Below are 121,749 nucleotides of genomic sequence, written 5' to 3' on the forward strand. Positions count from 1 at the left end.
GCCCTGGAGGGGCGGGCGGGGGTGTCTGCCTGCCTGTGTCTCGATCTCAGAAAGGCCGGCCAAATCGCCCCATGCTTGGAAAAGTGCGTGCGTGTGTCTGTCTGTCTGTCTTTTTGTTGAGGGGGGTAACTGCTTCGCCTAGCAGCGCTTCTTGCTGTCTTTTCCTGTCCGCGTGGGGAGGATTAGGGGAGGCAGCAAACTCCTCTGCCGGCAAACGCAGCCCAGTCACAGGCCAACGGTGCAACATGCAAGGATGCAGCGTGCGAGGGTGCGATGCGGGAGGGTGTGATGTGCGAGGGTGCAGCGTGTGATGGGGCACCGAGTCTGCTGCCAGCGGGGCCCCTGCCCGCCTCTCCCCCGACTGCTGAACCCACCTGGGGAGGGTTTTCCATGGCCAGGACGTTTAACCTCCCTCCGGCGCGGGGGTCTCTGCGGGGTGGGCTCCCACGGGGGCCGTGGGGGGTGTTGCAGGATCGGTGCGGCAGCGGTAAGCGCACCTCCCCTGCAGATGGCAGTGATATTCTGTGCTGCAGCAAAACCTTCGCTGCATTTCCCCATACTTTTGTTCTTGCTAAGGGGAAAAGAAAAAAAAAACCAACCCGCCATGCAGCCTAAAGAGCAAATTTTATATAAACTTTGCTTTGGCCCCAGCCTGCAGCCTCGAGGGAGCAGTGCCATTGTGAGGCAAAGTATTACATAGCCCATTCCCATATAAAAGCCTAGAAAATTTAAGATATGTGGGCATGGTTCAATTACATTTATTCCTTCCATTTATTTCTTATGTTATATGGCCTTTTTAAAGGTAAATGCAGCCAAAACGGTTTCTTGCAAAAGCCCTGTACACCTAGCCAGCACAAATCCTGATTTATAGAAGTGTGTGAGTTTAGAACTGGGAAAAAGAAAAAGCGTAAGGGAAGAAAGGCACTCCTGTGCTAATGGTAGACTGAGTTAGTCACTGGAGACTTCAACTCAAAAAAGAAAGGTCTCTCCCCGCCTTTTCCTTTGGTGAAGCCTAACATGAAAAAGCTTAGAAATTAAACATCTGTTGGGCTTAGATTTCAGTGGCTTGCTCGTGCTGATATAATCAGGCAGCTGAGAAGGCTTTCATGATACTACTTGTCTTTCAATAAGGTTATATAAAGGGTCCATGAAAAATTTACTCAGGCCAACTTAAACCTTCAGGACTATTTGTCTCACCAGTGATCTAGCCTTACCAGGTATTTGATATATTAAGACTGTCCACAGGGAGAAGGTCAAAGCTGAGACCTTAGTATCACTCTAAGGAAAAATAACCTGCCAGTCAATGAAGCTTCACTTTGACTGAATCGTAGCCAGTGGCATAGAAAATACATAAATTCCCATCGCTGTCACGTTCACGTGCTCTTACCTAGCACGGCGCAGAGCTAGTATGGCCAATCATCTGCCACACTTTGTGGGGCCCAACAGCTGTGCTGGTGCTGAGGTCCCCGTACAACACCTGAGCAGATATTGCTGTGCTGCTGGCTGGAGACATTAGAAACGCCTGTGCTATGAAGCCACTTTATAAATAAGCCTGGAAAGCTTTGGGAATTAACAGTAAGGCCCCAGGGCTCTCACAGTAAGTAAATGACACTAACGAGGCCCCATTTCCCATGGATGTTTTTCTTATGCTGGAAACCCTTTAATTTTGATTTGGGATGGCGAAAGTTTGCTGGTAGTTGCAGTGAGCCTGCAATGCACAGTCATCCTTCCTGACACGCTTCCAGAGAATGGATGAAAACTCAGTCCAGCTCCTTCACTTGCCATGCAGCACGTGTGTGGTCATCACCACTGGCTTCTCATCCTTCCCCAGCCAGTTTGTAATTTTTCTTTCATCTAGAAGCAGACATGTATTTTGGTATATAAAGGGCAGTGTTAGAGCAAGTGGCTTCAGATGCTGTAGTACAGATTAGGGCAAACTTTGCAAGGAATCAGGCAATAAGATGTGAGGTCTGTTGTCATAAGGTTGGGTGGGGGATACACACATACTTCTGAATCTTTGATGACTTTTGATGCCTTGAGTTCGCCTGGTGTGAAAAGTTAAGGCACATGGGTTTGTGACAATTTCTGACATTGCAAAAAAAAGCAAATTAAAGGGGAGGGGGGGAAAGCACGTAGCTGGCAATAAAGTCATTGATACTATCTGTCAAAACTAATACAAATCAAACTTGACTCCTTCTGTGATTACTCCTAGGCTATCATTAAAGGCCTGCCACAAAATCACAGTATTCATCTCTGTTCTGCTCTGCAGGGACAGAGGCTGTAATATTTTCCCCTTGGCCGCGCTGCTTGCTGCTACGCCGATAGCTCCCACCAAGGGCCGGGAGGGTGCGTCGGTGCAGGCAGTCACTGCGGCTTTGCTGGAGGGAGGTTTCCGAAAGCTGACGTCCTAATCCACTCTAAACCTTCAGCAGGATTTTGGAATAGGCATTCTCGGTTGCTGCTCTCAGCTAGAGGTGGTGGATGGACTGGACTGCTCCCAGGGGGACCTTTGAGTCCTATTTCCTCTGCTCTTTCCTCGCGGTGCTGCTGGAGGAGAGGGCTCGGGGCAGCGGCGGGGCTCCCCGCACGGGCCCGGCACTGACCTGGCTGTCTCTCACCTCCGCCAGAGGCAGAGAGCCAGGATACATCCAGTGTCAAGCCCAGAGGTCTGAGGAGTTAAGCTGCAGTTTCTTACTGCTGGTTTCTTACTATCTGGAGCCCAAGGCGCAGCCTAGCCCTTAGAGCAGTTAATATCACCTAGAAATAACTTCTTTAATTGCATACACTCCCATAGTCGTGCATAAATGCTGCAGTTGGCCAAGGAAGGTTTGCTATGCTTTTAGCTTGGTTTCTGAAGAAAACAAGACTGGTATGGTGAACACTGGCTGCTTGCTCCCCATACCCCATCCCTGGCCTGAAAGTCCTTTTCATCCAAAATCCCTGAGCAGAGCTGAGCTCTCACAGGTAGTTAGACAGCTAATAGACTGCAATGCTCAAAAAAATAAATCCCTTTTTACTATTTGTATTTCTCTATATCTGAGCGACAGATAGAGAATGCTTCTATTTTACATGCCTGCCTTCCTTGCTCTGGTCTGCCTCCGTGCTCTCCTGCTTGATTTCAGCTACAATTTCGGTCCTACCGCCTACTGAATAAAGAGGTGTCTTTGTGCTGCGGTCACCTCTGGTGCCGGGATTTGGCCAATTCGTATGCAGTGCAGCTCCTGCCAGCCTCTCCCACCTCCCCCTTCCCCCGGGCTTTTAGGTTAAGTGGTTCTTCACAACCTCAGCAATTTTGCTGTGCCAGCAGTCTTGCCCTTTGGTTTAGCAGGAGCTCAGATCCTGTGCTGTGGCCTTCCCTTCCCTAAATAAAAATAATTCAAGCCCCTCTACAGCATGAGTTCGCTGAGATGATAGCTGCTCGCAGGAGCAGACGGTCCAACTAAGGCACAGGAGGTGAGCAGGGATAGGGAAGAGGAGGACAGTGTTGGGTGGGAGCTCATCTTTCCTGCAAAGCTCCCTTAGCAGCAGCCCAGTTGAGCGTGGCCACCTGAGCAAGCCAGTGATGATGTATTTAGAAAAGAATCTGGTATGAAGCTGAAAGGCAGCTTCTTAAATTGAGTAAATTACATTTGTATTTAAAAAAAAAGGAAAAAGAACTTGTAAATCGCATATTTACACAATGGAGCACGCGAGCAAGCGAGTTCTCATACGAAACCCAGATGTTCATTAGAAACACGAATTTTTCTTCCTTGCTGCTACCATGAAAAGTAAAACTGGGAAAAAAGTCAGCTATGTTGAAGGGGTATAAAGGAGTGAGTTAAGTCTACAAAATCCAGGAAATTTCCCGTTAAAACTAAAAATCTGGGGTACTGTTGTAGTCTTTTAATTTGGACCCAAGATATAAATTAAAGCCAGAGTATCAGGTCAGGTGCTCAGGTTCTCAGCCCTTAGCTGTGGAATTTCCAGGTTAAGTTACTTAAATTTTCCTGTTGCTGAATAAAGCTAAAATCCTGTGTGCCATATATTTGCTCATCATAAAATGTTCTCTCCTAGCCAGTAACAGCTTCTTTGTTGGCGAAGCCTGTCTGGTTTATGAGCTTCCCAGCCTTTGTACAGTGTACTGGGAGTTAAGAACTTCCACATGGCGCTTGCTCTGAGGCTTTTGTGAATAAGCAAAGCAAAGCGCTTGCTCTATGTCCAACAAATGCATCAAATACGGTTTGAATTCTGTTTTTAAATGCAAAGGATAATATTGATTTTGTTAAGGTAAATGTCTTTAATTGTACGCTATATAAACTTGACTCTTACTGAGACATAATGGGCTCTGGGCATTCTGCCAGCACAGCAGTACGAAAATGTATCTTTTAGTGTTTCCAGTAGAGAAATGCAGAATTAAGATTTAGATGAACAAAAATTAAATGGAGTACATCCCCAGTCTCTAGAAAGCATATACTGATGCAGAAGGACATTTACACAGATGGAAATTAATGCTATACTAAGGTCAAAACTCTGGAGTACCTGTTGATGTGGATTGTTTAGTGCTTTTTATTGGGATGGTGCTGGCGGGAACAGAAAATGAAAGGAGGGAAAACAGACAATAAGAGAAAATGAAGAAGTTCATAAAATTGTCACTGTATGAATCAATCTATCTCATCCACAGAAAGTGAACGGGATCTTGATGCAAAGGGGTACTGGGCGTCTCATTAACAAAGAAGTACTCCATACGCTGACATCCTTAGGCACGTCCCATTTGGGGGTATTGAGGAGGGTGATGAGGACAAGACGACTATCAAGTGGGTGACTCACCCACTTGGTATGAGTTTATCAAAGGCAATGAAGGTATTTAAGAACAGACCAAACACTCATGCAGCAGATGATATCCTTTCATTTATTGCTAAACTACCATAGTACAGGCAATATATAAAAATACTTTACAGATAGCAAAAAATCATTACATTGGAGGTTAACAATGTTGTTGTAGGAACGTGAATGATATAAACCCCTTTTCAATTCTTAAAGTTAGGCTTTTGAACAAACAGTTTGATTGAAAGGACATCTGTTAGGATGATTTGAGTGACAATTGCTCACTCGTGTATCTATCTATTAACGTATGGTTTTACCTGAAGATACAGGGTAGGGCTTCAGCAAGGAGGCTTGGACTTCAGTGAGGGGGGATCACTTCATAATTACACACACACACACACACACACACACACAAATATGTAAGTCCCAGTTAGGCCACCATTATTAAGACCGAACTGTACCTTGCTACTCTATTCCCAGGTCTCACCACACTACTTGTGTAGTAGGTTCTAATCAGCATCAGTAAAATGATGGCAGTTTAATCCTGGAATAAGTGATTATTCCAACAACACATCTGTGGATTTCTGGGCTATTACAAACACATACATCATTATTCATTTTTGTGACTCAGTCATTCTAGAACTTTCTACCCAATTTTGCTATTTTATGAGAGTTATTGAAAAGAAACTCAAAATACTAACTTTTCCCCAGATAACCACTCGATTGCAACCTATATGGTCTTTTGCAGTACCAGCACCTTCATTTGAAATTTATTGCAATGTGGGTCAGGTACCAATTTATTTTTTTTGTACCCCAGGAACAATGAAAGTGGCTAAACAAATCTTAAACAGACCATAGTAGATTAGATACTGACTGGTAGTTAAACAAATTGCTATCAGCTGTCACCCGCTGCAGTTATAAAGTAGCAGACTTTAAAAAGACAGATGTCAATCTTATGTCAAACGTTCAAAAAGGTGGATTATTCATTCTGAACTGAGATGAATACAGACTTATAACTTTCCACGTGTGATGGCAGATAGATGCCTTACATTTACAGGTAAGAAATCACTGCAATGTAAACCATGAGGAAAACAGTTGATTTCTGGAGAATTTGCAATTCACCCAGTCTAAACCCAACATTGGTGTCTCTTCCTACTGCACAGGAATACGTAACATAAATAACAAACACTCAGAATTGCAGATAAACTAGAACATCAGGTGATTTTAAGTGGTGCAGAATTATGAAGATCTGAATCAATTTAAGATTTGAAATTAAGACAGTCATTTTCCTGAATCCCATCTGGCAGATAATTGTTCCCTATTAAGTAGCAATTTGGAAAGAAATGCAGGGGAAAAAGTCAGATTGAAATATTTAGAAACATATTTCTGAAGTGTTTAAAGTTGTCTTTGAAGTCTTTGGAAAATTTATCAAATACATCTTTTTTAGGACAATAACAATTCAACAACAATTGCATAGAAAATTAATACACTCGGAAAATGAAAATTGATCCTTTATAAATACTATCCTTAATTCAAAAGGTGTTGCATATTTGGTCAGACAAAAAGCATAGACACTTTTTTGTAAAGATATGGATTACAAAATATACTTTAAAAAACATGCTAGCTAATTTGAGAACTGTTTTAGATATGTTATTAAGCAGCAGCATTTTACACAATAGAGAATAACATAGTGCTGGTTTTGGAAATATTCTACATTCAGAAAATACTGTATTCCTACAAGAAGAATGGAAGTGATACATATTTACATGGATACAAATAAAGCAAGTGCAAAAACCATGGCTCTTCTACATTCTTTCTACCAATAAAAACACATACATTAGGCACTTTCATTCCATCGCTGTTGTTCAGATCTTACATTTTGCTCATTCTCATGGAGAAAAACAAAAACAGGACTTCATATTTCATTGCAAGTATCTTCACGAGCAATTACTCTCCTGGCAAACTGTACTTCCAACACTCATAACTGACAAAAAAAAAATCTTCCTGATATCTGTCCACTCCCATTCCACTCTCAGACTGTTTACATATCATGAATGATGATTTTATTCTACGTATTCATATATTTGATGCAGAAGTTTATAGAAGCTCATCCTGTACTTGCAGCCAAAGCTTGGATGGAAAAATGGAAGTAAAAAAAACCGCACACACACACAAAAAAAAGAAAGAGATGAACTTTTGAGTTCCAACAAGCCCCGTGTACTTCGCATGGTATAACTTTGATGGAAAATGCATTAGAGTTGTTCACCCTGTAGACAATATATTTGGAGGCCTTTGGTACAATAGCAGGAAGGCACTGTGGTGAAACATTCAGATAACTGAGGAAAGACAGAATTTCCTCATGTGCAAGTATGGCTATCTTCCAGACAAAGTGAGAACAAATTACTCACAAAATGGTATTAACTCTTCCAAGGTTAAGCTAATGCTTCTACAGAAAGAGAGCAAGTTGTATTAAGTAACAAAATATTAATACTGGAAAAACACTGCTCAGCAAGAACAGGAAATAATTTAGTACTGTATATTTTGAAGTTCTTCAGCCTAGCTATATAATTTTAACGTATCAGTTTTCTTCTTAAAAAGAGACAACAATGCCTAACACTATGTCTGAGGATACTCCTTTTCTCCAGAAATAAATATAAAGTTAGTTAAAGCTGTATTATTTAACTAACAGTTGCATGTAAAAGCGGATAGAGTAGCACAGCCTGACCTCATGTAGCTGTAAATAAAACCACTAAAATGTAGTCTATATTATATACATCTTATGAACTCTTGATCCAGTAGCTGGCTTCACGTGCCTGCATATGTCTGGCTGACTGGAGCCAATTATAGGATCGTGACCCAAGTTTGTAATGGGGGTGTGTGTGTGTTCACATATAATCATATGTATATAATATATCCACATATATATATGGTTATATTATATAAATATACATGTATATGCACCTACACAAACACACATACAGATTAATATCTATGCATTAAAAATGAGGAAGAAATACAGCTAATGCAAGCACGAGTAAAGCACTTGTAGCACATTAAAAAAAAATCCTCCCCCCCTCTCTATAGCAAAGTGCCCGAAGGAACACATAAGAGCAGTGGAAATCTTGTCTTTTGGTTAAAGAGTGCATGTTTCATGGGTGCATCCTGCAAAGTCGCTTCGATGGAGCATTGCAGGGGCTCAGGGGTTTGCCTGCCTGGGTCCCTTTGAACACTGAAAAAGCCTTTGCTATGAGTCCACATTTTTCTTGTCTGCTATACACATTTATGCCTTATAGTAAAAAGGGGAGAAAGATGCTTCAATGATCAGTGGGGAATAGTGGCAAAAAATAAAAATAAAAATCAGTCCACATCATGAACATGCACACTGCAGTCGCACATTGCAGGAGGAAGGTTGCTAGTGGACTTGGTGTGTGGTTATCTGACTTCAAGATCAGCCATTCATCTGTATACAGAGGACTATTGACCAGCAGTTGCTACGGACAATCACCAAATAAGCAGCAATATTTTTAGACTACATCAGTGTGTCTACAGATTTGAAAAGACGTTCATGTTCTTCTTTGATATTCTATTTAAAATCCAGCAAGAGAAAAGTTTCTGTCAGTTATTTCAGGATTTTTGGTTTTCTGTGAATAGGTTTTTGGTTTGTTTTTTAAATTTCTCCTATACTTTACAGGTTGGATCAGGGAAAACTAGACGGTCATTTTTGATACTTCCAAGCGTGAATTCTGTGAAACCAGGAGACACATTTGGTCTGTTCTTTTACTCAGCTGCAGCAAAGAACTTCTGACAGGCAACTTTTGGCCTGAGGAATTTTGCAAAACTGTCCAAAACATCAGACTGCATTAAAAATCCATAAAATATGTCAGATTCTGGCAAACTGGCAGTTTTAAAACAATCCAAAATAGCTTATTTGAGGCATGTGAGCCAGTTGAAGTACTATACAAGTACTGTTTAACAATCAGTAATTCCCCTGTGCAGAAGTCATTTCAGCTAGTCCGAGCCTCAGTTTTGTTTCTGTAACAGTCAGCAATGAAAAAGGCCATTTTCACCTCTGCAGGTAACAGGCTGAGGCTTGGCGAGCTCGCCATTCGTACTGATGCAACATGCGGTGCTCACAGTATGAACACCAGAATGAGGCATCCAGTGACTTTTTGGTATTGCTGAAAGGGGATACAGGGGACTCATTTTGTGACAAAAGATTTGAATCTCACAAAGTGGACTAACGCCTGCTACCACTCATCGTCTTACACCAGCGCTGCCAGCGGGTGTTAGCAATACTTCAAGGGGAAAAAGAAGCAAACTCCCCAAGCTGTGTTATTAATGCCAGTTTGGGATGTGCAGTCAGCAAGGGCTCTGCTCTGGTTCTGGATTTAGACTTGGTTGAATCCAGAGCTTAGAGCTGCTCTTGTGAAATTCAGATTTCAGTTTAAGGTCCAAGATTATAGCTGAGACCTAGGTTAGGTCTGCTGGAAAGTCTAATGCTTCTGTCTCCCACTCTAAAACTGAAGACTTTGCAGAGTTTAAGCACCAGCTTTTAGTGGCAGAAAATATGTTCTTCTCAATACTCCTGAAAAGACTTCTGTTGAACCGAGCACATACTCTGCAGGGTTTGTGCAAGATCTTTCTTGCAATATTGGGGAACCAATTATGCAGCTGCTCTGCCAGTCTGCTGTATTCATATAACCTAATTCCTGCTGTAAGCATGTGGTCACGTTAGTATTCAGCCAAGTTTACTGTGAAACAACTAAGAACAGGACAGCTTCACTGTGTTTTCTAGTATACAGCTCAGGCTCTGCACTCTTAAAAATATCAGCGTTCCTCATTCACAAAAGCAGGAAATATTACTATGTATTTCCTACAATATTATGGCTATCTTTTACTGTACATTGATTATCCACTCGTGATGCCTTTTTATCACACTGTGGTAGCAATGACACACCAGAATGTTATAAACTTGCTAGCTGTACAACTGCAGATGGCAGCGGTTATCTTTTATCGTGATAAGCATGTGTCAGTACAGTATATTCTAACACATGAAGCAAAACATAACAAACATACTAACTCACATGGAAATTTAACCTTTCCAGAAATTACTGGTAGCTTTGCAAAGCTAAAGAGACAAGGTGAATATAAGTAAGTGTATACTTTTTCTGGAACACATGGCTTCTGTAAGATGCAATTATTTTCCTCTGCAGCTTGTGTGGTTAAATGTTACAGCTGCTAAATGAGACAAGTTATGAGCCAATAGCAGGTTCTATATGAAAAGAAACAGCGACAATTTATTAGAGAGAAAATATCTAAGATGTGTTCATACACTGCCTAAATATTAATAAGGATCAATCATAAAATCTTTGGACTTACTGTGACTCCTAATCTCTGTTTTATCTGGGTTTATTTTACCTTGGGACAGGTGTTACAACTGCTGAATTGCTCTTTTCACTGGTTCTCTGTGAGCATCCCTCTCCTTCAAATTCCTATCCAGTCTGACAAGAAAAATGAAGAAAACTCCTGGATTCAGCTGACATTTACTGTTTGAAATACTGATCACAGTGCTCAGAGTCAGAAAAAATGGCTTTTGATCCCAGGTCGGATAAAGGCCGAGCAAGCTTGGTTGCCTCAGTTTCCTACAACAATAAAATTTCTCAAAAGGGTTTTGAGACCTGGAGGGCAAGTCATTGTTAGTGAACTGCAAAATGTCGTTATTCTTTTATGGAATATATTACTCTTTCTTCCCCCGTTTCCCACCCCACCCAAATAAACACTAATAGATAACCTCCCTTGCTTTGTGCGGTGTTCAGGAGTGACATATCACTTCTCCCTTATTACTAAGATAGATCGATACATAGATAGATATTTTGCAGCAGGCTTGAAGAGTTTCCTCAGACAGATGCTCTGTTATATGAGAACAATACAATCTCTGGACGAAAGGAAGGGTGTCCTTCTCGATGTTTACAGAGAGAGGTGGCGAGTTGCTTAGTCAAGGCTGTCAGCTTGATGCCAATACATTGTTCCTTGCATTGAATTGGTGCCTTGAGATGAACAGTTAAGGAAGCAGGAGGTTGCAGGGGCATTGGAAGGATCTAAGAGGTCAGTTATGGAAGGATTCGGTAAAAGTTGTCTCACAAATCTCTTCTTCTATGTCTGATTTCTGGCAGGGAGTCCAGAAAATTCCTTCCTGATAATTTCGTTAACTGTGAAATGAAAGAAAGAGGAAGAAATGTTAGAGCACTTTCAAAATCACAAGAAGTAAAAGCAATCCTTGAGCAGTTTGCTGTTAAGCTGAAAACATCCCCTCTGTATTCATAACATGATTTTATTAAAACCTAAAACTTTTAGTCTTATTTACCCAGACTACGTATTTTTGGAAGGCAAGAGGGAAGGAGTGGAGAGAAGGGGTTTACACTGTGTTCAGCATGCTTCACGTACCATAAAAACACAACTGAGAAGCTGTACAGTGCATGCTACATCCCTCACATCATACACAACGCTTTCCCTCTTTCACAGACATTTCCTTTACCCAAGGTAAAAAAGAAAAATCTGGAAGTATCTAAGCATTTTAACATTTTCACTAGGCTGAAATAAGAATATTTTGAAAAGAAAAAGGCCAGGTTTGGAGGAAAGATAGTGGACAGTGCTGAAAACACAGAGATTGCAATTCAGGTGAAGAAGCGTTGGCTTTTTCGTGTTTGGTTTGTTTCTTGGTTTTTTTAAATCTCACTGTAGACTCTATTTGCTCTACATTTTTATTATAGTTTGTTTGTAGATTGTAGCATAAGCAAACTTCCATGCATCACTATGATACTCTGAGAGGCTGGGACAGGCTTGTTAATAAAGCTCAAGAGAAGACACTGAAGAACTTTGTTCTCTGTTTAAAAAATCAGAACAATATTACATGTTATATACAACAGCCATTCTCTCCTGTCTACCTTTCATACTTATTTGCCTAAAGCACCCTTTGGTACATCCTGGAACAACAATTCTCTATCTAGACTGCACTTTCATTAGGAGAGACCTAAAACATGAGCATTTTGGTGCAAAACTGCAGAACTGCCTGTTTTGGGGCTCCATTTCGTGTGCGCCTCCTTGGTGCTGTATTCACCAAGGGGGTCCACGGTTTGGAAACTGTTTATTTAGTTTGACAAATTTGCCTTAAAACCAGGAGACCAAATTTTCTAAGGTTTCAGACCCCAGATCTAAATGATTTCTCCCCATTGATATTTAAGGGCTAAGACAAGGACTAACTCCAACCAGAGAAGACCCTCACCCAAGACTGATTAATCCTCAGGTATGCAGCTGTAAGACTCCTCCATATTTAGGCCCATTTCTAACAAATGTTTATGAAAAAAATTAATTAACATAGCATTTCACCGCTTCCCACAATTAAAAAAGAATGGCGCCCAATCTCTTCTTGTCTCTGGGAAGTGGAACACATATTAGTTTTTAATAGTTATGACTAGTAGTTTGAAATCTCCCTCCACTCTACATGCAATGGAATTTATCTCTGAGAAAGTAAAATCTATGTTACACAAAGCTCCATCTTATTACTGTACGGATGTCTGCTGTGGTGGGCTATACTCCTCAAGGACTAAGTATTCGCACAGAGCATGGTACAGGTGCTTGACAGGAGGAGCAGGGAGCCAGCCCTCTGCATATCCAGGCACAGTAAATTCTCCTGAAGGGACCTCATAGCCTGTGCCACACCAGGCAGTTTCCACCCTCCATGCTCAAAAATCCTACCGTTAACAGCCCAGAGTTTAGCTCTTTCTAATTCCAGCCAGAAAATGCCTGATTTCAACCAGATTGGTGCCTCTTGGAGAGGACGTGGGCAAAAATGCATGGCTGACAGAACTCCTGTCCTCTCCTGCTGCCCAGCTTTCTACCTGCCACCATCACCTGCTGGCATCTACTAGCCTTTTGGGTGAATTCTTGCCAATAAAGCACATATGTGGGGTATTTAGTGTGTTGCTGCTCTGCAGTGCAAGCAAGCGACCAGTGGGAGGTGAGGTTGGTCCACTTTCAGGCAAAAAACCTCCTTCAGCTCAGTTAGAAGAGCTTCCTGTTTGCTCTACCCAGGAAATGAGAGGAGCAGGTCTTCAATGGAAATTTTTCACAGCCTCAGCTAAAAATAGCAGTGAGGTAAAAGAAGTGGGCACCCACTCTTACAGGGTCATTTCCTTTCTAAAAACAAGTGGGCTGAGACTGCGGGCCGATTTATTTATCGACACGTTCGTTTGAGCAGCCAGCGTACCAAAAATACCATGTATGAGTTTCCTTTCATTTAATACAGCCACTACTTGTGGAAATATCGGAGCCAGCAGTCATCTTCGTCTAGGAAGGGTTAAATATTAAGTAAAAAATGAGCAGATGATAATTAGATGGAGTTTACTAAACCTACAGTCTTTTGAGGGGTCTGGTTTTGGTTCTGTTTCCCAGCCTGAGCTTTAGGCAAAGTGAAACCCATCGTGCAGCACCAGCAGACCGTGAGCTCGGAGCCTGGTCAGTGCAGGGACCTCCGCTCGCTGGCTCCGGGCAGGTTGGATGGTGCGGTAAAGGGCTTACTCAGCCTGCAAACTTCACTTTCCCTCCTGTGCGCTGCATGCGCGGTCAGCAGTGGGTTTTGTGTGCTGAGGTTATAGGGGGACTATGATCTGAAAAGAGCTAAAAAGTTGCAGGGGAACAGTATGAAACATTAACCCCATAGACGGGCTGCAGGACCATGCTCGGATGCAGTTGGGCTCTCTCTGTGCGAGCTCTTACAGGTGGCAGATTGGATTTTTGCTGTAAGCATCTGAATGACAAGAGAGCTTCCTGTTATCAGTTGGCCTGAATGTCCTGTAGTGACCCTGAACGTCTGTAGTCATCCTCACCTAAATCCAAGTGGTGAGGGGAGTTAGGTGCAGTTTAAGCTGGGCAACACTAATCTGGGAGCTCTAAGGGAAAGATGCGCAAGTCAATGATTGTCCCAGCACAAAAAGTCCTAATCTACAACCAGAGCCCCTAAATCTAATGAATATATAAATGTAACAGGAATGGATCCCAAGACAAGTATCTCTCTCCCAGCTTGGAGTCACCTCCAGACCAAGTCTACTGAAATGACGCATCTTTGGTGATCTGCTCCAGATTTGGGAGCACATGGATCCAGATCCAGGTGTCATCTCAGTGACTTGGGTTTCAATAGTAGGTTGAACAAAATGTGCAAACTGAGACATATCTAAACTTCAGAGGAAACTGAGATCATGTGCTGAACTTGCTATTCTGAACTCCCATCTATCTTTTTTTGGTAGCATGGTTAAAATGTATCTCAAGTATCGGTTCTCATTATTTGCTCATTTCTAGCCGAGAAGAAATGGAGATGATGTGATTAATAAATAAAATATTGTTATTTAAGGTGCCTGGCATGTGGCAGCTCTGGAGCACACTGCCATTGATCCATTTAATGAGAGAGAACTGATTAAATGGGGCCATGAGGACACATGCAAAGATAATGAAAGATTAAATCATAAAAAAGGATATTGAAATTACAGCTGATGTCAGCCATCCAGACCAAGGAAATGCCTAGTTAGGCCTGAATCCCCTCAGCATATCCTCTGTTAGATACTGCTGTTGTAAGAGTATTACAACAGCCCTGGTGCTTGGAGATCTCCAAGTTAGCTGAATGCGAGAGGCTGGCTGAAATCATGGGAGAATGTCTGCGTTTTTCTAATCACTCAGCTTTGATGGGTTAGTCAGTCTCTCAGGCTCCAGTCCTCAAAGACATTTAAGACTCTAATTCACATCCTCTCAGATAGAAATCTGGAGTGTATTCACTTGCGGGATGATAGTGGGTTGTATTAAATACCGAGCTTCAACTAGTAGTCCAGAGACAGAAAACAGTCTCCAATTTTAGCTGGCAATGAGTCAGGCTCCTTGTAATTGATTATATACACGCACACACACTCATATGCATGCGTGCGCACACATTCACACACGCATAGGAGTAACAACTTTACTAGCGCTATTCCATGTATATGTCTGAAATAACACCAATGAAGTCGATGTTGTCACAGCACTATACCCATGGCAGTGACTGGGGTCTTGTGCCCTTTGGGGATCTTGCAGGAGTGAGGGTCTCCTCAGAGGAGGCAAAGCTCAGCTCCAGTGGGCTCCTCCCTGCACCGGGCAGGGATCCTGCAATATTCCATGTTTGCTCCGCTGACGCGGCCAAGAGGCGTTTTTACATGCAAAGCAAACACAAGACATGCAGGGAGGAACTAATGGCATAACAGGGACTGGGGAGGAAAGTGGAACCCTGAATTTTTAGTGTGCCCTCAAAACCTGACCAGGCAAACCATGGTCGTAACGTGGTTCTAGCTGCTGCCTGGGAATGACAGGATGCTTGAGCCCAGCATGCACAACCCCATCTCTCCTTCCCTGCCCACCAGGCCCCAGCTACTTCAGGACAGCTCTGTGGTACACAAGTGGGGAAGAAAAAGAATGAAAAAAAATCAAGTTAAATTAAATAAGATTTTAAACCCTTTAAGCCAAATAAAAAGGGGCATGACTTTTTAATTAAAAAATAAATAAATAAAGGTTAAGAGAAACACACAGCTGGAGAAAAGGCAGAAAAATACCAATTACCTTTCTTTTTGATTGCTTGGATCAAAGATCACAGTCATTCTTTTTCATATAATGTTTTGTATCCAGCTAAGGTGTGTATCTATCAGCTCTGAAAAAGATTTGCAAAACCATTTTTGAGAAAAAAAGGTAACCTTTGACCTATGTTGCAAGGCCAAATGTTACAGTTTTCAGCTACTCTTTCATTTTGTGGTTTAATTTATTAAAAGGACATTTCAGCATATACAATACATAAGGCAGAACTTAACCGCTGACCTTTCTGTTCGCTCAGATCCAGCACTAGATTTTACTTTTTTCCCCTCTTTTCTCAACTGATATTATCTAAAAATAAGTATGCAAAAAATTACACTCCTAAATCGATCACAAAACACACAAAATGCTGATAATTTGATCTGAGACTTCAGAGGCACAGGAGGTCCATGCGTCTTGTAAGTCAGGTCAAAGACTAGTCACTGCCTTTTGCAAAATTCAGTTACGTTATCATCTTAGTGGCCCAAATAAAACATGACACATTTATGCCAGATCAAAAGTCAGTCCCTTTTAAATAAGAGATCTAACCACAGTGGCCGTGTAAATTAGTCTTTGCCTTAATTGTAAAGAACATGAAAGATATGCGCAAAGGAATTATGAAAGTTATAGTCTTTGCTTCAAACACAAATAAGGTGAAATTTTTTTCTCATAAAATGGCAATATTTAAAATTCTGTTTCTTTTTTTTTCTGTCTGGTCTTTTTAGATTTCTTTTGAATTCATCATGAAAACATTTGGCACTTCTGCAAAACCATGTGGAAATTAAAAAAATAATTGCAATATTAAGGAGGAAAAAGTGCTTCTTCAAAACTAAGTTAGTTTTGAGTGCAAGATTCAGAAGTGTCTTTGCTGCTGGATTTCAGGTGACTATATATAGAAAAGAAATATTTTACTTGGCTCCCTAAGATTGTGCAGCCACGTATCGTACACTGGAACCTACCACTCAGTACACAGCCTATTTTATATTCTGCATCCTGGAAAATCAGCTTTTGCACATGCAAGCAGAGCAACTAATTGACTGGTAAATACAAACCTAGGTGTATCAGGCACAAGGAGCCCAAACCCAACAAACCATGTTGGGGAAAAATACCGTGGGTGGGGGGGGGGTTGTTTTATAAATCAACAGCAATGAAACCCTTTTTTCTGGAAAACGGGGACATATAACTACTAAGAGTTTCTTACCTGTAAAGCTTTACTTCAATTACACGTCAAAAAATGCACCCTGCAACTTTTCTTCCTTGTCCTGTTTGTAATCTATGTAGTCTGTGTGAACTATAAACCTCTTCAACGCCATCCAGCCCAACAGCAATCAGGTCATCACCATTAATTAAGCAAACTCTTGGAAGAAGTTACTGATCTCAAACTAAGGGGCAATTCAAGTCCCATGATGCGTTTTTGCTAGTAGTTTCAATAGGCTCAAAACCCATCGGCATCTTTCCATGAATTTAACATCATAATATAGATATCTGATGGAAAACAGAATCTAAATAAAAAGCATATTTTTGGCTAAAGCCTGTCCCAACTGAAATCAATATCTAAACTCCTCATGATTCACAGGATCTGGATTTCACTCACGACATTGAAATATCCTTCCCTTATATTTCAATATAGTTCCAGAGTGAGGTGCAAAAATAAAACGATCAGTATCTATGGTACTATCCTACCCAAAATCTTTAACAGGAAGCTGGGTGTGCCTGTAAGAAAAGAGCAGAAAATGAAGATAGCATTTCTGCTAAAAAAAAATTCAGTGTCCTAAATGCACTATACATCAAAACTATCAAGAAGGAGATACTCAAAACACAAATCTGTCTCTGACACTAGCCCAGAAAATTTAAGGATTTTCTAAGTACTTTCATTATTGTCAGTGGGCTTCCAGAAAAGATCAGCAGCCTACCACTACAAAACAACTGCGTTAAAACTGTCAGGAAAAAGTGTGACCTAGCAGTTAAATCAGAAGACTGGATAGTGGGACTCCAGAGCTTGGACCTCTGCTATATCATCATCTTGCCATATGGCCCTGGCCAAGTCCAAAGTATCCCTGAAGGACCAGATTTATTACAGGTTTGCTTTGGTCTGAAAAATGCAGAAAGACTGTGAAGGTTACACACAGGGAATTTAAATAATGCATGCCTAGCTAACAGAAAAAAGCCTGAAATGATGATGACCCGCATAGAATGAGCCTATACTAAGTGTGTGGATGTAGTAGAGAGCAATCATTTTCAAAAGTCCCTACAGGGATGTTTTAAAGTCCTTAGGTAGTTTAGATCTCGAACTACCAAAGGCATGAGGTGCTGAGCTCGCTTAGGCACTCTAAAAATCCTAATAGGCAACAATTTAAGTTACCAACCTAAAACCTTTAAACCTATAAATGTCAGTCAACGCTGGAGTGCTCAATACCTCTAAAAATTAGGTCCTAAGTATTTCTATTAGGAAATTGAGCCAACATAGGTAACGGAGAGCACTTTGAAGACAGTGACCTGTTCTGACTTTGCTGTATACCGTCTAAAGTCAGGAGACTAAGGAGCATCCCTCAGCCCTGGGGATGCCTTGTCCTCAGAGACACTGGGGTACCACTTGTGAGAAGCTGCACAGATGCTCTCTCCACTGACTGTGCGGGAAGTCTGGGACTGGTATCCTGAGACAGCTGGTAGCCTGAATAATTTCTTTTAGACAAACAACCCTTTGCTTTTGTTTATTCATGCATTATCCTCAGACAGAAGTTGTTACTCTGCAGTTCCCCCCAGCCAAGTTCTCCTCAGTGATACAAAGCAAAGTGACCAGTTACAAGGGAAGGAAAACAGAGCAGTTTGCAGCAGTGGAGATAATGTGAAACCTGTGCTGCTCTCCCTGTACTACCTGCCATGCATGGAGCTGTTGGGTGCCTGTCCTATTTTGCCATGCTTCACTTCAGCTTGTTACACAAATGGTTACGATCTTGTAAATCAGTAATAAGTTGCACGTGAACCTGTAAGTGATTAGTAAAAAAATCATTACACTTCCATGGCCAGAGGACTTTCACACAGTTAATCAGTTAAGAAAAGAACTGGGTGTTAACTGGTTGTTTAATTCCCTGGAAGACCAGTTTATTGAGACCCTGTAGCAAGAGGACTGAAATCTGAAGTGCAAACAATATATGGGAGAATTATATTGCTTACAAATGACATACTCTCCTGGAGAAACAGGTGCCAAATGTTGCCCTAAAGTGAGCTGAATGGAGGAGTTCTAAGGCTGAGCAGGTGCCATTTGTGGTGCTTTCAGTTATTTAATCCATTTGATCCCTGTTTGAATCTATTGGAAATCAATGAGTTAAGTTTTCTAGGCACCTTCTCCACGAACCAGGAAACTGGGGTTATGTGATATTTGCAGGACACACATGCACACACGCACAAGCTTTCTCATCCTGGGTTCTTGACTGGAACAGCAAAAGAAAGCAATTTTTCCTCCAGAGTGTGATTTCCTGTTTGCTTGATGGATTTCAGTATTTAGTCGTCAATTTTTTATCACAAGATTCTAAGATAGGTGCAAACCCTGCCCGTGCATCGCCTGGAGAAAGAATCTGCATCAGCTGGCAATCTGGAAAGTGCACCTTCAGGCACAATTTCATGCCCTTTCCCTCCTGCCCCGTTAGGCTTCAGCATATCACTGTGGGAAGCCCTTGGAGCTCATCTCAGTCACTTTGGTGTAAAAAACCCTTAATTTAGAGGAGTTGCATCTTAGTCACTGCATGAGTACAATGGGAAGCGGCACCCCATCAAACTGGGGTGTTTCTTTAAATCTCATTCTCAGAACCCTTTTTCTGCCTGGCCCACAGCACTGCTACATACTGAAACCAAACCCGAGGGATGGCGTTCAGGGTGGCACCCAGTGCCAGGCGCTGCTAATCCCATTCACAGGCTACCTGACAAAGGACTGGCTGTGAATATTAATACTGACACTGCTGGGAACTATATGAATATGAAGCAAAAACTTTTGTATTATTAAATTTGCTAAGACGATGATAAATATCCTGTTTATTTATTAGATAAACCCTTTAAGTCTGTTTAGTCACTACACATAAGGCATAACGGGACTGCAACAAGATGTGATAGCTTTGTGCAGTTCTTCTACACGTGTCAGCAGCCACTTTGGGAAGCGTACCTTGAAAGTGGAAAACTAGATCAGCCTGGGTGTGATGAGGAACTCCAGGCCACCGTGGATTTGGTTTGTAGTAGCTTTCCATAACAAAGTCTTTTTTTAACTGACTTTCTTTCTGCTCACATATATTTAGATACGACTTTCATTCGGCAGTACTCTGCTGCCAGATAGTTTTGGCTGAAATTGTAAAGGAAGGGACACGTGTTTGAGTCATGCAGTTGGCTCTCTCTAGTTGATAGTTAGCAAGTTACTGAGAAAAGATGAAGTTTGTATTTAGTTTTAGTTGACATGCAATGAGACCAAGTAAAATATTCCAAGTAGAATACGCATATAATAAATAAACATACAAAAACATATAGCAGAAGGGGATGGAGTTCATTTTCTTAAACCACATTAGTTGGCTAAACCAATACAGAAATATTAGACTGATGGACTGAAGCTTAAGAAACACAAGGCAAGAGTCTTCATTTTGTCACTCCTAACTCTTGATCTATCTCCATGGCAGCTGCTGCTGCTGCAAAGCACAAGGGTGAACTGTGCTCACATCTATTTTTGTGTGCGTGGTTTGGACCTTATGAATTTGCTACATAACTGCTGAGATAAGCAGTGCCATTTGGTATTAAGACATATTTCTTTTAGATTGAAAACAGCAACACCAAAGGAGGTTGGTGATGACTTTTTCCTACAGTAGCTTGCACCTCATGGTTTAAAAGCTAATGAAATTGGTAATAGGTACCACAATACCTCTAAAATAGTAACTGCTGGCAGGAAAAGCACACAAGTGATAGCACTATTTATTCACATGTCACTTTGCAGTTTCATCATTCTCCTAGACTTAACCTATTTACTAAGAGGCACTATGAGTCATTCAGCAAAGTGTTTCAAAAACAGAGAGAGAAAAGAGAATGGATGGGAGAAAGCTATTTTTTACAGGAAATAATTGGGGGGTAGGAACCAAAGAACAGTTACAGCATGTTCAGGATTAGCTGACAGTAACAAGAATAAGCAATGCTGCTGCTTTTTTTATTTCTGTCACAAAGGAACTACCAGAACAAATATTTAATTGAGGGGAAACAAACCATTTAACAAATATTTAATTAAGGGGAAACAAACCATGTTACCCTTCCCTTTAGGCAGTTTTGCTGGGGATGAACAGTCTATAATGTAATCTATTTTCCTCCCTTGAGCACTAGCACTTATGTCTATTAATCCACAAAACTATTTACTGGCTCTAATTCTCTGGCATCTTATCTTCTGCTGTGTCTTAACTTTGCAAGCGTCCCTGCTGAAGGGCTTGTGGATTCTTGCAGAACCCGGGCCTCTCCAGCAAACGGGTTTCCCTCCGAACATGTCTGAACTGAATTTTGAGCCTGGTTCTCAGGAGCAAACAGCCAGCAGAAAATCACTGTCCCAAGGTAACAGGGAAGATGCACAAGTGGCCTACGAACAATTTTGCCAGACAAACCAAGCTCTCCTCTGGAACAGGCATGCAAATAACCTTCTGCTTGCAATTACTCTGCTTTCACAAACAACTTCGGAACAGCGAGCGCGAAGAAGGCATATGTTTCTTATGTGCTTTATTTTAAAGAGGACTATGGGCAGTAGGCACACTGTTCGTAGTGAAAAACACTGAGCAGGGGAACACATGAAATCACTTTTGCGCACAGAGTATTTTTCTATCATGACTCCACATCCTTCAGCAAATGAATGTTTGCGGCCAGATCCTTCCCCGCTTTGCATTAGGCACTGAATGGTGAGCGCTGTTTTAGGGGCCCTGGTATCAGGAACTGCCTCTGCAGGCGATGGAAAGCGATAGGCACTGCTAGAGAGGTCTGCAGGTCTTGGCAATGGGAGTCCAGGACAGCTGAGTGCCTAACTTTGGGGCTACAGTTACGAGTCCCAAGTTAGCTGGAAAGAATCCAGACCATTAAATATTTAAGCGGCTATTGACAGAGTGTTACAATTCACATATAACAATGTCAAGGAGGTGCCACATACAAGATACTGCGTGTCTGCCCACATCCATCTGTTTGCTTTTATTTTGCACTTTGACTGCAAGTCCTTTGAGGCAGGAACTGCTTTTTTTCCTTTGGAGTCAACATAGCATCTGCCACAACAGAGTTCTCATCCATGCGGGGGTTTCTAACATAAAATAATGTAATAATAAAAATACTACATAATACTATGGAGTATATGTATAAATCAGAGACCATTATAAACCAAGAGAGCTAATTATAAGAGACCTATAAATAGAAAAAGAAGTGCAAAAGACTATGGGGAGCAGATACTGTAACTGACTTTGCATCTCACCTCAAGAAGGCCAGGAACGACTGACAGTAAATAGCTTGAGAGAATAAGAAAAAGGTATATGCATCATCCAAAGACTTCAAACTTTCAATTTGAGTCAATGGCACAAACGAGAAAACTTTTGTTCTCAGTATGAAAAGAAAAGGGGAGATATAAATTACCAGAAATAGAACTGAGCTCCAATAGCTGTTGAGGTGACTATCTTTAGCTGAAGTGCACCCGGCGCTACTGAGGTTGGGCAATTCCCAACCTCACCACAATAGCAATAACCTACATTTGTTCAGAAATTAGCCCTCAATTATTTGCAGACCTCCCATCCCAATTCCAGATCAAGATGTAGGAACAACCACCCAAAGAGACTGCCCCAGGGAATCCTTCCCAGGATTTAATGATGAGCCATCCCAAATTTTCCAACTGTGAGGTCTGAGAGCTATGTGTATCCCCATGCAACCCAGGCAGGAGGCGATACATTATGCTCACTGCAGTGTCTCAGGGGCATGCTGCAAGATGCTGCAAGCACCTAGCAAGACCATCCTAATCACTCGCAAGTTCTCATCAGCTGTATGACAATGTTCTCCTTTATACACGAGTTTGCACAGCCAGCTCACGAGCTCTGCATTTGTAGCTCATATTGAACCTATTAGTTTGCATTTAACCATCCATTGCTACACTTCCTGGGTGAATTCCAACCAAACAACGGCGGCTTTGGAACCATATCATGATAAAACACCCTCTTGCCTAAAATAAAGATAAAACTTGCTTACGTTTGATATGATCTCATCTGACTACAGAACACATTCAGAAGCAATTGGCAGGCCGTCCCCTCGGCTAGGAACGCAGATTGAATGGGAATACTGTTTGTCCTGCAGTTGGGGAACTAGCCACAGACAGCTGGAAGACACAGTAGTAGCAAAGTTGAAGGCCAAGATCACCATAACTCTTTCTGAGCGGTCTTGGAAGGAGAGTGACTGCCAACACGAATGAAATGCCCCAGCTAACACACACAGCATAATGAAACTGTATGAAGCCACTGGATATCTTCCACAAGGCCAGACTTTTAAAGGTATCTTGGTAGCTAACTCTCAAGTAAGTCACTGTGGATTAGACATTTAGCCACTTTTTAAAAAATCAGATACACAAAGAGACAAGCATGCATCACCTCTCAGAATCTGGCCTAGACTGTACCCAACGTTTCCCTGACAGATGAGAAGGAACAAGTGTTGAGGAACACCAATAGAGGATGTCCTACGATAGGAACTGGTGGTTGTCCTTTGGGATGCCGAGCAGAGATGGGAAGGTTTTTGTACTAGTAAGGGCTGACTCATGGGTGGGGAGGTAATGCTGACTCCTTGCACGCTCCCTGCAGCATCATCATAAGGAAGGCTCACAGCACGTCTATCCATCACCATCATGGAGCGACGCTGCACAGTGCTGCCATAATCTCTTCTCTAGGACATGGGAACAGCTCTGATGGCTGACCACCACCAGCTGCTGTGCTTTGCTGCAGGCTCAACGTGGAGGGGAAGGACAGCGGAGCAGCCATGGTGGGGAGAAACCCAGCTGAAACAACAGGATGGCTGTCCATCCTAACCTGTGCTCCCCCATAACTTGTGAGGCTCGGAGACTTGGCTGTGGGCTGTAGCACGTGCTGCAGAGCCTGTCCCAGCCAGCTCTGGCTCCTGCGGTGTTCCTCAGCACTGCAGGACTGCCCGGCAGTGAGCATGGGTGCAACACTTCAAACCACGCTGGAATTACCTGCTGGCCACAGCATTGCTGAGCCCAGCAGCAGCAAAACAAGCAGGTGCCTGGTAAAGGGGAGGTAATATTGTAGGTAATACAAAAATGCCACATCAAGAGACCTAAAAATGAAAGTAATTTACTGGTGGGAAAAGAGAAAATATCCAAGAGGCTGGGTCTTCCCCCTTTTCAGCCAAGAAGTTAAAATGCACTCAAGTTTAAGTGGGTGGTTAAGCCATGGTAACTTCAGAGCAGGTTCATGCTACAGTGGGTGCTGGGAGAGGGCAGAAGGAGCATTGCAGAACTGCAGACTCCCCTATTTTGTGCTGACAGCAACCAGTGACTTTGTGAGGGCCCTGTCAAGCAGAGATCAGTTACGTCTCACAGCCAAGCCAGAAGCCAACATCCCTGTGGGGCCCGTCGGCATGGAGGGTGGGGAGGGAGCGTGCTCTGCCCCAGCTGTGCCACAGGTCACACACTGGGGCTTTCCTCTCAGGGGGTCCCCTCGACATGACTATAATCAACACTAAAAATAATAGTGCAGTTTATATTTGGGCTGGAAATCACCATTGTTAATAGCAACAGCCAGCAGAGTCTCCAGAGAGGGTTTGGTCACTGTTGACCGTGGCTGAGATCTGAAGGATGAGCAGGACAGAGAGGGCTGCAGCCTTTTGGCCGCAAAGACAGAGGCAATTTTTATGGTTCAAGAGGGTGACCATCTCCAGTGGGCACTCTCCCCCTTCTCATCACCTGTGCTAGGTGCCCGGGAAACATCCCCCAGTTGCATTTCTTCTTCACCTGCTTGTGCGAGGCACTCAGCCTGGCCCTGCCGCTGCATGGGGGCACCATTGGAAGGGGGCCAGAGGGCAACACAAGAGTGGCTGGTTTGGTTTGGGCTTCTTTTTTTTTTTTCCTTGATTCAGAAATGTCATCTGCATCCAGCTGTTAGTATTTTGGAAATCTGCTGGGTTTTGTTTTCCTCGTGTGGTTCAGTGCAGCTGATGCTCCAGCTGCAAAACCCTTGGCAGCCAGTGAGCCTGCTTAAAGCAACTATACATGAAAGCCTGTGTCCTGGCCAGCACCTCCTCTCCTGGGAGCACCCTGGGGCTCCCCTTGGGCAGCCTCCTCATCACTCTAATGGGAATGGTGCTTAACTCCATCGCAACCACACCAGATGAGAGTGTGGTGATCACGAACTGCACAAATAGGTATCTACATGAACTGATGTGGCAGAGAAAATATTTTAGTTGCAGCCAACAGCATCCTGACCCCGACTTCTGAATGCATGGCAATGCTTACACTGTGAGCTGCAGCATAATAAATACACTGTAAATCGATAAACTTCCAAAACACTATGGCATTGCTATCCACTTTCAGGTTTTCTGCTTTTTTTGTAGAGTTTGTTTTTTAAAATCCCATATTGTCATGAGTATAATCTATGTTATCTATAAAAAGACCATGGTTCAGCAACAGGGCAGGTTATACATGAATGAGGGTAATGCCTTTACCCCTGCACCTTTTCCTTCCAGTATGCTTCTCCCATGCCCATTTCAGTTGCCTGCTCTCTCTCGAGGCCACAATAATCCCCTCTCCTTCCCACCCCCCCGGCCCAAGCAGACACCCCTGCTAGAGGCGGAGAACGGCTGGATCCAGAGTGCCTTGAAAGGGCAGGAGAGACTGCAGCATGTTATGAGGAGGTAGGGGCTTGCTGAGAATTATTTCCAAGGAACAAACTTTTAATGGGGTGTGGGTTATACATGTGAAAACATGGTGATTAAGTAAAGTTAAGGGACAGGGCTTTATTACTTAAATAATTCTTCCATTTGACAGCTGAATCCCAAGTCCCCCATTTTTATCCACACAACTCTAATTCCATGCTCGGTTACTCAGTGACACGGACAAAATCATCCATTACTGAATAGTCAGGTAAATACAAACCACCACTAAATGTAGCCTGACTATGTAATTGGCCTTTATGTGTCTTTCCCCTCCCGAGCAATGATGGAAACAATGTTGCGTGATTAATAACCCCTGATGATTATATTTACTAAGTAAGCTATAAAAGAAAGTATAAGATATGAAAGTGTATTTGTTGCAGCAGAGGCATTCAGTGGCGTGCTGGGGGGTTGCTTCCCTGGCAGGGGTAGGACAGTCCCCGGACGCAGTGATGCAGTGCAGGGCCATGCTCCTGTGACCCAGCCTCTGCGTGCCCAAAGCCACAGGGGGAAAGGGTAGACAAAATCCTCTTTAGAGGATCCCTAATTCCTGCAGATGATAAGCACATTGTAGCTGAAGTTAAACAAAGAAGAGAAGAAAATATATAGTGTGGGCTGCTTGTAAGGTCACTAAACCAGTGGAGAAGGGATTACTTTAATTTCCCTTTTACCTGGAAAGAAAAATAAACTGAAAAAAACAAAATAACTCCACCACCTCCTTTAAGAGTTGGAAAAAAACTGTCTGAGAAGGGAGATAGTTGAAAATGCCTTGTTGAACGTGTGCTGTTTTCCATCCCCCATAAGCAGGCCTTAGTGTGTCTTTTACCACGGCTGGCCTAGATGCAGGCGTTTCACAGTGCGGGAGAGACGGGGCGAGGAGCAAGAGGACGTGAAGTTTGCTGTGCTGTCCAGAAGATGAAAACACTAGTGCTGTTTATAGAGGGAAACCCAATTCGTCAGCCCAAATGAATTCCTGTGCTAACCCATGCAGGCCTCATGTTTTCCACCAGCCCCAGCCACTGTAAAGACTATCTTTAGGAGGCACAGTGTGTTTGGAAAGGAGCAGCTGGAAAGAGGGGACATTTATGCCAGCTTGGAAGGCTTTCTGGTATGGAAAAAGAGGAATGCTCTCTTGGGTCTCCCCACAAAATTAAAGCATCTTCATCCAGAGCAAAATGATGCCAAGCACAACAAACAAAAGCGGCTTTCCCCAACTCTCCTGGGCAGCCTCACTCCAGGGTTCACAATGGTTTCCATAGAAGTTGTTTTGCTATCATAACAAATTCAATCTATCCAGGCGTGATGGCGCACACTGTTTTCTAAAGACAAGAAAATTAATTTCCTCACTTATTTGTCTGCCAATGCATTTTTGTCTAGGTGCCACAGACAGGGACTCCCCAGATAACTACTGCATCTGCCTGTGGGCTGAATGCAGCATACATCTTGAAAAGAAAAATCCTCGAGAGGTTTTGGTCCATGTGGCACGATGCGAGTTACCTTTGCTGCAGAGGCTGGGGGAGAGGCTGCCCTTGGCTAATCACTCTTGTTCCTCAGCCTCTGATCCTCCCAAGCTGAGCTAGCCTCAGCGCAGTGTGCCTGTGTGCGGCAACATGAGCTTCCTGTAATAAACCAGCCATCAACTGTGTGCATCTCTCATTGCATACACGGGAGGAAATGAATGTCTTGTTATATTGACCACAATCTGTTGAAATGCTAGTAAATATTACAGTCTAACTGTGATTACGGGCTAAATTATTTGCACGGCCGGGGTACACTCCCCAAGAGTGAGAGCTGCACTGGAATGTCACACGTGGGAGAGGTTTCTTCCAGACTTTCCGCAGAGACACTCGTGCTCAGCAGTGTTTTCTGAAATGCAGAGATGTTTTTCTGCATGACAGAAAAAGTTGGAGGAGCATTTAATGCTACATCTAAACCAAGACCATTATTAGAACAGCCTGAATTTTTGGGAAGTCTTAATCTTGATCTAAAACTTGCACTAGTTTTTAAGATGGGAAGAGCTATGAAATGTAATCAAGTATAAAACAAAGGTCCACAGGTCTGTTCTAAAACAGACATAATAATAGTTTTGTGTGCTTTTTATTTTAATAATAGCCTATAAAATTTATACTGAAGACAAATTTGTATTAAAATGAATGGCATTCTTTTAAAAAGGAAATGTATCTGAAAACATAGTAGAAGTTATTTGAAGACATGAAGCTGCAGGATGACCTCAGGAGATAAGCTCTCATGTAACCCAGCCTACCTAGCTGAATATCTCACCCTAGGGTTTGCCTGCTGGAAATCAGTACCTTGAGATGCTTTCCAAGGAAGAAGACGGCACCCCACTCAAAGCAAATGAACATGTGTGAAGAAGAAACCAGACAAGAAAAAATTAAATGTAATTTTAAGGAAAAAAGACCCACAAAACACAATGTAATTAAGAAATACAGCTGCTAAAAGTCCTTCTCCGATCTGCCTCAGTTCTCGTTTAAACCAAGTCAGTTTGCTCACTGGACCTGCCCAATGCCTAGAGACGCCAGTGCTTGCAGACTACTTCCAGCTTTTGCAAACATCAATTTGTACAAAATTGTAATTACTTCATATCCAGTGACTTGAACTGGAGCACTTCCCCAAGTCCTAAGGACAACTTCCTAGGTTGGTGACCATTTACCTACAGAAATGCTGGGCCTTATTTTTAAGTGGCTTTGGCAGACCCGTGAAACATGCGATTAAAGCACAGGTATGGCAGTGCCCTGTATGCCCCCAGCAGTGCCCCTTCCCCTGGAAAGCAGCGGCCGAAGGCACTGCCTGTGGGCAAGCTGGAGGCACCACAACCACACAGAGCATCTGAGGGCAGGTGCCTTTCGAAGTCGGGACCTTCACAGACACTTTCGGAGAACAGCCCTGCTGCCTCCTGGTAAGAATCAGAAACCCAAAAGTGGCTGATGAAGACCCAGCACGAGCCCCGGGAGGTATTTGACCATAAAGGGAATGCAACGTCTGGTACATCATCCAGCTTCCTCTGGCCTTGTGGCTACGGAGTCTCCTGGAACCAAGCTCTTACAAAATAACCGACGCTGTGTTGCTCATAATGACAGATATTTAACCCAGGGAGGTTTAACTGTCACAATACTTTCACCATTGACTCCCATACTTCTGAAGTGGCTCCCCCTTCATTTAGTCATTCTCACTCTTTCCAAAGGAACTTAGAAACCACCTAAATAAACCAGCACCCATTGAGACACTGCAAATGTCATAAGAGTCATTCATGTGTCTCACTATTTGTCCTACATTTGACTCGATTCATTCACAGATGATGAAGTCATTCATCATTAAGAAACCAAACCAAACCACACCACAATTTGGGAATCTTTGACTAGACTCCCGTGGCAGAGATGATCAGAGGGAATGATTGCAAACTCACACTCCTCTGATTTACTGCTGCTTTTGCCCTGGCCCAAATTATTCTTTGCATGTTGAAAGTGAAGGTTCAGAGTCCTTGCAAAAAGGCAGAGCAAGTCAACATGTAAGCATTGAAAAAGGACTAAACTATGCTGTCACTTTGCTGTGATGTCATCTGAGTATTTCTGCAGGGCCTCAACGTTTTCTGGTCATGCAGTGCACACTGCTTTGGTGCACAAACAGGTCTGGCACACAACCACCGCACTACCAGCACCCTCCCACCACCCACGAGTCAAAGCGTGCCCAAATGCACACAGCTGGGTAGGAGCAAGGGATAGTCCGCTTTGACCTTTACTTCCACACCTGACAATTATCCACACAGAAAAATTCTCCCTCAGATGCAAACCTATCACTCACTTCAACATCCACAGGCAGAAGTCAATAATACTTTTCTCACTAAATCTAGTTCAACTACGATTTCACTCTAAAGAAATCATGTTTGTTCAGCTGAGAGCAGAGTTTAGCCCATGTTTTGGAGTGCAAAGTTTCCAAATTAAAAACCCACAAAAGGACATGACTTGATTAAAATGGGAACTGTGTGTGTGGATTAGGAGAACCTGCAGGAAGATGGAGAGTATTAGACCAGTTTCTCACTGAGTGAATTAGTGTTGCCCTGCTGAGTCACATGGGCATCACTGTTGAAGCCCTTTGATCCTCAGTGGTTTTACTCTAGTTAACAGCAGCTGAAAATTTAACTCTTTTATACCTAACACTGGTTAAATCCAACTCAAGACCAAGTTTTCAAAGTCACTGTTATCAGACCATTAGTCATGCGAACATAGAGATCAGAGTTTAATTGCCAGACAGACTGCAGTATTTCTAGTAGACGCGCACCTAAACTGGAGAAAATGAATGTTTGCAAAGTTGGGAGTACTTGGATTTAGGGGTTTTGTGCAGACCCCTTTCAGAGAGAGGATCCATCTGTGAAATCCACAGCTGGATGTACGCCCAGATTTCTGCGCTTGCAAAATTGAAGTACGGGGACTTGGAGTGATGATTCAGACACAACTGCATTGTTTATACATTTTAGGTTGACTTTTACCTTCCTCTGGTTTCTTCTTGGTAAACACAGAAAACATTCTATTATAGAATGAGAAAGAGAAAGAGTGTGAAAGCCAGCAGCTGGTTGAAAATTCACATTAGGAGCTAATATGCTGGGAAGGGAGTTTTATGGTCTTCAAGTATTTGTTCTTCTTCCCCCATCTCTGACTCTCCTGCTGGCACGACTACAGATGTGCTGCTTGTTTTTCAAATCAGAGAAGAAGGAATGACCTATTAGGTCATCTAGTACCTCTCGTAGCCAGTGCAGGATTGTCTTCTTGTACATTTGTCCAGTCTGCTTTTAAAATTCCTCTAAAAACATACAGCATCCAAACTAGAGCACAGAAGTCTCTTGGAACTGGTGAGTAAGCAGCACTATAAAATGACCAGGGAGTATAAGGCCATACTAGCTTCTGCTGGGCAGAAAAGTAGCTCTCACTACTTAGAGTTCTTGTAAGAAAACTAACTTTGATGGGAAATTCAGATGATTAATCCTCAATTTTTTATTTAAAAATAGCCAGGGATTTATTATTATTATTATTATTAATAATATTTTCATAAGAAACAAAGTATGAAAGGCAGGTGGAAGAAAAATTGATTTTAAATTAATCACCTATAGGTCTTCATTCTTGTGAGAGAAAGATCTATACAGACAAAAAGTCCCCCATCAACTATCCTGCCTAGCAGGATGTGACCTTAACTGGAAAAGTTCTGCTTGTGTGAATAATGCTGAGAATCCAGCCATTTTTCTATAGTAGAAGACTTTATAACTGGCTTTCAGTTTGCACCATAAATAGACTGTATATCTTTAAGATGGTTATTCTTGCCAGGCATTTTATTTCACAATAGTTAAAGAAATGTGCAGATGTTGTCCAAACTTTTCAAAGCAGCAGGGCTCTTTGCAGCTGCATGCAAGATTTCAGAAGTGCAGTTCAAAAATGGCTCAAGCTGCCTTTTCACTAGCCATCGCAGGAGGAGCTGAATCCTCCCATGTATTATTGTGCTTTAAGGGGAGAAAAGACCCCTACCCTTTTCCCATCTTTGCACATTCTTAACATTAACACAATTTGTAACAAATGAAACTGTGAAGAGCAGCAATGCCAAACCCAGGCATTCAGAGTTCATGAGTCAGGCCTCTAATAATCATGAGATTGGTTTTAAAATCACGCAATCAGCCCCCCGCCCCCAAAGTTGCATCATTCTTGTCTGCCTGGATTTTGAAAGATCAAGACACCAAGGCTCATATTTTTAATGTTTTGGTTTTTCTTGGATCAGACTTTAAAAGATCACTAAGAAAAAAATAACTCGTATTTTGCTAGAGTCACCTGCACAGGGACTTTTAAATGGCTATAAATATTCCAAGACTCACAATGAAATTGCAAAGAATTAGCAAAAGCTTCAAGCTGCCATGTGGATGAAAGCCAGTTCAGTGGTTATACTTATTCAATTACATCGTGCTAATTTTAAAGGGGAGATAACAGGATAAACTGTGAGGACAAATATATACCTAGCTGCAGGTTCCTTATATAATTGTCAGGGAGGGTACAACTCCCCTCAGCAAAGCATCTTTCTAATAAATTAATCCAGCCCATTGCATCATCTTTGCTGGAAGTTACTAACACTAGGATTCATTTTGAGGTGGTCAACATACAAAGCAAGCAGGCTGAGCTCGTGCAACTATTGCCCGTGTGAAAATCCCTTATGTTACATAGGCTGTAGCTACCCCTACAAGTTTAGCCAGCTTAGCAGCACTGGCATTGCTGGTGGAAACCCTTCTTCCAATGCAGACATAGTCATCCCAGTACAAAAGCCTTTCAGTGAAACAGCTGGTGGTGGTTCCCTGACTTGGCATAAGCTGTGCTGATTCCAGTGTTTTTACACCAACAGAGCTGTGTCTATACAAGAGCTTTTACCATAATAGCTGTGTTAGCAAAATAAAAAAAAAAATCAACCACCTTAACCAGCATAGTTATGTGGTAAGCTGCCTAAGTGTAAAACAAGCCTTGTTAAAGGTTTCCAGAGAGCGCCTGGTTCAATGCAACATGGTGAATTTAGTTCTAGAAGGAGTTAACTCCCTTTCCTGCTTTGCACAGTTTTGTTATAAGCCATTTCCTATCCACACATTTCTTGCTTCTCATCTCCAAAGCCCTCATTTTTAAAAAATGTTGTCAAAACAGTTATGATTTTGACTGAACTGAAAGAATTGCTGCGTAAAACACCCAGTGTCACCCCTAGCTGGCAGGAAGACCCCTGATTCATTTTCCTTACATCCTGTACTTGCTCATAGGACAGCTTCGCTCTGTCTCCAGACTTTGCCCTAAGAAATGAGGGTGTTTCTAATAGACACATCTGTTCTTGGTGACAGGCAGCATATTACTTGCCAGCAATCAATCGTTCACTTCTAGAAAGCAGGTAGTATTCTTTGATACATGCAGTATGAAAAGAGTGAGTCTGGTGGAAAGACAGAAAAAGGAGAGAGTAGCTCTGCCAATCCCTCCCTTCAGTGCAACACGTGTTTTAACAACCTACAACATGGCCAGCGCTGCCCCAGCTCCTGCACACCTGGACAACAGCTTCACGTGCCTTGGGTACCCCCACGTCCGTGCGAGGGAGGCAGCCGGGGGGACGTGGCAGCCTGGGATCCCCTAGGCAAGTTACAGTTTTACCAGTGACTTTTTGCATCAGCTGGGGCAAGTAATTTAATAGCTCTGTGCCCTGCTTCACCCATCTTTAAGAGCTGGGGAAAAGCTTCTCTGCTTCTTTCTGCAGTGGAATTATTTTAATTCATTACCGTTTCTCTGCATTGGATGAATAGTGTCACTGGACTGAAAAATGTTATTGTTGTTATCCCTTTAAATTGAAAGTGGATTGAAGGAATAAAAGTAAATGTATGGTCTATTTTGGCAGATGTCTTCCAACAGATGGGTGTCTATGGTCTTCTTTATAAGAGCTGTCTGCCGTCTGTGATTCAGACCATCTAAGGAATGCCATGAGCGTGGAGTAAATGGACAGCAAGTCTGGGAAAGGACTTTATTGTGGTTTAGAAGCTTTCAATTCCCAACTGCATGAACAAGTTCTTTTTTCAAGTAACTCTTTGCCAGTATTTCAAAACTGTAATTGAAAATTGCTTGATGCCTTCCGAAAACGGAGCTCTTTCTGCTGATAAGAGTCCACTGGTTTAGCCTTCAAACGGTGGCATGCCTTCCACCAGCAAATCACTAGAATTGGGGTTTATTGTCTTGGTGCATCAGTTCGTGGTGGGACCCTGCCCCTCGAAGCACCGAGAGAGCGTTCACGTACCCATCCTGCAGTGTGAGTTCTTGGCGGCGGTGCCCGTGGTCTCCTAATGGAGTCTGCATGTTCTTTTGAACAGGAAACGCTTTGTAACACAACTTGCCTGTGGGCACTGACTGCACCAATTAAAGATTCCTGAGCTCGAGAACAAAGAGGTGCCAGTGGAACTATGGTTTTAATCACTTGATTCATTTTCTTCCTTCCTCCACTGCTGATTTTGGATGTATGTTTTTTTCTTTTTCTTGCTTTGTTTTGTTTTGCATGTTTTTAGGCAGCAGGACAGCCGCTCAGCAAGACTGCTGGGGAAAGAGCAGTCTGGAAAAGCGGCTGGATTTCTTTGAATTTTCAAATAGCAAATCGTTTCTAGAGGTGAAGAAGAACATCAGATGCCAGCCTGCCGTGACAATACTTAGTTCTTATTCAGGTATGCAGCTTTTTTGTCTGAGAATCCATGTGAGTTTTAGTAACATGAATTAATTAAATGCTTAACTGTACTAGAGGGAAGGATAACAAGATACTTTTAAAGAATGGTAAACTGAGGTACAGGGAAGTTAAATACTTTGCTGAAAGGCCAAGCTCAAACACAACCCAGGAGACCTTCCTCCTGATACACTGATCCTTCTACTTCCTGCCAACAGACTACAGGTTTTTGGGAGCAGAACCACCTTTTTGTTCTCTTTTCATATTGCCTCTAGAAAAGCAAGACTCTGGCAAATGACTGGGGGACTTAGATCCTAACACAACACAAACCCACAACAGCAGTGATCCAAAAATAACGCATGTAGTGTACCCATGGAGTGCTGTAAGGTCCCAATAGAGAACATAAAATCTGGAATAATGTGAGTCAGAGCTTCAAGAATGAGTCTGATGAATACATAGATTTGCTAGAGTGTTCGAGCGAAATGTTTTGGAGAACATACATGCTTCGCTCTTAGTCAAACTCTGCCTGAGCAGGAATGACCACACCTTCTATGAAAAGTAGTTCTAATTAAAAACAGAGCATGGCTTTTTTTGATGCAAATTGTTGCTCTAACTGAACCACAGCCCATTTGCAACATTCAAATTCACTCCTGTCTAAAATGCCAGGAAACAGGAACATTTCCCCCTCTGCCCTGTACTGCTATTTTACTCTGCATGGACACAAGATGAAAACTACAAACCAAATTAAAACATGCTCTTAAAGCCACCATCTTCTGTGCTTTCTGGGGATGAAAACAATACAGTGTTAAGAGAGAAAAGCAGCTTCTCTACAGCCAGGCAGGCGGCCGAACCCCTGGCCCCTGCTAGTGTGGCTCTACTGCTCTAATGCACGGAGGGCTTAAAACTGCCTTCACCATGCAGCTGAGGTTCCCCCAGCACAGGGAAATCCCCAGCTGGCAGCAAGCTGACAGAGCTGGCTTCGTGCCACCCCCTCCTCCATCCGCCGTGCAGGGGCTGGGGAGGGCGAGCAGGATGCTCACAACGTGCTAGTACCCAAGCCAAAGCCCTACGGACTGCGCTGGCTGCAAGGGGAGGCCCTGTGTCCTGCCTTCCCTCCTGGCTGTACTGACCGTCTCGTTTCACCCGCACACGCACGCCGGTCTCCCCAAGGAGCACACGGAACCAGCGCAGATGCAGAGCGGGTTGCTGCGCGCTGCGGCAAGGGTGGCGAGAGACCAAAGCCGGCAGGAAAGAGCTCGGTCCCGGACTGCCGCTTACTCAGGGCTGACACAGTAGCTTTGCTTCTCGGGTCCCCAGGAGACCCAGGGTTTCCTGGAGGTACACCCTGCTCAGGCTTCTGCCTAAGAGCTACCGGGCTAAGGAGAAAAAAGCTGGTCAGAAAAGAAAGATTATTCCTGAACGTGGAGGAAAGAAGGGATTTGAATTTCATCTCATGGCACTGTGGGGACAGACTGCAGATTTTCTTGTTGTTCAATGAAGGAACACAAAAAGAAAATGTAGGGACCTCACACACTCCGAATGGTCTTGGTTGAGACCCATGGTTAGGGCAATGGTTACTGCGGTGGGGAGCAAAACTGCACAAGTTAACACATTGCTTGTAGCAAAGGTGATCGAAAGTGCTGGGTGATTTACAAGCACCACATTGCACACCCTGCAGATCCATTTTCTAATGAAATATCTGCTGTATCCGAAATTTTCTGTGAAATAAATGAGTTGACTATAAAACATCTCTGCTGATTGGCAGTCTGATAAACCACTACACAAGTATCTGCCTTGCTTTTCTCCTCCCCATTAAAGATTACTGGTGCACCAAAAATAATTTAGAGGTGCTGTATCAAGCAGACAGTTCTGAGTGTCAGATGTGGTTAGATAGTTACTATTTGAATAATGACAATCATTTTTCTCTGTAAAGTAAAAAGCATACAACATGACAGCTGAACCGAAAAGAACTAAATCTAAGGCAGGCAAGTTGATAACATTCAAGACAACAGCTACACATGCATTATTTGTATATGGAAATAGCCTAACACCATACTTGACACTCAGTCTCTACAAGGCACTTCTCGATTGTGTCGCATCTGAGTGCTTTAGAGTCTGTGATGCATTTATCCTGCCATTGCTCTTGTCACACAATTCTCGTATCTCTGTGTCACAGATGGGGAACTGTAGCACACGGCAGCTGAGCGGCTTCCCCAGGGCTACACAGGAAACCTCTGGCTCTGCAGCACGAGCATGGGCAGTCCAGGGCATGACCAGTGCCCCAAGCCCTGGGTCCCCCTCTCTCTCGATTCTGCCCCACCAAGGGATTTTGGACGGTGCTGTAAATAACTGATTTTTTAACTGGGTTTGTGCTTTGAATAGCTAACCTGATTGCTCTGAAGGTCCTGGAAGAACTAAGTTCTATTTGTCAACATATTTCTGTGGTTGGTTGTGTAGTTTTTACCATTGCGGGTGGTTTTGGTTATGAATAATATTAAAACAAGACCTCGGCTGCAACGTGCTGAGCACTCTCTCATCCTATGGCTTTCACTTGCATTTGAAGCTAATCACTGCTTACCAGCATTAGGCTGGCACCTGATGCGTCCTGAAGGATCTCCTGACCATGGCTTATCTTCACTCCCAGAGTATTTCCAACAGTAATGAATCTGAGGCAGAGGTATGCAACAAAGGTTTCTCTGCCAATTTTTCATGAATAGTCCCTTCCTCTGGGGATTCATCTTTACACTATTTGATATCAAAAAGTTACAGGTACATAAATTTTTTTGACAGAGAAATATAGAGGTATATAGAGGAATACATATATGAAGGTATACATATGTGTGACTGTCTAACCTGCATCAGTCTGCCTAATGGCTGCATTTCCAAATCCAACTTCTAGGACTTGATAGCTAGACCCTTCCTTCCAGTAACCACGCGTTTCATAATTCTGTATGGGAGGGGAAAGTTGAGAAGTTGCAAGGGGGCTGCATAGGCTGGGCTAGGCACCTCTTGCTCTGAGGTAGCACCGGCAAGAGGAGAATAGGGGCAAATGTCTCCTTCCAAGAAAGCATATGGTAGGTCTCTACATCTGCAGTACAATCAGAAATGAGCTACAGACATGCCAAAGTTACCATTAAGGTAGCCAGTATGCATGGTACCTGTTGTGCAGCTACTGCACAGAGTTCCTCACACATGGCAAAACCCACCTGAGAAAACAGGTAAATACTTGCCATCACCTGCCTTAAGGTCCATGCTGTTTTGGCTACACTGCTAGTGCTATTCAACCTCAAGAACCTACAGCTTTGTGAGCTATGGTCACACATTTAACTGTAATCCTCCTGTGGAGGTGGAACCAGCTCTTATCTTTACAAGGCAGGAGGTAAAGACAGGTTAGGTGTGCTAAGTCCCCAGTATTATGTGCCCTGTGGAGCAGTGAAGGCTCTGAGCAAAGAACAAACCATGGTCTCAGGAAGAAGGACAAATACTTTTTTTTTACAGCAGGGAAGATAAGAAAATAATGAAGGGTCCTGCCAGCAGTGGCATCAGGAAGCTGGAAGAGGTAAAGAGAAATAGCAATTGTGTTAGCTATGAGATATTCTTTTCTGGTCACTTCCAGGATAGCTCAAAGACTGGGACAGCATACACACTGTGAGAGGCAACAGCTTCAGGAATGAGGAACCAACAGAGCAGGGCTTGTCCCAGGTCACTCAAGAAGTTCGTGGCAAAGCTCAGAATAGAAGCAAAGTCCAGAACACCAAGGCTGTGCGTTAACCACGAAGGCAGAGGACAAGAGTTGACGAGAGGAGGTCACAACCGTAGAAAGGGATGAAAGCTGGACTGTCAGCAGAAACACGGAGAAAGAAGAACAAAGAAGAGGGAGGAGGAAGATGGGGGAAGGGAAGAAGAACGAAGGGAAGCAAGAGACACCAAAACAGTGATTGCCCAAGAGTCTGTGCATCAGCGGCAGTGGAGCGCACTCATGCCAAGCCTGGCTGGGGAACCATCAGCTCAGTATCTATCCGTGAAAAATCACAGCAAGACCTAACAGCTCACTTTATCTCAGAAGAGCTTTCTGGATAAAAGGGATTTGAGGGTAATGCCTCCATAATCCTTTGGGTTTGCTTTCTTTTAATACTATAAAGCACAAAAATAAACTTTCTAGTCAGGAAAAATATGGCTTTTGTTATGTTCTGAGTCACTTTTCCCCAGCAGCAAACAAAGTGGCTTTTCAATTCAAGTCCTGAACATTTCAGAATGAAATGTTTTGCAAAGTCCTAAAGTAAATCACAATTGTCCAAGACACTTCTAACTAATGTACACTCACTGAGGTCAGTAAAGAGACTGCATGTGACCGATCTTGCCTGGTCTGACTTGGGTGGCATAACTGATAAATTAATCTCTAGTTGAAATCAATTCAGGATGATCCAGTCAGCCAAGCAGAAGCCTGGAATTTCATTATTAACTTGCTGCTGTTCTGCCTAATGGCTCCTCTTAGCACGGAGGTCAAGCGCATCCCTTGTAAGCTATGCTATAGTTACACATTACTGGCCTGATTCAAAACCCAGTGAAATTAATTTTGCAGTCCATTTTGGGAGTTCATTTAAGTGGACTTTGGCTCGACTCTGAAGTTTGCTAGCTTTAACTTCAAGATTCTTTCTTTTTCATTTCTTTATCAAGGTTTGTACCAAGTATTTTTAGAAACGTGGAAGAATCTCTCAGCTTCTCATATTAAAAGTACCTTAAAACACAGTGTTCAATTTTACTATTAGAAAGATCATCTTGCTTTGTCATCATGCTCCATTCCCTGAATGGGAAGTGGATTTTACTCAGCTATTTTCTTGCAGATCCAGCAAATCTCCTAAATCAAATTCACTGTTAAAACCCAATTCAAGACTCCTCTTCAGACAAGGGGACCAGTAAAAACTCTCCAGATTTTACTGTGATGGCACCAAAGCCGTATCAACCACATTTCAAACACAGACTAATGGAGAAAACCATCCAAACTCTGCTCTGCCCACAAAAGCAGCAATGAAGACTGTACATGATACAGCCACAGAGCACTCAGTACCTAAGTTGAAGAAAGTAAAACTTTCATGGGCACAATTTCACAACTCTAGGTGAGTAACTGCAGTAAAAATACCAAACTACTGGGTGCTTACAAAGCACGTAACAGTGCACATTCACAAGATCAAACCATGCATGCAATTGCCTAGACTGAGAGCACAGCAGCAGTGAATCTATGTGAAAATCAGGTCCATACTTCATGCATAAGAACACTCTGTATCTGCAGCAATATATCCAGCAACCTCACTCTGCTCCCACTAAAATCAATGTCGGTTTTGCTACTGGCCTTTATGATTGCAGTGTCCAGCTGCACTATTAACTTTGCATTGATTTCCTCTTGCAAGGAACATACTTTAATAAAAGAACCAATCAACCAGATTGCCAATATCTGCCTACCTAAGAATAAGCAGGATATGTTCAAAGAAAGCTTTACTCTAACTTATATTCATTCCTAAAGGCTAAATCTGCTGGGCTCACAACAAAGAAACAGCATTGTTTTACTTATCAATGTGCTACTGTTCATCTAGAACATCTGCAATAGTTTTGCCTGCAGCACAACCCCATTCATTACAGGCCTTGATAGACTGTTCAATGGCCTTTTTTTTTGGTACAAAATGTACAAAAGCATTTTACAAAGTGGACTTTGCCCTGATATGAATAATAAAAAAATAATTTAAAAGTGCATTTTGTTTCAGATTCTCCATTTTCCAAACTAACCTTTGGCAAATGGAAACAAAATGGCAACAGCTTGAAACCTGACAGCTCCCTCCATGGCATGAAGCAAGACAGAGTGTTTCTGCAGAACACTATGGTTTTTGCTCAGTTGCCGAAGTGCATTGCCATCTACCAAAAATGCAGTTGAGGAAAGACCAAAATGCAGCATGAGCAAACAGCAAATATCCACACCCATCAAAAGGAGGCCCCGTTCGTTTTGTGCCGAGGAACAGGTGAGATTTATAAGCCCTAAACTTCCTCCCTCCCTCCAACAAGCCGACCCATACAAAAGAAGAGCGGTGCTTACCGTCATCCAGATATGCTTGGTCCAGATTCTGTTCCTGTTTAATAGTGACTCCAGCTGGTAACACTTCTTTCTGGTCGCTAACCGGTGGTCCATTTTTTGCTGCTCGCTGGCCTGAGGCTGTCTGCTGCTGAATCACGGTAGGATATGAACTCGGACTTAACCTTTGTGCTTGACTGACCTGGGGCTGGCTGGATCTTGCAACATTGGACGTAAAATTTTCACAGCACATGATGTGCTGAAATTCTTGGTGACTTCCACACCTCAGCTGCTGGTTGGTTGGAGAATAGTGAATCACTGGAGAAGACTGCTGGTTGCCTGGAGAGTGGTGGAGCACCGCTGAAGTTTGGCCTGGAGAACCAGCGTGCACCAGCACTGACCTATGGGCATCTGAAATAGCGACCGGTGTAGCCATCAAATTGGATTGCTGGTAGCCCAGTTGGCTCGGGCTAAGGCTCTTGCTTCTTTGGTATATTACAGCGGCTGGATTCTGCTGATGGTATCGAGAATCAGGAGAAGAAAGGCCTGAGCGCAACTGCTGGCAAGGAGCCATAGTGGCCACAAGACAGGAAGGGGATTCGGTGACCATTGTATGCTGTGAATAGTAAGGCTGTGTTACTGTTCCCAGACCACTGTGTACTGTATTGCAGATTAAGGCTGGATCATAGTCATCAACGGGCTCTGTTTTGATTGATGGTACTAGAATAAAGCATGCAAAGGACATTATTCGTAACAAGCTGATGAGAAACAGAGAGGTTTTCCTTGAAGTAATAAGAGATTTAAGCTGTTTACAAGATTTGCACGTGCGAGCTCATATCTTGCAGGCATTGAGTTTAATAAATCACATATATGCAATCATGGCAGAGTCTCTCTAGAAAGCACTCTATACTAAGACGTTCTTTAAAATCTTTAACGATCTATTTAACCGTGAATTTCTGAAAATCAAAAAAACCCAATACTTTAGCTCATTCTGGGACATAAGCAAAATGAGAAGCCATAGATAGGTGTTTCTTGTAGTACTTCCATCTCAAAGGAAGACTGGATAACTAGAAATCCTATGACATATACAACTCCTCTCTTTCTGTCATACATTTAACCAGCGACCAAAGGCACAGCTGAACTACTTTAGGGCTTTCTTTTTAGTTTCTTTGCTACATGTAACTTCCCCAGTACTGAGAGCTGAAGATCTTTCTGACACCAACATTTAAAAGACCACGATTTTAGTGAGAGTTGTGTGAATCTTGGTGTGAATAAATGATCGTCCTCTACAGACAACTTCTCACATTTCTAATGCTTTTTTTGTCAAATCTTCCCCAAAACTCAGTACAGAAAAACCATACAATGGAAGCCATATAATGGTCATGCAACTGGGTTATTTTTTGGAAGTATAAGGTTTCCTTCTCTGAAGTGGTCTATTTTAGGGATCGTATTGAGATAGTATTGTACTTATCAATAGTATTCCATAACAGAACAATTTAGCAACTATAAGAAACCTTCACATTGGTGATATCCTATACAGTTCATAAATTCATGGAGAGGACCAGAGATTTTCAGCCTGGAGGAGACCTAAATAAGAATCAGAATGAGTGTTTGCCCATCCTTAGAAACCAGTCAAATTAAGACATCATTTTGAAGCTTGCAAAAAATCTGGTACTGTTATTTTATCCTTTCTGGTTTCCACAAACACAATACTCTGATTTTCTCACAATATTTTTCTCCCAGCCAAAGCTGAGAAATTCTGGGAATCTCATTAGTAATCCTATTGCATTTATTGTGACATGGCTCACCAATTCTCAAGAGGAAGAACATCAGAAAAGCATTCATATTTTTTTCAACCAGCCTCATTCTGAAGAATATATATTGCTCATCTTCCTCCATACCAAGCCCTTGTTACTTTCCCAGATCTGATGTTATCTTACTGTCGTACACGTCCGCTGGGGAAGGCAATGCTCATGGTTTTCACAGGGTCACATCATGTCACAGACTGAGTCTGCTCCCACTGAGGCTGTTGGCAAACTTCCATCAAGTGAATGGGGCAGCATCAGCCCATTGCCAAGATAAATGTCCCCTTAAATTTATGGGAAATTCCTGATCATAAATCACATGCATCCTTTAAACCAAACAGTTGTTGAGTACTTAGCTGCACTCAGCTGAATTAACATTAGTAAAATTTAGATCCTCAAATAATGGCAAGAAAACAACATAGCAGAAAATAAAATCTTGCTCATGAGAACTAGGCAACAACTCGCTCTGTCCTTGAGAATTACCTGGGTGATAGGTAAAATGCTGGGGTTGGCTTCTTTTTCTTTTCCCATTGATGACGTAAAAATTCACCTTCACAGCTGTGCGAATGTGCTTGTTACGGTACTCTGGTACTTCTACAAAAAGCATGCTCTGAAACAATGAAAGATGACAATATAGAATTAGTAACTGAGGCTGACCGCAGATTCTTGGGTGCATCTCCCATTACATGTCCAGGCATAAAGGAAGAGAAATCTTTCTATTCATCCCTATAAAGACTGGTATGAAAAGAAGAAAGGAAAAAAAGGGCAGGTGGTGACAGACTAGAAGATTTTTGGTACTATGAAGCTGGTTTCTATGTTCTATATTCTGTCTGGTACTTGATGTTGTCCTGAACTTGGAGAAAGAAGTCTCAGCTACAAATAAAACACACAGAATGGTGATAAATGCGGCAGCACTGTTAATCACACTGTGCTTGATAAACAAGTCTGTATTGCAGAATTCCCTCTTTTTGTTAGAATAAACTTGATTATTCTATAGGCTTTTTACTTATACACAGCTGGATCCCACTTCCATGGAAATTAACAGCAAGTCTCCCGTTCTCTTCCGCAAGGACAGGCATGGCCCCTGGCAATGTAAGTGCTAATGCACTGAACGACTACAGTAAGGTCCCATTAAGCAACGTGAACAAAGAGGCTCATTCCCTTGAAAGATCAATGTTCATTTTAAATACTATAGTACAAATCCTGTCCTGCAAAGTACAGAGTACCCAAGACTTCCATACAGCTGAAAGGAAGTCAGGACAGCCAGCATCCTGCAGAGGACTGGGCTGATACAATAGAGTCTTCTGCAAAAACACAAAATCTAGCAGTTACTCAATTTGCTGTGGGTTACTGCTAAATGAATAGTTTCTTTTTGCAACACACTTACTGCTGAAGCATTTGACATTTGTTCATCACAGCAGTAAGATAGCTGCTCTTTCTGCTTTTGAGAAACTCTTTGAAAACTACCCCTTGAATACAACTTGCTGTCTGAGAAGCCCAAGGAGAGGACATCCAATGTTTTGCATACTTACAGGCTGGCTCTTATCTTTGTCCACTGTTGCCTCCATCTCCCAGATCTGCTGCCCATCTAGAAGAATATCACAATATTAACCTCACTGTATTTTTTTAAATCATAAAGTTTGACTTAAAAAAAAGGAGACAAATTAAGGGCACCAAGTTAGCAAAGCTCTCAAAATGGACTTAATTTCAAGCACCTTCCCAGTCCTAACCAAAAGCAACAGCATTTAATTTAAACATATCATTGAACACTTCTCTTGCCAGGAAAAGGCTTACATGCATATTAAAATTAAATGTTTATGTAGAAATTAGCCAAACTGAGGAATGAAGTATTTAGTACAGGTGCAACATCTGCTTTTTACCAGACTTGATTTCAGCCAGCTTGACTGATGGAGGGCATCAGAAGGTCAGATAACTTGTTAGTGGTCACATTCGGTCAGCAGCTCAGCAAACTTTCCGCTATTTTAAGCTAAGACCACATGGCTCCCCACCAGTGTGGTAAGTGGTGGAATGGGCGAGGAGGTGGAGGAAGGACTAGCTAAAAAACAGATCTCGTATGGGGTGAGTGGAGATGGAAGCAAGCAAATTGAGCCACTTCAGGGCTGATTTTTAGAGGTGCTGCACAGTGAAACTGGCAGATGCTCTGAACTCTCACAGGAACGTAGGTTTTTCTAGAAGTAGTTCAACAGGGACAGATTCTTACCGTAATTGGGAAACCAGCTATATAGGATGCTTGATTTCTGTTATGCATGCTCTCTTACTATTTATACTTGTTTCTTATATGTGCAATATGAAACTTCAGCACACGATATCTAGCAATACATCTCCTCTGATAGAGGAGCAAGCCCAACATCTCTGACAGTGGATCTGCGCCTCAGCACTGCCACCACTGTGGGCTGTGACAGAGTGCCACCGGCAGTCCTAAAGTCACATAAAGCACCAAATATTCACTGTACTCAGTGTAAAAGCACCTCATTGCATGTGTGACAGCCTCTACCTCTGAACCACTGGAAGTCTTTCTGCTCTTAATTACATCCACGCAGCTCATCTCCATTCTGAGTTACACAAAATTGTATTTATAGAGGAAAATAAAATTTGATCCCCGTGTATGGAATACCATCAAAGTAACGCCCGTGCTATAAGAGTACATCAGTAGTGACAGGACATTTGTACACAAACTGGGTGTTTCATCTAGCTACAAATATTTCTTAAATCTACTGTCGCCCACACTTCCCAGAAACATCTTTTAGCAATGCCTGCCTTATTACTGTTTTTTTTTTTTAAGATTTTAATCTCTACCCCTTTGATTTTTATATTCTGCTGAGCCTTTTAGCCAAGCAATTTGCAGAAAAAAAATACTGATGGGAAAAAAAATTGCTTCATACCTTTCTGAAAGCTTGATTTTAAAATGAATAGGGGACACGTATCCAAACGAACCTACGTGACTTGAAATACTGCAGCCGCAAGGCTGGTGTTTGCTTTAGAGAGGGGGAGGCAGCTCCCGGGCGCGTTTCTGCGGGGGTTCCCCAGACTGCATGCCCAGGTCTGGCAGCACGGGGGTGGAAGTCTCCTAAAAACAGTCCTTCTCACAGGACTTCTTATTTTTCCCAATTCTTGGAAATTCTGCAAGAGCTGCTTTTGTCCTCTGTTATTTAAGTACTTCTGCTTCTGGCAAAAAGGGAAATGAAAGAGTATTTTTAAATGCATTTTGCATTTTTTTTTGTTGTTTTCCTCTTTGTTCTCCACTCCGTGCAGACAATGAGCTGACAGATGTGCTCGGCTCTCCGGACAGCTTCTCCCTGAGAGGGACTGGAGCTGCTGCTCCACGGCCGGGCCGGGCCGGGCCGCAGCCCCAGGGAGGGCCCTGCCTGCCCCAGCTCCGCGTCCTTTCAGCCCAGGGGTCCCTCCTAGCATGCCCACCGCAGCAGGCAGGACCTCACCTGCCCCAGCACCCTACACCTGAGAGACCTCTGCTATGTTTTGGGCCCTAAAGACACACGAGGGAGAGAAGGGTTTTCCCCGAGGCCATCGCCAACAGCGTGCCCCTTCCTCCCTCAGGATGGGCCAGCTCCCCAGGGCGTTCGGGCAGGGTGCCTGGCTTGTGGTGGGGCAGAAGTGGGCACACAGCGCTGGCTGGGCCTCCTCATCCCCGATCCTTCCCACTGGGGACGTGGAGGCAACCAAGGAATAGCTGGAAGTTTGGCTCCGTCCATCAGTTACCTGTGAGGAAGAGCCTCACAGGGGGAGAGAGGGGAGAGGGAGCCCGGGCCTCCAACACCTCACGCCACTACTGCCACAGCATTCTGGTGCAAGGAGAAAACGCTAAATAATTCTGACTTTTTCCTTTTTTTTTAAGTGTTTCAAGTTCCCCCACAGTGAGTCAGTTGTCTTTTCTCCGCTAACATGTGGATTAGTGACAGACTGCCAGAGCAGAGACAGCCTAAGCAAGCTGTGTAATTAGAGCCAGCAAGGCTCTCGCCTGATTTGCTGTTCAGCCCTCACATCCCAAAGGACCGCTGTGCAAAGGAGTCAAAAATACTTCATTATTTAACAATAAGCATTCGCTTTGGCCACTGCTCTGGACTGTTGCAGGTTAAATCTATACACCTATTAACACAGCTAACTCTTAACCATTGTTGAAATGGTAAACATTTCGGGGAAGGGGGAAGCCAGCAAATACTGGGGGTTTAATCCAGCAAATACTAAATGTATTGTCTGATGACCAAGGCAGAAAATACTTAATGGGGGGATTCCTCTTCTAGGTGATCTTTGTGCAAAGAAACCATCATAGTATGTGTTAAGGAACTTCCCCACACCCCCAAAAAAACCCCAAAGGACAAATTTTTATAGTTCTCTGAGGAAAAGAGGAGGGAAAAGGAAACAACAAAATATGTCATAAAATAAGAGCTCTGATAGAGACACACATCGGGAACTGTCTAAGCAATGCAATATGAAGATGTCCTGACAAGGACAGCCAAGTGGGAATATTTGACATTGGTTTTCCTCCAGGCAGAATGTTTTCATCTTTGTTTCTGTACTGCTAAATTCAAACAGTCTGTGCAGATACAACAGCACTAACTTCACAAAGAAGGTAGAAATCAAAAGGATTTGTTGGTCCAAAATGCATTAAAAAAAGGAGAAACGGGCCTCCAAGTCATCTGCCGTATTCAAGAGGCCTGTCAAGCACATGCAACCACAATCACAGTGGATTTGATTTAGTAACTGAGCCACTGAAATTGCACTAAAAGGTAATGAAGCCAAGCATAAAAGTCAAATGATGTTTAGGCTGAGTCCAAAGTCTGTGGGGATTAAGAGTAAGAACAAGAATAAGCCCAACCAAACAAGAAATAAATGTATTTGGGGTTATCATTCTAATGATGATAGATGCTTCTGTTTGGATATATTCATGCTCGCGGCAGCTAAACAGGTTTCTAACAAATCTGTCAGCAGCAGCAATCCCTGTCCTTTAAGCACTGAAGCCCTGTTGAATATAACCACTCTGCAGCTCACTCCCTGACCTTTATACTGAAATATCATGATGCGGCTCCATCCGTCTCACTGCTTCACTTTTATAGTTGCGAATGTACAAACTTTAGCTCGAGACAATATTTGCTTTTCCTTTAACCCCTCTGGATATGCACATTACGGTGAGCTTTTGGCAGAAGGATGAGGGAGGCTGTGAATAAAATGAAAAAATACAACTGCATGCAGAATTCTCTCTCTACTTTAACCTATCCTTTTTGCTGGTAATGAAATCTTTTGACTATGCACACTCAGAGAGTTAATGGAGAGCAGGAGGAATAAACTAAGAAGTCTAAGGCCCATCTGTAGGACAATTCGAGGAAATTTTGAACAGAGAAAACTTGCAGCAAACTGTCAACACATTTATCATCTTTAGAATGTGGATAAATGAGATTTTTTTTAGGAGGAAATTAAAGTGGATGTTTGAAGAAAGTCATCAGCAAAAATGGGATTTTTATTGCAAGGATGTGCTAAAAATCATAATGTTGATATGACGGTAGAGCACAGCCCCCAATACAAAATGTGTCACGACCTGGGTACGCCAAAGTAGGCCCTTTTCTCCAGCGCCAGTGTTGCAATCCAGGTGGTGCCTAAACACTACAGATGCATTTTGCTTTGAGCAGGAGGTTGGGCTCAACGACCTCCCGAGGTCCCTTCTGGCCTTAATTACCCTGTAATTCTGTCATGCCACAAACCGGACAAATGAGTGGTCCCCTCCCTGCTTGCAAACCGAGAAGATTTAAGCCCCAGCTTGACTAATAACTTAATCTAAAGTCTACAAGTACAGATAGCTGTTTATTGCATATAATTAAACCTGCTTCGACAGTGGAGAGGTAAGAAAACTGCAAAAGAGCAACAGCATCATTTTTGCTGAAGTACTGTAAGAGCATGAGCGCACAGATGCAGAGAATATGTGCTCTGCAAGTTGCATTCAGCGCTGGGCTGTCCTGACACCAATACGCGCCAGCCAGAGCACTGGAGGGATGTCCTTGTACACGTGTGGATGACATGGGAACTTGGTGCCAGGTCCACGTGTGTGGTGTGTCTCAAATTCTACCTCCACTATGGGGAATTCAATCTGCACCTCTGAAAAGAGCAGTAGTTCCACTAAAGATGATAAAATATTTTTGGATTTAGACCCTGAGGTCTTACCAGCCATGGCTGCCTCATGCAATATTTTTACTGTTGTGGTTCCCGGCTCATTTAATGGTTTGTCTTAGTTGGCAAGTCTTTAACACCACAGGTCAGTGAAATGTTCAGGAAATAGAGATTTTTGTGCTGCTTCAGGGCTATGAGACTTAGCATTAAACCCTGATGAGAGATCTGATTGTGTCAGCACTCTTTGGAGGAATGAATGAGTTGTTGGAAGAAAGTAATTCTACCCTCTCTAACCCAAACTGTGATCATACCAAAAGTCTTGCTTCAAACTTTGGGGAAAATCAAAATGTCAGTCTGCATTAGGAACATTTTGGGTGATTCTCTGCAGCCCCTTATAGGGCTTTTTTTAATTAGCCAATTAAAGGTTTTCTGAACCAGTTACAGCCTTTACACATTATTCACGATCCCTTACTCATGACTTTGGGGTCAGTAACTAGCAGAGAAACAAACTTACTGCTTTATTTGAACAAGCATGACTGATGGACTGAGAGGTTCAGGAAATTTTCTTTGCAGTTCTCTCCAGTTGAAGACTAAGTATACTATTGTGCCAATTCTGTATGTGATTCTGTGCCTGCATGTGATTTTATGCTTGAAAATGTACATTGCTTTTCAGTCAAGCATTACACAAATTACTCAATGAACAACCTGTTACCTTCTTCCCAGGCAGCAAACCCTACTAGTTCCCCCAAAAAACTGACCCTGGTAGCTAGTGGGACAGCTGCTCCAACTACACGTTTCTGCAGAATTCCCTTTGGGCTTGCAATGAGTCCTCCCTATTCACTGTGTTTCTTGGAAGGTCTTCCAAAAAAGCACAACGATTATCTCTGTCAGCTTTTATCAGTAAATGACAGGCATCTCTGGAAAACAGTCAAGGTTTTTTAGAGCCATCCCAAGAACAAAGTAAACAACAATGAATGCTTTGCAGCAGAACAGACACCACTTCTGGGATGCAGAAACCTTACGGGTAGGGGAACACACATAAAGTCTCTGCTGCTCTTTTTAGGGATGAATTCTGATTTCAGCTGGGAAGTTATTCTGCTTCATGTCAGTGCAAGTTTGCTCAGCATCTGGTCCTAAGCAGTTGTCTCCTTCTAAGCTTTTACTTCAGAATAGTTTTCAAACTTTAGAGCAAACACAGCATGAATGAATTTAAAACTCAAAAAACAGAGCTATTAAATTTTTCACTGAGCTTGATTTCCATGGATTTCTTTTTCTTTCTGAAGCGAGACTGCCCACTGCAGTTAATGAAGCTCTGTTTATGATGAGCTGAGGCCAGTGCCTTCATTTCACTGAGGACATAAGTTTGAGTCACCAAGGCCAAAGATACAAGTCAAGGTCTGGGAGGTAAAAGGCCAATGGATTAGTCATCCACCATCCAGCCCAGCCCCAAATCTGACATTTTGCACAGTGAGAACAAGTCTAGAGGACATTTCTCCCCATCTATTGTTGAGGAATTCAGTTCACACTAAAATAAAACATAAATACAGTAGTTGAGTAGTGAAGCAGCAGGGGCAGTCTGTCATTCCAGAGCTCTTCCAAATGATTCCTCATGCCAATTCATCAAAATAGATTTGTTGGTTTTTTAAGATTATACGTGTGTTTGTGTGTGTGTGTATAAATTATTAAACAAAAGCTCCTCTCAAAATAAAACCACTGGGAACCTCCATGTAATAAAATGAGTCACACCAGGATGCGATGACTAAGTGGGAGAATAGGGAATTCCACTCCCCATGCCAGCTTTCTACATGATCAATTTTCTGTCAACAGGTGATGGGAGCTTGTCTCTCTGCCTTTTGTTTATTCCAAGAATTATTATTATTTTTTAATATTCTCTTTAAACAATTAAGATTCAAAGCTGAATAATCAGGACCAGGCACACTTCCACTAGGCGCCCCCATAGTAAACAGTGAGCCAGGGAATCCAGGCCAGTAGTGGCTGCCTGTGTTAATAAGGATTTACCAGCTGTAAAATTCCAAAATCTTGTGTCATACGGGGAAACCTTCCAAAACACTGGATTCCACCCTGTCTCGCTGAGTCTCTAACAGCTATGGCAACTCCGTTTCTGCAGCCACACTCTTTTGCATTTTTGTGTGTGTGATCCTTAGATTTTTTCCTGTTTTCAAGTGTTTTTCTGGGATCCCCAGTTTAATGTCTGACAATTGCCACGCGGGATTACAAGAACACCTGGGGCAGGCAGCACATTTCAGCCAGGGGGTGAACCTATGGGCAGAAAGGTTTAGCTGGGTTTTCAGCAGCTATAATAGCAAGGAAAAGCAGAAGGCATCCCATTTACCCTGAAACCTTCTAATTTGCACAGCAAAAAAGGGCAAACTCTAATCCTCCTGATTAATACTTGTTACTCTTCAGTGTTCACAAATGGTGGGATTTGCTGAGATACCTTCCTCTTTTGCTTAGAAAGAACAAACAAAACAAACTCAAAGAGAACAAAAGCTCCCAGATCCTCCCCAGTTCTGACATCTTTTTGCAGAGAGAAGTACCAAATTGGCCCTGTGCTCCACTTTGCTGCTGCCCTACTTTGGTGCACTGCAAGGCATGAGGAGGGGAGATCAACGTGGAAGGTGATCGCCTTTAGCTAATGCAAAAATCAGGTGGGCCTCCCGACAGAGACATCTGTAATTTATTCCCCTCGTTCATCCCATTGCTCTGCAGGTTTAGAGTGGAGAAGATATGCATCCAGCTTTAAATGCTGGACTCCAGCCACAGACTGCGTGGAGCAGAGAAAGTGCTCTTTCTAAACTATCAAGAAAATAGCAAGATAGCAAATTTATTTCATATACTCTCTGTAGAACCTCACATGTTGCAAACAAATTGAATCATTTAAGATTACAGTACCACTCTCAGTTTTGCTAACTCTGTAACTATTCCCAGATATTTGTGCTTTTTTCCTTAGCCTTTCCCATTAAAAAAACCAAACCATAATTTGGGTTCTCTTCCCCAGATGCTGGGCTTTTGTCTCAGGTTAAGATGCCTTAAAAATCCACATTGTAATGCATGTTCAGCAGTGGATTGCGTCTGTGACTGAGTTATGATCCTATTTCTAAGATACATTCCATTCCTCTCAAGAAATTCATTGAGAGAACTGGAGCTTGGAGCTTGCATTAAATATTTGAAGTTGTTTACTGGGGTCAAATAGCAAACATCTCTTTTGGATGGATCCAGGAAAAAATTGGAAGTTTTTAAAAAAATTTTTGGTGTCTTTTTTATCTTTAATTTGCCCGAGAAAATTGCATCATTAATTTTGCATCATTAAGTTCAAAGAGATAATTGTTGAAAATAGTTTGCTATTTTTTGCATTCACCAGGAGTTTTTTGATCATTCATGAAACTGTCAGACTACTAACAGGCATTTAGTTCCCTGTTTGGGGCACAGTGAGAAATTTCAGACTTGACACAGCAGAAAAGGGGAACATTGTTGTAGACAGTCTTATCATTTCCTTTCACATGTCCCACAAAGGACCATGATCCTCAGCCCTGGTTCCTCACTATCATCAAAACCAATACAGAAGCCACCTTCTATTCACATTATACATGCCATAATGCCATCCCATCACAGTTTTCTATAGTGAATTGTCCTGGCCAGAAGACTGTTTCATGTTTCAAGTAATTTGGCTGATTTTGAGCAGATCTGTATCAACTTATATAATTACAACACATATGGGCTGTAAAAGGCTGTATGCCTTTACTGCATAGAAAAGCACTTGCAATAGTGGCTTTACTTACGCTAAAACGTCAGCCAGTATGTGCCTTGGGATTCATGGGTCTGTGGCAACATTTACGGTGGACTCAGCCTCCCCAGGAGCTTTGGCTCAAAGTAGAACATCAACCCTTTTAACTCCTTGCTTCTCAAGGCTGCCCCACTCTTCCCATTGTCGCCTGGCAGTATAGAGCCGTTCATTGCTCCAGAACTGATTGCTGAGGACTCCCACACCCCATTAACAAAGGATTCACCCCATTTCACTGAACTCTCTGGCTGCTTTTCATAAGCAAGTCCCATGCCCAAACACCCAGAAGTATTGAGCTCTTGCTGCAGCTGCAGGCCAGAAGGGAGTGATGTAAGAAACTATAAATTCTTAATTTTCTATATTTTTTTAATCTATTGTGCATTTTAACTATATCTAAATATATATTTAACAAATCATCGCTATTGCCAGCTATAAGTTGTGAATATAAAACCTTTCTAGGGAGCTGCAATTTCCTTTTAACTTTTGCAGGGAGAGGTACAGGAAGACTGATAGCATCATTGGGTCCAACTTCTTGTGCTTTATAAACAAGAGTTCTTGTAGAAAGTGGAAATTCCAAAACCAGAAAGCGCTGCTGTGCTTATTTGCTAGCTTGTGATGCAGCAGGAATACTGAAAAGTGCAAGTTTGAGAGCAAAATCACTCTAGAGCCTGCTTGTTTGCTTCTAAAAGTGAAAGTAATATGTTTTGAAGAAATGAAATGATTTGCCCAGAGTTAAAATAAAGCACGTCTGCAATGAGAGATGTACAGAAGAGCTGGAAATCAGAGGGACACTGTGAAGTAGTACAGCTATCATCAGAATAGTTACTAACATTATTGTTATTCCAGTGATAGGCAAGCAGATTGCAAGGGATGTAAATGAATATATTGGGATAAAACAGATACATGTGGCCATGGGTGCTTCTGAGCACACAAGCCACTGCAGTTAGCATAGCTGGATGCGCCATGAGAGCCCATCTCCTACAGCAATCCCCAACAGACAGCAACACATAAATATACACCCAAGAAGCAGAGAGCCACCAGCCTCAAAGCGGATGGGCACAGGTTGGATGCCTGATGCACACCTCAAGCAGCGTGATACTGTTCCTGCTGTGCATGAAGGCATGAATGCTACTGCCGTACCTGAAGCAACAAACTCTGTGAATCGTATTTCAGATATTTTAGTAAAGCTGCCAGGTGTGCCAAAGGGGGTACAGGATGGAGCCAGAGGAGGTACAAGATGGAACAAGAGGGAGGGAAGACGAAGGACTTGTGGGTCTTGGTATCCTGGCACTGGCACAGGCTCCATGGTTTGTTTCTAGGGTATGGAGGCACGTGCCTCCATTCAGACACAGCATTTTGGGCACCATGCAGATGAAAGCCTCAACTCGCCACTGACACACTGAACACAATGGTCCTGATCCTGCCCTGTGGTGAGCTCTCCTGAAACCAGTAGACATTCAAGTATGTTCAAGCTCACCTGCTCTAGCTATTAGCGTCCTAAGAAACCACTGTCACGAAAAGATCACTGACATGACAGACATGCAGAAACTCAAGGGAAAAAGAAACTAGAACTCCATTGCTTGAATCTAGAGCTGGAAAGATTTATTTTTGTCAAATGGACTTTGAGCATCCATGCTTCAGGACCTTGGCAGCTGCATCAGTTCAAAGGGCAAAGAGAGCACCACCTCCTCGCTTTACACTGCATGGCCAAACTGAAAGATTTACGGTGGATCTACTCCAAAGATGTACGCTTTCTGTTTGGGTTGTTCCTCCACCACCCACATTGTCCTAGCGATGATTCATGATGTCCATGTGGCCACCACAAGAGTTTGGCAGAGGAAAGTACAGTCCATTTGCACTTTTCTCCCAGAGAAACACGAAACTCCTCTATCACTCACAGCAGAGCAGCAGTAACCAGTACACAAATGGGAGTAAACACAATGCAACCAACAACATCTGACTTGCAAATTATTAAATGACAATTAAAACAAATGAAAGGGGGAATTCCAAACCTTTTCTTTTTTTAACTGCATTGTAAGGTCTGGGCCCCAAGCGAACTCTAACACCCTTGACCTTTAGCATATTCCAAATCCTTGATAGCCGTAAGACTGCTTTTCAAGCTCTCTCTTCCAGATCAAAATTAAAAGAATACATGCGCTTCAAAAAATTCTATCTGTACAATCCGATCTAGTTGTTTCCCTTGACCTATTTTTATTTAGCTGGGCTCAGTTATGTGTCTCTGAGTTCAGATCTTAAAACTCCTTCAGCCAAACTCTGCTTTTGTGTGCCGGACTGACTGTACCAAATTCATGAGTTCCCCTGGCTTACAGCAGCTACAGATTACAATCTTTCATCAGGAAGAGATAACCTTAGAAAGAACTCAAAACTATAATGCTTGCATGTTGGTAAACCTTATCATTAAGAAAATGAATGCTATTTTTGCATCAGCATTTCAAAAGCAAGTACTTTATCCCCTTGCTCACAAACAGAGCACTGAGCTCCAGCCCCTTCAGTTCGCTTCCTGCTGCCATTTCCTGTCGCAAGCCTAAAATGAGAGACTTTTACAGACTTCTTACTGGCGAGCTCAATGCAATAGTTTGTAGTTCATGTAATACAAGGCAGTTATTTTCATAATCACATCCCAGCATAATTTGGGGAATATTCTTTATTTTCCAGGTATTTCTAGGGAAAAATATACATATCTGTAGTGCTGTGCAACAGAGAAATAAAACCTGTTCATTACTGTTCTTAGAAGCATGTTGTACTTCAGTCACAAATACGAACAGTTCTAGGTTCCTCTGCATTGCTAATAGTGAGTGAAGAATTGCCTACAAGATCCAGAGGAAACTGAAATAGGTTTTGAGTGTCTGCCTGAGGGATAAAACCTAATTTACAATCGTGAGCCCCAACAGCAGTTTCCTCAGTTTCTTAAGCCATGCCGACTGCCACCTTCTCAGCACCCGCTTCATTGCAGACACTGATCCAGACCCCAGATTCAAGGTGCACCCAGATTTTGGAGTCTATGAAACAATTAACGGGAGAATACCACACTGCACAAAGATAACTGCACAAAGGTTTTTGGGGAAAAGAGAATCTTGCTACTCTCATCTTAAACACTAGACAAACGAATCAAGTCAAGGAGCTCTGCGGAGTACGGCACGCCGAAAGCTATTAGATAGTTATCTGCACTACTGTTCTCACCCTTGTCGTTACTAGTAGAGCTAAAACTGGTGGCAAGAGTGGGAAATCGAATACCACTTGCTAGCACAGGCAAAGCTTGTGAGCTGTTAAAATGAAACTCAAAGAAAACCATGTTTCCCCTCCGAGCTTGGTGCATCTTCCTGCCCTCACAAAGGTGCGATTCTTTCACAGGCTCCCCGGGGCAGCGTCGCGCTCTGGAAGAGGGCGCAACAATGACAGGGTCACGCCAGCGATGCACTATCCACCCACCGGGATGTTTATTGTGGCTTACTTTGCTTCTGAGCAGCTTATCAGCGCTTTTTGCAAGGTGCTGTGCAGATCAGATCTGCAGCGAACGAGCTCCCCGAGGCGAGCGCAGGATCCACCTCCTCCTTCCACCTAGTGACATTTCTAATTGGTAAATTGGGCTGCAGAACTGGGCCTTTTTGTTCTGTGTTCATGCAGCCTAATGCAACAACGACTAAGCGTGGACATGGTAATGAGAATTAAAATTGTCTACAGTGTATAATGAGGGAAGCTGAAAGTCACAGGTGCATAAGATCCTAGTTTTCAGGCAGGCCAGGACACTCATTAAGCTCTGACAATCAAGCACAAAGGCTTAATTCTCAATCTACTGCAGTCAGCCAGAGTCAGATCAGCTCCTGCATGATTTGCATATCCAGCTGAGCTCCTTAACCTTCCTCACCTTAAGATATACCTATTAAAGAAAGCAATCTTCACTTAAAAGCACATCAGGGCATATCTGTAAGAGGCATCACTGCATTATAAAACAGTGCATGGATACACAGAGAACAAGCTCACCTTCAGCACAGAGCAGAGTCCCCCAGATAACCCACTGCAAACAGACTTCTGATTCAGACCAAAGATTTGACTCTGGGCCTCCCATCCTCTAAACTCCCCCTCTGCCAATCATTTATTCAAAGTCCAGCAGACTGAGACTGCCTGCAGAGGCCGAGGGGCGGTGGGGGAGGCAGGATATGGAACACCAGCATGCAAATCCCTGCTCCAGACTGGGCACTGCCGCTGGGATAAGTCATGCCTCTCCACTACCAGGAGGTAAAAAAAGAAGAAAAAAAAAAAATGCAGTTTCCCCAGCAGTGAAGAAAAGCTTTAGATTTAGTGTGGAAAATGTTGTTGTTCTTTTTACTTTCTAACATCTATTCCAGCCAGAGCCTTCTCTGCTCTTATATGGAAATAGGGGCAGGGCGTTTTGGATGTTTCCTCGAAATGGCATTAAGAGCTACCTCCTTTTAGTGTATCATCTCCTTTAGTTACTGCAAAACATTCTTGGGACAGGTACCGTCGCGGGCTGCCAAGCATGTTCCCATGCACCTTCATGATTCGCTGACATCGACGGAACAGTGGCAGCACAGTGGGAAGGAATTAATACACGGGCTTAAAAGGAAATACTGGGTGCCAAGAAAATTGCTCTGACTGCACAGGCTCATCTGAACCTTCACAGTTCAGAGGCCCAGAGCCTTTCATTCTTGCTGTAAAATAGCATGGCTTGCTGGTGGTGTGGGAAGAAACTGGGACCCACAGCATGCTTTTTTTCCCCCCACGTCATCAGCTGATGCCCACATACACTAATTTTTGGCTCAATTATTACTTTTTGCCAAAGGCATTACCCCATAAATCATGCACATGCTGTTCACTTGGGCGATGTCATTTCTTATATCCCTTGCAAGTCACTGGATATATTGCTTAAGCTGCCTCTACCTTAGTTTACCGACAGAAAATTTAGGAGCAACGTGTTTTCTTAACAGCGCAAAGGGAACACAAAGTGTATATAAAACAGGCTGACACTTTTTTCATACTGCAGAGTCCTTTGTCTCGCTGAAATCAACAGGAGAAAAGGATGGCAGAGTCTGGCCCTTCGTATTTGCAAAGTGCTTTTTTGATCCCTGGACATTGTTATTATCCTTGCAGAGCACACTTTTTAGAATACAAAAATCAAGCCTAATGAAGGGTAAGTTAAACAAGTCCAGACCATTTACAAAGAAACAAATGTGCCTTTGCAAAAGCCTTAGAAAATCCAATAAAATACACTTACTGCTTAGTGAGGTGAGATGAAATGCCTGCATGCGTATGATATTAGAAAAGAAACAATTCAGCTCTGAAAAAACAGGTAACTGACTACAGCAGAATGCATTTGTTTGCGTTTCCTCCTGTAAACAAGAAAACCTGGATTTCTGCTGCCCACATTAACCATTAGATCATGCTAAGCATATTTTGTGGGGTCAGGTATTCTTTGAGTTAGAAATCAACTGATGTTTATTATAGCATGCCATTATGAAAACACAATACAGAGAGCTCAGGCAGTAAAGGTGATGCTAGGCAACTAAATACTCCCAGTAACCACTCTTTATTCCTACTATTTATTTATAACCAGTCAGGGCTTGGGACCATCTTGTACTGGCTCTGTGCAAGTCAAGCAAACAAGTAGACAAGATGAAAAGAAAAGAGAGAGAATCTACAATCTGTCACTCATTCCCCCTTCATGGTTGCTCAAGAGCTAGCAAGATTACCTGAAAACTTTGGCAAAACATGTTTTAAAAGAAGCAGCTCTACTGGGAAAAAAGTGGCATTGGGCTGTAACGGGGCTTTTCTCTTTGAATTGAATTTGATTTGGTTTGCTACACTCTGAGCCTAAATAAAAATATCTGAAAAAATATGGAAGATGTATTCTTGTATCTCAGTATGTGTATAAAAATAATTTTACTTTGATATAAAAATACACATTACGTACATTTTCCCCCACAGACTCCTAAAGGGAAGAAAATGCAATCTTTGCCTGTATCACATCAATAAAAAATGTTCATTTCAATTATGATTTCTACAGTAGCGTTCACTAAACATGAGATTGAACAAGCATAGAGGAACATGTAACGGTCATCCCATTTCTTTGATAACATATCCTGTTCCTGCTGATTCCCAGTATCTGTATTCTTGTGAACTAATAACACAAATATTTGCTCCCAAGTCTAATTTTACTCATATGGCTAAGTCAAGTGATTTGGTTTTACTTACATGAACTTGAATGGGATTACTCACTCGAGTAGAGTTACTCATGAGCACAAATCTTGGGATGAGACCATGAGACACAACAGCACTACAGATTTGCCGTATCCCGTTAGGGAAAGTTAGAAAAAAACTGCCTTACCTGATGTTTTCTCTGTGAACACCACCTTGGACTCTGCTGTGAAATTTTGTCCAGTCAGGATCATCTGTTGTCCTCCATAAACGAGGCAGCTATCAATATCTTGTCTTTCAACCATTGGAAGTTCATGAGCAGACCTTTGGGCTGTGGACAAATTGCAGACATGAATGAAACCAACTCTGTTTTACCAGGACTTTCCAAATCTTCTCAGAACTATCCACAGATCGATCTTGTCATCGTTACCATCCGTTGACTGCCAAAGCAGCTTCTCCAGCGTGCTAAATTTAGGTTTGAGAGGGAAAAATAAACTTACTCAAGGCATTTTATTTGGAAACATTCAGGAGCTGGCTGCAGCGTTTCAGCTGTGCTGGCCTTACTCCTTGTCCTTGAGAAAGGACAGCTTGGATGAATGAGCTGGAACTTGCCCATGTCTGTTTCCAAATAAATGGCCAAATTTTCAAGTGCAGGCACACTACAGCCCTGGAGCCCAAAAATTCCACCTGCAGAGAGGATTCCACTGAATAACACTGAATTCCTTCAGAAAAAACAATTAAAATAAACCTCTTCTAGCAAAGCCCACTGCCTCCTACAGAACAGGGACTATGCTGGGCCTGGAAAAGTCCGTTTGCCAACAAAAGCACCGTCTCCATGTGCAGGCACCAAGCCTTGTGCACACAACAAGAGGGGCAATCAGAAAGCCGTGTTCGTGTCGGTGAGCAGGAGGGGTCACAATGGGACTCTGCTGCAGCCTGGGCCTTTTGCAGGCATGCTTTGCAGAGGCCTGAACATCTGAGGAGCAGGGCCCTGTGTTGCAGACTGAGTTTGATTATAAAAGGCAAGGAAAGAAAAGGTAGGGTGGAATCCAGATGGGCATGTACGTGATCAAGGATTTCTAAGGTCTTTACTGTTCTTGGACACGAACTTGGAGCGTGACTTTGGCAAGTTATTTGCTCTTTCCCCAGCCAGAAAACCAGGATAGCACCATCTCTCCACCTACTTTTCTCTCATCCCATTAAAACAGCCATTTGCATGATCAGAAAAGCTTCGGAGAATCCTGGTCACCATTCCTGCAAGCTCATTCCAACTGTTTGCTAACAAGTGGCAGGAGCTAAGAAAGTGAAGATGCGAGAATTGTTCCCTACAACGCAGACAGCTGGAAAATATCATGAGTTTCCCTGTGACCAGACCAGGTGGGCAGCAGTTTGGGTCTGGTGAACTGCGAGTTCATGACCTGCACTCAAACTCCTCCAGATTCATCCACCCCAACTGGAAAGGCCTCTAGAGGATGCCGCTCATCTATTTAACAGCTGCCTTGGCTGGATTTTAACTTTCTCTGACAAAGAGCCTGCTCCCAAGGGACCCTGAGCACTTGTGTCTTCCCTTCACTGAACACCGTTTGCTGCTGAGCCAAAAATAAGGAAATATTATCCTATATGTTCAGCGCTAGCCCTCCACTCGCACACAGACAAGGCTGTGCTTTCTGTGACCTGGTCCTGGCACCCTTTTACTGCTGCGCAACCTTCAGAAAGTCGAAAACCCAACAGCTCTTGGCCATGGTGAGAGCTGTACAAATTCTCTCACCACATGAAGAAAATGCTAGAATACTTGGTGGGAAAACACAAGCATTAAACCTTTCAGACAGGTGTCTGTAGAAGTGGGGAGCAACTTTTGTAGCAAGGACAAGCTCAGCTGAACCCTTTCTGCCAGTCATGACACAGTTTTTGATCTTGTTAAAAATATAGCTAATTCAATATTTATAACTTTCTTGTGCCATTTGAGAGGCATTTTTTAAAATGTATTTAAAACAACCTTATGACTCATTGTTCCCTTCAAATATATAACAACAGCTGGGCTAAGATACTGCCAATTAAGAATATATATTCAGATTATTTTCACAGAAGCTGCTAATTTCTTTCACATGGCTGTATGATTAATTCCTTTCCCCAAATACTCAAATTTTTGATGAGTTCATAATTGGATTTATCACAAAGACAGATTTGTAACCTCAAAGGCTTAAAAGTAAATAATAATAATCAAAAACATGTCTACAATAGTCAAGAGAAAATGTATTTAAGCTTTGCCCTGGACACTGTTTATTCCTATTCAATCCCCGAATTTCAATTCCAGAGCATCCCAAATCATCAAAATTCCAGATTAACCTACATCTCCTTCAGACTTCAGTGTGTTAATAGAGAGCTTTGTACCTGACATCCCACAGATCAGTGATTCTCAAGGCTTTTTCAGGACAAGGAAGGACAAATTTTAGCCTGGAAATAACCGTCTGACTCATCTTAATTACATTTGGATCTCAGCAAGCTGGAAATCGCTGCTGAAGACCAAGCCTCTGTCCAACTTCCATAGAGCACAGTGTTTGTGTACGCTGCGACCTACCAGGGAGCCGGGGAGGACAGCTGGTTCACTGGGAATGTGCATCCCGGCTCTTAGGAAATGCCAAAAACCCTTCTGCCATCCTCAGCCGAGCTAGGGTGGCCTCAGCAGTGCTGCCTGGAAGCCTGCGATGGGCAGAGGTGTGCTGCAGGTACCCCGATGCAGCTCCGTGCTGCCACAGCCCATGGCCAGCGGCAGCCAGGCTGATGCAGGGCTGTGTTCTGGCATGGCTACAGCATGAGCAGGCTACGGGCATCTCCAAAACTGCTTTTGCCCTGACCCAAATTTGGTCACACCTGGAGATGTACAAAACCCATGTGTGCTTTATATGTGCTGCAGAATAATACCATTTGGAAGTGTTTCAGTTGAGTTTCTCAACGCAGATACCGTGCTAAAGGGAAAGGTGGAGGAATACAGGTACCTACTGAGCGCCAGGTTTCCTCTGCCCCATTTTGCCTGCACTCTTCTCCTCCCACTAGGTGGTTTGCAAACCCTTTTCTAAAAAAAACACTTTTCATTTTCCAAGATCATCTTTTTTTTTACCCAGGCCTATAAGAAGGTTTCACCCCATTCCCCATTTCCACCAGTAAGGAGGCTCAAGGTTCAGTGTGGAGCTGCCTCAATAGGATTACTTTTTTTTCCTCTGCAAGAAATATTAATTGCCAATAAATCCCCTTCCTCTAAGGCTCATGATGGGTGGACTGCATGCAATAATTTCACACTATTCCTTCTCTTCCCCCAGGGGCTGGCACTTCATAAAGTGACCTACAGCTACTGGAGTTTATGAGCTTTGAATAAACAAGACGCTGTTGATTTAACCAGTTGGGGTGTTTACTTTCAATAGCAACAGTTACTGACATAAGGCAGCAAAGCAAATGCTATAGAAATACTCACACTTGGCCTGAAGCAGTGTGTCAACCTATTAACAGGGGACATTATTTTTTTATTTTATTTGACTGTCTGCAAATCAAGATGTCATGGATACATGGTGCCAAGAAATACAATGCACGCAGTGACACAAGAGAGAAAGGGAGCTGCTGTCTCGGAGCGCTGCACCACCTCCAGTGAGCGTCAGCCTGGGAGGGAAGCAGCCCCTGCCCGCAGTGCCCGGCAGGCCCGCTGCTGCCCACAGCCCACCCAGGCTCACGTGCACCCACAGCAGGGGCACAGGGCATTGAGCCTTTATCCCCTTCCCTATGCCAGCAGGTGGAAGAAAGGTTAAGATGGCCTAAACCTCTGGGCCAGCAGGCTGAATGCTTCGCGTGGGATGCACAAGGCTGGAGGCTGACCCTAAGGAGGAGTGCCACGGCAGGGCAAAGGTGTTTCTTGCTTCCCCACCTGCTCGCAGCATCCATAACTGTTCCTTTTTCAGCAGAGAGGCTATTTGGTTTCTAGGAAAAAAAAGGGATATTTTGAGACAACTGATTACCTGGATAAGTCTGTTGCAGCTCCAGATCTCCCCCAGGAGAGTGTTGCCCATTGCTGCTAGCAGGTTCCAAGTGACAATGTCAGTTGTATTCCCTAACATGCTCCTTAGGTAATCCCAGCTCCACCTGAGACCCCCTTTCCCTCCACGCCGCCCAGCTCTCATCAGCGCTCCTCCTGCACACAACTCCTGGGACGAGCAGTTCTAGCCCTGCCTGAGCATCGTGTTTCCTTCCACCGGCTTGGAGGGCTTCCAAGAGCTGCCTTGTCTTGCCCAAAAGCTGACTCGTTTTATGAGGAGTCTTAACTGAAGCTAAATATCTCTTAACAGCCTCCGGAGAGGAACTGTCTCGGCAATCTCTCTCCCTGCATGTGCAATAAGAACGAGGGCTGGAGCGGGTAATATATGCAAAGCAAAAACACTAATGAGATCCGCCTCTCGGGAGGCACAGGCTTGTGAACTCTGTGTAGAGCAGTGCGTTGGTCTGACCGACACTTCCAGAGTGGAGATACTCTATGGCCTCCATGTATCAGCGCATTATCTCAGTGCCTTCTTCTGCAGAGTGGCTGGAGGCCTCCATGCAAACCTCTGTGTAAAGAGAGGCCAAAGAATAGCTGCTAAAGTGAAATCTGCTCCACGTCATCTTTCTGACACCTGCAACACTGGATCCAGAGCTTACGTTTACCTGTTGTCCCCACAGCTGACCAGAGTTCAGGAGAGATCTTAGCCTGGGCGATCACAAGGAGCAGGATTGAGGCTCACCTGCAGCTCAGTGAGGACAAAGCTAGCATTACCTCTAATTACCTCTAACTGCCATCACAAGCCAAGTAAACCAAACAATGTGGCTACTTAAAGAGGTGGGGTCACAACTTGCACCCCCAGTGCAGCAGTCTCCCCAGGCGAAATGTCCAGGTCCCTCTCTGGACCCCTCCTGTCCTTACCCTGCCCAGGGCAGCCCCAGGTCACCCCAGCTTGCTGGAAGCCTTCAAGCCGTGAGTCACCACTCCTGACATGTCTTTCCAAACCCCCAAAGGCTCTTGGCTCCAGCCACTGATTTCTGTTGGATTTGAGAAAAGCAGATAGAGCTGGGTGTCTGGTGCTAAAAAAAATCCCGAACCCTAGAAGCAATAGCAGAGGCATAATTTGTTGTGGGATCAATTCTTCCACCTCAGTGCAAACCTCAATGAGCCAAAGTAAATATTTCATTCCTCCTTTCACACTGTGTTTATTTACCACGAGCTGCCTGTGGTAGGACTGATAGGAGCAGAGCTCCTGTGCTCAATGCTTATCCAACGCATTAACGTCCCGAGAGACTTTGATCCCATCCATCACATGCTGAAGCACCCTGAGCTCTCTGGTGGGAGAAGAGGCAAAGGCTGGGGAGCTGGCTCTGCTGACTGAATTACAAAATGAGCCAAACCCGGCGAAGTCCTTCGTAACTAGGGGAAAGGTAAAAGCGGCAGGGGGAAGCACGACCACCGACTCAATTCAAGACCGAAGAAACTTGCCCCCCCCGTAAGGAGCATGCATGCTAATCTACACCGCAAGCAGAGTTAATTTAAATATGACTGACCAGTAATGAATGAAATGTTTATCACTAGCCAATGAGTGTAAACTTAGGCATGTTTTTACTAATTGTTACTAATTAGATAACTGGATATAAACCCTGTAATTTTTGTATGCAGCATGCACGTTAGGTGGAGTGATCCCCCATGCATCCAGCGCTGCAATAAAGAGAATACCTGCTTCTTAATGCTACCTTGGTGTTAAGAGGTTTATTCCCGATTTCGGTGACAGTTTTTGGCAGTATGGGAGCCAGGGGAGGACCAAGGGCAGGAGACATCTCTAGCAGGCAAGTACACATCAGTAAGGCACCCTAGAGAGCAGCAATCTTCTAGTTGGAGGGATGGGATGAATTACCTCCTGAGAGGCGTATGGGGCAGTGGAAGGCTTAAGTGAAATCAAGTAAATAAAGCAAATTTCCAACCCTCATGATTAGATGGGAAACCTTAAAAATGTGATCTAAATGCTATGAAAAGAAGAACCCAGTATGAATGACAACAGTTTCCAATTTGTTGCCAGCAAGACTTAATCAGCAGTTTGTGCAGAGCCATCCAAGAAAAAAGCACCAAAAATAGAGGGCTTTTCTCCACCTCCTTCTCTGCACATAATTTATTTTATGATGTCCCTGTGAAGGAGGAGTGACAAGCACTGATGGCAGCAGTGTCAGATAAGTATGATACTTTCTATGAACTGCAGCCAGCTCACCAAACCAGCGTGTGATTAATGACAGGAAAACCATGGCCTCGGTTCACTTCTCTGTCGATCATCTCTGTGGGTATGCACAGCATTTCCCTTTAATCCCTGGTGGAGGAGATCTGCTGAGCTTAAATTATGCTCAGAAATCCATGCTCTGCGTAATACGCTGGGGCGCTTGCTTTTACCAACAGCAGTGTTGCAAAGACAAAAAGTAAACAGGAGTTTATCCTCATAGCAAGGCTTGCAGCCTGCAAAAAGGACAGGCATTTACTTCTGACTCAGACTTTCCAGACTGAAATCTTTTGGTTACACATTAAAAGCGGCAAATGTTGTCAGAATTAACTTTTAAATTCTGTGCTTTAGGGGAGAAAAATTTCAATTTAGAAAAAGCACCAGTTTTTGTGTCAGCTGTTTTTATGGCAAACTATGTGACTGTCATGAAGTTGAAATGAAAGGGGGGAAAAATCTCTTTAATTCAACTGCTACTCTCACAATAATCATAGTTATGGTTAAACTTGCAAACGGGTATCTCCCAAGTGCAAAGAGACCACTTGTTTCTGCTTGTTTATCTCAATAAACTAGGGCTCCTTCTTGCCTGCCATTGTATTCCAACCAGCACAGCTCCTGGCCGAGGAAAAGCACTCGCTGGTTTGCCAAGACAACATTCTTTTACATGACTAGCTCTTTCCTCTGTAGTTATTAATGTGTCACATATCATAGGCTCAGATTGTCTAATATTATGGGAAAATCTACTAGAAAGAGAGAAAAATAAAGGAAACTTCCAGGGAAATTGATTAAAGGGAAATAAGATATTTGACCCAATTTAGTGGAACAAAATATGGTCAATAATAGAAACTATTTAAATTCCTCAGATGGACACACAGTTCTTTAGCAATAAGTTTTGTTTGTTTTGTTTTTTTACCACCTCGGAATGTCTATTATAAGAACAAGATTTTAGACTCCTTCTCTCGTGCCAAGTACAATCGTTTGCATTTTAAGGGATTCATGAGCACAGCTTAGTATCAGCAAACATGGACTATACCAAACAAGAACTGTGAGACACTTCGGGAAGGTTTGACCAGGATCCATTAGAATAAAAACTGTGACACAGTGTGGATGATACTCCTAAGCCTTACACTCACATCTTGCAGACACTTGGATAAAGCAGGTTTTGGTTGCTGACAGCATGGAGTAAAACAAGCTGCCTCGCAGGTGCTTATGTGGCTACTCTGAACTCCCTTCAATACTGCTCCTTCTCTGCTCCATGGATGCTTCAGCCGAGGAGTAGAAACACAACTCCAGAGATCAATCACTCACCGGGAAATGAGTTTCAGCTCATAGTGAAAGGTAAATCAAAGCAAATGAATAGAACTAATGTTACAGAAACTGTCTTAACAGTTTGAAAATAATGACCAGGTCTGCAAATAGCAAACCCCTCCATGGGCGATTCACCGAGTGGCTTGTTGTTATTAGGGCTGTATTTGAAGGGACAAGTTAACTCAGTAACCCTTCACGCCTGCGATTTCACCACCTTCTGCAATAGCAGCTCTGTGATAGCCCTGCCTGGCGCAGCAAGAGCTCACCTACATGAGCTGGCTTATGCCTACGCCTAAAGCACAGACCTGCACAAGCAGGGATGGACATTCAGGCATGCACAACTGCAGTACGAATAACAGCACTGAGGTTTGCAGAGGTGCACAGGCAGGGAGCTGGGCCAAGCAGCACGCTGCTGCATGGATCCATTGGCTGTGGATCCCGGGGACATCTCAACGTAGCACCTGTGGGGCTTGCTGCCATTTCATGGACTCAGTGTGGAGCAACACCCAGGAGAAGGGATTTTTCTCACCTTTCCAGCACCACACCTACAAGACAGTGGCTTTTTATCCCTAAGTAAGTGATGGCCTGTTGCTACGATTATCAGAGGGCTTTCAAATGCCTTTGCCTCCTCAGTGGCTTCAGAACGAATCAACAGGCAACACGAGAAAAAAGCTGCAAGCTGCTGAATGTGCAGGCTTGTCTGGATATGAGGTCCAATTTGAGGCATAACTGATCATTTAACAACATATCACCTCCTTGGTCCTCCCGCACAGCTGCCTGGGGAGGAACTTGCTCCGGATGATGCTTTGAACCTGTGAAATCCCCTCCTAAAACCTGTCAAGTGCTGAATGTGACACAGATGAGGTGGAACCAAATCGCCCCATGAAAAGCAGATACTTCACAGTTCTTGCTTCATTGCAGCTAATGATCTGCTGACACCGGTGGGAGTTTTTAGCCGGGATCGGCTTCTGCTGAGGAGAGCACTCAGCTATTCTGTTGGTAGCAACAGTGCTCTCGGGGGAACCCCACTGGTAGGGAAATGGCCAGTTATCTTAAAGCTGCTACTTACTAAGGCTTTCCCAGCGGGATATTATTAACAGCTACCAGACAGAAGAGATCTTATGGGGGAGTCCCTGAGGATAAGGGTTCCCAGGTGGCCATGTCAAAAAGAATGAAAAGCAAACAAAGGAAAAAAAAAAGAGAATCGCAGCAGCACACGAAGGTGGGAGGTGGGACACAAGGAGAAAATGTCACAGAGCCCCAGCGTGCCCCTTCTCGGCAGGGCGCCTGAGCTTACCTGAGACTCTGAGCTCTGCAACACATGCAGATTGTCTGGGAGAAACTGAGATTATCATCTCCAGCGTGATTTAGCCTGCATTACTAATGCTGGCTGAACCAACTAATGTTTTTAACGATCTTCCCAGAACTAGGCTGAGATCAGGAAGTGCTACTGAAATGCAAAAACGTTGCTAAATGTGCAACATACGTACTAAATGGAAGAGGCGTATTACTCCAGATCACTTTATACTCTGCTTCCATGAGTTCAGAAAAGCACAGTCCTTAACATATCTCTCCAAATTGCCAGTATAACTAGTATTCCAAAAATAAAACTTTCTTATTTTTTTCTTGGGGAACAAATACATTTTTTTCTTGTAGGAGCTTTGCTGTCTGCTATGCAGCCAACATTTTAATATTTTAATTATAAAAACCATAAAAATATGCCACTTATACTGGTATCTCCACTCTTGGCTTTTTTATGCCCCTAAGACTCATCAAAGCAAACGCATCTCAGAATAAATGCCTAGACATCTTAAACAAGCCATTGCAAATAACAGTCATTGCACAGGCAAATTATGTGTGCACATACAATTCAGCAAAATGTGATCTTATTCTGTAAACCGTGACCGGATTTCTGCTTGAATGCTCTTTGGTGATGGGCACAAATACAATGTGCAATTGTGGAAGGGTCTTAGAAAGGCCTGGCTAACTCATATTCGTTTTTACTGTAGGAGAATCTGAATAAGCGGGGTGTGACGTGCGGGGCTCCCTGCATGACCCAGGCACCATCCACCCTCTGCTCTGGGCTCATGCTGTTTTTCTGTACAGTGGATGTAGGAGTTACACCTGGAGTTCCCCCACCCGCGTAGCTCCCCATTGCAGGCAGGAATGGGCTGTTTCCACTCGGAAAAGAAATTGTCGGAGAAGCCAGGTGATCCTTTACCACAATTCCCTTCCTATCCACAGAAGCTGCAGGTTGCTGAACATTTCCTTTAGCAAATGGGCCTTTGTTTCAGCAGGGACACGTTTGGGGTGGAGGCCACTATTGTTTCAGCCATCTGGTCCCATAAAGGATCATAACTGTTTCCTATGGAGAAAGGTGGTGGCTACTCCCACTATTCTCCCTTCCCCATCACAGTGCCCGGAGACTCACTCAGCTGCTAAAATGCTCTGATAGTTGGTATCTTCTCATAAACATTGCCAAGAGATCATATATATCCATCATCCTCTCCTTAGCCTTGCCTTGTTTATTCATTTCTACTCTTTTTTAAAAAGCTGCCATCAATAATTCAGTAGCCACAATTTCTCTTGATTTCCCATCAAAAATTGGCTCCTCTCTTATTCTAAGGAGTTGTTATTTAAGTAAAGCCTGCATCTCAGTAAATAAAACTCACACATGAGAAACTCTTCAATGACTTTCTTCACATGACTTATGGCAAGACAGGTTCTGCTAAAGGGGTGAGTCATTCAGCAAAGAGAGAGGAAAACTGTTCATTATGTATTTGTGAAATCCCCAAACCGCTGAAAAGGCACCATTTACCAACAAAAAGCATCACAGGATGCACATGAACCAGCAAAGTGGGTGGAGCCCTTCCAGAAATGACTGCGACACGGGGGGCACCTCATCGGAGGCCTCTCTTTCTCAGGATCCAGTACATTAAAATGAGTGGGAGGTGCAGATTTGTCAGCTTACATGTTTATAGGATTTGCCCCCCAGAAATCAAAACTGCAAGTTTGCTTCTGTCCCTCAGGGGAATACCAGAACAACCCGGGCTTTCCCTGCTTCAGCTGCAGCCTCCTGAGCTGTATACCCCTTAGCACTGACATCTAGAAAAAACAATAACCAGGATGCACCCAAGCCTCAAAATCAAACACATTTCAGTTATGTTCCTGCCACAGCTCAGATCAGAGGACTGCGGTCACTCCTTCGACAGGCAGGACTGGCCACAGTGCTAGGATCTGGCCCAGGTTTGAATTCAAAACCTCCAACCACCTGCCACTTCGTGGATAACAAGTTCTGGTTGTGCCTCCACTCAAAATAAAACCACTCCCAGGAAGGCAGGCAGCTTGCATGCTCATGCACAAACAGGGAGAATGTATATACGCCCCTATATGCACACACATACTGGCTCCCTGCTCCCAGAAAAGACCTGCTAGTCAGAAGGATCCAGCAGCAACACACTAATAAATAAACTTTGCAAAAGCCCCGAAGTCCCTTGCTGTCCTCACAAGCTCCAAGCACCGTGAAGAGTCACCTGCCACCAAAGCTTGTTTCAGGAAAGGGAGTCCATATAGGTAAGAGCCACAGGTCACTCAAATGGTGGCACAGACCCAGCCATCACAGGAAGAGCAGAGCACCTTGCGTTTGCCTATCTGAGCACGTTGGGTTTTTTCCCCTCAGTGCTAGCCTGGAGCAAAGGGACAAGATGATCATTGTTGCAAGAGACGGAGAAGGAGAAAATCTCAGGGGATACTTACAGCATTCGATGGGGTTCGAAGCTGCTTGCAGAGAAATGATCCTGCCGTTGGACTCGGGGATGTGCACGCGGAAGACAAGTCGGACGCGGGTGTTCTTCCTGCCAATGTCCGTCTCTCCCTTGCGCAGCTCAATGTCTGCGTTCCTCAGCTTCAAAATCCCCGCGCAGTCAATGCTGCCAAACACACACGCCGTTTAGCTTAACATTTCTGCTCTCAAACAGCTTGGAAATAGGTGACAGTCAAGAGGATTAAGCTGGTTTGCTTCAATCTCCAGGTTAAGAGCAGCTCCAAATACTTGTTCTGCTTAGGATCTATATATTGCTGTTCCAGCAGTTACAGGGGAAGAAATCCCAGACACGCAGCGAGTGAGGGATGCTGCTGGACCCCTCCCCGAAGAGTCTGGGCCCGGTGGCTCAGCATGTCCCAGGCATGTCCCAGCCGAGGGCTAGGGGTGGCCTTTACTCTGGCGACAGCCAAAGCCACTCTCCAAACATTATAACCCTGAGTCTTATTTCCCTCCTGTGCTAAGCACAAGAGTGCACACGGCAGAGCCCACCCCAGCCCCTCGGGGCAGGGAGAGTGAACCAGAACAAGAAGTGCACACGGGGGCAGGCAATAAGCTGAGCCTGTGCCGGAGCCTTCCGTGAGCTAGAGAGCATTAAAGACTCCACCGCCAGCTCTCCAAACAGCTCAGTGCCCAGAGACTGCACAGCAGCTATTGCCTGCACGTGGGCAAATTAGTTCAGCTCCACAGGGAATCACAGCAGTTGAACCAGCTAATTGCATGCACCATCCAGGCACGTTTTCTGCACAGTCTGTAATGCAAGCATTGAATTCAACTCCAAAGCAGGAACCAAACTGCTCTCTCCTTTTGGACAAGGTAGGTGCTACTGCTAGAACAGCCCTAGCCCAGGTCACCATGTCATCCTCCAAAGCCCTGCGATGTTGTTCCCAGCCAAGGCAATAGCCTGGCAGAGCAGAAAATGGTTCTCTGCTCCCATTCACCATGTCCCTGCACAAAGGGAGGATGTAGGGAGCAGGATGGGGCTCAGCAGCAATGAAAGGATTAGGATTGCTTAAATCAGCATTGCAACTTAATAGTGGTGTAAGTGCAAGTTAACTTCTTAACAGTCCAGTGTAACCTAGCAAACACACCTGTCTACATTAAGAGAATATGCCAATTAATATTTACAGAATCTGAGATCTTCAGCTCAGCAATAGTCCTCGGAGGGTACAGTGACCACTGTTATTAAACAAGCACTGCGAACTCATTTTGTTATCAGTTTTAAAGACACACCATTTTTCTTCTTTTGATATGAATTAAAATCACATTTTGGGAGGCATAAACCCCAAGCTGTTTCCTACACCCACACTGTTCCTTGCCATTGCATGTGTGCAGGGGTTTATTACTCCAGGGTTACTTGTTAGGAACAGACAATTGTGTTCCATTCAGCACTTGGCTGCTTAAGTTTGAGATGTGGACTTTTATTTATTTCCTTGGGTGCAGAGGGAAGGAGAGGCTTGAAGGAAAGGGAGGAATGAGGTATATTTTCTGAAAAAAGATATATAAAGAAAGAATGCGGATTTTGCGATGAAGTAGGGGGGCTTAAAAACATAGCTGCTCTGCCAATTTTGTCAGTATCCTCTGAAGGATGGAGATACAGCTCTTCCCTCTGCAGAGCAATCACTCTCATGCTGCCTGGCACACATTCAAGCCTGAAGTTTCAGACTGGTGCCCACTTCATCCCTCTGCCTCCATAAAACTGGAAGGAGTAATACAGAAAAGATGTGCCTGTACTTGCTTTTCTGTTAACCTATTACAACAAGAGAGTGCGATTTCATGGCCAGAGCACTTGGCTGAGTTCAGATGTTTTCTATTCCATTAAACGTTGTAAAATGAATCGTACACCTTTCCTCCACTGTCTACTGCTCCTTGCTTCTCATTGTGTCCCTGCAGCATAAGGACTTGAGATTCAAGTCTTGTTTTCCTTAATGCCCTACAAAACCATTCTGACTTTGAAGATGACAGACGATTACAATATAGTCACCGTGGCAATTGGGGTAAAGAGCAAAAATGCCTGCACGGTCAGCTGGTGAATGGTAACTCTTTACGCAGCTTTAACCCAGGTGTTTGTAACTGCTGCTCATGCTTTTTTAAAGGGTCTTGTACTCATATATCATCCCGATGCTTTGGAAAGGGGAGTCCCTCCAGAGCAGACATCATTATTCATTTAAGTAACTCCTTTCCACAGGAGAAAGAACTTCACATGCCAATTTAATCCTCCTCAACTTTGCTAATAAAAAGAAATATGCTTACGTTGCTTTCATGTTGTTTTTGGGTTCCAGTGGGATCTCTAAAACTTTGGTGTTGCCAATGATTTTTTCATAGCTGGTGGTGGTGACAGTTTTTCCTGTAATGCGATGGACTTGATAGAAAGCGTGAGGTTTAAGTATCCGTTCGTCTGCTGTCCCAATGAAGATCTGAAGACCCAAGGGTTTGTTCTCCATGTAACCATGAAGCTGGCAAGACATTAAAAATCTATTATCACACACAGGACTTGCAATGCCTTCATGTCAGGAAACCAAATAGATCTACCGACATATAGACATAAAGATAGGTGTAGTACAGACTCTTTCCTACTCTCAGAAACAGACATCCTCTCAAGAGTATTTGCTGGAGTCCATGATACATAGGGAAGGGAGCTAATGGAAAACATATAATTAACGGTTATAATACTAAATATATCAAGAAGAAAAAAAGAATATGTCAAGAAGAAAAAATTCCAGACAAGCTCTCCATTACCAGAAATTTGTTGGTTGTCTCCAAAACAGATTGATAAATCCTCTCAAAAGGTACATTTTTGAGTACACTTGTTTAATTTGCAGTGACTGATTTCTAAATGAGGTTCAAAAGATTTTTCTCTGTGGAGTGGATAAAGCTGCAAAGCGGAGCTGACTCCCCGCACCGGCAGCCTTGGGCAGCGCTTCCTGCTTCCTGTCAGCAGGGAACACAGTAAGGACAGAAGAAAGTCTCTTGCTTGCATTTATATATGTGGTATATACGTGGTACTCCCATATGCACCTTCTCCAGACCTTATCAAAGCTAATGGAAGATGCCCATTGACACAGGGGGCTTTAAATCAGTCCCTCTGTGACGTCCAACTTGCAAACCCTAGTTTCTGTCCAGCCTGACATTCAGTAAAATGACTTTGCCTCAGCTCAGCTTGTGATTCCTACTTCAAATGCAGTTAAAAAATAAGGTTCTTTCCCCCTAAACAGGAAGTATCTAGCGAACATGTCTGCAATTTTGAGAACTGAGATGTTAAACGATGTATAAACATTTCAGAAATTAATGATCCCTGCCACATCCCCTTCTCTGGCCTTGGCATGTGCAGTCTTGCCCAGCTCACATCCATTTCAAACCCAGCTGGAAGGATTGTCCTTCCAACCTCTCACTTTGCTCAAGTCACCCTCAGCTTCACATCTCTCCAGCTTCCCCTGTCTCCCTCATACCAGACATAAGCTGCCTGCCTTCATCTTCAAAGCTCTGCTCTTTTCTTTGCCCTCTCACCTCTCTTTTTCTACCCAGTTATCAACACCTATTCCCAAACTTCCCAAATCCAGCCGCAAACACCAGCATCAACTTCTTGAACACTCACAGCATTGCATTTTCTGCCCATCCGCCTCTTCCCCAGGGAGGATGTTCCCTTTTAATATCTACATCTCCACCCTACAAATCTCCCTGTCTGCAGAATTCTTAAATAGTCTTAAAAGGAAAGATGTTCTTGTCCTCCTGAAATCACTTATGTGGACTGGCATTGATTCACTGCTCTTTGGAACTCATCCTTCCCCCAGGTGTTGGTTCACCTTCAGCCGTTCCTCTTGCATTGCATTAAAATACTATCTGTACAGGTAGAGATGGCATTTTTGGTCTGTGACTGTACAGCACAAGGAGGTCTTAGTTGACCTTAGAGACTGGGGCCTCTCGGGTTCAAGGACATAAACAGACTCTTCTGTACGAAATAACATTTTGATAAACAGCATTTGCTGCAAGAGAAGCAAGAAAGCCAGAATGCCTCCATAGGCCAGGAGACGAGGAAATTTCTCCTTCTTTATTAACATTCAGAATTACAAATCAAACCATTCTAAATTTCTCACATAACCAAAAATGAAAACCAGACATTTATCTACCGCATAGCCAGTGATCTAGCTGAAAGGGAACTTTATGGTCTGAGACATGCTAAATTTGTTTTCAATTATTCTGTCCACATACAAAACCTTGATGAAGCCATACAAAGCAAATAGTACTGGAAGATCAGAGAAAAGGAAGATTAAGCTAATAGCATTCATGGCCAAACCGTTTTTTTTTTCTTTTTTCTTTTCACCAGTCAGCAGGAGGTATCTTTGCATAGAAGGATTAATTCCCCCCTGGAAGGGGACCACATGCAGCATCAATGCAATCCTGGCAACCGTCCTTCAGTATGGCAAATGTAAAGCGACACTCACTCTTCTCAGCTATCATTACTCATCTAGCACATATTTGCAAGGCATACAAAGACAGGGTCTATGCCCCAGAGACCTTACAACCCAAGGGCCCGAATTTGCAGCCTCCACTTACATGAATAGCTCCATTGAAGTCAACAGGCCTTAAGCAGGGCTTATGCAAGAAGGAATTACAGAATCCAGCCCAGCCGCAGCTCAGACACCTACGATAGCTCACTCGCACAAGGGCTTCGGGAGATCGTGAGGACGGAAAATAGGGTATGAGGCTTTGTGCAAACATGCCAGTTGGCTCTGGGAGCGAGGTGGAGGAGGAGCGGAGCTGGACTCCAAGCACAAGGGTTGGTATTGGAGAAGCAGCGTTGCCAAGAATGTGATAAATATGATGGCAGCCACGGGGAGATTTAGAAATGTATAGAGTGTATAGAAGATTAAAGGCAACAGAGGTCAAAATGATAGATCTACTGGGAACAGGCATGAATGTAGGAATCAGCCCCTGCTTATCCATGGAGGCCCATTAAATCCAGGTTCTCTGGGAGCCATACTGAAACTCATCCTAAGCATGGTACTTTCAAAATCCAAGATTTCCTGGCCTTCAATGAAAAGCCATTGTATGACCAAAAGCCATCTTGTCTTTACAAGGGGAGAGGGAGAAGAGAAGAGTAGTTTTTAAGTACTGAGCATGTTTATTGTCATGCCTGACAGAGTAATTCTTTGTGGATCCAGCTAAGATGACGAGAGGATCCTTTGGACTGGAATGGTTATTACAGTGACAGCAAAGCAGCTTTCGCTCTGCCCTCTGTCCAGGCAGAACAAAATCCCAGAGTTACAGGTGGGAGACTGGAACGGAGGAAAACAGATAATAAATTACACAAGATAATTTGCCCCCAGTGAGCGCAGTCAGTAGTAGCTGTAACAGAACTGGCTACATACACAGTTTTTAATACCAGCCACCTTTAAAAGTAATTTTAAGTGGTGTTTTTGCTCATGTATAGAATGAGCTCCCAAGGTAAAACTATTCATGGTCTTCTAATAATATGCACGTCTGTGGGTGTGGGTCTGTATAAATGTGTACACACTTAAAGAAGAGAAGAATTGATTGCCTGTTCATATGGCAATGTTTGTATCATCTGCTGGACGAGGGGATATAAAACACATAGTAAAAGTCCTTCTGGTCCTTCACAGGACCAGATTTTAAATCAATTGTTTGATCAGTGGAAGAAAGTAACATAATTATTTGGTAATTTATGACATTATGGCAATGCTTTGGGATGACATCACTGTAAAATCAACATAGCATTATAAAATGCAAATACAAAGAGAAAAATATATGTAAAAGAGTCAAGCATCCCCATTTAAAAAGGCATGTCCTTATCTTGAGTTAATTGATTATGTTTTAAAGGACAATATAGGGGATCATTTACCATAAGCATTTCCATCTACCTTTCACTTGCTAAGAACACATCAGGATGACTTAGGAACCAAAAATGAAGATGGACAGCCCACAGAAATGCTCCAGGAACTTTTAAATCAGAGTTTTACACCCAGCTCTGCCACCAATTTACTCCATAGCTTCGGTCACGTCATATAACCTCTCTGTTTACCTGTAACAGGGGAACAGTGATGCTAACCCTGCTTTGCAGGGACAGAAATGAGTTAATATTTTGTGCTGCATTTTTATATAGAAAAATTCATTTTGAGCTAGAATGAAAGAACACATTAAAGCTATATTTCAGATACAAGTCTCTCCCTAAAATTGAACTATGAGAGACTGTTACTCTCAACAAACACTCACCTCCACTATGCTAGGCAGCTGCTTTAGTATTTAACCGTAACGCTGATCTTTTCTTTGGCGGAGCAAAGAAGGAGCAAAAGTGACCCTTAAAGAACCCTACAGAGAAGTGAAGACTTAAAACATTTTTTAAATAATAACTTTGAAATTCATTTTTTCCTCCCGTAGCAACAACCAAGCCGCTCAAAAGTCTCAGTTTTTCAGTCCGACCCTCCTGCTCATCTCAGGGGAAGGGAGACGGCAGCTCGCCCTGCAGCTGCCCAAGGGGAGGGCGCAAAGCCCTGCAACGGGAGTTTCAGCAGAGACGAGAACAGAGGACCAGCCCCGCGCCAAGGTGTTCCTTTACTCTTTTTCACTCTTCTTTCCGCAAAGAAAACTAAATCGTCTGGATTTCAGTTTCAAGAGAGTGAGAATCGAGAAAGATTTATGAATACAGAACTCTGGGAGGAAATATTTTTGTGTATTATAAGGTGACCTATTCACAATAAAACTCCCCCAAACTGTACACAGATCGAGCTGGAAAAAACCCAACTCCTTTGAGTCACATTTGCCACAAGGGGAAAGAGAAGCCAGACATGATGTGTACCTTTCCATACTCTATTTCGGGATTTTAAGATCCAATTTCTTTCAGTTGAAAGATTTTTCTTAAACTTTGCTTTTGCATAACTCTTATAATATTAACATAGCCAGACATGGGCTGGTCTGTGACCTGAGGAAATGCAAAGCACTTTGGCAGATAAACAAATAACATCATTCAGAAAACAAGGAGACTTTTCTTGTTTGGTTTGCTGCTATGATTGGGTTTCTAAACAAAATGGAAATGTGTGGCATGATTAAAATCATTGGCTTATGTCCGCATAAATAAAATTCATTCATTCTGCACTCCATCCATGGATCAATACCAGTCAAATTTGGGAGAAGGGGTTATTTAAGTGCCACTTTCAGGGAAGAACATGTAATTCTGCATGCAAAAAATGAGCAGATGTGCCTTTAGCTGCTGTGTATCGGCAGTCCACTTACCCACCTTAACACAATTCCTGTGACGGTACTGGCAACCACAGCCATTGAGACCACACATTAGGCATACGGAACAACACATTTTTTTTTCCTGCACTGTTTCAAAACTCAGGTATTCTTACAAACTGAGACCCCAGCTGCAAATACACAAGCACTTAAAGCTGGAGTTTAAAATGCACCTCTAAATCAGCCCCTACCCCAGTGTTCAGATGAACCAAATCCTGCATCCGTGCAGTTGGCATTGCCTCTGGCTGCGGGGATCTAAAAACACTGGTTCACCTTTGCTGCGCTGCATGAATAGCAAATCTCTTTGCACAAGTGAAGCCTGCAACACTGCTTAGTTATGCTGTCTGGTAACCAAGCGATAAATTGACAGCAGAGTCAGAAAGAAAGGCGAATTCCTTAAAGATTCTGTAGGTGGTCACCTATAGATACAACATATGCATATACAGGGGGAATTTAGTGAAGCCTTCAGAATTTAGATCTTTTAATCTTGGACACATTTACTTCAGTTTAAATATTATTATATTTTATATAGAATTACATTATTAGCAAGAGGAAGGAGGATTCACAGGAGATAAGTAAGATAACTTTTTTATTCTTAAATGGGGAAGCCAGGGCAGAGAGGTGCAGTGATTTGCCAGGTCCCGCAGGGGACGAGCAGCCAAAGCGCAGTGAGAAACCCGAGGCCCCCGTCCCCCTGCGCTCTGCCTTGCTGCAGGGGTTGCCGACCTCGTTCTGCAGATGGCACAAACGTGCGGTAACACCGTTCACCGGCCGCAGCACCTCGGTTTCCACTAGTAGTGCAAGCTTCTGCCTTTGCCTTTTTAATTGATGGGTTTCAGAGCCAAATTTTCTTGGGGATTTCTAGTTTGGGTGTTGCACATCTGAAAGTCTACATGCAAACAGTGATGGGCTTTGCAAGACAAGAGCAGGAGCATCTGCAAATCTTACGGGCACCTTTGAAGAGCCTCAGCGAGAACCTGTGTGATACAGACACCGATTGCCTTAGAGAGTAGAAGGGAGTAATTTGTTTCCCATTCATCCCAACGGAGCTTTGCTTGTCAGGAATTTAGGTCTTTCTCCCCTGGGAGGTATAAAGCTGCATCTTTAAAGCTGATTGCACACATCTTCCTGTCTAGACAACGCAAGCTACTGCCAGAAGGAAAGTATAAGATTGGGGAATGAATTCACTAGTCTTGGTGATTTTATTTGCTTGAAAGTAATCAGCTCTCTTACTTGTTTCAGCTCACTGTAACATGAGGCTTAGTCCATTAACCGCTGCATATTACTTGCTATCTCCCCGTGGAAGTCACTCCAGCTTCCCCCCGAACGGGCTGTGCATGTGTGTGGTCAGCTTTGAGAAGAGCGCTGGGGTGATTCAGATAGACCATCCCCGGCCGGTAGTGAAAAGTGGGAAAACAGAGCTCAACTGGCAACATTTAATTAGAAGCAAATACAAAGCCGCGTGAGAAATCGCTTCCTCCTACTGCTTCCCTTTTCCTGCTGAACACAAGAAGATAAGAAAGCACCGAAAGGCTCACCAGGAGTGGCACGTGCTTGCGGCACCGGCTGCCCTTGGAAGGAGCCCCAGCTCACCCAACGCCCACCTTCCTCTAGAAACAGCGAGAGGCTGCAGAGTTAAACCCGTGTCTCAAAGCTTTTGACACCATAAACTATTCCCCTGCTCAGACTCTTCATCAGCCCCGAGGCTGTTTTCCATGCCAACAAGCGTTTTTGGACACTCTGCAGCAGACAAGAGGAAGATGCGCTTGTCAGAATATCCCCAGCTTGGCACAGCGTTTGTCGCGCCTGTTCAGCTCCCTTCCTGGTGGAAGCAACTTTGCGTCTTGGATTTCATCATTAATTCTCATCATTAATGCCCTTTGACTGCAACAATTTCAAGGATTTTTGGGGGAGGTCTTTACTCAACAATACTCCTACCAAGATGGAAAATTTCACTGTATTGTCTCAGGGAAAGTGGCATATCAATAGCTGTCAGTAATTAAGACAAAGACCTCATCCAGACACCGTATCATGTAGCGGCTTGCCTGCCTGCTTCACTTAGAGCTGACATTGAGCAACAAAGTTGAATCTTGTCACATGTTTTTGTTCAATTTAATGTACTTGGGACATAGCAAAAGAACGCAAACCAGAAGGAAATCTCTGCCTTGGTTCTTTCTGCTCCTTACCAAAGCAGTCTAAAAAGGCCTCCGAAGATAATCCTTTGAACATCTGATTCCGCTAAATGATGAGTTTTTATTATACTCAACTTTAAGTGTTTCTTATTTTGGTGACAATTTTGTCAAAATTCCAAGGACTGAATCTCATTTGCTCTGCTGCTCCTTACAGTAAATGACAACCAGATTCCCAGTGTCTAACTGGGATTTCTGCTTTCACATGGAGTTAAAATACAGGTCTGGGACAGAGACAGCAGCTCTCGGGAGAAAGCAGCTGGGGGGTTTTGTTCCTGACTGTCCTGACACTGACCTTACATTGCAATGTAAGCAAGTTGTTTCCTCTCTGTGCCACAGTTTCCCTACCCCTATGAAGAGCTGATCTTGTTTTCAAGATGCTTTGACTATCTCAGCTGAAAGTTTAAAAGAGGCGGCACTATGCATCTCACTACTGCACACATACAGATATGGGGATTTGGAGATCAGATTTTCATAGCTGGGTGAAAACACGAATGTCTTCCTACTAAGAAAACCAGCTGTGTAATTAAAGAGCTTCCGTGCACATTCATGACAAAAGATTTAAACTTCCCTCAGCACGACAAAACTCTCTGCCACAAGTAAATCAGAGGGTGCAAATTTGCTGATTTTGACAGAATCGCACTGGGAGAGTTTCTCGGCACGGGGCTCTGCCACCAGTTAGCAAAGTCATTCCCTTGCCAGCTGTCGGAGGCACCGTGGGAACCCACCTCAGCCCAGCTGGAGCAGAACGGAGGGTGGCAAGCAGCGCTGCTTTCTTATCACCTAACCTTGCAGCTTCCTCTGCCACAGTCAGTTCATCCTTCCCGGCAGACAGGCAAGGCAGCGATGCTTCAAGCGCAGCCCCAGGAGCGTCACGCTGTGCAACCGAGATGCGGCACAAAGCTTGAGAGCAACGATGCTGACAAGGGGGAAGATGGGACAGCGGTAGCAGCAAGAGCATCTTGGAGTTACTCAGTTCAGCCCGAGATGATTGATTTGACTGCACTGAACCAAATCCCCAGAGCTCAGCCCTCTGCCAGGGCTTAGCGCTGGGCCTCCTGTCACACGGGTTTGGGGTCCAGGAACCATAGCACGGCCTTAGCTCAGGCACTGGCTATTTGACTGAATGTCAGCCACACTTTGGAAACGATCTTGGCCAAAAAGCATTTTTGGGAAAAAGAAAAAAAAAGAAAGGAAAAAAAAAAAGAAGAAATAAAAGCAAACCCCAGGAGTCTCTCTCCTCCCCAATTTCTTTCTCATGCTGAAACCCACAACACGAGGCATGCTCAGAGAGAGAATAATTCGGGTTTGCTGGAAGTATCAGGGTTTCAACAGTTGTTTCAGAATGAAATAGAGACCCTAGAAAACTTTCACCGAGCAGCAGCAGCAGGCCAGAGTCCAGTCCCTTGTCCCCCAAACAGCCATTAGCCCTGCGAGCACAACGCTCCCCCCGGGCGCGGGAGACCCAGGTGCGAGTCCTCGCTCGGCGCGAGGCACTTCCAATTCAACAGACATGGGTCTGGAGAGAGGAAGGGAGGAACTGGAGGCTTAGCTGACAGTGAAGCCTGTGAACAGGGAGCTCAGATGTGAATTTACAGGACACTATCCACCCTGCATGAACTTCTCCTGTGGATACTCAAGAGCGCCCTGAATGGGATGAGTTATGACAGCGTTACTGCTGTGCTCGAAGTGTCCACATTCATGGCAAACAGCCATAAATTTGAACTTTGGTTTACTGCGCACCGACTCCCCCATATACAGTCCTGCAGTGAGAGCATACATGAAAGAGTAGCCTAAATCTTGCATCTGCCTAATCCAGGCATATTTCTAATCCAAGGAATAACCCAAGCCTTCTGCATAGCACAGGCATCACCCTCAAACCAGTTGGTACACTCTCCTTCCCCTCACCTCTGCCAAAATTACCTTCCATCAAAAGCAATGTATTCTGAATTGGGCTCAAAAGTTTCAGTGAGAGCTTTTCACTCACCTCTAACTCAAAGCAGGCTGGCACATGGGAAAATCCCACTGCTCCCTTGAGGTACATGGTTCACTGATCATCTGCCCTGCACCTCTGCATCCCAACTGTACCATGGAGCAATCCTGCCTGTCCTTCTCTTAGGGGCAAGCTGCATTCGCCCAGCCATAACATCTGGGTGACAGCGTCCCTTTCACACAGGGGGATGCAGACCCAGTTTAAAGAGTTTAAGCAACAGAAGATGCAACTTATCTCCAGTTAAGTTCTCCCAGTAGCTAATTATCCTCACTGTTATCCAGCAATTCTCTTCTTGCATTGGTTAGAGAAAGCATACAGGTCAGTTCTTCCTCTAATCTTGGTTTATTAGATATCATATTTGATATTCCCTGTTTTTCAGTCCAGTCTCACATCTAAACAAAAGCAATTTTCAGGCTCATCCATGTTTTCCTACACTACTTTTGATTTATCTAGCAATTTCATTTCCTCAGTGGCTTCACTGAGCTTTCAGATAGATCTCAAGGTACAGCCATGCTATCAGTACGCTAGCACTACAGCGTGAGGGGTATGGACCTACTGACCTACCCATACATTTGATGGGGTATTAGTTTTGAAGAGAATTTCCCAGATGTACCTAAAATCTGCATTTTCGGCATTGCACATCTATCCCTGCATTAGCACATGTAACGACAGTAAATATATCCACGACCCAACAGCTCAAAGCTCAAGAGGCACCTACAATCATCACAGTTGTGCAAATAAGCCCGGTAGTCCTGCAAGTAAATCAGGCATGAAATGTGCAGTCAATCTGTCATACGCTGTTCTCGAGTTGGGGGCAGAAATCCCTGCAAGAGCCAAAAGCCGCCAAGAGCCTGCGCAAGGCTCCCGCTCGCTAGAAAAGGGAAGGCCACGAGAATGCTACAAAGATGCACAGCACGAGCCGGCTCCACCACACGAGTCCAGCACAGCCTGCCCACAGAAGTACAAACACGCAGGGCTTCGTCCCCGACCTCAGACTTCCCCTTTGCTGAACAGGGGGAGTTGGGAAGATGGGCAGAAAAGGACAAACTCAACTCCTCCGACATGCCCTCAACAGTAATTCTTCCTGGGCAGGCTGGTTTGGGTTTCAGCAGGAGCACATCTCCAGCTCAGCCCTACCTGTGAGAGTGTGAATCACAGTATCGAGCTGTGATTTGGTTTTGAGTCTCCATCAAAGTTTCTGGTTTCACTAATACGCAAAGGAATCAGTTGGATGTTGGAAGTCACACACAGTTAAAAAGTCAGGGCCCCATGGGAAGCCTAGGCTAGAAAACAATGTCTCCTTTGACTTGGAAACCACAAGAAAATACATACGGCAAAATTCAAATATAAAAGGAAAGTGGAACATACGTTTGTTATTGTAAAGCAGCTCCTGTGTGCTCCATTAACAACTCTACCATTCCAGCTTCTTTTTTAATTAAAAAAAAAAAAAAAAAGGCAGTGAAAGTGACCCAAATTTTAGAAGTTAAAACCCAGGGGAAAGTTGGGTCAACTGTGCTGAACAGGAGCCCCTCTCTGTACAGCTTTCCTGCTTTAAAGAGGAGAAGTGAGGAGGAGACTAGCACACACAGGCACGTGATGGGTTGGAGGTACCCTGTCCCTCCGCTGCCCTCCACTTGAGCACTGGGGTTTTGTAGACCTGGTCTACGTTTGGATGTTGTATCAAGTTAAACAGCTGGGTAATGTATTTAATTTTTACCATTACAGTCAAGCCAGTAAAGGAGATGTAATTATGGCAGTAGGGTGATAGCTCATAGCAGAATTACCTCCTCCCCTTTGCTTCTGAAATTAAGCCCGTGGGGGGACATCCTTTTCCATGTTCACTGCTGCCAGCAGAAGGCCAGCTTGTGCCCAGTTTGCCCATTACTGCCATGCTGGAGGTTACTGCTCCTGAACTTCTATCAGAGGAACTGTCAACAGCTTTTGATGTCGTGTGTGCCAAGAACAGAAGAGACTGAAGACCTCGCTGATGTCCAAGACACCTGCATTGGCAGGGCTTTTGTTAAATAAATACAACTCCCAGGTGATTTTAGCATAGCAGCAGCAGGCAGGGACTGAAGTCTCAGTCCGCTTGTGATAGCTCCCTCTCCTGCTGCGGGGAGGAGATGGGGAAGGAGGAGTCCCTGATGCTCTGACTTGAAGGAAATATTCCCTCCTCTCTCCCAACCCTGTTACTCCGTTTAACCCACCGCGTTTGACTAAACAAAAACCCCAGAACTCAGCAGCAGCCGAAGCAGGTCGCAGGGATGTTTGCCTTCCTGTCTGCAGGGGACCAGGGCTCTGGCAGGGGCAGAGAAAGCTGCCGCCCGTCAGTGCACGGTGGTTGGGGAGCCTGTGCGAGCCGCGGGCTGAGCCCCGCCGGCGGAGGAGGGCCCGAGCGCGGGGCTCCCGCTTCCTGGGGAAGTGCCCAAACCGCCGAGCTGTCACCTAAAGGCAGGAGGCAGCAGCCCCACCAGCCGCTCCAGCCACCGAGACTGCTCTCTGCAAAGGTCCCAAACAATGCTCGCCCCAGACACAGGTTCTGCCAGCTTGGTGTAGGGCTGCCCGAGCATCTGAAACCTCCAGCTGCAGGAAGGGGCAAGCTTTCTGGCTGAGGAGTGAGTTTTTCCCCACCCCGAGTCAGGGACCACTGATGCAGGATGTGCTCTGGGCAAGGTGCTGCCTTGGAAAACTGGGGCCCAAGCGACCAATGTCCTCAGCTGCTTTCGGACACTGCAGCCTCCCCTTGTGCTGAACGAATTTGATTATCTGACACAAGCAGTGGAAAAAAGCAGGTTTGTTGATGAAGAACGGAGTTAATAATGTGGTGGAAGTGAGAGAAACAACGTGAGGGATGCAAATGAGTTACTGATTACTTATTTGTTGGTTTTCATACAGAAGTATCTGAGCCTTTTGTAAAGATAAGTTAGAGAAGCAATACATCAGGGGAAAGATTTGCTAAGATGGCAATAAAAAAAATGCAAAATGCCAGAGTTAGGCACACTCCTTTGAGAATATGACTACAAATTACTGTGCTGAAGAGCTATGTAAAACACCAGCTTCCTCAAGGACTGTTTACAGCAAGGTAAGTCCAAAGCACAGAGGTGCCTGGGGAAAAAATTAGAAATAACAAGAAAAACAAAAAGAAGTAAAAAAGCGTCTATTTACTCTCACCCCAACACTTAGCTGAGTTCTCATAAACAGATTTTTAACAAAATAGTATACCTCAGCCTCTCTGCAGTCCATGGCAGATGCATATCTGAAATCAATGCCCTGTGTCACCACTCTCAATTATATGAGGTGAATGCAGCAGTAAATCACACATTTATCTCACACTGATCATCTCCAAGGACCCCAGAGGACTTCAGAATGTGGGAAGATTATGATGTGAAATGGGTTTGTCTCATTTATATCCATGGGCTGCAACACGTGTAAAGGCAACTACTAATGAAACGAGTGCAGATCAGCTATCCAGATTATAGTTGGACAATCATTTGCATAAATCAACTGCTCATCTTCCCTAAAAGCTTTTCCTTTTCCTTCCACTTCCCTTGAGGGAAGGACAAGAGTTCTGCTTAGAACTCCCTGAAATATGACACAATCGTGCGAAATATCATGTCCATCTTGAAAAAAAATCTGGCTTCATGCAAAGCAGTAGGACAAAACCAGAACCGCTAAGTTTAATGAATATCCTCAAAATAATATCTTTATGGCTTTCAAGGGACCACAGACTCTGCTTGACCATGGGGTGAAGGCCATCCAGACCCAACCTTTGCTACTGAAAAGGTCTTTCCTTCTCATCACTGCCTTAAACAGTTCAAAGACAGGAGAACCTTTGCTGAAGAACTGAAAATCTGTCTCTCCCTGAAGCAGACAGGTTCTTATCAACACATTTTCCTGTGGGCAGTAGGTGAAAGACGCCTATGCCAGCATCCAGTGTTACTCAAGTGCTACCACATGCCCTGTTTCCCCTGAACAACAGGATAGTGAGCAATGCCAACAACCCAAAAATTTTGCTTTCCTTTAAGAGGTGGGAGCTCCTAGAAGGATTATTGAAAATAATGCTGGGAGAGATCTCAAGGAATCATCTAGTTTCTCTCTCCTGTCCCAAACAGAATTCAAATACATCCATGTCCTTCCTAGCAGATGTTTGCCTAAAAGCACGCAAAGATGGGGATTTTTACACCTCTGGGCAGGGTGTGCTGCTGCGGGGTGAACTTGGACAGAGCTAGGTTTGTGTTTGGATTGCCACCTCTATCCCAATCACATCCATAAGCTCTTTACACAGGAGCAGTCACTGCCTTTCCTAATGGACAGTCTCTTCCAGAGCCTTGACTGGAGCAGTTGGGTACAAATAAGCAGCTGTCCCTCAACTTTGGTGAAAAAGAGTTGGACACCAATCATGCATACCCCTCCTCTCTGCGGTCTCAGTGACCGGGTGGACCTGCAAGATGGTAGGTGCATGCAAACTTCAGCTTTGTCCTTGCCTCACAGGATTTCATTGCTGTTCTCAGCAGCTTAACATCTAGGGGATACTCACACTGGCATTCAACTTACATCCCTAAAATAGATGCCTGAGTTTCTCTACACTTAACAGCAAGCTGTTGTTTCCTCCCAAGAGTGACTCAGAACACCTAAACTGGGAGCCTACGCTTCTCCATGTGACTCTAGATGGTCTCTGAAGTTAGATGGTGTGAACATTACATGGTATGCATGGCTTCTCTCTTCCTCCCCCAGGCAAACAAAGTAAATGCCCTCTTCCAGAGGGCCCATCTAGCCAGAGGTTTTGATTAACCAGACTCTTCTCCTGCCATACTTGGAGTGCACAACTGGTGCAGTCTTGTGCACAAACTCTCGGGGCTAGACACGTGAAGAAGAGGAAGCAGCATCAGAAAGATAAACCACAAGATAAGGCCTGGAGGATATGAGATCTGCTGGTCTGTAGCTTCAGAGCACCCAAAAGAAGAAACTTGCATGCAAAACACAGTTTTCAAAAAATAAATATTGCAGGCCAACACCGTGCTGCAAAAACTAGCCAACATCTCTTCCTCCAGAAGGTTCAGCTGGATAATTAGTCATGTGCAGAGTTAATTTAATGGGAAATTTTTTTAAAAATCAGATTTTTTTACAAAGAGATTGTATTTTAGAAAAGGTAATCAAAATATTGGAAAAGCAGTATATCATAAGTGGTTGTAAAATGTATGGGATGTGAATGGGACATTCAGCCTTAGTATAAATCCCACCGCTTTGGTGGGCTTCTCCCACTCAGGGCAAGCTTGGCTTCTCAATATTTAAGTCCAAATGTCTAAAAGGCAGCACTGAATTCAAGAAAGTTGCTATGGAGAGGTCCTAGTGCTCCAGAAAAATCCCAAGGGTGGTGTGTTCATGTCTGTCATTTGAGAAGTGCTGTGGGTCCCCAGCGCCACAGCTGCAGCCAGCAGGAGAACCCCAGCCCTGTCACCCCTGGGTCAACACTGCCATTCCTGCTCTGGGGCCGAACACAGAATCTGTTGAAAACAATTTAATTTAATTTCCTTGCAACCAGTTGCCTTTAACTCATGCAAACTTTCCTCAACACAGCGCCTACCTTTTAAAAATCTCTCCTGTTTCATTTTCTCTGTTTCTGTACTGTTTGCATCTGACATTAACACAAAAGTTAAAATTCACTGAGGGGAAAGAAGGAAAAAAAAAAGAAACCTTGAAGCCAAATAACTTATGACATGAAAGCTTTGGATTTTACTAGCCTTCCCAAGTTTCAGATGTCGTAAACCGTACAGGTGCAGCTATCTCATTGCTCAGCACCCATATGAACCTTGTTATGTTAAAGTGAACACAAATCCAACAAATACTTCCAGGTTTATAATAAACCTTCATAAAGAAACTGTCCATATTTTCCCCATATGCAGGCACAGCTGTGCAGAGGCACATCTGCTCGGGAAACTAACGTGGATCTTTGAATTTATAGTTTAAGATCCTTAAGCTTGATGGCAAATTATGATAAAACTAGGAATATCAGTTCCTGTCTCCAACAGAAAATATAAATCCCTCTTTGATTGATATTGATTACAGGAAGGAAACAAAGCACTTATATTTCCCCATGTCACAAGAAACTCCTTCATTGCAATAAACATCCGGTTGATAGGAATATCTTGGGACGGTAAATGATACTATATTTGTAAGCAAACTGAGAAAAGAGCAAGTGCTGATTGGCCATATAGTTCATACATCCATGTAGCTTCAAACACACCACAGCCGGCTATGAGTTTGTCAGATTTATAAACTAGAAAGATTGCATATATTAAGGTATGTCAAATGTGATTGCTATTTATTATTATCCTGCACCCTTTACTCAAATATCCAGTCCATACATGCAAGTCCAGCTCAACCAAAGTAAACAAATTCATGGATTTAACAATTTATGGCTTGATTTTAAAAGGGGATGAGCCTGCAGGGGAATATCTAACATATGTTTGAAGTTAATCACAAGCCAGCTGAGTGAAATTAGTGGTATTGATCACATGCTTAAAATTAAGCATAAATTTCAATGTTTTTCTGGTTCAGGTTTGCCATAGCAAGTCCTGAGTGTGACAGGAACATCTGTAGGATGCAACCCAACTTGACTTGGTGAAAATTGTAGCTGTGGCTGATCTGTACAGTTGCCATACATCATTACGAGCAATATTGTCCTGACACCTTGCAACCCCGACCAAAAGCCTGGCATTCTTTCCTGAATGGCACTGGCTGAAATGAGGAGGAAATGAGTGAGAAGACTGATGTGGCCCCAGATGGCTACAGTGCAGCTACTCAACCATTATTTTACATTACCCTTTGAAAGGTGAAGGAAAAGCCCTTCACGCTCCACAGCGGAATAAGGGTTCAGCTCATCCACCCCTCAGGTCAGCAAAGGGCCAAATTTTGTTACCTCCATCACTGTCAGCTTGGATTTCGTTCACTGATTTCAGCAGGGTGACTTCCCTTCTCACAAGCATAGCCAGGACCAGAACTGGACTCTTTAGGGCAATATAAATGATACCTCAAAAGGGATATAAAATTTTGTTTCTGTAGTGACATCAGCCCAAATCACAAGGGAGCTCCTGCCTAAACTCATTCACCCTTTCTCTATAGCATTACAAAGCCGATAAACATGTCCTCTCTATCTTTACAGCTTTATAGAGGCCAAACTTTTTCTTGAAATCATCCCCACTGCTATGAAATTATCTTGCCCTGCTGTCTCCTTATCACACAGCTACTACAGCTAGTACAGGTTTCCCCTTGGTGGTGTACATCCAGGACAAAAAGAAGGCAGAGTTACCACAGATGACAAGCAGAACTGCATGCAAGGTGGGACATGGCGTCAGCAAGTTACATATAAACCAGGCACTAGACTGAAATGGATGTACTGAGTGCTTGAATTACACAGGGGTGAAATTCTCTGACCTAAATTTTAACGGGCTTAAAATCAGAAGTTCTACCACGTAACCAGAGGACAGAAAAAGAGAGTAAAATTGCTAAGGAAGAAGCAAATGCATGTAAGACATTTCTAACAAAAGGCAGCTGTTAACTCTGGGGAAACTCCAGTTTAACATCCATACCTTCCTAATCCAACTCCCATCAAGGTTAATTAAGGTGGCTTTGCCTTTCTTTAAACCTCAAGCAAATGTGTAGGAGTTGTGTACAGTTTGGCTGTACGGACCGGAGGGGAGCAGAGGTGAGGTAGAGCCAGAAACACAGGTAGCAACTCTGCCGCATGGACTTGCTCTGTGGGAACCTGGGGGACCACGGCTCCAAAACCCTCACTCACCGCCAGCACTGCAGATCTAACGCGATCAGCTAGTTATTTTAAATCTGAGTTTGGTAGGTCACTGAGCTACACTGAGTTTGAAAGCCAGGCTTGATGTTTGTACATTTTGAACCTCACAAAAAGCCCTAGTTTACACAGAAGAGTCTGTTGTCAAGATAAAATGGGCTCAGCTGGAATTCAGGACAGCTGGGCATCTTATGACACAGCTGGGTCACAGGAGGTTTAACATATAGCCCAGAAAAGGTGGCAAATATTTTGCCTGTTTCTGAGCTTTCACAAGCTAATCTAAACCAACTTTCCAAACGCCTAGGACTTCACCACAGTTCAACTTCAGACACTTTACGCACATCTACAAGCACACCCAGGTTTCACACGGTCCTCCTCTTTCAGGGTCAGCCCTCAGCAAGACTTTCAGAAATGAACTCACCCCCCCACTTTTCCTCTATGGAGTTGTTCTCCAGTCCCTTACCTGGACGACGGGGTGGCCTCCGGTCGGCGCCTTGACAGCCCCTCGGCTTCCCTCGGTCTCGTAGTGCGCCCGGTGGTGGGGCTTCGGCTGTACCTCGATCCGCAGCTCGTAGGATCCAGACTGGCTGGAGAGCGGCCACTCGAGGGGTGGGAGCGACTGGACGGGCAAACTGGGCAGAGGGAGACCACACCAGCTGAAACTCTTTAGCACTTTATTTCTCAAAGCCCTGATCCCTTCTTTCTCCAAGTGCCCCACTGGGGCTGCTCTCGCTGAAACGTTTAGGACTCCGCTATTAATTTCAATGAGAATATGCTGTCCTGCTCACATGGGATTACAAACTCTGCTGAAATTCAGGATGAACACAATAATTTCTGTGGGCCCATCTCCTTGCAGAAGAGAATAGAATATTTCTATTTCTTAAACAGAAATATCTGCAGCCGTTACATTTTTTCAACGATCCCCCTCTTTTATCTAGCTTTTGCTGTGCGTCTTAAACTTTGATCACAGAACATATATTGTGAAATATTAACTCCATTTACCATTACTTACCAGTTGTGTAAATTAATAATCTTTATAATTTCCATAAATATAAAAAGCACATGAATAAAATGCTGAATATTCTTACCTGATACTAGTTTTCCTGTTACCAAAATACACAAGGGTTTATAACATGAAATTAATACATTGAAATGTACAACTAGAGCTTGCACTGGATTTTAAACAACTCTCACTTTATTAGGACAAACTGCTGCCAGGACTGATCTAACCAGCCAAGGAAAGTCACGGCCCATGTTCTTTCACTCGCAATTTGTGTTTAGCAGGTTGGGAGCAGCACAGGATAACGTCAGCGTGGGGACAACCTTGCTGCTGAGCAGGATGGCAGGGCTGACAGGGTGCCAGTGGTGACTGCAAGTGGAGTCACACATTTGGCAACCTCCGTCCTGGCAGATGTGCACCACTCAGGGTCCAGACCTGCATGCTGCCAGCGCCAGACAATGGAGGGAGTTGATGCGGGTAGTGCCAACAACTGAGATTTGGGTTAAATGACAATTAACAAATTAACAACCAACAGTAAGTCACTTGGGGCTGACCAAATGCTCAGTCTGACTTGGAGCAGCGTGCTCTATTTTGAATCAGGAAATATTTAAAGTATTTTCACCCTTGATGAAAATTTGTAAGCGAGACATTCTCTGAATTTAGAAAAGCGATCAAACCATCTTCTTTAAAAGCAGCAGGATGGAACGAGAGTGTTTAGCCTTTGTCAATGGCTGTCTGCAATCTGCTTTTTAGACAGATAATTTGGAAATTTGAATTTATCGTACGCTATGCTATCAATGAACCACTTTGATGATGTTTCTTCCAAACCCAGATTTTTTCATCTCAGAATCATAATGGATTGGGCTCCCATTAACCAGTGTTGTCCCTGAGCACTTAGCTCTGGTCTGCAGCAGGATCTGCCCAAGGAAACACTCCCTAGGGATCGCTATGCATGACAGAGGACAATCACGCCATGAGAAAACACACAACCACAAGAAGCATTACATACCTGCAGATAGGTATTGCAGGCACCAGTTGCTTTGTCCAGGATGGAGGTACCAACAAAATTGATTCTGGGGCTGAGTTTCTCCTGTCCTCCTGCTCACAAGGCCCGTGGAAGTCAACAGTCTGAAAGACGTGACACGGAATGCTGTTTTTGTGGGAAGGCATTGATGAAGGATCAGGGCTGGTTTTCCAAATTTTTGTGGGAACACCACAGGAAGGATCCGTAGGAAGGCTGTTCATAGCATCCATGGAAAGAGAGGCGCTGGGCAACTGCGTGTAAGTAACTGAAGAGTTGTCTTCTCTCAAGGGGATGCGAGGAGAGGATTGTGGAGAGGGGGTCCTTGACTGTCGTGGAGAAGTGGAAGGCAGCTGAGTACTGTAGAGCTCAGTGCAAGAGTACCTCCGTTTTGCACCTGGTGATGAAGACCTTGAGTTGGGACAGGGTGATGGTGAATGTCGTCCCAAGCAGGTTTCCTCCGTGATGCTTGTTCGTGGTGACATTATTGGAGAGGTTCTAGGAGAATAATGAGTATGGATGTTTTGAAACTGTGGACAAAGGTCATCACTAGGACCATTATTTGGTGAAACACATGGTGATGTGCAAGGAGATACATTTGTCTCTGAAATGAAACTTGCAGAGGAGCCGCTACTAGCTGGGCTCAAACACAGTGGTTCTCTGTAGCCCTCAAAGCCAGGGACAGGCAGGGTAACCCTTGGGCTAGTGGTAGCTGAGTTTGACTGATGTTCTACCAAAAGAACATCTGTGTCTCTGCTGCGGAAGGGACCCCCTGAATGAATCAGTTCATGATATGGAGTAATTTCAATCCTAGGGCTCGGAGCAGAGGCCCCTGCAGCGTTGGCAGGGTGTGTAGGTGTTGTCCCTATGCTATCTGGCTGTCCATATCTGCCCATGGGATCTGCAGAAAGGCTAGAAAAAGGCAGGGGGCATGGCTTGAGGCCACAGTCCAAGACATCATGAGCGTATGTAACTCCAGAGGGTGGGCTGTTGGTTTTATGTGGAGTCGGTTCTTCTGGAAAAAGAAGGGTCTCTTTAAGACTAAATATTATTACAGAAGCTGAGCAATCACGGATTAAAAAAATGCATATTTATAAACTGGTTGTGATCTGATATTAGGTAAATATTTGTTTAGTTCTTTTTAACTGCAGTTAATGCTTGTGAAAAGTACTGGATTAACAGCCAGGGAAGCTCAAGTGCTCAGAGCAGATGCAGCATGGACAGAAGCACTGCAAACACCTCCACACCGCCCAGCCAGGCTCCCGCTCCCTGAGCCCTGAGCTAGAGGGATCGCCTGGAAGGGTCAGCGCCACGTCAGCCTCTCTGCCCGTTTCAATGCTGGCCTTCCTACTCTTTCAGCCAAATACACCCCTTAGCGCCAATTGGGGTGTTGTGACTTTGGTCAACTTTTGTCAACTAGGAGCTGGACTGAGACCATCACGTCACAAACCCACTTCCAAATAGGTCTATGTAAAACCAAAAGGTTGAAGAACAGCTTTTGGTGAAAGGAGAAAAACCCTTCTTACACAGCAAAGTCCAGCCAGAAAAGGCCTCATAAAACCAAAGGTGAGCTCAAGCTCTTAAATTAAAAAGTCAGTTCTGTGTGATGATTTGTTTGGCTCCATATCATGTCAACAAGTTTTGGTGACAGGTTTCACATGAGAAAGCACCAGATGATCAGAAAACACATTCGCAAATATTTTTTAGAAAAGAGAGAGAGATAGAAAGGATAAAGCCCCATGGTTACAGGCAACCACTTTCCAATTTCAGCTCAGGGAACGTTTTGGGCAGAGAGGGATTATAAAATACACAATAACAGGTAAGTGTTCAGTGCAACCCTCTCTCCTGGTGCAAAAAATCCTCAATTTTCAGAGATTCTCAGGCTTGCAAACTATCCCCAGGTTGCAGAGTTTAGGGATGCTTCTAGGCAACACAGAATTCCCACCAGCATCGCTGAGCCCAGTTCTGATCTCGTCCCAGCACCCCATCAGGTGCTTAATGCCAGCGGCATCTGAGAGAGCAGAGTCGTGCCAGGTATCCCCGGGACAGACCCCGTGAGGTACATCAGCTCCTCTAGCTTCCCCAGCCTGGGAGCTGAATAATATTTGTCATTACACAAAAGCATGCAAAATACTATCAGGATTTTTATATGTTTTTAAACATTTCAATGTATCCAGCAGGAAATACATGAAACAGCTCTACAGTTTGAGAGTAATTCATACCATCTGCTCACCCCTGGGCACAGATCAGTATGTGTCACAGGTGAAGAGGGTTTCTTTTAAATATTTAAATAACTGTTCCAGCATTTTCTGTAACTCCTACGCTACGTGAAGCAGCACTTCCCATGAGCAAATAATATTGTACATAAAGCCAGTCAGGAGCTGACTGTACTTTCTGCAAAAGTAGCAAAAGTTCGTGGTGAAACTTTTACACACAGATTGTGATTTAATTTCACGGGGGTTCTGTTCATTTTCAGTTTTAAACACTTCTTAGTGTGAAAGCAAAATCCTCCACTGATTTTTGACTGCTACTTTTTGTGCTTAATGTTTTGCACAACGTGGAGAAAACTCCACAAAAAGAAAAAATGTAGCAGGAACTGCTGAGCCTTCGTGTTTAGCGGGAAACCCCGACAGCCGACCAAACAAACCAACACACAGAATGTCTATGTGACGGGATGGGAGACGACTGGGAGAGTCCAGCTTGCAGATTTCTTAAGGTTCCCTCTGGCTTTTAATCCCAGCACACAGCTGCTTTGGGGATGGGGAAAACAGCAATGAGTAACTGAATTTTGAGCCGAACATATTTTTAGCATCGTTGATCTCAGATATCAGAGCTTTGGCATTCACAGGAACAGTGTGTCATTCACATCACTCAAACTCTGACACATCAAGCCTAGATGTTGACGCTACAATTCACTTTGAATAAAACTCATCACTCCTTCAGACTCAATAGAGCAACACACCCCTCTGCAGTCACACAAAACATCACTCCCACCGCTTTCAGAAGAATCACTCCGATTTAAGCTGATGCAAGGGAGCAAAATCAGCACCAAGCAGAGCGAGGCTTGACGCCAGGACTTCAGGCAGGATTCATACAGTGACCAGCCATCGCAGAAAAGCTCTCCAGGCTGAACAGCTTCACATCAAGGAACAGGCGACTGTTTCAGTTCCCCATTCGACACACCTACAGTAAAAGCTGCCCCCACCGTACACGTTAAACTGCATTATCTGTGCCAGATACACAGACAACAGGTAAAAAATTACAACTCCTCACAACACATGTTGAGCAGCAAAGCTGGCATGTATAGATTTGTGTTAAGGGGCATGGGGAAAGCAAACATATATTTGTATGTGAACATGTAATTTTTAAAGTCTTCTGAATAACAAAGACACACCGCCACCCCCATGTTCTGCCTATTAAAAATTGGGCTTTAGATAACCCAAGTTTTCTTTGCTTTTCTCTGAAATACGGTGTTTAAATGAGCACTTTCATCCTTGGCATTCACCCTCCAAGAGGATCCATGTTCCAGATATTAATAACAATGTTTACGCACAACAACAAGTTGCAACATGCCCTTGCCTTCATATAGCACTCTCACAGAGCACTCCTCTGCAGTGCTTTACGGGCTGTGCAAACCGGGATTGCTCACCCAGCCCTCACAGGCAGCGAGCGAGGCAGGCACCCTTTGCCAAGCAGACAACACCCACAGCCTTCTGTAAAGCAAAAATATTTAGTTTCCCCCCACATGGCAAATTATCAATAAAGCAGGCAGTGGCACTGGAATGTGGGCAAGACTGCAGACAAGAAAACCTCGGCTCGTTTGAAGAGTGCCTGGGGAACTGCGCCGGGCAGAGATGCCCAGAGGCTGAGGCTGCGTCTCGGGCAGGGGAGACGCTGCCGGCCCTGACTCATCGGCACGGCTTCGTCAGGACCCAGGGCTTGGGGGGTTTGGGGAGATCTCCTGACCGAGTCCCAGCCCTGCATAACTTCAGAGGTACAATGAAATCACTGTCCCGGGTGCTATTGCCCACGCCTGTGACGTCATGGTCTGTCACCATGGAAATGCCGGTGATGCTACAACGCAAGGCTCTGACCTCACCGGGGGAGCAAAAAGGGGCGGTTGGGTGAAGCAGCAAGTGCTGCTCTCTGGAAGTAAATGGCTCTTCCATCGAAATCAGGAGAAATTCTGCTTTTTGGTTCAGTAGGAGGGGACTGGCTACCCTGCTCCCGGCCAACTTGGCTAAGGCAGGCTGGGGTTTGGAATTCACTCGAGGAAGGGGGAGACCCGAGCCAACATCCCAGCTTCCCCAGGCAAGCACCACGGGAGTTTGGTTTTGTAAACAATGTCAAGCTCCTGCCTTTGAGAGGGGCAGCAGCGGACGAGGAGAGGTTGCTTCCCGGCAGCCCAGCTGCTTTCTCTCTGCATTTGCAGAGACCAGCGGGAACGTGGAGCAGCCCAGGACACGGGAACGGCTCCAGGCAGATGGGCCCAGCAATACCCATGCTTCTCCCTGAGCTGCCAAGGTGAAGTTGGTTAGGGTGGCAGGAGCTGAGGACAGCAAACCTCACACTGCTGGCCCTCTGCCACACTGGAGATGGCAGGGAACAGCCCAGCCACCCACCAGCTGGGCTCTCCAAGGAGGTGAGAGGCCATTGCACCCCCTTACAAGAGAATAATGATGTGACGGATCAGCCTAGCAAAGGTGTTTTTCAAGAACTGAAGCAGCTTTGAAACCTTTGTGCAGATGCCCCAGAGGTACAGCTTTGCACCCAAGGCTGTACCACCTCCAAGGGTTCAGCTATCCCTGCACATTGCATCCCAGAACACAGACTGAAATACTCCTGCAAAGGACTGTCCTCTCCACTGCTTTTCTGATGGACATCTCAGTGAGCAGCACAGCAGCTTCAGCACAGCTCCTCTGACACCCCTCTGCATGTGCAGTTACAGTCCTTCCCCACCTCCCTTCACACAGGCATTTCCCAGCCTGAGGTTTCACTGCTGAATCATCCTCTGATTAAGTACCAAAAGATCCTTCTTGTTCGAGAGGGGGTTAAAAGAAAGTGAGCTTCACACCCAGACAACATTGGCACCTCCTCACATTCTCAGTCAGCTTTACTGTCAGCAGACAGCCTACTCTCCTGTGTCACCCAAGCCTCATGACTAGGGAAGCCCTACTTCCAAGCCCCCTAGGATCCCACCCAAACTGCCTCCAAGCTGCCAGCTCTTATTGCCCCCTTTTTTCCATAGCCCTTACCCAGTTACTAGTTCACAAGACCGTCTCTCCTCTGCCCACAATAGGGAATGGAAGCAGGGCTCTGCATCCTACCGTGTTGTAAACAAACAGCAAAACCAGCCCCTGCAGACAGACTCACGAACGCTGCCAGCAGCTCCACCAACCATCTGGTGGTGACTGGGCAGCCTCCCCAGGCAGGCACCTTCAGGACTGCCCTTAATACTGATCAGCTAGAAGAGTTAAAACACAGGTGAAAAAGATCAAGGGATTTAAGTTTCAAAGGACTTAACCCTTGATTTAAAAAATTCCTTTTCACACACCTCTGAAAGGCAAAAAGGAAAAGGTCCTGCTGGGCTCCAGAGATTTCCCAAGCCGGACGGGACGCACACCAGTGCGTGTGTGCACACATGGCTTTGCAAGGGCCCACCCTCCGCTGTTTTTTAAACAAGGCAGTAACTTCAAAGCCATTCAGTCAGCCAAATGTGACCTTGCCAATTAGCATGAAATTAGGGAATAACAGATCACCCCAGCAACTGCATTCCACAATGGGTTTATACAAATCATCATCTAGAAAAAGCTAAAGATAGCCACGTGCGGAACAAGGGAGCCAAGGGAGGGCAGGGGGAGAAGTTCGGTTTTGACCTCACATCCGTTTGCTGCAGTGCAGCTCCTGGGATTTAAATGGAGTTCCTTATTTGCATAAGTAAAACAGTCCAAATTTTTTTAAATTAATTTCCTTATTGTCATTTGAAGGGCCCAGTCCAAAGCTTTTTTGCACTTTCCAAAAGCCAAGTCGTCTGTTATTTACACTCGCTGCTTGGAAGCTCAAAGTGAAAGTTGGTTTCCTGAGAGAAATCTGGTATTCTCTGTTACATGTGCATATTTGTGTCTTCGCTGCAGGGCTGCCGCTGAACACTGCCTCCTGTGTTACTGAGCCAGTCACCAGGACTGAGCTGCAAGCATTTTTTTTCTCCTTTTAATAGCTTTGTATTGGGGAAAAAAAGAAGGAACGAGGCAAATTATACAGGGCTTGACACCAACAAGACGTGGCAATGTCCCTGAGAGCCTGTCTACATTCAAAAAAGCATTTATAATATTTATAGATACTCCCTGCTTCCCCTCTCTATATTACACATACATAGTCCTTGTAGATTCGTATCACCAGATGCAATGTAAGAGTCTGCTGAGCTACAGCAAAGGCTTGAGCCTACGAGAAAATACTCTTTCCCATTTGCATTCTCACCTGTTGTCTTAGGGCAGGATTTTGTCTGAAATCTTATTTAAAGATGGGTTTTGTTTGGATTTTAAGTTTGAAAACACCCCTCAGAGGATCAGTTCTCAGAAGGGTTAATCTCAAATATTAAAAATTATGTGGCAGCTTTACCTATCAGTGCACCATCACACAGTGAACACAACAAAAATACATGAAGTGAGCTGCTAAAGCAGAGCAGTTCTCTGGCTTTTCAGTATTTTTCTCTCATAGTGGCCAACAACAGGTATTATGGAATAATACACAAAGCAGTTATCAGACCTTACTCATCTGGAGTCCTATTTGTAGGAGCTAGTTCAAATGCTCATTGACTTTCTGTCAATCTTCTCCATTGAGAAACAAGGATATTCAGCCCCTTTCAAGTCTGAAACAAGCTAAAACTTGGGATACCACTAGCAATACCTCCATATGTATCTCTCAAGGGAATGCATCTAACACATTTTTTAAAAGGAGACAGAAAACATCTTCAATGCCCAAGTGAAATCACAATTTCAACCTAATAGCGCAGGATACCCGCTTTGCCCAAACTTCCCAAAGCCTGTTCACCTGAGCACATCTCTGAGTTCAGCCTGCTGAAGGCAGATGTTTCTGGTTTGCAAATGCTGAGAAGAAGATAGCTAATTAAAGTCTGGCAAGTAAGGGTAAAAGGCACATGGAAAATGGCACTTTGTACAGCACTCCTGCTTTTGGAAATGGTTGGCTTAGAGAGGAATATCTAATATTAATAATATTGACCGTAGGATTTTTATTTACACTTTTTTCCCCTGTTGCTTTTATAGCAGTCCATGTTCCTGTTGTCTCAGGCACACATAAGCACTACTGAATGCCAACCGCTTTCAGGAAGGATATTTCTGGCATTTCCATGGCAACAAGTTGTGATATAGATCCTACTTTTAAAACACAAGCTTAGGTGGATACTGTCAAATCCCAACCTTTTAAAAAATTGTTTATCAGAAATAAACTTTCATCCCAATCCATTCCCAAATTTACATTTTTTCCCTAAACCCCCCCCCCCCCCCAAAAAAAATCACTTTTAGCATGTTTACAGAGATTTGTTATTACAGGACTTGTCGTGAGTGGTGGGTGGAGCAGGCCAGACTCTGAAGAAACCAGAGCCTCTTTCAAACGGGCTTTGAATGTAGGAACCAGACTGAAGTGCTGCGATCCACAGACGCTTCTATGGTTTTGGTTCCATTTTGAATCCTCCACTGAAAAGGACTTGTTTTCCCAACTGCAGTTCAGACGAGGCCAGAATCGCACATGAACGGCGAGCATCATTTACCACCAGCATGTGGATAAAGCCCTTTCTCAAAATTTGAACGTTTCCTGTTCTCGTGTAAACATGCTTTAATCTTTTGTACATTAAAGGTCATGGATGTATACTGGATTGCTTACAGACTCTAGCTGGTGCCTTTTCAAAGCAAGGGAGAATGTTCTCCAGATTACAAAGCTAGTATATATGGTTGTGATCTTTTTTTTTTATGCTAATGATTTCCATCTTTGGAACAAACAGAATTACTACTAATTATGGTTTCCAGTCATTCAAATGTGGAGAAAGCAGGCTCAAGAAGGAAGTTACTTCTACTACAAGCATACACTGCTCTGCATTTACGTGGTTTGAAGATTAAACTTTCTACCCCCCACCTACGTACTATTATATTCTCTGGAACTTCCCACTTAAGGCTTCACAGCAGTACTCTCTACCATAAAGATGTGAAAAAATCCAGCATCTGAAGCTTTCACTGAGATTTAATGTACTTTCATTAAAATCACTGACCTCTCCCTATTGTGGATTTATTTTAGCATGGTTTGATCTACATTAAACCTTGAAATAAAATTCAGCTTTGTACATTTGATGACATTAACTATCCTCACTCAGCTTTGATGCTGGTGCATGTCTTTATATTTAAACAAGTAAACAAAGAATAAAACTCAGTAACAACTCTCCATTTCACTAATGATACCATGATTCAGGCCTAATAGGTATCCTCCTGCACTGTCCCCTAGGAACAAAACATCTCTTTCTTCAAATGCCCTAAAGAAATGCCACCTCTCAACTGTGCAGAACCAAAACACGTGTATCTTAGAAACAATATCCCAGCAATTCCTTCCTCTGGGTCCTGTCTCTTTTGGCTTTGTCTGGTTTACACAAATCTGTATTTTATGGGATAGGAAGTATCGATTTTTAATATCATCGACTGATTGAATTATCATTTAGAAAGTCAAGGAACACTTGCCACAGTGCTTTCAGTATCACAGACTTGCATAAACTCAGAAAAGTAGGAGAACAGACTGACGCTTTTTTCTTTTTTTTTTTAATTTAACTTAAGCTTATGGTGTTTGGACCCAAACTGGAAACTGGATGTCCCCAGCTCCTTGCCATCCAAGCAGGATGGTCAGACTCGTCGCAGGTAACTAACTCCTTGGGGCTCCTAGACCTAGTGCTCAAGCTGCCTTTTTGAGTTTCCAGAACACCCTCTACCATGATGATGATGGTCACAAGGAGACCAACCGAGCTGAGCTCTTCTGCTTCGTCTTTCACGGCTGCGCTCTCATACCCGGGTGCACAACTTTGTAAATAACAGGAAGGTCCCACAGCCGCTTTCAGATACTCCATCACCAGATGGGGACCAAGCCACTTGCCACCAGTGACGGTGACCGTTCGCAAGCGCCTGCTGGCCAAAGCAGCACCGCAAAACCCGAAAAGCCCAGCCCTGAGCACAGCCCGTCAAGCAGCACACCGCTCCGCATCCATCGCCACGCCGGTCCCGGGCGGTCAGACCGGGACACATGCCCGGCTGCAGACCCAGCGAGGGGCCCCGGCGGGGCTGGCCCCGGGGCAGGGCAGGGGCCCGGCAGCACCCCGGGTCTCTACCGCCCTCCGAAGGGCTACCGGAGGGCGCAGGCAGCGCCCGGCCCGGCCCCCGGAGCCGCTCGGTCCGGCAGAGGCGGCCCCGCCGCCCCGTCGGGGCGCGGCAGCGGCTCCTCCTGCGGCGGCTCCTCACCAACCTTCAATCGGCTTCAGGTAGTCGTAGTCGAAGAGGATGGAGAAGTCAAACTCCTCCTGAGGGCTGCCCTCCCGGGCCGCGCCGGGGCCATGCCCGGGGCCCCCCTCCTGCGGGTCGGGCTCCGGTGCCTGGGCGGCGGCGCTCATCGCGGCCAGAGCCCGCCTGGCAGCGGCGGGGCGGGAGGGGAGGCTCGCCGGCTGCCGAAAGGAGCCCGAAGCGCGATAGCCGCCGCGAAACCCGTCGGTATCCTTCCAAGTGCAAGTGGAGAGGAGTTAGCGGGGAGGAAAAAAGAGGGGGGGAAAGGGGGAACACAAGCAAAAAAGATCTCCCGGGGGGGTCGCTGAGGCGGGCGCGGCTGCCCCCGACGGCGGGGGGGTGCGGGCGGCGAGCGCCGGCGGCGGCACACGAGGGGGTTCGGCGCGACGAGCGGTGGCAGCTTCCTGCTCCCGAGCAGCCACCTGCCGCCGGGGCCGCCCCCGGGGAGGAGGAGCCCGGCCCGGGCCGCACCGGCCCCGCCGCGGGGCCGCAGCCCCGGGGAGAGGGGCGTCCCTCCGGGGGGGGGAGGCCTGCAGGGGTCGTGGTGAGAGAGCGGAGGAGAGGGGCCTGGGGAGGAGGGGAGGTGGAACGGACAAGGGGAAGGCAGGGCGGCGAGGGAAGCCATGGCCTTGCGCAGGGATGGGAGCCTCCAGAAACCCCGTGCAGCCCCCGTTCGGTGAGGCCGTCTCTGCCCTGTTACCCTAGGTTGAGCACGACTTGCTGTCTTGCACGCAGCCTCCTCCTCCCCAGCAGTCGGGCCCCTTTCAGTTGAGGTTTCCAGGGTCTCCAGCAGCTCCAGGTACCCCAGGTGCTGCCCTTGCCTTCTCCAGGCTTCATGTGTCCCGTGCCACGTGCTCCTGCCTCCCGTCGCAGGCTGCTGCTAAGGCAGCAGCAGGCAGGTTTCTGGGTGCGTCTCGTTCTGCAATCACAGGCCAACCTCTCTTAACTGGAGCACCTTTAGAAACATCAAATCCATCATGCACAAGGCCTCTGTTCTCCTCCTGCCTTGCTCACAAACAGTGTTTCACAGAATGGGCTCTTGCCACGTTCCCTGCTGACCACACTGCCAGTGCTGCCAGCTTCCCCAGGTACCCTCGGCCACCTTTGCCACATTGACTCTATTCATCAGCATCTTCCCCAGGCCCTTCACAGGGTGCTGGTCGCTGCCTCCCAACAGCCTTCTACCCATCCAATGGCTGCTGCAACCAGCAATGACTTCACTCGTGGGTAACTGGAGATCCTAAATTTGTGTGTTTAGACTATCTGTGGTCAGAAGACTCTGTTCCCTCTCTTACCTGTTTGTATGGTCCCCTTTATTAGTGTACGGATGGCTGTCACTGGGTCTGTGAGTTTGAAAAATGCTCTTAGTCTGCAGACAGGGAAGGGAGGCAAAGGCAGAGGGACCAAGATCATTAAAAAAGTATTTTGGTGTTTACTTCAACTTGTTTTTATTTGCTAAGCCTGTTAGCACGACTGCATTAACTACATTACAAATCTGACCCTAAGTTACTTGTGTAAGGTCACAGAAAGTCTGTTTTATAGCACGCATGAACCAGAATCTCTACGTTTAGGCTTATCCCCTGTCACCTTTATCATTAATGTGGCAAGCCAAGTAATGACACATCACTTTCTCATCACACCCTTTTGCTCCATCCTTTGCCAGTTCAGAGTGGAAGAACTCGGACTTTTCCTATGCTTTGAAATCTGTTTCTACATTGCGCTTCCGAAGAACCCCAGCAGCAAGCTCTGTACCGACTGGTCACCCCGCAGCAGCTACGGGGAGGCGTTGGAGGCACCTATTGGTGAGCAGAAACACTGCGCAGAGCTTTCGGGCCAGAAAGGGGAGTAAGGGGAACTGCAAAAACTGCTGCTGTGGCTGCGTGAAGGCAGGTGGGGAACAATCGGACTGGAATTAGGCCTTTATGGCACTCATTTGTTACTGGAAAGTACCAAGGGATAAGGAAACCTGACTTTCAGAAAGGGCAGGTGATCCTGCAGACGGGATGTGCCAGGATTTTTACTGAGGTATTTACAGAAGGAGATGATGAGCTGGAAATACCAGGAACCCTACTAGTATATTCACTCTATACATTTCCCGCTGAAGTGCAATTTAAATGGAGAGAGAAAGGCCATTATTCCATATTCACAGCCACTAGATTAATGAGTGATTTCACTGCAGTCAATGCCATACTTTAACTCAGCAGAGACTAAAAGGACAATATTTTTTCTCATTAATGCATAATATACATAGTAACACAATAGCTTCCTTGGACCAAGCTATTTGAACTTTCTCCTGCACACGCTGCCAAAACAATCAGGAATGGCGCTTTGCTGGGTTTCCACATGGTCAGCATGCAGCCCTGTGTGTATGTGCGCACACGCGTGTGAGCGGCGTGAAAAGGTCATAGGCTGTGTCCGACTCCTCTTGTGCAACACGATGCTGCTTCCTGACCCGATGTGGCTCCTTCCGTGGTGCAGGGACTGCTGAAGCCTATTTTGAAAAGGATCCAGTGCTCACTCTGTGGTTGAGCTGGAGACCACAGTTAAAGTCTACCTCATCTGCTGCAGCGATTCTTAATACTATACGAGGTGCTTGCTCTCTGCAGTTTCGTAGTGTCTGGTTCGGCCAGAGACAGGGCTCTGCTGCCGCCGGGCACAGACGGGGAAGCCTGTGCAGCCGGCGATTAGCCGTCTTGGCTACCAGCATTCAGAAATGAGGCCACCCCAGAAAGCCGCAGATGGGATTAAGCTTTCACCCTCAGGAACGTGCGTGGGGAACGGAGGCTGCCGGCCCCTTGGGGAACACGTGCTGCTCTGAGGGCTTGATTCATTCTGAATTGTTTAAATGTGAAGAAAACATATATTAAATTAGCCTATTTATATATCTGTTCTGAAATGCTGCTTACCGTTTGCTGGAGCGCTAGCCTTTTGTCATTGGCCCTTCTATTTAAAATTCATTAGAAAAACCAAATATACTTGCTGATCTTGGCTTAGCACTAAAGAGAGCTGTCATCCTTGCAGCTAACAACACATGGAGCGTGATTGGATAGCATCATTTGTATTAGCTGCAAAAAGAAAAGACATGAACAGTAACATTGGTCTTTTTAAGTAAGATATGGGTGATTGGCAGGAAAGCATGGGGAAATGACCCCAACTGCTCCTAAATCTTTATCCGATCCTTTATCCTTTATTTCCTAGCTCGCCTGCAATCCATTAAGCATGTGAAGTTTCAAACTTATCCTCAGCTACTCCTAGAATTAGTAATACTCCACAAATGGAAAATGTACCTTTTGCTTTCCAGGATGACCATGTCATCCGAAATAGTTTCACCGCTAATACATGTAATCATAAATTCTGACACTGGCGAGGAATTAGGGTGACAAGACAGCAGTGAGAGAAGTGTTAGAGAAATGTAGGAATTAGCTCACCTTACAGGATTCAACTCTTTTGCCCAGCGGACGATTTGACAGATATCAAGGAGCAATAGCCACCAGGCATACGATCGACTGGATTCCCCCTGCTCCCTCCTGCAGCTCACAGGGCACATAAGGACATTGGTCCCATATGACCGTTACAGCATAACGTATAGGAATAACAGTTTCCACAGGCTTTGAGTGCACAGAGGTGTGAGTTATAATGCTATACTCTGTGGGCTGTGTTGGAACCTACCAGTGTGTTATTTCGAGCAGAAATGGTACAAATCCACAAAATATAGATCTGGCCTAAATATTAGAGATGCATGAAACCATTACTGGGTGCAAGCAGCTGCAAAATTCAGCTCAAGTGACAGCTGTAGTTTTTGGAGCCCTCCAAGGGCTGAGCATAGTTTAGTTTAGACCCAAAACATGCTCTCTAGCCAACAATGAGAATAAAACATTATAAATTGTTTAAGTTTTAGCTGTTATAACTACATAACTGACAAATACTGCCCACAGTCATTAATCATTAGCGATGAAGAAAAGGCAGGGAAACTACTAGACTTAGACTGTGGACTTTTCAGCTCAATGCATACACTCAGGAAAAGCATCCAGCCACTCCAAATCAAAGGAAAAACCCAAACAACGTGACAAAGACTTCCCAGTGCTTGTTTTCCATTAGGGCTGGAGTGAAAGGCTGGAATACAGTGTCCAAAGACTGGAAATACTAGTTGGTTTCCTTAAATCTCAATCTTTTTCATATCAGAAACACTTCCTTTTTATGAGGATCCTCCATTTATTTCTACTGTTACCGCTATCAAAAGGCCGACAGGGCCACAACCCCTGGACACCGGTCACAACTCCGCTTGGGCTCACAGCACCCACATTAGAGATCTGGGAGTCAGCATTAACTCCCTTTTTTTTTTTTTTCTGTGGAGCTGTTTTCATGAGCCAAAAAGGTGTTTCAAGAACTTAAGCAAAGTCTGTCCTTGGCAGCATTAACAAAAATTGCAGCCACGTATACTTGCAGCAGGCTCTACACAGAGCAGAACTGGAAATACATTGTGCTGCCATTTCAGGGAACTGGAGAATGGAAGGAGTCCTTTTCCACATAGTTGGATCAGTGCTTGCCTTTGGCAGGGCTTTGCTTTAATAAACTTTAAAAGTATGTGAATACTGGACTACCTAGGTACTAGGGGACAAGGAATCCAAAAACAAAGCTAAGAAAGAGTAGTTTCTAGTGTAATACAAACTATGATTTTAAAAGTATTTAACATATTTCTTGGTGTTTAAATTTATTGCATATGTAATTTATCATTTACTACTTTCAGTTCCTACTTATACCATCCCATTGTATTCCCTGTACCAATAACTTCACTAATGCAAGTGATCAGATGATGCTGAGCTGAAGAAAGTTTTAGACGATCTTCTCAGAAATATTGGTGACTGTGCTAATTATTATGTGGCCCACATGACATGTAATTTACACTGGATCTGTAATACTGTAATACCCTCATATTAAACTTTTTAAAAGAAAAAGAGGTAGAGGAAAGTGGATTAAAAATGCTGCACATCTATTTAGCAGCTAAAACCCAAAGAAAATATGAGTCAATGCTGTCTTAAAAATCTAAGTGTTCTAATGGTGTATGTGGCAGGCATTAGAAATTTAACAGGCAACTAAAACTTGCACATGGACTTAATCCAAGCTCTTTAAAATGAGCTCAGACTGTGAGTGACTAGTTGCTGGTCTGGAGTGTGCGGAGTGCTATTAGAGGAAAAAAGGAGAGAGAGAGAGTGAGGGGAGAAATATTCTGGTACTTCCTTTGAGAGGCACACATGCACACACACTAGTATTCAATTTTGGGGTCAGGTTGAGTCAGAGATATTACCCCCCAATTTCAGGCTTAAAGTGGTTTGGCAAGAAAGGACAATGGAAAAATTGCTCATATCTCTATGTTCCCGTTAAGTTCTGAAGTCTGCTGTGCAAACCAAAGGAATGCACATATCATAGTTTAAAAAAATAGATTAAGCCAGTAGTGGAAAAGAAGTTCTAGGATATTATTATCCTTGGCTATTTTCAAAAAATGAATGATGAAACATTTCAGTTAGAATATCTATTGGAATGTTATAAAAGAGTGCTCCAATTATGTCACTGTCCCATCTGTGAATGTGATTCCTGCCCTGTATGAAAGACTCTGAAATCATTTGCTGACTGTTAGCTGGTGCAACTGTGTCCCACAGGGCAGGCTTACAGATAGAAAGGGGCTACCTCGAGTGACGGAGCATTGACAGACGCGGGAAAACAAGATGACACGGGGGACTCACGGTTGCCTGATGAAAATCTCTGCCATGGCTAGTGTCTTGCTGACACTTGCAGAAGCACAGCTCAGGGAGCAAAGCTACTGAAGCATCTTTTTGCTAGCAGGGTGTTAGGCTATGCAGAGTCTTCATTCCCCATTCTGAGCCTGCTCTAATCATAAAAGGGGGCTAGGGCCTAAGATTATTAACACGTCATCGTTTACACGCCCTACGTTAATGAGACTCTTGCACTTTGTTGCGGGTGCAGAAATCCTCCCAAAGCCAGAGACTGATCCCAAAAGTGTCATGTGCTATTAACCCCTAGCAGTTTCATGCAGCTCTTTCTTTGTGGAAAGGTTGGGAGCAGACTTGTGACACGAAGGCAAGTCGGTGCCAGGGTCTGCTCCCATCACCCCTATGCCACTGGCAGGAGCAAGCATTTTGCATAGGGGAAAAATACATGCTGGGGCTCAGGAGCATATTCTTTCTGGAGCATCTCTGGGCTCTGTTGTGCAATTGACTGCACTGCTCCTCTGGCTACTGTGGTCTCAGATATTTGATCTGGGAAAAAAAAAAAAATCAGTGCCTTTCATTTTGGTCTGTGACTGCAGGGCTCTGGGGAACATCTACTCTGGGGAAAGCAGAGCTGCATGGCAATGAAAGGAGTTGTGGTAGCTGCCGTTGGACTGCTGCCTTGTGCTTTGATCCACTGCTATCCTATAGCAGGTGAGAGTGGGACCTTGCCAGCACTGAGAAGAGCAAGAAGTCTCCTGTCTTTCCCTTTCCTGCTCTCTCTGCAGCAAAATAACTTCTCCGGGGTGTTGTGAGAGTGACTAAGAGCAGCTGAAGCGCTCAGGAGAGAGGGAGTTTTGTCTGGAGAAAGCCGAGGATACACGAGGCAGGGCAATGGCCTGATCCTAAGGCGGTATAAAGCCACTCAGAGTCTTTCCATTGGCTTGTCCGAGAATTGGAGCTCTCGGATGATCCCCTTTGGGTGTACGTGTTAACGAGTATGTTTTGGCAGGTGCCTGGGGAGCTTGCTACGGCAGGAGAAAACAAATAGCCGCTACTAAGGGCCCTTCAAACGAAGCCCTGCGACACCCGCCTCATCCCCCCCCCCCCATAGCCCGCATACCCCCTCCGCCGGCCCCGGGAGCGCCCGGGGCGGCTCTGAGTCAGCGGCCGAGCGGCGGTGCCAGCGCTGGCGGCGGGGCGGGGAGCGCGGCGGGCAGGCTCGGCGCTGGCCGGCCGGAGGGCGGGGGGAATCGAAAATGGAGCGAGTCGAGGGAAAAGCGCTTCCCTTCTCCACCTCCTGCCCCCTCGGCACGCTGCTCCCCGGACCGGTAGCCCTGTAAAAGTTGCAACTCACCTGCGCTTCCCGCCCGGCCCGCGGGGCGCAGCGCCGAGCACCCCGGGGGAGCGGGCAGGCCGCCTGGGCAGGGGGCTGCAGGGCCCGGGGGGAGCAGCTGGGCTCGCTGGTCCACGGGTGCTTTACGAGAGCCGGGCTGCGGGCGGCGAGGGCTTTCCTCGCGCGGAGCATCCTCCGCCTGGACCCGCCGCGGGTGGCCACGCCGACCCCGAGAGCCCCAGGCGCGGCTGTGCCCGGAGACCCCCTCCCTGTCCGCTAACATCGCCCGGAGAGATGCCCCTTCCCCCGGCGCCGTGCCGGCATTGCCCGGCCGCCGCCGTGCCTGCAGCCCCCTCCGCGTCCCCACGCAGGGCCGCTCCCGGCGCCGCGCCCTCCCCCGGGGCCCACAGCCTCGCTCGCCGCGGCGGGGGAGGACGGAGGATGCCGCGGCCCCTCCTAGACGGCTGCCCCCCGCCTCGGTGGGGCCGAGCCGGTAGCGGGGAGATCTCCGCTGCGGAGGGGGGTGATGGTTCGGGTCGGAGCCGAGCCGAGCCGAGCCGACCCTCGGGCGGGCGGCGCGCAGCGGCCGCGCAGGGGGCGCGCACTGAGCGCTGACGGCGGGGCAGACTCCTCCTCTCGCCGCGCTTAACTCTTGCCTCCACCGGCACCGGCACACCGCGGCGGCGGGAGGGGAGCGCGGCGGCCGCCCCGAGCCCCCCAAGCCCCCCAGCCCCGCGGCACGGCTCGCCCCCGCCCGCCCCGCGTGGGGCGCCGACCCCGACGGGAGCCGCGGGCATCCCCGAGGGCAGCGCGGCCGCGGAGCCGCCGGCCCCAGCCCAGCGCTGCCGCAGGCTCCGCCGGGCCCGGGGAAGCCGCCTGCGACGCCCCGAGCCCCCGACCTGGGCAGGCGGCGGAAGGGTTAAGCGGCCGGGAGGTTAGTCAGCGAGACTCCTGGGGTGATGGCTTGGAAGAGGAGAGTCCCTCTGGCTGAAGTTTAAAGGAGGTTTCTCCAGACAGATTTGTATCGCCTTCGCGGAGCGCTTCAAACCAAACCTAAAGCCAGTCCAGTCCCTTCCCCGAGGGACCTTCTCGCCATGAAACCCTTCCTGCCGACCCAGACGAGCTGCCTGCGAGCGAGCTAAAACCGGCAGGATAAAGCACCTGGCCCGAGGAGCGACCTACAGAGACCCCCGGGTAAGGGAAGCGCACAGGAGGGCACACACACACACGCACGCACAGCGCAGGAGTAAGACCCTACCTTGATCCATAGACCTCATGATGTGGTGGTAATGTACCAGCCTGCAGGCAGTTTCTCTCTGCATCAGGAATTAAAAAAAAAAAAAAAAAAAAAAAAATCAATAGCAGAAAAAAGAAAAAAAAAAAGGAAGAAAAAAATCTTCTTTAAACCATGTTCAACCAGTGCCGCTCGGACAGAGGGAACCCCTCTTGCTCGCCTCCTCCGTAGTGTTTGGAGGTGCAAAGAGGGATCCGAACTGGGCTGAGCTTGTTCCTGAAGTGAAGTCAGTTCTCTGCTCTGAGATGAGGGTTACTAGAGAGGGAAAGGCCACTTCCTTCCCTGCTCCGAGTGTTTATAGTCTTTGAATGCTGTAAAATAACGGGATTCCCTCACTGTTTCCTCCTGTTTATCCCAGTGCCATGGAAACCCCTGGATCGCCTCCATCTCCCAAACTGAGGGCTTTCCTGCAAACTTCACACTCAGGAATCCATGACGTCTCCCAGCGCTCCGGGCCAAGGCAGCTCTGCGGCTTTCTCAGTCTGCAGCACAAGCACTTAATTGTTGAACAGAAAGTTAGAGAGCGAGAAAGAAAGAAATATGGATGATGTTAAAAATCCCAGTGTGTGCTTTTTAAACAAAACTTGCAGGCACTGCAAAGCCTTTCAAAGCAACGGGGCTTCTGTGCAGAAGTTTTCCTTCTTCCCAGCAGAGACAAGCTCGGGCTGCTGCTGCTTTTACCTTTGAATAAATCATTCAGAAAACCGAAGTCCCCAGCTTATATTTATGTCTTTTAAATTTGCCAGCACCCTATTAATACCCATCTTGTTGCTGGCACAGGTTTTGGCTTCTAATTACCACTGGCTCAATTCTTCATACGGAAGACGAAAAGAAAAAAAAAATCGGTTAATTTGTTTAGTGGCATTTCACAGACCTCTCTCTGTTTCTATTTTTAGATCCATTTAGAACAGAGAGGAGCAACCCCATGGATTTCCATTGATACACGTGGAGCTTAACAAGAATGAAATAGCCAAGGAAGCCTCCGAAACCAAGACAACCCGTGTGTGTTTACACGTACTATGTATAAACAGGAAAATAAAGCAAAAGAAAACAGGAAAATAAAGTCAAAGATGTCATGAACTGTGTGCTGTCTTACAACGTATAGTTTTCACTAGTGTGTTAATGAGCATCTGCCTCTTGATACCGTGCTGGGCTCAGTACCTCCATGCAACTGAACTTACACAGATTTTTTTCCGGAAGAGATGAAGAGTTCACATATGTAAAACGCTTCTTCGGGGGCAGCGACAGCTCTGCAGTCCCTCGGTGTTTGTGTATTACCCCACCAAACGTGGCGATGTACGTTCAGAGCCGGGGTGGCTGCCGGGGTCAGCTGGAGCCCTGGGCAGCAGCGGGGAGTGAGTCACTGCAGAGGGACTTGGCCCGGAGCTGCATGGAGGGCTGGCTGGCACCCGCACGACATTTCCATTTTTCACTCCCTGAGTCCCAAAATCGACTCGAAGGAGGTATCACAATCAAACTTTCTGCTTCTCGAGTTTGTTGTCCTGCAGGCTAGCAACTGCAGGCAGGCCAGGGAAACTCAGCGCACCTCACTTTCCTAGCCTTTGTCATTTTTGGACATGCCGAGGCGGAAATACCTTCCCCAGCTCCGCGGGCCCGTTATGCAACCGGCTTCCACCGACCCCCGAAGTGCGGGGGAGCCCCGTCCCGGTAACCCCGCGCCCCTCAGCTCCCCCCGCGGCGCCGCACCAGCCTCCCCCGGAGCCCCCGCCCGGCGGCGGCCGCAGTGAGTACCCCCCTCACACCCCCGCCGGCTTTTAGGGAAGCCTTTTTCTCCTCGCCCCCGCAGAGGCTGAGCACCGGGCCCCCTTTGCTCTCTGAGCAGCGATGCCGTTCGCAAGCATCGCTCTTCGCCCGCTCTCCCGCAGAGGTTTTCCCGCCTGAGCCCCAGGCGCGCACGGCAGCGGGCTGGCAGGGAAGCACCGAAAAGCTGCGCCTGACACTTAGACTCGACCTGGATGCTTTGCCTTTTAACAACCCTCTCCACGGGCCGCTGCGAAGGCACGATGTTTGCGAGCGAGATCCTGCAAAAACCCCGGCGCTGCTCCCGCAGCGGCGGGTGCGAGCGCGGCCCCGGCCCCACGCGGGACGAAGCCCGCCCCGCGGCACCCAGCAGCTCCCGGCTGCTTTGCAGAGGTGTCACGCCTAAGCTAATTGGCGTGTTTGATTGGACCCGCTGTTCGCACCGGGTGAAGTAAAGTCGGAACCACTCGATTTCTATTTCGAAACATTAAAGGGAAACCGAGGTTGCTGCTTTGCTTGGAGAGCAAAGCAATTGTTAATTAATTATTAGTCGGGAGAAATTAGTATTTTCGCCCGACTTCCACCCCCACCACTCAAAGTCCTCGCTGTGGCACTAACTGGTCACCCCAGCATCACTCGTTACAATTGCACTGGGAAGTGCAGAGAGGAACTGGGGAAGGGGCTTTAGCCGAGGGGGAGCACTAAAGTAGAGCTGGGAAGGGGGGAGCTGGAGGGGGTTGAGGGCGAGCAGAGGGAGCAGCTGGGTGCGGGGGGACACACACAGAACCTGGGGGGGCCGAGGGCACCCGGCTGTGCCAAAGGGTATCCCAGAGCGAGCGGAGAATGGGCGACCCTGACGGAAAGCTTCGCCTCCTCCCACGCTGAGCTATAATCGGGGGAGCAGTCACAGCTCAGCGGTTATGGCACACAGGTTGGCTTCCCTAGTCTGGACCATTTAAAAATACAATGTCTTTCTTTTAATAGCTCAGTTTGATCGGCTCCCGCTAGTTCACATGACAGGGTTTTCCTAAAATATCTTCTTCCACCAAGTTTTTTCCAACTTAAAAATGCTGAATCCTGCTACCCAAATTAAACTCAGTGCAAAGCGAAAAAAAAAATAAAAAAATAAAGAAGTGAAAGAAGGCTGGCGGCTGCCTCCGGACTGCTAGCATTCCCCAAACCAGCATATGACACAACTGTAAGATTTCCAAGGCTTTTGGAGAGTTCAGCGAGAGAATCGTGTCCTCCACTGGCTGCAGCTTCCCCGCTGAGTTAAACTTTCCTGACGGAACCTTTCTCCATCTGGCTCCGGCTCCCAGCGCGTTGTGAGCGGCCGCGGAGGAGAAGGGGGATGTAGTTCAAGTCTTATATAACTGTGCAAGCTGGATGCGGGGGCAGAGACTTTCCCTAGAAACGAGAGATTTTTATATATATAGAGTTATTTTTAGCTTCCTTTTTCAAAGGAAGGCCAAATACCTCCGACTTTCCTTTGCTTTCTTATTTTGGTATCACTAAGGGATTTTATTTTTGGAGCTAAGGAGCTATTAATAGCTAATATTTTTAGCTATTTATTCCCTCTTTAGGAGAATACTTCCTCTTCCTTTCAGGGGCACATTCTGGACCGCATCCCTACCCCCCAACAACAGACCCACCTCCCCACCGTGCCCACGGCACCCTCCGGCATTTGCCAAGAGGATGCCCGGCTTTTGGGGACAGGGGTGGGGGCGCATCTCCTGGCCCCGGCCCCGGCCCGCTGCCTGGCTCAGGGGGCAGGTTTGGAAACCGCCGTTCTCCCCGTGAGCAGCCCAGCCCGTCCTCAGCGCCGGGCTCCCGGCCGAGGAGGCTGGGCAAGGAGCTCCCTGCCCGGGAGAGGAGAGCTACGGGCGGCTGGGGAGAGCCGGCAGCCGGCCCGGGGGGCTCCGGAGGGCTCCGGGGAGTCGGGTTCCCGGGGGGCCTAGCCCCGGGGGGGTCCCTGGCTGCCCCCGGCTGCTGCCCGCAGCATCGCGCCGTCACCGGGCAGGGCGGCTGCATCTCCCGCTGGAGAAAGAGCGCTCCCCGGCCGGCTCCGCGCTGTTAATTGGCAAAAAAACCCTAAATAGTTTGTTGGTTTTTTAAAGATTTCTCATGTTCTCCAGGAGATAAGACATCGAGGCTTCCTGAGGATGTGCTGTCAGGCCATTGGGGCAGCTGCCCGGAGTTTATCATCATAGACTTCATGGAGACATCTCTGTTTTCCACTTGCAAAAGGTATTTCAGGCTCACAGCAACAATAAGTATTTTTGACAAAAGCTCCTCACCCTTCCAAAGTAAATACTGTTCTCCCCGAATCTGCCATCGCATACAATGCGCTCCCCAGCGCTACCTCGACATGTTTAAGACGTTAAGCAGAGCCGTGCCTAAACACCAGATTTACACACTCCAGCTGTGTCTTCACTGCACCTAACCAGGACTCCCGAATAGAGCCCAACGAGGACCAAACAGTTCAACACCAGCAGCTCGGCCTGCTGAAGTAATGCAAACTGGCACCTCCCTTCGTTTTCATAGCAGTCCTAGAGCATCATGACTACATGTTACCAACTCAAGCTTATTTCTGACAATGCACTTGTCTAAATAACATATTCACTCAATTAAGTTACAAACGGAGTGTCTGATCTTGTAATGAGCTCCACGTGGCCCGGGGAATCCACCCACATACAGCTCTCCGAGATTGGGAAAAATTCAGGCAGTTCTAGTTCCATCAAAACATTTTTTCCAATTGAGAAATAGCTTTTCATCTAAAACGAAAATTGGTTGAAATTTTCTGTTTTTTTAACAAAACTCAATAAACTGAAAGGCTATTTTTTGAGTTAAAGTAGGTTTTTGTTTTGGTTTGGGTTTGGTTTTTTTTTTCCCCTAAGAACTGGCTTTTAGTAAAGGGATTCTGTTTGTGAATATTAAAAATTATTTATATAAGTGAAGAGTGATTTTTTTTATTTTACTTTTTCCTCAATAAAGGCAACCTCAGAAAACAAAACCACAAATAAAAAAAAGATATTGAAGAAAGTGTAGAGAACATTCTTTCTCTTCCCTCTCCCCTCGAAAATTTCCTGTAAAGGAAAAAATAAATGTCTTTCAACTCACTCAGAACAATAGGGCCCCACTCTCCCTGTCTTTAGTCAGGCAGCTCTTGAATTAGTGTCCTCTTACGGGACGAGGAGGATGTAATTAATTCAGCTGGCCTGATACGATACAATCCTAGGCTGCAATTTCCCGTTTTACCTGTTCCCGTGTCTGTCTCCTAGAAATCTGTAGCATTGCAGACAGACAGCGAAGCTCATTTGCAAAACAGTCGCACCAGTTCATAGCCCCTTGCATGTGGCAGTGTCCGACACCCCCACCTCAGGTTACACGCGAAAGAATTACCAGATCTGCACCTGCAGCTGTAGGAAAACCTATTCTGAGCCTCAGCCTCCTGAAAAAAACGACCTCGGACTTTTTTTTTCTAGGCAAAAGCCGAAGGGCTCAGCCTGCCCCGCAGCTGGGGGCGGCTGCCCGGGCCCCGCACCACCCTCCAGCCCCGCCGGCATCCCGAAACGCCCCTGCAGCGGCCCACCGCGACTCCCACCTCGCCTCTGGCACCGAAACCACCGCTCAGCTCTACCCTGGCCCCTTCAGTTTGCCAAGAGCCCGCATTGATTCTCGGATAGGGAATTTGAGAGGCGCGGAAAGTCATTTGCATCAGCCAGAGAAAACGAGGCAGGATGGCCCGTTAGGTACGACGGAAGGGATCAGTCTTCCCGGGAGGCTTTTTTCACGCCCGGGCAGAAGGCAAACCCGATCATGCAGCTGAAAAACCTAGAGTTTACATATATTCCCCACATCCATGCGGGGAGTGAAACGGCTGAGGCACCGCTCCGCTCCCCCCCGGCAGACCGCGGGAGCGCAGGGCTGCGCGGCGCCGGGAGGAGCCGCCGCGGGAGGGCCTGCTCCCGCCGGGATGCGGGGGGCCAGCCGGGAACAGCCAGGTACGGGGAAGGTGCGGGTGGATCGTGGCCTTCGCAAGCAGGATTCAGACGTGACAGCTCCGAAATAAAAGCAATACATTGGCTTACTGGATTGTAAATGGCGCTAGATCTACTCCAACCCTGATATTCGCTCAGCGTGCTCTGATTTAGCAAACTTGTGCAGAGAGGGATGTTTATACGCCGTGATCTATGCTTTTACCCAAACGTCAAACATTGTTTTCAGGGAACACTTAAGCCCTCCAGATTGGCACTGCCTTACAAAATACTACCACCAATGACTAGGTTAGCAACTCTGAGGCTTCTTGCAAACAAGCACGTAGGATACAATTGAACTATAACCTTTTTTTTTTTTTTTTTTTTTACAAGCAAGACTAATTAAACAAATAAGAACTCTGGATGAGGCTGTAAAGACGTTACTTTCTTGCCAAAGAAGCTATAGGTGGGTTTTTTTGTTTCATTTTCCAAGATTTTAAGCTAAGGTTCAGAAAACACCAAGAGACAGCCAAATAGAGCAATTACTCACTGGAATAATTAGGAAGAACATTAGTCACATTGGCAGTTGGAGAGGTGCTTCTCTGTGCAGGCAAGGCAAGTAAACAACATGTTACCATTTACCTGTTTCTCGTAGAGCTTAAGTCATTGTAACTGCAGTCACCAGGCCACGCTTTGGGAATAGATCTCCAACAAACAGCCACGCATGAGAAATGCCAATTCTTCTACTTCTTAACCCTGGATTTTTAGCCCCATCAAAAGTTGCTACCTGGGAAATTCCCATTATTGGTCATATCAGGATTAGAACTGGCTTGTGGACCTCCTTTCCTTTGCATAGCACAGGAAAAAAGGGAGAGGAAGAAACGGCGTGTGCTGGCCAAGACCAGGCAGTGTGGATTCACAGGCGCCTGCCGGCTCAGCCTACAGCAGCCCTTGAGCTGCTCCATCCAGTGCCCTTCCCTGGCGCAGATGAGCACTGGGAATCCTTTCTGCCTGCTCTGTTCAGTGAAGCTGGATACAACAAAGATCCTGTCCCCTAAATTATAGTTGTTACAACAGTACAGGGAAATAACTGGTCACTTTTGCACGTTGCTCCCAGCTCACGGAAGAGTTTGTGGAATGAGAACGGCATCATGAATTAATCGTTACTCCCAGCTGTTCAACTCACCTTCCCCTTCCAAGGAGTTACTGTAGAGAACCAAGGTAGGAATTTGAAGAGATCCTTCTGATCGCAGGTGATTATGAGCATTTTTTGCCAGCTGTTCCTTTCAGGGGGTGGGTTCAGCTTCCCCTAGGTATGTATGTCCACACACCAGTGGCTTCATAGTTCTCAGCATGGACCTTCTGCCAAGTCCCACACAGCAGCAAGCACCTCTCCAGCGGGGCTGGGTGGGTGTTTGCCAAGCTTTTGGAAAGGGAAAGCATTCATGGTTGAAAGCTAGTCCAGGAAGGACTTAGCAAACATAGACCAAGAAGATGACTATGAAACCCACCACGGTCACAGACCACCTGGACCCAAGTACCCACCCACCCCTATTGACTCCTGGCTCAGCTGGAGAATAGCGCTATGCTGGTGGATAACTCCAAATCACACCAAAACAAAGTCACACTGCTTTCTCACTATATAAAGTGATATTTTCCACACAAGTTCAGAGTGAATTGCTGTTTAGAGTGGTATTCTTGTATCTAAAGACAGACTACCACTCACTATCAGGGCACTGGCAAAAATGCGTGTATAAAGAGATAGCATTGGTTTCAGTTACATTAGGACATAAGTTGGTTTATTAATAACAACAACAACGAACTAATCCAATTAGACACCTGTACATTAGGTTCGGGATGGAAACACTGATGCAGTCATTCGCTATATCATATAATGGCTAAATTAAATAGAGATAATAAGGAAAGGTTATGACTATTTTGAAAAGGTGGTTTTACCCCTTTAATATGACCGCCAGGGCAAGGGAATCTGATATTATATCCTGAACACAATTTGCGATTCATTACTGGGGCTCTGGCCACACCCGGCAGCTAATCTAGAATTTCACACATTTAATGAACTTCATACTTGAAATATGTGGTCTGTAAAATCTGATTTACACTGTTGTTAAAATAGTTGGTGTTTGAAAGAAAATATATTTTAAAGTATGTATTTGTGCACAAAGTTTGTTGTTTTTGTTGTTTTTTTTTTCTAAAAAACCCAAACCTGGTCATTAATTTACCCCAAAGCATATAAAACATTCCCTACAGCGTAATTTCTAGTGCAGTATTTCTTTCAGCACCTCAGATTTACTCACTATGTTTCTTCAGGAGCAACTGCATTCAGTTATACAAAGGAGTAGAAAGCCCCCACAATGTAATTGTAGGTACTTCAGTCAGTAAGTTAACTTGACAAGTCAGTTCATGATGGAGTCCAGGGTCTATAATTAGTCCTTACCTGCCACCATCATAAAACCGCTGCATTAGGTCAGTCCTTGCTTGGGCCATACAAGAGGTACCTTGCAATCTCAGTTCATTCAAGCGTGTTAGCTTTTTATTGGATGTTCACACCTGATATTTCCTCCAGGCTCTGGTTTTACTGAAGGCTTTGTGGCATTATGTTCTTCGGAGCTGGAATGGCAACAGGAGCTGAAAGAAAGAAGAGTGGGAACCCATATAAATCACCGCCCTGCACGGTATCCTGACGGTGAAAGATCACAAAAGACACCTAGGCTGTTGAAGGAAATAGCTGTCATTCACCTGTGAAATACAAGATGTTTCTTTCTGTTGAAGGCTATTTACGGTGAACACTGCACCTGTAAAAATTAGTTCCACGCTTCAGTAACAAGGACTCGCAAGAATTCAGCTCGGACTTGAACAAAACCCGAGGATTGTGTGAGGGTGTGGATGAGCGTGACCTGTTCGTTTACACCAGCCACAAGTCTTCCACCGAGATAACAACACAATGCACTTTTTCCCATTTGATTTTGGAAAGATTTTTCTCCTTACGGGTTAGTGTTGCAAATAGCAATTTCACTTAGAAAATTTGTTTTCTGGCTCATTTCCCCTTGTATATAGGAAAGATCAGATATCAAAATCTGATCAGCAGGAAGCTTGAGACTTCCTAGAAGCAAAATTGGGCAGCTTCAAATAAAACTTCAGTCTATAGACAGTTGCCTGAGAAATTCTGGCACTAGTTTCAGCCTAAAATGTAAAACGTCACTTTGGTTAATTTATCTGGATCCAGCTAAAAGGCAGCAATGCATCTTGACAAATGAATAAAAGGATAGCAAAGATTGGAAAGAGGCATATCTAGAGAAAGCAAGATAGATGAGGGGTTGGTAACATTTAACCTTGGTCTTTTAGAAATGTCTTTTTCATTTTACAGCCTAGCTGTCAGGGTGGGGAAGGTCCAAGTCCCTGTGCCACACTGTAAATAATAATTGATAAATACTTCTTTGGAGTAGCTCACAGCAAACAATGATAGTGCAGATCCTGTTTAAAACTGATCTTCGACTTCTCCAGGTATTTTACTTACCTTGGACACAAGTAGAGGTAAGGAGAAGAACCAGTATTAGCTTCCAGGTCACACTTTAGACAAAAAAAATTTCCTTGCTCTTGTTTAATTTTATTCACCTTCAATGTTAAAATCACTTTTCTGTTTGTCATTGGGCTTAAAGTAATTGTTCCAGGCTAGAATGAAGCCAAGATGACATACTAAATAATTAAAGCTACATTAATAAACAGCAGGATGTAACTGCTCCAGTTATGTTTAAAAATTATACTAAGAAAAGGATGTTATGTGCAAATCAAGTGATTTGTAACTACATCTACATGCAAAGGCAATGTGTACACACACACTTGGAAATCAGGCACAAGCACTGCGAGGGCTGACACCCACGATGCTGCCCGAGGGGAATTCGGGAGGTGAACCTCAGCCGGGAAGGGTGGTGCTCGGGTTTCCCCAGGCTCGCTAACCACCAGCGCAGCTCCAACAGCAAGAGCTCTCCTCGCTCGCGTTGCAGGCTCACGCCAAGGATGCCTTGGCAAGAGAGTGGTTAAAACGCTGGCTGCTCTTCACTAGGGCTCTGAAATTTTACAGCTCATGGTGTGCTGGTTGTCAAACATAAGAGAGAACAGGATGGAGCCTAATAGAGGTACAGCTGGAGAGCAATAAACATTTCCGGCAACATCTCCAGGGCAAAGATCCTACCTCGTAGGGGCTGAGAGGACCGCTGGCAGTGCCCCTGCCCTCACAGCAGGATGATGAGCTGCTTCACCGTCTGCTGCAGTCCAGAGGTCTCTCCTCAAAGGTCTTATCCTTTCACTCTTGGAACAAGATCAAAGGTAATAGAACATTGTAAGTGTGACCCATTTGAGGTCCCAGTTCCAAATCAGTGCTCTGGCCTGCCCAGGAGAGCCTATTCACATGCGGGACCTTCCTGTCCAGAGCGACAGCGATGGCTCTGCCTGTGCTGGTCCAGGATGGCAGTCACAGCAACAGCAGATGCAGGTCACAGTGATTCACTGGAAACCACTGGGTCAGACCAGAGATGCTGTTTGACAAAGGGAACGCTGATCCTTATAAGCGTGCCTTTTATTCGAAACCTTAATCTCGAATTTACAAAGGGTGCCCAGGAGTTCTGCCTCTGTGGGCAGCATCCCTTGTCTTTCCCATAGGCTCAGCGCCAAGTGGCGTTTCTTTCCACGGCACTTATACCATTGCTGCTGGAGCAGGTAACATGCTTCATCGAGGCCACTACATGGCATTTTATATAATGGTATCGCTGATGAATGGTTTGTTCTCATTTTAAATAGGAATCCTGATCAATAGCAATTTGCATCACTTTTTGACAAGTCACCCGTTGGTGAAATCTGCCGCTGTACAAAATGAATCTGAAGTGACATGTCTTAAAAACAGAAGAGTCAGCACAGGACAGATCCGTGTCTAACGGCACAGAAATACAACGCCTACAGCAGAGCTACAGCACAGCTTTTTTGGAGCAGATGTGAAACACATGAGTAAACATGCTGTCTGATGACATCTCAAGCACAGGAGGTACCCGCTTCCCACGTGCCCACCAAGGTGTGTGCTCCGGGAGTACTTCAGAGCTGACTCAGCAGAATCATGCAGTACAATCAATTCACCTCTACTCATGCTCTTAATTTATATTGTGGGTAATTCTACTTTTACCCTGGTAAACAAGTTTCTGGATATGGTTAAGCTACTCAGAGTGTACATTTAAAATAAAATCTGTTTCACATAAAAGGACAAATGAGAATGACTATTACCCCCATCTTTAATGCGCTAAATTCTTTTGCACAGATTGTTCTTGTTACTACTTCTTTCTGTGAGAGAATCTGAACAGCACACAATATTCCTCCTTACGTGCACAATTACAGCAAGCCAAGAGAGGGAGGCTTTAAAGTGGGAATGCAATGATTTTAAAGCCCTTTTTTGTAACCCACTCAGTAACTGTTAGGTCTCAGGCCACAAAGGGAGGAAGAGCAGCAGAGGGAAGGACATTCTTCTGAAGGCCAGACCCTGCAAGCTGTGGATCATCTATAACTTTAATTACACGCAGCAAAAATTAGGAGATTCACCATGTAACCTAGAGCGCCACACACCACCCAGAGAGTTTTAGGGCCAGGAAATGCCAGCTCGTGGCCCAAGGAAACCACAGCATCAGTTTTGATACTGACCTTAGATAGGTGCTGGACCAGGACTTAGTGCTGCTAGTGACTGCTGTCACACTCAGCAAAGTTTTTCCTTGCATTACCTTTTTGCAGTTGCAGCGATGCTATTTCTGCAGCCAGCTGCTGCTCACACTCTCTGAAACTCAGCGCTTTCTCATGCAGTTGCACAACATTTAGCACAGACGTAATTTGGATCTGCAGTTCCAGGTTTAAGATGGAAGAACCCAGCAAAATTTTTGGATTGGGGTTTATCAATACTCCACATAATGACAGTTTTTTTGAAGCCTGCAATCATATTCCTAATTTAAAAACAGACATCTTAATACTCTGTGGAATAAGTAACTTTCCTATAGGATTGACTCCAATGTTTAAGTGGGGGAGAAAGTCTAATAATCAGAACAAGAATATTGTTCTGCACTCCATGCTCTGCCGTGGACTTTGGGTACGGCCCGGAGAGCACAGCTTCTCTCTGCCCCCGTCTCCTGCCTGTGAAATGGGAACAGGAGCAGTTACCTTCCTCTAGTGAAGATTTATCATGATGATGATATTTAATGCCACAGTAACGCAACGGAGAAGAGGCTGGGTAGATGCACAGCTGCCATGACTCGGGCCATCAGAAGGCAAAGACAGAGGGCATATCGACAAGGTTTGCTCCTCTCCAAATGGCTTAAAGTAAAGGGAAGCTTCTGTATGTCTTCATGCAACACCCAAGGCTCAGGGCCCTAGTAAGATACCCAATTACCAGCATGATCTATTCTTCTTTTTTTTTTTTTAAGAAGAAAAAAGAAAAAAAGCCACTAGTGTATAATACAACCACAATTCGAAAAATAAGGCCACTGGCATTCTTTGGTAAAGCCTAGGCTGAAAACTTATCCCAGGATGCGTGATCTTCCAAAAATCTGCCAACCCCTGCAGTGTTCAAACTTCTTGTATGACCACAGCCACATGAAGAATGAAATTAAACCCCATGGAAATCTTTGACATTTCTACTATTATGCAATGTTTGGGTGAAAAAAAAAATTGCAGAAATTCTCCTTCCCTTTCCAGAGTGAGTTTAGAAAAACTATTTCTAGCTTTTTTTAATTACACATTTCACCATTAAAAAGAAACCATCCATAAATTAAAAGAACCACTAACTAGGGCTTATGTAACCCATTTAGAGTGGGAAATTGGTAACACTTGGGAGTGAAATCTGTTACTGTAATTTCTGGAGTCTACAGCATTCATTTGATGTGTGCAAACATCACAAAAATTGTTTATTTAATATTTGCATTAACTATTTTATACAAATACTTAATAATGAAAAAGGTTAAGAAGCTGGCATCTGTGTCCTACAGAATCTAAAAGAAAAACTTTAATATATAGTTAATGATCTGAGGGATAGTTTATCACTGCTTTAGTTAAATTGTCTCCCAAGTCATAGGTTTACTTTATCCTTTTTTTTTTAATTTTTTTTTTTTTTTTTGAGTGTTTATGGCTCCATTACATTTTTGGTAGAAAACTGTCATACTGTGTTCTTAATCAGTTATTGAAGTTTCCCCTGTGGAGAATATTCAGTGTTAAACTGCTGCCTCTCCCTCCTGCTTCTGACCCAGAAGCGGGGCAGCCAGCCCTAGCCCTGGGACTGCTGTTGTGCCGAGCCAGTTATTTAATCTAACGTTCAAGTGATGAGAACAGCTATTTTTGGAATGTTCCTAATGCTATTGCATCATTGCTTTTCCAAGAGCAGCATATATATGTTTCAAACAAAAGACTTTCTCCTATTCACAGCAGCGGGTACCAGCAGGAACAACCATCTTCTCCCTAACGGGGGTTGCACCAAAAATTGCAGGGATGACTTGACCAGAATCTTCCTAAACGAGCTGAGTCTCTCGAAACTGAATTTAAAAATTACAAGGCCTGTTTAAAATCCTCGGGACAGTTGGGTACTCTGGGACTAACTGGTTGTAGAGAAGGCAGCAGCGAAGCGGCAGCCTGGGGCCGAAGTTCCACCTGGCGGTCACAGCAGCCAGGTCCTCTCGCCGGGGCGAGCCGGAGCGGTGGCAGGAGGGCAGCGGGGCCAGCAGCCTGCCCATGCCCAGCAGCACCTCCTGTGCTCCACACACAGCTAACCCACACCGCTAAATTGCAATGACGGCTTGCAGAAAGCAGTCTTGCAAGAAGTCACTAATAAAGTGAAGGGCAGCAAAAGCTCACACCAATACT

At 44.9% G+C, this 121,749-nt stretch overlaps 1 protein-coding gene across 1 annotated transcript; it reads right to left on the reverse strand.

The window, feature by feature from the left end:
• Window positions 1-10,589: 10,589 nt before the first annotated feature.
• NFATC2 (nuclear factor of activated T cells 2) lies at window positions 10,590-99,866 on the reverse strand. The gene is made up of 11 exons (XM_050907182.1): window positions 99,722-99,866; window positions 90,197-91,223; window positions 88,651-88,819; window positions 71,204-71,406; window positions 68,887-69,059; window positions 57,744-57,884; window positions 42,972-43,027; window positions 41,923-42,049; window positions 39,659-40,354; window positions 15,439-15,526; window positions 10,590-11,012 (listed from the first exon to the last, which is right to left on the reverse strand). Exons 1-10 carry the CDS (start codon window positions 99,864-99,866, stop codon window positions 15,483-15,485), a joined length of 2,781 nt encoding a protein of 926 aa, XP_050763139.1. The 3' UTR covers window positions 10,590-11,012; window positions 15,439-15,482.
• Window positions 99,867-121,749: the final 21,883 nt, after the last annotated feature.

This window comes from Gymnogyps californianus, chromosome 17, assembly GCF_018139145.2.
Source record: "Gymnogyps californianus isolate 813 chromosome 17, ASM1813914v2, whole genome shotgun sequence".
Classification (NCBI taxonomy): Eukaryota; Metazoa; Chordata; class Aves; order Accipitriformes; family Cathartidae; genus Gymnogyps; species Gymnogyps californianus.

Bases quoted from the DNA above. Each gene is read 5' to 3' on its own strand.
- NFATC2 (XM_050907182.1), bottom strand. From the start codon at position 99,866: ATGAGCGCCGCCGCCCAGGCACCGGAGCCCGACCCGCAGGAGGGGGGC. The intron at 71,407-88,650 runs GTAAGGGACTGG...ATGTCTTGCCAG, and splicing joins GAGGCCACCCCGTCGTCCAG to CTTCATGGTTACATGGAGAA. The intron at 43,028-57,743 runs GTAAGGCAGTTT...ATATTCTTCTAG, and splicing joins GTTCACAGAGAAAACATCAG to ATGGGCAGCAGATCTGGGAG.